This window comes from Ceratotherium simum, chromosome 19 (assembly GCF_057802395.1).
Source record: "Ceratotherium simum simum isolate JZ-2026a chromosome 19, ASM5780239v1, whole genome shotgun sequence".
Classification (NCBI taxonomy): Eukaryota; Metazoa; Chordata; class Mammalia; order Perissodactyla; family Rhinocerotidae; genus Ceratotherium; species Ceratotherium simum.
The window spans coordinates 20,576,724-20,720,902 of record NC_141918.1 but is presented as its reverse complement, the minus strand read 5'-3'; the positions used below and the strand labels follow the sequence as shown (position 1 = coordinate 20,720,902).

Genomic DNA, 144,179 nt, shown 5'->3' with positions numbered 1-144,179 from the left:
GAAGGTAAATATTACAAAGACTACAAAAGACTGAACAAACATGATTTATTTTTCATGGTTGAGAACAGAGGCCTCGGGAGGTTTCATCATCTATCTAAGATTATTGTGTATTTTATGACATAGCCAGGCCCAGAATTGAGGTTTTCAAAATCCTAGTGGTGTGTTTTTTCTGTTGTGGCAAAAAGGCAGAGGTATGAGTTTTAGGAATATTGGGGAAAGTGGTTATCAGTGTCTTTCTGAGGGAAGATAGACATTCATTACTTCCCTGGGATTCCCCTGGAAATGATATGGAAGACACTGAGGAATCCAGCATGGAATGAGGCATTTGTTACGCTGAGAAGAAAAATTGACTGAGATGGGAAATTTTTGTTTTCAAGTGCAGTTTCATTATGTGAATAAACTATACCTAGTTTATATTTGGTTCAAAACTAGTTCTTTTAAGAAAACAAGAACTCGTAATATAAAATTGCATTTCAAAGTTCTGATAAGTCAATCATCAAAACTTTTCCTTTATCAAATAAAGGTCAATACTTGAATCACTAATACTGCTATTTCTGAGCCATCTTCCCTATTCAGATCTACTCTGTGGTTAGGCGGCTGTAGATATGGCTGTTATATGGTGTCACATGATAAAATAAAGTACTTCCATATCATTTATTGGCCTATTACTGCTTTTTATTATACCTAGGAGAGCACTTGGGTAATGGTTGTGCCACAGAAAGCATGGAGTTTAGATTCAGAAAACCTGGGTGTCTCAGCATCACCACTAGCCATGTGATCTTGGAAGTGACCTCAGCTGTAAAACAGGTAATAATTGCTAACATCTTAGAAGCAATCGCTGTACTAGGCACTGACCTAGGTGCTTTACCTGGATTAGCTTGCTTTATATTTACCACAGGTATGAGGATGAATACTGTTAACCGTATCTTACAGGGAAGATTGAAGCATGGAGATTCAAAGTATCTTTTCAAAGATTTTCAAAGTTTACCTAGTAAGTGTTGGAATTTAAACCCTATTAGGTCCTTTTCAAAACCTTGTGTTTCTAACCGCTACACTATGTTGCTTCTCTGGAAGTATAAGAATTAAGTGAGGTGGCCTGGGACACATGAGGCCAGGACTACTCAATGCCTAACGTATATGAGAATCACCTGTAGAGCTCTGGAGACGTAGATGTCTGGGCTCCCTGTGCAGTGACAGACTGGTTTAGTAAGTCTGAGAGACTTGCTGATGGGCTCTGGATCGGGGACTTTTTTTTTTTTTGGGTGGGGGGAGATCGGCCCTGAGCTAACATCTGCCAATCCTCCTCTTTTTGCTGAGGAAGACTGGCCCTGGGCTACCATCCATGCACATCTTCCTCCACTTTTTTTTTTTTTTTGTGAGGAGGATCAGCCCTGAGCTAACATCCAATGCCAATCCTCCTCTTTTTTTGCTGAGGAATACTGGCCCTGGGCTAACATCCGTGCACATCTTCGTCTACTTTATATGGGATGCTACCACAGCATGGCTTGACAAGCAGTGCGTCGGTGCGCACCCGGGATCCGAACTGGCGAACCATGGGCCGCCGCAGTGGGAGCGTGTGCACCCAACCGCTTGTGCCACCGGGCTGGCCCCCCTCCACTTTTTATATGGGATGCCGCCACAGCATGGCTTGACAAGCGGTGCATCGGTGTGCACCTGGGATCCGAACCAGCGAACCACGGGCCGCTGCAGCGGAGCAGGGGCACTCAACCACTTGAGCCACCGGGCTGGCCCCTGGATCAGGGATTTTTAAAAAATATTTAATGACCAGTGTGGCACCAGACTGTCCAGACAGAGTGTGTGCTGACCATCTGTGTAGGTTAAATATCAGAATTGTCTGGGTTTCAAGTTTACTGTGAAAGAAGAAAAGGAAGGAGTAGGAGATAGAAGGGTGGCTTTGGAGGAGTTTAAAGGGGAGAAGTTTTCCTGGGCGTGAAGAAGGGGAGAAGGAAAGAATCCCTGGAGATAAAAAAGATGTGGGTTAGCAGGATCAGGAGAGGAGGGAGGGAGTTTAATCATAGAGTGCGCAGGAGGACTGGGGTTCAGGGAGCCGATAGAGGAAAAGGTGCTCAAGTAGGTGGATTTGGCAAAGTTCTACCATAAATAGGCTCACAATATAATATTGCCCAAACTGGCACACTTCTGTGAGTGAAAAGGGCACCAATTTTATTAGGACGATAGAGATAATAGGCATAAACTGGAATGTCTTGGACAAACTAGGAGGTATGGTCATCCTAACCACAAAAGGCACTAATGGAGGTCATGAAGGCCACCTGGGCTCTGGATGCAACCCTCTTACCTCCACTTCATCAACATTTAGCATCTCACCATTAACCACTCAGGAATGACCCCTTCTGTGCCAGGGAGCTTTGCTTGGCCTCAGCTAATGCTTATACATGGACATCCCTCCTCCATATCTGCCTCATGCCCTTACACACCCATAATCCCATGAAAAGGAGGGTGGGGCCCTGGACAATCAGTGGTGGTGTGATGAGGAAGCTTCTGTACCATACCTGCAGGGACTGAACTGCGGTGCCTCAAAGCACCCTGAATTGGGGCTATGCTTAAAGACAGCTTGTTGGGTACAAGTTAAAACTATATAAGGAACAAGCACATATAAAGGACTAAAATGATTTTATGCATCTTAAATAGCCATCACTCATTGCTTCATAGCTACTCTATCTTACTTGTCCTGACAAAGACCAATCCATTAAATAGTTTGAAAGAAGGAACATCTATCCATTTGTTTATCTGGACACTCCATTTCTTCTGCTTTTGGAATAATAAGACTGAATTACTTGCTAGGAGAAATGATGAACTGTCAGAAGCACTTAGGTCTAAATCCCTATATAAAAACCAAAGCTTTACATTCAGAGCATTTAGGTCACTAATTCCATGGCCTCTTTTTGCCATGGTCATTGCTCCAACAATAGAACTATGTCTTGGGATCACATGTGAGTCGAGTTGTAGAAGAGGGGCTCACCAGTTAGAAGAACAGAATCCTGAGCAGAGATGAAGTTCTTTAATTTTTTAATATGTTGATGTTGTGGAGTATATAGTAGGAAACACCAAAATTGCTTCCTACTTGCGTCCTGTGAGGAAAAGGCAAAGAGTAGGTCATTATAAAGATGAATAATTTTGGGACGAGAGTTTAGTCAAAATGGGATAAGCCAGTACTTGGGAGTTGAGAAGTAATCCCTGAGATGAAAGGAGATAGATAACAGTGTGCAGTCTTGATGAGCAGGAAAAATTTCTTGGTTACACGAAAGAATATAATCTTTGGAAAGGTGGTCTAGTTTTGAAAGAAGAAAGCCACAATAATGCCACCTGAATGACAGTGAACTCTGCCTCTGGCTCCAAAGCAAGTAAACTAATAAAAGGATTTACGGATAGGATTGATTACTGACATCCACATCTGGAGATAGAGGGTGCCATGAGAAAAAAGATAAACAGTATTTTATATAGCTCTAAATAAGCCTCAGGCTTTTTTCTTATTCCAGAAGGATAGGTATTTATTAATACATATGTGTTTGGTAGTAAAAATTCCATTTAAAGATAATGATTTTGAGCAACTTTGCTATTTTAGTATACCGTGTAGTACTTATGTATGGGAAATATCACAGCCAGATTTTTCTTTAAATGTCCTCCTGCATTTGAAGGTAAGCGTAATACAAATCATCCAATAATTTACCTGAACTATATAGTGAAGATTATTACCTTTATTTTAGAATTAGCTATAATTTCCTTTCATCTTTCAATGTTGCTTGTTACACAATAGTATGTTTTTGTGTAATATTTAAAATTTATTTTTCTTTTAGTTTACTTTTTTAAATATATGGCATTTCAATACATGGCAATAAAGATATGATTTCACATATCTTTATATGGGTTGGTGAGTATATAAACAGATGACACTTTTTAATTACCCAAATAAGGAACAATACAAATGGGCTCCTATATATTATTTAGATTATTATTAGTGTAGGGAAACCCTTGCATAGAACATTCAACTCTCATTAACTCTATTCATTGCTTCTTAGGCCATTATCCATTCATTTTTTAAACTTTTCTATATCAGCCTTCCTGCTCCTGGTGCTGGTCCACAACTGATGCTGTTGGTTCAGATAAGGAGCCTAGGAATGGAAAAACTGCTTAAAATGTGTCTCGGAGAAGGGAAGAGAGAGAAAGAAAGAAATTATTTTTTGCCTTACAAACATCCCAGAAATATTGCAACATCACCAAAGCAAATGAGTACCTTTTCTCCTCTTAGGTTATTCTTTTGTTACATGTTTTTCCTTTTGTTGCTGGCCCTGATGCTTCTGGAGGAATAGCAAAAAGTAAGATAAAAGATTTTAGAAGTTTTAAGAAAGTCTAAAGCCTCAAAACGACATCTTTAATGAGGCCTTTAAATATTTAGATTACCGCATTCTATTTTTTAAGAGACCCACTTTTAGGTAGGTCAAATGAGTGACCCACATGTGAATGTAGATATAAGATTTATAGCGTGATTTTTTAAAACTTTGCTTGCTCAAGTAATTTATTAAGCAAAAAGAAGACACACATTTAAACTTTGCTTAATAGTTTTTTAAAAGAGAAGTGGCTTTTCAAATCATTTCCTCAAATCAGTAATATTGCTAATTATTTATTCATTCACCACAAATATTTATTGATCTATCTACTGTGTGCCCAGCACTGTTCTGGAAGCTGAGGCCACAGCAGGGAGAATAAGAAAGTCCCACGGAGCCTGCAGTTTTACAGTGTTAGCTGCTGTTTCCTTATCTATTGCTCCATAACAAACCATCTCAAAACCTAGCAGCTTAAACCAACAACGTTTGGGCCCGGCCCCGTGGCTTAGTGGTTGGGTGCGCGCGCTCTGCTACTGGCGGCCCGGGTTCGGATCCCGGGCGTGCACCAATGCACCGCTTCTCCCGCCATGCTGAGGCCGCGTCCCATGTACAGCAACTAGAAGGATGTGCAACTATGACATACAACTATCTACTGGGGCTTTGGGGGAAAAATAAATAAAATAAATAAAAAAAAAAACCAACAATGTTTTATTCTCTCTCGTGGTTTTGCAGATTGTTGGAGCTCAGCTGGGCAGTTTTCCCTCAGGATCTCTCACGTAGTTGTGGCTGAGTCTGGTGTCATCTGAAGGCTAAGCTGGGCTGGATGTCCAAGATGGGGATGCCGGTTTTTGGCTGAGAGTTTAGCTAAGACTGGATCAGAGCATCTTTAGGCAGACTTTCCATATGGGCTTCTTGTAGCACGGTGATTGGCTGAGTTCCAGAAGCAAATGTTGCAGGAAAAAGAAAGTAGAACTGTCAGAAATTGTCGGCATCACTTTTTTGTTCCGTTTGTCAGAGCAGTCACAGAGCCTGCCTGGATTCAAGGGTAGGGGGCACAGGCCACACCTCCCTATGGGAGAAGTGTCAAAGAATTTGTTGCCATCTTCGCCCTTTGCGGTACATCCTATCAGGAAATGCATGATGTCAGTTTGTCTCATTTTGATGATGTTAACTTTGATACTTGGTTAGTGTCATCTGCGGTATTTTCCCTGTAAAATTACTATTTTTTCCCTTGTAATTAACAAGTTAATGATTAGGAAGGGGCATGGAAGGTACTGGAAGTGTTCTCTGTCTTGATCTGGTTGGACATTGCATTAGTATATACATATGAACAAATACATCAAGCTGTTCATTTCAAAATAATTTTACATACTTTAATATATTATGCTTAATAACTCAATAAAAAATAAAAAAAAATATTTATTCATTTATTTATTTTTTGCTGGGGAGTATTCGCCCTGAGCTAACATCCGTGCTAATCTTCCTCTATTCTTAGTATGTGGGCTGCCAGCACGGCATGGCCGCTAACAGAGCAGTGTTGTTCTACGCCCAGGAACTGAACCCAGGCCGCCAAAGCAGAGAGTGCTGAACTTTAACCACTAGACCACCAGGGCTGGCCCAAAAAGGAAAAAAATTGAAAAAATCAAAGTTGCATCTTCACCTTCATACCTTGCCCGGTTGTACTTTGGTTGATTGGTTTAACAATGATTCCACTAGTCTCTCAATTACAAAGACCACAAAACTCAGACACCTCTGACTCTTCTCTAACTCACCCTCACCTTCAGCTTCCGGCCTCAGTCATGACTGTCTAAAATTCATTTTCCAACTGGCTCACAGGCTAATTTTTCAAAAAAAAAATACAAATGTTAAACTGTTGCTCCCCTGCTTTAAATTCATCCCATCACCCCCAGGATAAAATTCAAGTTCCTTAAATTATAAGGCACTCCATGCCTGCTTAATCTTGCCAAACTCATCTCTTGTGGCTTTCTCAATGTGAGATCCAGCCTGCCTAACTGTTTCCTACTGAGGTGTGCATTTACCTGTGACGTAAAATGCAAAGTAACACTTCAGTGGTTTATTGAATGGTAATTTAGTTCAATTCTGTTTAATGAATATTACTGAGTATTAATTGAGTGCAAGTCTCTGAGCTAGATACAGAGGTGAGAGTTATCATAAGGAATAAACATAATCCTTGCTTCCTGTTGGGATAAGAGAAATGTATAAATTACCCCACTACAAGGCAGAATTTAATAAGTGCCTGTAGAAGTATAGACACAATGCAGTGGAGATTCAAAGGTGGGAGAGATGAGAGCCCTCCTGAGCAGGGTCTGTTTGTCTTAATTAATGGTTTGTCCCAAGGAGAATGAACTGCCATTTAAGGGGAAAAATCATATAAAAGTAATTAGTTCATTAAAGAATTAAGGTTCCAGAGAGCCCAGATCCTTTATGTGGGTGGCACATTTGGTGAGCATGCACACAGAAGGTCATCCACTCGCTGTGGTCACACTTTCATGTATCTTGAGAGGCTATTGTGTGGTTTTGATTTTCTGATGCTGGTAGATACTGTTTCCATTTCTATTTTCTCCTTGCAGAGCTCTAGTGCCTTCACTATGGGGCTTTTGTGCAGAGTGTGCTATCCTGAGAGATATCTCTTTAATGTTTATTTGAAAAGATGTGACCTCTGGCAAAGTCTCAGATCTTCATATTTCATTAGACACCTAATGTCCCTTTTACACCTAGTATTTTTATATACATTAGAATCTTGTGATTATATAGCTGCTTTAGAAGAGCCAACTGTATGAATTTACTAGGGCTGCCATGACAAAGTCCCACAGACTTGGTGGCCTAAACAACAGAAATTCATTTTCTCACAGTTCTGGAGTCTAAAAATCTGAGATCAAGGTGCTGTCAGGGTTGTTTCTTCTGAGGCTTCTCTCCTTATCTTGAAGATCAAAATCTTCTCCCTGTGTCTTTACAGGGTCTTTCCTCTGTGCCTGTCTGTGTCCTAATCCCCTCTTTTTATAAGAACACCAGTTACACTGGATTAGGGCCCAACCTAATGACTTCACTTAACCTTAATTACCTCTTTAAAGGCCCTATTTGGAAATACAGTCACATTCTGAGGTACTGGGGGTTAGGATTTCAACATGAAGTTTGAGGGAACACAATTCAATAACATGAACCTATGTCAGATTTTAGCTGCATATAATTATTTTTTAAGCACATAATTTGATCTTGGTGCATTTTGCATTGCATAAAATTCAAGTAGGTTTATGCTGCAGTTTAGACTGAACATTTCTATTAATTGTAGTTGGGACTTCTGCCCATCGAAGCATCCTTTACTGTTGGATGTTATCCTAGTCAAGATTAGGCCCAACTCCTTCATTTTGCAGATTCAGGTATGGTATCTAAAGTCAAACAATTAAAAGCAGAGTCTAGAACTCAGGGTCCTAATTTCCTGATTTGCCATGCAACATTACACCAACCTGGTAATACCACTTAATTTCCTAAAGACGACCTCGAAATGCTGCAAGATTTTAGAATCTCTCTTGTCATCAGAAATAAAATTAGTAGTAGATCTAGTTTTAGGTTTAAGGCTTCTAATTGTATTCTAGTGTTTTGAAAATATCTGCAACCCATATGTAATACCTATGATAGTTTTTCATAAGTGAATTCAAGGTTGTGGAGCATATTCGCAAGCACACTTGCATTCAAATATCAGCTTCCCTCACCTGTTGGGAGGTTACTTAAACATTCTCAGTTTCATTCCCCCACCAATGGATTTTCCTCAGTACTTATTTAGGTGTGAGAATATACCAAACTAACAAGAAATAAATGTCTGATCTACAAGATCTTCAGAATAAAACAAAAACCACATCATCATAGCAGTGTACCGTTTTTATACATCTCCCTACCATAACTGTGATAATGATTAAAAAAACTGGTTTCTGGGTCTACGGAAATTCTTTTTTCTTGCTGTTATTTTCTTTATGGCCTTGTAAATTTAAATCCTCTCTACTTCAGATGTGCCCCCAGATTTACAAACTTTTATTACAATTTTGAAATTTTTTCAGAATTTACAATAAAGTTTATGAGTATAAAATAAAGTGGTTTCACTGATGAGCCAGCCCTGACAGCCTAGTGGTTAAAGTTTGGTGTGTTCTGCTTCAGTAGCTGGGGTTCGGTTCCTGGTCGCAGAACCATGCCACTCGTCTGTCAGTAGCTGTGCAGTGGCCGCAGCTCACACAGAAGAACTAGAAAGACTTACAACTATAATACACAACTATGTACTGGGGCTTTGGGGAGGGAGAGAAAAAAAATGAGTGGAAGATTGGTAACAGATGTTAGCTCAGGGCAACTCTTTCCCAACAAAAAAAGGAAAGAGCACTCTGTAAAAGAATGTGTTAATTTTAGAGGAGCATCAAACTTGACTTGTGATAACTTATCATGAGAGATAGTATGAAATATAAAATATTGGAAAGAAAATTAATTCTTAATTATTTAATTTGAGACATAGTGTAATGTAGTCAGGCTCCATCACTTGGGATTTTATTATTTGAGAGTACTAGACAGAAGCAGACCATTTAAATAAAAATGATCTTTAAGAAGAAAGCAGGGCCGGCCCTGTGGCTTAGCGGTTAAGTGCGTGCGCTCTGCTACTGGCGGCCCGGGTTCGGATCCCAGGCGTGCACGGACGCACTGCTTCTCTGGCCATGCTGAGGCCGCATCCCACATACAGCAACTAGAAGGATGTGCAACTATGACATACAACTATCTACTGGGGCTTTGGGGAAAAAAAAAGGAGGAGGATTGGTAATAGATGTGAGCTCAGAGCCGGTCTTCCTCGGCAAGAAAAAGGGGAGGATTAGCATGGATGTTAGCTCAGGGCCGATCTTCCTCAAAAAAAAAAAAGAAGAAAGCAAATAATAGTTTGCTAAGCAAACTATTAGTTTGAGACAAGTACTGGGAACACATTTAACTTGCACTGGAGAATAAAGTGCTTTTAAAACCCAAAATTGCTTTAAAGACTTAGTATAACTTTAAACTTTTAAAACTCAAAAATACTTTAAAGATTTAGTATATTGCTATGTATTTGAGGAGATTATGCTAATTACAGGCAAGTGATAATCTATTCTTTCTCCAACTGGACTTCAGTTTAGAAAGATGTGTATGTTTACACATCTTTGTCCTGTGAATTTACAAGGGATAAAACTGCACTCCTTTAAAAATATTGCCATTAGTGTGGTTTCTACTTTTGGTAGCTTGATTTGGGAGATTTCAATTTAACTCCAGTGATGGTAAATTTTTATGAAATGAATAATCTGGGGTAAACCCCAAAGCAAAACCTTTTATTCCTTTGTAGAGTGCTATAAATAACTGAACCATTGAGTTTATAATAATGGTGATAATAATAATGATATTTTAATCATGGTATATATTTACAATGTTTATTATTTGTAATAAACATTGCATAGTGGTAAATACTTTACATTCTTTATTTTATTTTATCCTCACAATTATTCTATAAGGTAGCTTCTTTTAGTATTCCCAATTTACAGGACAGAAAATTGAATATTAGAGTGCTAAGTACTTGCTTGACCTAAGGTCATGCTGCAAGTCAGTGGGGGAGGGGCTGTCAGGTGCACTTCCTCTCCAAAGGCCAGGTCTTGACCACAGTGGTGGGTTACTTCACCATCACCACACTTGTGTTCTACTTGTAATGCTCAGTGCCTAGCAAGCAAGACTCTTTAACTTTGAGGCTGGAAACAAATATGACCATTGCCTATAGCAAAGATTCCCAGAAAGATGAATTTCAAAGGGAAGTGATACACCACAATGAATCTTACAGGGGAAGTGGTTATTGGGCTGGACATAAAAGGAGGGATAGGAATTCACCATGGAGGAAAGTCTAGTATAGAGAAAGGGAATAACATATGCCAAGGCTTAGAGGTGAGATAGGGAATGTGGAAATGGTCAGTGGTTTTACTCAGATCTGGGTCAATAGTTTGCCTTGCATTCTTTTATCCCACATCCCTCTGTCCCCACCAAGGATTATGCCTTTGGTTTCTTTACTTTCGCAGGTTTAGGGGACCTAGATTATCTTGTGTTGCTGGAGCCTATCTTATCTTACGTTGTATTCTATCTTGAGATTCTGTGCAGTCTTGCTGTTTGCCTCACCTTTGATGAATCAGTGCTGGCCTTTGAGGGGCACGTACATGGTTCTGCATAGTATCCTTGGTGATGAGATGCTGATAGAGGCTTTCACATGCTGCTTAATTAGACCTTCACACCTCAGGCATCTCAAGGTCTCAGAGAAGAAAGGTCAGCTCCCTAAATGAGACTCCTAAAGAGAGGCACTAAAAGGTCTCTCCCCTCTTGGAACATCTTATTATGTTTATTACTGCATGTTGGTTGGCTGCTTTGGTGATAGTAAGGGAGAGGGGGGTGGACAAGGAAGAGGCAGTGAAAGGTTTTGCTTTGAGGGGAGGGAAGTAGGCTCTAGCATCTTTTGCCAAAGCTCACTCTCATTAGATGGTCTTGACTATCACGTCACCTATATCTGTGATGCTGGTATATTTTCATATGTAACAGATACACCTAAGAATCCTCAAAAAATAAGAAAAGGAAAGTGATATTTGTGCCTATTTTCTTTCATCTGACTAGCTTCTGCCGTCATTTTAACCTCTTGACTTATATTTATAGTCACGTCCTGAAAGCAATACTGGTACATTATTCCTGTTCTAGTCTTTGTCAACAGCATTTAAAGTTTTCAAAGCTGTTTCTCCAGTTCTCTGGCTTATGTATCTGATTTTAAAAATTATAATTAAAACACAATCAAATAGTATTTGACCCTTACCATTCTTCGAGGCTCAGCTATTGACTTCTATGTCAGGCAGAATTAGTGAATCCTATTGGTTGTGTCTCACACAGAGACCTGAGATTCTGGAAAATGTTTCTGCCTTCTTCCCCATATCTAATAGTTTTGATTGAGAGGGTTTTGAGTGGCTGAAAATCATACTAGCCTTTTCTGCGTTTCTCTCCTTCCCAGCTGATTGTGATAGAATGTCTTTTTAAACAGACACCCAATTAGCCAGACTTTGGAGGCTGTACAGAGCCCTCCAAACAATTACGGGTAGGAGAGATGAACAGCCTCCCTCCACACTGTCTGCTATATTAATTTAGGATTTTGGAGGTGAGGGGTTGGCCTAGATTTCATTCTGGCCTATTTCAAACCTCAAAGAATGAGACAAAGCAATTGGACACCACAGTATTAGAAACCTGTGTTCAAAAAGTGCAGGTGGAGGGGCCGGCCCGGTGGCGCAAGCGGTTAAGTGCGCGCCCTCTGCTGCGGCGGCCCGGGGTTTGCCGGTTTGGATCCCGGGCATGCACCAATGCACTGCTTGGCAGGCCATGCTGTGGCAGCGTCCCATATAAAGTAGAGGAAGATGTCCACGGGTGTTAGCTCAGGGCCAATCTTCCTCAAGAAAAAAGGGGAGGATTGGCATCAGGTGTTAGCTCAGGGCTACTCCTCACACACGCACACAAAAAGTCCAGGTGGAGAAGCAAGCCGATTTATCATTTACCTCCTGAAAACGTTCCTCCCCCGTTGTCAGGGGAGAGGAGCTCAGGTCTCTTTTTGTAAAGGGAAATAGGGAAAGTTGGCAAGAGTGAGAAGAAGATGGTTTGAATTGTGTTTTTCCCTGCACTTCTAAGAATAGTATATGCGTATATACTTTTAATTACCATTCTAAAAGTGAAAGAGGAAAATGATAATTTTGGAGAAGAGGCAAGCTAGAGATAAAAATGCAACTATAAAGTTTCTAAAATAATGCCAATATCTACAGCAGTCTTGATTTTCTTTCATTGTTATGGCAGAGGACGTAGAGAAAAGAGGTTAAGCAATTTTCCTCCTCTAGGACTCAAACTCCTTTCTTTCCCAGCAGTCTTTTTTTTTTTTCTCTTGCGAAATCCCAAATCCATGTTTATTTTTTCAACGTAGTGTACAATTTAACAAATCATTTATCTCCATCGTTTTGTATACTTAGGACTTCATAAACGTCTTGTTCTCAGAAGGATTCCAGAAGAAACTGAAGTCACTCAGGCTTACTTCCTGCTCTACCTCAGAACAATACAATATTATTATCTAGGTATTCTATTTTTACCCTATAATGAGGACACTCAATCTAAAATTGCACACAACCCTGAGCTGTTACATTTCTGGTTTACTTTAACCTGAATAAGCGCTTCAGATTTTCCTGAAATCAGATGTGTGCAGTGCTGGTTTCAAGGCCATACATGGCTTGTTACCGTCAGAATTTAGTGTTTATTTCTCATTGTAATGAAAAAGGCCCTCTGGCTGTCCAACCAGCTGTAATCTTTTACCAGCTCTGAATAAACATTTCAACCCATAATGAGTCATTGTTGGATCTTATGAAGAAAATGGAATTAGAGAGAGAGTAATTTATATCTGTGCTGGACACTCAAAGTTTTTCAACAAATGTGGGTGAGGCAAAAAGATGTAAGGCAAAAAAGATAGTTGTGGTTTTCAAAATGTGGAGAAACAGTTGAGAAGGACTGATGTTACCCTAATGTACTGCTCTGTGAAAGAAACAGGTGACGCTGCTGTCCTCACAGGGGTGACTGACTGGCGTGCGGACCTTCTGCAACGTGGCAAGAAAACCTTCCATGGAGATGAAGTTGGATTCCCAAGAGCAGGGCCTAAATTTCCACCCTAGGAGCTGACCCTGCAGGATCCATCCCTGCCCCACATTCTAGCACCCTCTCATCTTCAAGACGGGAGGTGTGGTCTGGAAGGAGGGCAATCTGGGGAAGATGGTTTTGTGTCAAAGAGGCCTGGGTCAGCTTCATCTCTAAACTGTGAGGCCCCTGTTGAGGCCCCAGAATTGGTGCCCTCCTGGGCGAGTCAAACCGTTTGGGGCAGAGAGTCCTTTGCAGAGCACCAGTAAATTCAGAACTCTCTCAGGTGTTTTAAGGAGTTCTTCTTTGTATCCAACCTCTACAGCCTGGAAAATTGCTTGGGGATAGCCTGCCTGAGTCTCTGGCAGATGCCTTTTATCCTCTTAAACCATCGGATGTATTTTTCTCAAATAATTAAGTGAACATTCAACATTTTAGCCAAAATGAATCTAGTTGTAGAACTCTAGCTTTTGAGATTTCTCCCTTTTCAAAGCTCTCACCGTGGTGCCAGAAAATGCCCTTCTTGTTATGAAACTGTATATTTGACTTATAGTAGAATTTTGGGAAAGATCAAGGAGACTCAGAATGATCGATGATGGTGTTGCCGAAAAATCGGGACCTTGTCGCCATAGCCGAATCAATGAACACAATGACAAGGGGTTGAGGAAGGGAAAGTAATTTTTAATTTTGCTAGCGGAATGAGAACGTGAGAGGCCAGCGCCTCAAAACCCGCTGTCCTCCTGAAGTGCTAATAGCGAGGGTTTTTAAAGGGAAATCCATGGGAAAGAATGTGTTGTGCAAGGTTTTAGATAGGGGAGGGGGAGCTGTGGCTTTGTAGGTTGGTGCCTTCCCATCAGCCTGCATTTGGCCTTGTGAGGCTGTTCGCAGGGAGGAGGATGGTGAGATAGGGGAAACCGCAGGAGGGTGTCCTTGGTTATCTGTCTCCGTGATGAAGGGTGGATTTAGGTGCCAGGAAGCCAAGGAGTTGGGGTCTGGGAAGCCTCATCTTCTTGATATTCTCTGGATATCAGTTTCCCTGTAACAAACCTCAAGAACTGGTAATTAGCCAAAACTTCAATGCAAGGCCACCTGGGCTTTTAACACTTTGTAACTTCTATTTGCCTTGTGAAGTTCAGGGATACAAAGGTTTAAGAAACTGATATTTACATGTGAATATAACTTAGAGAAGCAGGGAAAGGAGATGACTGCTTTTAGTTTTAACCCCATATATGCTGAGTTTAACATAGGGGAACTGATATCAGGGCTGGCATCAATGGCACAGATAAGTGGGCTACCACAAAAAAGAGGAAAGGGACACTTGAGAATCCAGTTAGTAAGCGTAGGCTGCAAAATGCAAAACCTTCTCAGCATTTAGCATTACTCCTTGGAGCAAGGCACGACACCACACGTCTTCTGAGTTGGCAGTTTCCCTGCAGCCTCCATGCCCTCTCAGAGAAGAGACAATTATGCTTAATTTTATATTCACTGGTTGAATTTCTTTAAACAACGTTAAATATCAGAGCAGCATTTTTACCATAAACAGAAATGTTGTTCTGAACTGATTATTTAGATGAGTTTGTCACTTTCACAGACTGGAAATATTTTAGGGGATTTTGTTTCCAAAAGAACTTTAGAAGGTACTAGCGAAGATCTTTTATTAAAGTTAGACAAGTGATAAAGAACTGAATCTTTCTAAAATTACAGACTATGAATCACCAGAAAAACCGATGGCTTATGCATATCAAATCTGTGCTTGAAAACATCACATTGCCAGAAGGCTGTGATTGGAATGCAGAGTAGAAAAAAGATACAAAACATCAGTGGCGAATGTGTAAAAATGATCAGCCAGATAATTTTTGACAGAAGAGCAAACCAGGTAACTATTTTTGCTTCTCTAGTAGACATCACCCACCTTAAATGCTGAGAAAAGACCTTTGTGTGATGATTCCTAGTGAAAGAAGACTCAGATTATTTTAAAAGATACTGACTTTTACATAAGAAGCTGTTTTTGCTTACAGTGGCAATGCCTTGTTTTTAAATAATGATGTTGGGCTCTTGAAAATGATTTTATTCTTATATCTGAGGGCATGATGGTTATAAAATCTGAGTTAATGAGGGGCCAGCCTGGTGGTGCAGCGGTTAAGTGCGTGCTCTCCATTTCAGTGGCCTGGGGTTCGCAGGTTCGGATCCCAGGCGCACACCGATGCACCGCTTGTCAGGCCATGCTGTGGCGGCGTCCCACATAAAGTAGAGGAAGATGGGCATGGATGTTAGTCCAGGGCCAATCTTCCTCAGTAAAAAGAAGAGGACTGGCATAGCATGTTAGCTCAGGGCTAGTCTTCCTCACACACACACACACAAAAATCTGAGTTAATGAGAGAAGGATAGTCTATCCTAAAGGCCCTATGGGTGAGAGCAGCCCTTTCACGTTTTTGCTTTTTTTTTTTTTTTTTTTTTAACATTTTCTAAAGCAAAGGAATTCTCTTTTAGGACACTCTCCAACATCCTACTTAATTCATTCTCTTGGGGAAATTATGGCTGCACCAGGGAGCTCTATTGAGGGTGTTAGTTGTATTTGCCCCTGTAGGGGAGAAGGATTTATGAAGTTTAAAAAAAAAAAAAAGAAAAATTGTGTATACGAGTTTTAGATGTTGATCTTTCCCTCTTTGAAAGTACAGTGGTCTTTCACATTTCTGCATTTCATCTAACATGGAGCAGAAAAAGTAATCAGTAAATGATTTTTGTTTTTGTTTTTTGTAAGGAAGATCAGCCCTGAGCTAACATTCATGCTAATCCTCCTCTTTTTGCTGAGGAAGACCGGCTCTGAGCTAACATCTATTGCCAATCCTTCTCCTTTTTTTTCCCCAAAGCCCCAGTTGATAGTTGTATGTCATAGTTGCACATCCTTCTAGTTGCTGTATGTGGGACGCGGCCTCAGCATGGCCAGAGAAGCGGTGCGTCCGTGCGTGCCTGGGATCCGAACCTGGGCCACCAGCAGCAGAGGGCACGCACTTAACTGCTATGCCACGGGGCCAGCCCAGTAAATGATTTTTGAATGAATGGATGAACAAACACATTCAGACTACAGCAGATTTCCATATAGACAGAATCCAGCATGTATCACACCTAGAACTGATGTAACACATTTTTTAGAAAATCAACTCAAAGTGCTCCATTAAAAAAAAGTTTGGAAGGAAATGTAAGCCAAGAATTGTAGTTTTTCTCTCATGCATCTTCACAGTACCACTGCCACATAACAGACATTGCCCTTTCTGGAATAATATTGGGGAAACCAGATTGTGGTGGGCTTTGTAAGCCATACTGAAGAGTTTACACTTGATGCCTTAGCCCTGGGGAGCCACTGAAGGATTTGGAACATCAAAGAAACTTAATGAGAAGAGATGTGTACGTGACAGTTGGGGCTGGGGAGCAGGGACACTAGGTAGGATTCTATTGTGATTTGTCCAAGTGTTGCAGGAAGGAGAACTGGTCTTAGATGGTGTCAGTAGAAATGGAAAAGAGAGAGATATGAGAGGTATTTTGAAAAAGCATAAACTCTTGAAGGCCAGATTTTTGTTTCACTTATCTCTGTGCCTGCTCCATCACCCCAGTGTAAGGGACGATAAGGATCCCATAGACATATGTTTGAGTAAACTGAACTGTGTGACAGGACATAGCGAATGAAGACTAAATACAAAGCAATAATGCCTATGGTGGATTGTTTGGATGAATATTCAGTTATATTTTTAAAAATGATTCTGATATACCAGAGCATAGGAAAATGGTGATATCCTTGAGAGAGACTTCCCTGGGGTAAAGGTAATAATCAAATACCATTTCCATACTTGCTCATGGTGACTTTAAACCTTCCCCAGATAAAACGACTTGATTTCCTCCTCTGAGCTCCATGGACGCTCTGTTCACTAAGTATATTGTTGCTCTTATTACACTGTATTACTATTAGTTCCCTCCTATTATAAATTCTTGCAGATAGGGACCTAATCATGTTAATTTTTTAAAAAATTGAGGTATAATTGTCATGTAGTAAAATGCACACACTGTAAATGTACAGCTCAGTTACTTTCTCCTTGTGTTTACACCCATGTAACCACGCCCTAGATCAAGATGTAGAATTTTTCAATCATCTCAGAAAGTTCCCTCTGTTCCTTCTCCGTCAAAAGTCATAAATGCCTGTGCCCCTGCCCAAGGGAACCACTGTTCTGACCTCTATTGTATGGACTAGTTTTGTGTGTTCTTGAATTTCATACAAAGGAAACATTCAGTGTGTTCTCTTTCACTCAGCACAATATTTTTGATGTTTGTTTGTGTCACTGTGTGTATCAGTTGGTTGTTCTTTTTAATTGTTATTTATTATTCCATTGTATGAAGGGATCATTTTCCTGTTGATGAATGTTTGAGTTGTTTCCAGTTTTGAGCTATTGTGAATAAGGCTGATATTAACATTCTTGTACATGTCTTTTTGGGGACATGTGCACTCATTTCTTTTGAGTTTGTACCTAGGGGCGGAATTTCTGGGTCATAGGGTAGGCATATGCTTCACTTTATTAGAAATTCCCCAATAATGGAGCATTTTACTCTCCCACCGTTAATGAGCCTTGCAGTTGGTCCACAGCCTTACCAATACTTGATATGGCCAGTTGTCTCATTTTAGTCATTTGGGTAGATATGTAATGTGGTTTTAATTTGTATTTCTCTGATGAGTAATGATGTTGAACACCTATTCATTTGCTTATTGGCCATTTGGATATCTTCTGTGAAGTATGTCTGCACATTTTAAAAATTGAGTTGTCAGGGCCGGCCGGGTGGCATAGTGGTTAAGTTCCCGCCCTCTGCTTCGGCGGCCCCTGGTTTGCAGGTTTGGATCCTGGGCATGGACGGACGCGCCACTCATCAAGCTATGCTGTGGCAGCGTCCCACGTACATAATAGAGGAAGATGGGCACAAGTGTTTGCTCAGAGCTAATCTTCCTCAGCAAAAAGAGGAGGATTAGCAATGGATGTTAGCTCAGAGCCAGTCCTCTTCACACACAAAACAAATTGAGTTATCTGTTTTTCTTATTAATTACTCATGTTACTTTTTGAATTCCCAGTATTCAGCATAGTGACTGACAATTAACAAATATTTTTAAAGGTTTGTTGAATAAGACAATGAGAGTAAATAAAACTGGCTTTATTTGCAAATTTTTCTCTGTCACTGGCCACAGGAAATGGGTTGTGGAAGTAATTAGCTTCTATGGTGCATTTAAATTTGTTGGTTTTTGAAAATATCAAGACATAAATTTTAAACACAGCTGGTTGTATTTTGATAAAAGCTCTTGTGATTTTACATTAAATTTTTGTTTATTCATGCATTTAAAGTACCCATCATCATAGTGTCTGGAAGCCTAGAAAGATTTTAGACTAGAATACAAATTATAACATTACTTTCTGTTCTTTTTTCATGTTAATAAGGTAGATTAGATATGATGTCCAAAATACAGGATTTATTCCACACATTACATTTTTTATTTGATTTTTAGACTAGAAATGTGCTTTCAAATTTCTTGAAGATAAATGAACTTTAAAAAATATGAAAAAAATTTTAAAGTCCAAATTTAAGTTTATTTTATATTTTAATAACTATTTTTCTAATTACAAAAGTAAAAGTCACTCAATTTTGAATATTTAGAAAATATGGCAAAGAGAAAATCTTAATTTGACCCAATCCAGATTCTCACTCTGAACATCTAGCCTTCTTTGTGTGTTTTGTGCACAGCCCTGTGTGTGTATATATGCATATATATACACCTACATACATGTATAAATATGTGTGGTCTATGTAGCTATCTGTTTGTTTTTGTAGTTCCATTCAACTTTCTCTTATGGTGGATTGGAGCCAGCCCTCTGGTTAAGATTCAGCTCTCTCATTGCTGAGGCCCGGTTTCATTTCCCAGTTAGGGAACCACACCACTGTTTGTCAGTTGTCATACCGTGGTGGCTGTGTGTTGCTGTGATGCTGAAAGCTATGCCACTGGTATTTCAAATACCGGCAGGGTCACCCATGGTGGACAAGTTTCAGTGAAGCTTCCAGACTAAGACAGACTAGGAAGAAGGACCTGGCCACCCACTTCCAAAAAAATTGGCCATGAAAACCCTGTGAATAGCAGGGGAGCATTGTCTGATATAGCTCTGGAAGGTGAAAGGATGGCACAAAAAGACTGGGCAGGGGTCTGCTCTGCTGTAAACAGGGTCGCTAGGAGTCAGAATCCACTCAACAGCACTAACAACAACATCAAAGATCGGAGGACTGTTTATATCTTGTATAAAGAAGAAAGTTGGTACCCCCTCCCTTCTCTGGTATCTTTTGTATAGTTTTTTGCTTCATGTAGCAAACCTGAAAATAGATATTTATTAATCCTTTCCCATTATCTGTGCTTCTTCAGGATGGGAACTGTGTCCATCTTTCCTGCCCTCTAGCACCTAGCATTACGCCTTGTGTATGTAGCAGGCACTCATCAAGTAGTGATTTTTTAACTGGCCTTTAGAGAACTGCTGGCTCTGTTAGGGGTGTCCCCGTTGGGAAGAGGAGGCCAGATTCTGTGTATTAAGTAAGAATAGGTTGTTCCTTGTGATCCCAAATAAATGTGAGAAATTCATGGTTTGCTTCTACTCCTGAGGTTTTATAGACTCAGGAGCTCAAAAGGATCCTTACAGATCTTCTCATTCAATTCTATGCACCCAGGCAGATAAATTGCTGAACTCTAGGACAGCCATGAATTCTCCTGAAGCTTTGTAAAGATGGAGACTATTGAAATATTTTGTCAAATGCAGTCTCCTCCAAATGTTATTTCATGGGAAGATTTAATCAGTAATTTAGTTATGTTTGAAATAGCTCAGTTCCAACTTGAACTTTTCTAACCTAAAACAGATAATTATATTCCACATTTAGGTGGTAAGAAGGAAATGAGAGCAGAAAGCAGTATGCTGAATTTACAAAGTAAAGAGGTTTGGTCTCTAAATCTTGAATATACGAAATTATAGCCCTGAAAATTAATGTGACATATAGTTTTAAATTATGAAAATTAAATGTGATTTTATAAAATCTCACTTACAGAGAGATAAACCCCTACCTTCAAACATTATTTTCGTTTAGAATAAAATGACGTTTATTTTGATTACTTGTGGAAACTACACGAATTCACAATGTATGTTTTTAAAAATGTCAAAAGATTTAATTAATGCAAATAAATATGCACTCTGACCCCAAACTTTCCCATCAGGCAAAGCACGGTGCCAGATGTGCAGAAGGATGCCTCTTCCTTTATCATTGTCTCCCCAGAGTTTTCCATTAAGGGATGGGGGAGCTACTCAAATCCTTTCACAGGCCAAGATGGCTCTGGAAGATGGGTGTATAATCTTTCCTATTTGATGAGTTTTCTAGGTGTTATAATGTTCAGGCTGAGAAATATTTTTAGCAGCAGTGGTACTGAGGAGCTGACCCCAGACACACTGTGGTTTAAGGAATGCAAAGCTTGTGCATGACAACTGACCCCTTACAGGGTAAAGGGATTCTGCTTTCCCCTTCTTTGCCCCCACCCTTCCGTAAGGGTTTCACTCCTTAATAGGAAGAATTAAGCTTCTGAGTGCATCAGTTGTATTTTTGCAATTGATTATGGTTAGTAAGTAGGCAAATATTTAGTCAGTATCCAATGTGGTGCTGAAATCCTGCTATAAATCTAGTTCTTATATCTGAAATATCAATTTAACTGAGTCTACGAAAAAACAAAACTTGGATAAGCTTAATGAATTTAAGTTCCTTAAGCAGTTTTACATCAAAGCACTTAGTGGGGTTAAAATAATTTCTTACAATATATATTGCAATTTATTTCATACCAAGTACAGGGCATTAAAATATAGTCTGTGCTTTTTGAGAGTAAGAAGATGGAATCTTTATGTGGTTTACTCTTTTAAATAAATCCCTTTAAAAATATGATAAAATAGACACATTCTACTATGAATCCCCAACGTTCCCTTTCCCATTAGACATCAGGGCTGTTGATCACTGCTCAAGAGACCTTCTTGGCCCCACGTGTCTTTAAAATTGCCAATTAGCAGCCCTGTCCAGATGCAGCTGGTTACCACCCACAAAAGAGGGATGTTATTTAAAAACAGGCAACTCATTTTTCCCATGATTGGGCTAAAAACATGCAAAGTATGGCTATATGAAACAAAGGATGCTTTGAAGTTGTTTAAATCATTCTAAAACTGAGAGCCATCACTGCAAATTTAGCTGCACACTTCAGTACCTCTCCTCTGAGGATAAGCACCCTGGAGACTGGAAGCGTTGTTTTGCTTCACTCAGTGCAAGCTGCTTTCAGACTCTCTGACATCATTAAGTCAAATTTTAGCCCAGACATTTTGTTCAGACCTAAACTCTGAATGACACTTGCTTGGTTGATAATAGGGAAGTACGGTATCTGTGAACTGCTCATAATGTGATACAAATGCCGATGGGTTCAACTTGGCCTGATATGTGTGTGTGTATATATATATAATACATCAGCTCTCAATGTTTTATATTCTGCTGTGAAGATTTTTTTTTCTCTTTCTGACACACTTTGGCCTGGTTAATAATGCCTCAGCTATGGGGCATTTTTTTTTTTATATAAGAAGCGTGTGTATTCCTTTTCTTCCGCATGTTCCCTGCTCCTTCAATTTCCCACCTCCCATCTTCTATTCCCGAAGAAGTATTTGCCTTTCCATTTGTAATCTTTCATGTTTTATTGTTTTAACACTGAGTTTGAGTATGAACCTATACAAAAAGTCGTTGTCTGAAGAAAATAATACCAGGCAAAACTTTAAAAAGATGTATAAATTTAGATAAATTCATTTAAAACAGGTATTGTATACTTAATATTGTGGGAGTAAGACCTAGCCACTGCCTTGAAGTATAATAGTAGAAATAAAAATATCAATAATAACAATGTTAACATTTATTACAATCTTATTTTGTAGCAGACACCGTGTAAGGTACTTTACATTCATAATCTTCTAAGATAAATTCAGTGATCCCTATATTTTAAATGAAGAAATTGAGACCCGGAGAGGTTAAGTGACTAGCCTAAAGTCACGCAGGTCAAATGGGGCCCAGGTAGGACAGAGATCTGGCCTGAATCAGTCTGACTCAAAGCTGACATTCATGCACAGCACATTAAAACAACTGTGCAAGGCATTGGGCGACAGAGTGTTCAGGTATATAGGAGAATGCAAGAAAAGGGAAAATAATTCGAGACTTGAGTGGTCAGGAAACGTTCTATGGAAAAGGCAAAGACTCTTAGAAGCGGTAGGTTGGAAACGTGAAGAAAAGGAGCCTGGGAGAGGTCTTGAGGGAACACTCACACCCTCTGTAAATCTGTGTAGGCTGTTCCCTGTTGAGTCTGTAAGTCCTCAGGGTGCCCATGTTTGCCAAACTTGTCAGGCAGCCCACAGATGGAGCAAAAACAGTGTTCCATTCACTGTGCCTCTGGTTATACCACTGACTTAGAGCTTGTGGGAAAATGGCAGCATTCATCTCAGTAAGGGAATCTTATAATTGGTCAGAAACTTTAGTTTGCTTATCATTTTCAAGAAAATTGTCTTATTTTGTCCTATCAAAGTATGATGGGCATTATTATCCTCATTTTATTAGTGAAGAAACTGAAGCTCAGAAAAGCTTTATAAGAATAGTACCATACTATGTATTCTTTTTTGCATCTTTCTTTTTTCCTTAACAATATATCATCAGCATATTCTTACATGATTAAATATTCTTTTACACCATAATTTTAAATAGTTGCATACATTTCCTCATATAGATATGAGGTAGTTGCCTTAAGCTCTAGACATTTAGATTGATGATATTCCTCTGTTGCCAGTGGTGTGGGGAAAGGTCTCTCTCCTATGTTGTATATATTGTAAGTGGGAGTATGAATTTGACAATATCTGTTAAAATTAAAAGTATGCATGTTCCTTGAGCAAATGACTCTACTTTTAGGAATTTGTCTGTTAGAAATAATCACACATCAACAGCAGCATTGTTTATATTTGCAGAAAAACTGGGAACAACTTATACATTCGTAAATTACAAATTAGGTAGAGCGTGGTATATGCACACAATGGAATACTCTACAGCCATGAAAAAGATCCAAATGTGCTATCATGGAAGGCTTTCCAAAACATGTTTTGAGTAAAAACATCAGATTGCAAAATAGTATGAACCCATTTATTAAATATGTGAGTATAGATTTATATATGCATAAAACATGTTTGGACTAATATAAAAGTGACCATAAAAAATGATCTTTTGAAAGTTTATTAGATGCATGTATATGTTGGGCAAGGAATTGCAGACAGCTTTGTCTTTTATACATTTCCGGTTTTCTTTAGCTTTTTAAAAAATTTAGAATAAAGAATTAGTTTTCTTTAATTTTTAAAAATTTATAAAAAGCTTCCTGTGGGGAAAAACAAATAAGTGTCACCGTTTGTGGGTATGGACCCACTCTGCTTGACTCCTGACCCCTCAACATAGCTTGGCCCAAATTCTCGTTGTGTTTCAGGTGCTTTGTGCAGCTGCCCTTACTGTGGGGGTCCCTCCTACCTCTCTCAACCTCCCTCTCTCCCAACACTGTACGCAAGCCAGACTGATATGTTCCCCCAATCTCTCCATCTCTCTCACAGCCTGCTTTTACCCTTCCAAACAAGGAGTTACGTGTGAGATTTCTTTTCCATCTAATTTTCTGAGAGATGCTGCTGCTCCGTTAGCGTGATGCGTTGCACAGCCAGACTCTGTGCTGTTCTTCAATCTGGACCCGTCTGCACGGCATCGGACAGATATCTTGAAATTTCTGGTATTTCAGTGGTTCATTTCCAGTGCTGATGTGTGCCTTGTCCCTATTTTTACATTTCCTTAATTGTTTGGGTCTGGATCAGAAAGGGGAGAGCTCTCTGTCTCTACTCACATTTCCATCTTTACTCGGAACTCTCAGAGCCACAGAGCAGTGAAGCCAGACCCAGGAGGGTGGATCAGGCAGGGGGAGAAGCACAAGAAAGGCACAGAGATTAGAGAGAATGGGGTACAGTGAGGAAACTGCATGTAAGTAGGCACAGCTTGAAGGACATGTTGCAGGAATATAAAATATGTGCCCTTAAGCCATAATTACCCCTCCATCTACTACACATACACACAGCCACCTCATGCCTGTGGCAGACATCACTGATGAATTATGGAGGTGACCTCATAATTCCTCTCAACAGACTCTTCCACGAGCCATCATCTGTGGGTGTTAGTACGAGAGAAAACTCATTTTCCGTCTCAGCAGTAAAGCCTTCCTGGAGGACCCAGTTAGAGCTGGTCACTGTCTTTATTGTGTAACCCTATCCATTGCAGTCATGACAGTACCATGCTGACAATATTCAATGGGTGACATTTATTCTAATTTATTTAGTAAGCAAATATTTTCACTAATCTTCCTGTTCAAACTTGGCAGACACATGGCTGTCCAAGGAGATGAAGATTGCTTGTGACTCTGGAAAAGAACCTCACTATGTGGTTGAGAAAGAAGTTCTGGGCTGAAAGGTTCATTTCCATTTAAGAGGGAGAGAGACAGCCACTTTTCTCTGCTGATGTATAATTTATCTCTTGAATCTTTCCCACATTGTCCATTGGATTGGTATGTCTTAAGTCGATGTATTATATTTATTCTTAATGTTTATTTGCTGACAAGATCTGCTTTAACCATGACATGGAAATTTAGGGCATTTAAAATAGATATTTCACTGTGAATAGTTGGGAACCAAAAATGTTTATTTCATAAAGTTATTTTTATTTCTGAAACAATTCAGATGCACTTCTATATGTGACAGTCCACTTTTTCTCTTGAATGAATAGACTCTTAGAGGTACTTATAGCCTAAAAAGGCACTGGAATTATGGATTGAATTTAATTCTTAAGGGGGTACTTTTTGAATCCTTCAGCACTATTTCAGGTTCTCAGTTCTGTTTTCAATTAGAAAGACTTTTAATGATCATCATTAAAATGTTTAATGTTAAATTTAAATTCAATTCATTATAATGAAATGCCTTAAGCAACATTCAGATTAATAAAGAGAAAACAATATTTGCCTATAATTTTTATGTTTTTAAAATTTATTGTCCAAGCCAGCTAAAATCAAAATAAAGGAAAAAAGCATCCTCTCACAACCTTATCCTCCAACATCTCCATCTGTTTTCCTTTTGTATCTGTTCTTTTTAAGTTCTTGTCTACATATAATAGAAACTTAAAAATTGTGCTATAATATAGAAAAACAACGTTTATTTTTATTATAGTAGAATTACATTTTACATTTCGTGACCAAGCTGCAAATCTTTGTAAATATCAGTTTCTTTTCTGGTGTCATGTTGTCCATACTGAGATTTCTTGGATTCTCTCCAAACTCCATTTCTGGTGTGTTCTCTCACTGAATTTACATGTCCCATGGCCTCATCACTTAGGAAATTACTCCCTCATTCATTCCATAAAGTAAAAGGCAAGAGAGCTCTCATATTTTGAATCTGTGGGCTTTCTGGATAAACAAGGGTCATTGGAACTTCCTCTTCATGATACTATAACTTGATTTTTACTGAATTTCTGTTTTTAAACCATGCCATTCAAACTCTTATAAGCCTAAAGTATTTAACACTGGATGAAATTGAAATTTTCTAGGCTATCAGCACAGCAGATCCATCTTAGCTAAGAAAAGGAGGAAAAAAGTAATAGATTTATGCCCAGTTGATGGCTTCACTGTAGGAGTGGGCTAATGAGGCCAGTGACCCAGGGTGACTTGGTGAAGAGGATGCTTTATCTCGTTTTTCATGGCTACAAGAAATTGTGGTCACAGAAAGGCCTGAAGCAGAGATGTTTATTTCTCTAGAATACTGTGACCTTGAAAACAGGGCAAGAGTTACTGTTTTCTTTATGATGGCCCTGAATGTAATTCAAATATTAACTCTTACCAGATTTGTGCCACAGAGCAACCTGTGAAAGGCTATTTTTAGTTTTAAAATCAAGATTTTCAATTTTTTCTATATTATCTAGTCTTTAAATTTTCCCCATCTATGTCAAAATCCCATTGATTTTAATGAGATAAGTTATGGCAATATCTAAGATCTGCAAGAGTTTATAATTTGCTATGCACTGGTCTAAGGAATTTTTGTTTAATTCCTTTGATTTTCCTGTGAATTTAACATTGTTATTGTCCCCACGTTTACGATGACATGACCATTGCACAGAAAATTTAGGTGACTTGCCTTGCTTCAGTGGAGGAGCTAGGAGGGTGAATGAGGTGGTTTGGTTCCAGAGCCTACAAACCTAACCACCAGCTATAGCAGCCTCCCAACATGCAAGAGGCACAGAGCCAGAGACTTGTTTGCAAGTTGAGAAGTCTGGAAGTACTTGTTATGGAAACTGGGGCTGCATGAATAGAAAATGGGCGTTGATAGAAACATCTCGTCTGTATTAATTTTGAGTGTTTTAGAGAAGGTATTTGAGTTTCAAGTTATTCGTGAAATAGAGCAAAGCCATCCCTATTTTGTAACCTCGCATGGGATGCAAAGGAACTGCTTGGATGCGATACTTCAGCAGAAAGGGGGACGCTTTCCAGAGTTTGAGTGGAAGCCTTATCTGGGCTGCATTTTAACCTCAAGTTCCAGACATGCCCTCTGTCTCTTCACACAGTAGCACCACTCAGACTCTCTTCCTTTGTCTTCTCTTTCTACATAAAGCGTCTTACCTTGTGTTCTCCTCCGATTAATAACCATGAGATAATGTGCAGCTTCATTATCATGCTCAGCGTCAACACTTACGCTTCAGCAGGCCAGCTAGAGCGCAGTCCAAGAAGAGCTCATTAGGATATTTAGGAGAGTCAATTTCAGATCCGGAGGTGATTGTGTCAAAGCAACAAAGAGAAGCTGGGAACACAGTAGTTGAATGTGAGGAAGAAAAATATTCCTCCCTGAGACTTTGCTCTGAGCCCACCAGGCTCCTCTCTCCTGCTCCATGCATCTTCCTCCTCCTCCTTACTTGGCTACAGCTGGGAGGGAGGAGGCTTGCTTTTAATGGAGATTTGGCTTCCCTTTGATTCAGCTCTTTGGATTCCTTGAACTAAATAGAGGTGCCAATCAAAGCTGTTCGCCATTCTATCTAGTTAGGATCATTTCACTTCTTTCAGCCCTCTAATAATGGTGCAATAAGTCATCTCTATTGAAGCTACTGTCGAGTTGGCCTGAGCAATCCTGTATTGTTTGCTTAAAACTCGGTGTGGGTGGAAGAGACAAATCCAAGCCTATTGCTGCTGCATTTGAGGGTTTGTTTGGTTTTCAGTTTTTATTTGAAAAATCTTAACAGGCGAAAAAATGGAACAAATTATTTAAGATTTCAAATTTGGACTGTACTTGGTTTAATAAATCAAATGCTTCTGAGTGATGTGGAAATTGAGTGAGAATCTTTCAAAGTAACCAATTAGATTCTGCTAGTAAAAACAACAATAACAACAGCAAAAACAGAAAACTCATCTTTCCTGTAAATCAGGGCTGCTTTATGAATGGAAAAGTGAAAAACTCAGGCAGTATCAAGAGGGAAGAAGTCAGCAGACGCATTAACACAGCCGAGAAGACAACGAGAGAGATTCACCAGCGCTTGTTGATTCTTGGCTTCTGTCCTGCCCTTGAGTTGGTTTCTGTTACTTGCAGCTAAAATTGTCCTCACTAATATTATAAATAATATGAAAAAAGCTAGAAAGTCTTAAAAATGTAATTCATGGCAGAAAGGTGTGTATTGGAAACACTCAAATGCTGAGGTTCATTTGCTTTTCAAGGTTGAACGGTGAATGTCCTCGTGGGGTTGGAAGAGCTGCTACTACAGCATCTCAGGCCAGACCTCCACACCCAGAGGGCAAGAAAAGTAATCTAAGGGGAGGAAGAGTTCAGAGAGTTACCACAGGAAGACACAATTCTGTCGGGGTAAAAGAAAGTGCATACCTCTGTTTGCCGGTTGTTACCTTCAATTCAGGGAGTTGGTCACTAGTGTACAGCAGAATACCGGGGCATTTCAGGAAGGACTTGTGGGGCAAGATACCCGCAGGGAGATGTCGTCTCTGGCGGATCTCTTATCCTGATAGCACTTCCTCATTCTGTAAGATGCTCAAAAGGAATCAGAAGGAGAGAATGGAAGGAGAGACAAATCAAGAATTTAGAATAACTTTAAAAGAAATAATGTAAGATTTACATGGGTAAAATAGAAAAGAATATCTCTTCTCCAAGTTGCTTCCACTGGTAAACAAAGAAGAGGTATGAAGGTGTGTGTACTGCAGGCACTTGAAAATGGTTTGAGGAAGGAAAGAGAATGAGTGGATGAAAATAATAGGGAACTAGTGTAGTGTGAGTGTGAAGCACATAAGAATATATGACTTGAGAAAATAAACACAGAGAGGGCAGGATGTGAATGTTCAGACTTATTCAATTTATACACCTCCTATTTTGCTTTGTTTTCTTTTTGATGCCCTAGAAATAGAAAGTGAAATATTCCCTCACCATCCAAGAGAATGTGAAGAGTCAACCCTTCCTGTCCTCAAGGAAAGAGAAACTAGTTTAAGATTTAGGCTCTGGGTATGATGGACCTTCACTGCTCATTGTGAAAGAACAAGAGGGAGTATGGGTTTGTGGAAAGAAGCAGAGTGGCGTGGAGAAGCTGAGACAAGAAGGGACTTCCTCAGCCTAGAATGAGATTCCCCTGGGGGTAGAGAGTGGAAGGTGCTCAGAGCATCCAGAATCTGTAGTTCCAGAAATGGCTGGGAGGCGAGCCTACGGAGGTGAGATCCTAAGTGCCAAAGTTGTCAGCCTCCTGGAAGATTCCCATGTCCTTCTCAAGGCGTGCAATTAAAGAGTCCAAGAGACCATGTCAGCCTTGATTAACGAGGATGCTTGCAGCAACCAAGACAAAGGGGAAATGAGAGTTCTTCTTTCTCCAGACACCATGAATGCCTTCTGGTTTCTGACGAAGCTCTGGGATGGGATTAGGGCTCCTAATAATGACCTAAATAGAATTGAGCTCCAGGGAGACAGGCTCTAAGGCAGAACTTGGATTGAATAATGAAAATTAGGTGATTTTTCCTTTATGCTTGAGGTTGTGGATTGAGTTTCTTACCAGCTACCCACCCAATATTGGCCTCTGTGTAAACACTAACGATGCATCTTCTCTTGTTTTCTGTGAAGGTAATTCAGGTGCACCCTTCTCTATGAAGGGTGTATTTTCTTCCGTTTGTACAGAAGAAACATCTGTGCTTTTTTTTTTTCATTTTATGGAATCTAACAGAAATCTGTAGTGAGAGTGAATAAAATCACCCTAGATTTACAGGATTCCCCAAATACATGGAAGTACTCCCTAACCATCGTTTCTTTAATTCTGGTTTAAAAGGATTAGATGTTAATGTATGTGATGAGGGTTTATTTGATAGAGTCAGGCTTCAGTGCATTTGATCACAAATTTCAGGTATGTCTCCTAAGTAGACTGGATGTAGGGAACTCAGATTTCTACAAACCACTGATCTGTTTTGCATAAAGGGAAGCCTGGAATTTAAAGAAAAAAGTTTTTAGCTGAGGTAATTCCTGGTTATAAAGTGATATCAAAACCTCCTTTTCTCTTCTTTGTGTTAATTCTTAGATAAGAGGCCTAGGGTGTGGAGTAGTCAAGTCCTGAGTCTCTGATGATAGCTCAGCGGTCTTGCCTTGAGAGAAATTTCTGTGAAGTAGAAGCAGCAGAGGGCAGATTTGGATCTGATTTGGGCAAGTGCTGAGAAGTGCTGAAAGCTTTGCAAAGGAAACGCGAATTGTAAAGCAGAGACCAGCACTGTTGTGGATGTGTTGTTCTGTTTGTAAAATTCGTTGGATCAGATGTGGAAGAGGGACAGAAAGAAAGATACTAAATTTTTTTGAAGTGTTAACTTTTCCTCATGATAAAAGTATTACATGCTTAATTGAGGAAAATAAAATATAGAGAAGAAAACAGATCTAGTTTCATCCAGAAATAACTATTATAAACATTTTGGTGCATGTCTATACAGTGTTTCTCTCTCTCTCTCTCTATATATATAGAAATGCATATATATGTATATATTTCAAGATATATGCTAAGAATGTACTGTAGATACCATTTTGTATCCTGTTTTAGTCACTCAATAGTGAATCCTTAGCTTTTCCCATGTCTTGAAAAATTCTTCCCAAACATCATTTTGAATGACTGACGTCCCATCAGAAATATATAGCATAACTTACTTAACCGTTCTGCTTTATTAGGGATATTTTTGTGGTGAAAATCATTGCACATAAACCTTAGACATACTTTGATTATTTCCTCATGACAGATTAGTAAGTGTGAAATTACTTGGAGAGACAAAAGATAGGAACTTTTCTGTGGCTCTTAATTTATATTATGAAATTGTTTTCCAGAAAGGTTGTACCAGTTTGTGCAGGAATGACCATTTTATTATACCTTGGAGGTCCTGAATAGTATCTTCTAAAACTCTTTGTAATTTGAAATGCTTAAAAGATTTACAATTGTTTGAATTTGCATTTCTTTGATTACGAGTGACCTTAAACATATTTCATGTGTTTACTAGTCATATATGTTTCCTCTTCTGTAAATATCTTTTACTTGCTTTTCTATTAGGGGTTTTCGTGTTTTTCTTAACACATATATTGCTATATATTGAAGATAGCAATCCTTTGTTATATTTGTGGTATACATTAAGAACTATATGGTATATATGTGTTTCCATACTAAGACTATTAACTCTCTTTTCTTTGGTGAAATCTATTTTTGTCTCATGTACATATCCTCCTCTGAAGTTCTTATCAATTCTTCAAGGGTCAAGTCAAATCTTATTTTCTCCTAAAAGCCTCCCAAGATCCTTGAGGTGAAATGAAGATTCTCCCCTTCCACACTACCACCGTATTTGGTTTTATTACTCTACGGCACTTGTGTCCATCTGATTTAGAAGAAAGCTTCCCTCTTTGAAAAGCAGCCATTCTGTTTTACTCACTTTGATATCCCTTACAATACTCACACAATTCTTTGCACAAAGCAAGTGTCCAATAAATGCTTGTTGTGCTAAATGAAGTGAAACCAAAAGCATTATAGCTTAACTTTCAAAGATAATAGATCCTCATCATCTTGCAATTGCATGTGCAGCAGACTTGACAAAATCAGCCACAATCTGGATAAATTAAGAAAAAACTCACCATGAATTTTTCTCCCATAACCCAAGCACAGGCTGTAGGGATTTATGACTCTATAGTAGTTTGGTTGAAGTTAGTCACTCAAATGAGCTTTTTCTAAAATTAAATTCACTGAGAAAAATACATTATAAAAACAACTCTAAGTGATACAGTTATAAAAAAGGGAAATAAAAGCTAGCTAGAGAGACACACTCAATCACAACTTCTAATGGGATTAGAAATATGAAAACAACAACAACAAAACAACAAAACATCCAAGAATGTTGAGTTAGAATTGCCAGGAGTGATTCTGAGTGGTATAATTTTGTTTTATTGGTACCCAGGGCTTTTAAGGATACAGAATAGAGTGATAAACATAACCAAAAAAATAGGAAGATACATGGTGCAGTGGCAGACTATTCACCAGGAATACAGATATAAAAGGCTTTGATGACTCAATTTTAAAACTCAACCCCTCAATTTTCGTTGAGAAGCAAGAATTGTTCAGTTTTTAGGAAAATTCTTATGAACATAGGTCTAACATATGGACCACAAGTGGAGCCTGAGAGTACTGTTAAGGTACCAATTGCTAGCAGGAATACTTGTGCCCCAGTCCCTTTGGCTCCCCGAGGATGAGGGTTCACCTGGCGTCTGGGTGTGCCCACTCCTCCAGGCTCACAGAATCTATCCCTCCATGCTGGTACCCCTGCCCTTGTGGGGGAAATGATTTCAGAGTAAGCAGATCCTTTAGAACTTGAAAGCCAAAAAAGAAGGAAACCCTCAATGTAGGACATGCTATTTTTTTTTTAAGCTTTGAAGTTCAAAGTGTACAATCTAGGTATGAAGCAGAAGAGGTCTGGAACAGGCATATAAACTGTTCTGCCAACAAGATAAAAGAGTTCTAATACTGAGCCATAGAGACTCAAGAGAAGTAGAGCTATGTACACCACTCTGCCTCTCCAGCCCTCCCTCCTTCTATATACTCCCTCTCCCAGGAACAAACTTTTTTTTATGGGAAATACAGCAGAGAACACAGGGTGAACTGTCCTCCATTACTTTTGGGAGATCCCTATATAAAGGGAACTTTTTCTCAGCAAATGTTCGCAGGGCCACCAGGCCTGGGAAGTCTAACAGAGATGGTGGCAAACGGATAACGGGGCCATATGAGTGCTCACTAAAAGATAATAACATTATGATCAAAAGTTAAATGCTACACTGGAATAATAGTAAAAAAATTGAATTTTAGAACAGGAATGTAGTTTTATGATGACCTGTTCAAACTCTCACATTGTACAGATGAGATGGTCTGACCAGAAAGTTTAATTACTTACCAAAGTAACCCACCTTGTTGGTGGCAGAGTCCAGATTAGAATCCAAGCCTTCCATTGCCTGAGTGTTTCTGCCCTTCAGGACCCAGACTCCCCATCCTCCCAGGGTTTCTAAATTCTGATCCCAAGCATTTCTTCTATAGCTTTGTATTTTATATTATTAAAATATTTCATTAAGGCACATGTATAAACAAAGTTATTTTTAAAAAGCAAAACAGAACCCACAGGAGGATTTGGAAGAAAAGTAACAAGCCCTGGCTCTAAGTTTCTTCCACCCCACTCTACAAATGCAAATACATTAACTCTTTTCTTCCTGTTCCTCTTGTATTCCTTTTGATCTTTATCTAAAAATAAAATCCTATGTTTATTGTTAATTTATCGATTTCAGATTTTGTTTATGGATGTGATAGAAGAGAACTTAATTCACTACACTCACCCTTCTCTCTTTCTTCCACGACCCGCACAATCCATCACCACGTATTACTACTGACTGTCTTCTCTACCTTCCTGTACAGAGCACTGTGTATGTGACTCATTCTCTTTATCTCAGACCTGTTTAGAGCATTGTCTAAGTCTTTTTCCTTTATTGTTTTTTAAAAATATATTATTTGATATGTAATTATATGTGGATTATATACTTAATAGAGTTTTAACACATATGTCTGATGCTTAAAAATGCATTGTTCAGTTTTGCTTGTTTTGAGCTCTAAAATATAGTAGGATATTGTAAGTAATCTTCTTGGACTTGCTTTCTTCACTTATTATTATGTTTCCAAGGGTAATCAATTGTGTTGCATTTTTCTGAGTTAGTTTTAACATCTTTGTGATATTCCATTATGTGAATGCACCACAATTTATTCATCCATTCTCTTGCTGTCTCTGTGGACATTTGTTTTTTCCTTTTGTTCCACCTCCTGTTGTGAACATTGAGGTGAAGAGCATTCTTGTGTTTCCTGGTGTGCATATGCCCCAGAGTTTCTCTTAGGTGCATAGTTAGGAGTGAGACTGCTGGGTCACCTGCTGTAACAACGTTCAGCTTTTAGAGATACTGCCAAGTTGGTCTTTCCTCTCACCAGTGATATGTAAGTTTCCATCGCTCCAACAGCTCTCCACAATCACTGAAATGGTATACTAATGAGGTTTTTTATGTTTTATGTATTTATTGGTCATTAATTTTCCTCTCCTGTGAAAAGCCTACTTAAATCTTTTGTTGATTTTTCCATCAGATCGGTTGTCTTTTTCATGTTGATTTATAGCAGTCGTTTATGTATTACAAATACAGATCTTATGTTTGTCGGATGGTATAATCAGTCACGGTCCTGTCAGGAAAAGAAACCATGCCAATTATTTGAGCAGGGAAAATTTAATATAAAAAATTGTTGAGTAGTAGAAGGTAGTTATCTACAAAAAGGGGTGAAAGATGAAGCTAAGACGCCCAGAAGTAGCAGGTGCATAGCCTCCCAATCTGCCAAGGCTGAGAATCAGACCACTTTGAAGAGGAAAAGGCCTCTTCAAAAGCCTGCCAGTGGTGAAGAAAGTTATGAGGGTGTGGCCAGAGCTAGTCTGTTAGAAGCATCTGCAGGTGCAGAGGGTGTGGGCCAGCTGGGTGTGGTCTCTGGAAGAGGCTCACCATTGCTGGAGGGCCTAGGCAGGTGAGAGCTGGTTGTAGAAGCAGTCAACCATTGCAGATGGTGTGGGTAGCTGGAGGATAGCCAGAAATTGTGTTTTAGGGCTTGATTAGATTCAAATTAAACATTGTTGGCAAGACTACTGCATGGGTGATATTATACACTGTTTATTTGATCACATCAGGAAGCAACCAGTGATAAGTTAGTTCTTGCTATCTCCTAGGAATCTCTGTGAAAAACCCACATTTTCCCCTTTGCTATTAGATGATCTGTCGGGTGAAATTTTGCACTCTGAAAATATATTGTTCCTTGACATCCTTTCAAGGAATTGGTTTTATAATTTTTTACCCTAATCAAATAATACATTGGGAATTGCAAAATGGTGATTATTCTAATTCTGTAGTACTGTTTGCGTTAATTAGCCTGAATTCTTTTGTAAAGAAGTAAAGACTTTTTTTGTAAAAAAAGTCTTTTGACTTTTTTCTCTTTTTCCTATGACAGAAAGCAAGCGAATACCCAAAGACTAATTGGATAATGTCAAAAAGCTACAGAAGTTAGCCAGAAGAAGCTCCCATAGGTCAAATTTGGGACAATTTGAGCACCAAAAAGAATTATGATATAATTGATTATAATATATTCAATAAATAAAATCCATAAGTCTATGGTGATACAAAGAGCACAGAGAGAAAATCTTTCAACTATTGAGTTTAATCCATTTACATTTTTGGTTACAATTATTTATATATTTGGATTTATTTTTATACTCTTACTTTTTGACATCTATTTTTTTTTCATTTATTCTGTGCTTCTAGTTTTGTGTTTGTTTTGGAGATACTGAATTTAGTTGTTAGCATTTGTTTAGTTTTGCTTTTTCTTTATCCCTTTTCCCCCCTCCACATATTCTGAATTTATACACTGTTTTCATTCATTTAGTGTTTGTCTTTGAAAAATTACCATTTATGTTTAGCTTTACAAGTCTCAAGATAAAAAAAAAAAATCTGTGCCTCCCTCCTGGACACACAAAGACCTTAGAACACTAACTCCAATTACCTTCTCCTGGTATATTATTATAGTCCAGCATTTTAGTTCTGATTTTTTTTTTTCCAAAGCATTTTAAATTAGAAACTACCATCATTATTATTTTATATAGAAAGTTTTTGTTTGGATATTTATTTATGTTTACTATTTTATTAATTTCCCATTCTTTCCCATCTTTTTACCCTTCTTGGACCCATTTCTCATCTTAGACCCTTCTTCTAGGCTCATTTTCCTTCTTTTTACATCCTCTAGTAGCTCCTTTAGTGATGCTCTGTTGGCTAAAAAACTCTCAGATTTTGCTTATTTGCAAATATCTTTATTTCACTTGCATTCTTAAAGAAATAGTTTTGCTAGGTACCCGTTTCTAGGTTGATTATTTTCTCTCAACCTTTGATGATACTATCTTTGTGTATCAAAGATACACTATCAGTGTATCTTTGATGATACACTGTCTTCAGAATCCAGTGTTGCTATCAAGAAGTGTGTGTCATTCGAACTGCTGTTCCTTTGTGAGTAACAGTCTTTTATTCTGTCTGTTTTTAAGATCTTGTCTTTGTTTTTAGTGTTCTGCGGTTCTACTACTAAGTGTCTAGGTGTGGATTTCTTTTTGTTTATACTGCTGTGTGCAATTCTTGAATCTGTAGATTCATGTTTTTAATCAATTCTGGAAATGTTTCAGTTATTAGCTTGCTAACCATTTCCTCTTCTCTGTTTCTATTCTCTTCTTCTAAGACTCTAATTTTATATATGTTAAGCTTTCTCATTTCACTCTTCCAATTCTTTAATGTTCTTTTTTTTTTTTGAGAGGAAAATCAGCCCTGAGCTAACATCTATGCCAATCCTCCTCTTTTTGCTGAGGAAGACTGGCCCTGAGCTAACATCTGTTGCCAATCCTCCCCCTTTTCTTCCCTTTTTCTCCCCAAAGCCCCAGTAGATAGTTGTATGTCTTAGTTGCACATCCTGCTAGTTGCTGTATGTGGGACGCCACCTCAGCATGGCTGGACAAGTGGTGCATTGGTGCGTGCCCGGGATCTGAACCCGGGCTGCCAGCAGCGGAGTGCACGCATTTAACTGCTAAGCCACGGGGCTGGCCCCCTAATGTTCTTCTATTAGTCAAGGTTCTCTAGGGGAACAGAACCAATGGGATGTGTGCATACACACACACGCACCCATACACATACATCTTGTGGGTGGGGGTAGGTGGAAAGTGAGATTGAGAAATTTTAAGGAATTGGCTCACATGACGGTGGAGGCTTGACAAGGCCAAAATCTGTAGGGTAGGTTAGCAGGCTGGAGACCCAGGGAAGAGTTGCAGCTGGAGTCCAAATGCAGTCTGCTGGCAGAACTCCCCCTTCATCAGGGAGGTCATTCTTTTTTCTGTTAAAGCCTTCAACTGATTGGATGAGACACCCACATTATGGACGATAATCTGCTTTATTAAAAGTCTATTGAGGGCCGGCTCCGTGGCTTAGCGGTTAAGTGCGTGCGCTCTGATGCTGGCGGCCCGGGTTCGGATCCCGGGCACGCCCCAAGGCACCACTTGTCCGTCCAACGCGAGGCTGAGTCCCACGTACAGCAACTAGAAGGATGTGAACCTACGACATACAACTATCTACTGGGGCTTTGGGGGGAAAAAATGAATAAATAAAATCTTTAAAAAAAAAAAAAAAAAAAGTCTATTGATATAAATGTTAATCTTATCTAAAAAATACCTTCACTGAAACATCTAGAATAATGTTTGACCAAATATCTGGGTACCATAACCCAACCAAGTTGACACATAAAATTAATCATCACAGTCCTTTTCATGTTTTCTCTCTTGTTTTTTTATTATGCATTTTGGTTAATCTCTTTGCATCTATCTCAGCCACTATCTAGCTCTCGGATTCTTTACAGTTGTATATAATGTGCTATTTAATAATTAATTGAGTTCTTATTTCAAAAAATATGTTTTCAATTTCTGAAAGTTATTTTTTTAACAAACATCTGTTTATTCTCTATATTTTAACAGTCACTCTTTGGTTGATCATCTTTGTGAGTCCATTCTTCATATTTTTAGACCTAACCTGCATAACTGTTTCATATTCTGGACTTAATAACATTCTAATATCTGTAATCCTTGGGTTCTAAATCTGCTGTTTATTAGTTTTGCTAAATCTCAGTCATTCTAGCTTAATGTTCTTATATGTTGTTTTCTCATATGATGGTCTTTGATTATAATCCCACTCATTGATCCTAATAGGTAAGAATCCTGTGGACCTAATTTGGGGATTGTGGAAGCTTTCCAATGGAGAGGATTTTCTTCTGCTTTTAATGATATTTAGGTGGTGTCACTAACATGAGACCATTTCAGCTCCTCATGATAGACTGGGCTCATCCCAGGGTCCCAGGCTCCCTAGCTTCCCTTTCCCACCTAAGTTAAGGTTCAATTCCCAGATAACAATGCTGCTATCTGAAGCCACTACCAGACTAATCCACCCAGATCTTTTGTTCCAGCTCCAGATAACAGTTGCTGCATGTCAGCTTATGTGTAATTAATCACTATGAAGACAATGTTATCATATATGGTCAATAATGATAATAAAGATAGTAGTATCAGCTGTCCTCTTCTCTCCTTGATGGTGTACAGTAAGGAAAAGGAGGAATGAAAACTATGAATGTCCAGCTGAGAACGTGCAGAGAGAATCGAAATGCCTCCATGGCCACTTTGAAAGAGTCCTTCCTCCACTATAGGGCTGTAGGGTAGATTTGGCTGAGGCCCAAGCCCCAGGGCCTGAATGGATGGCCTGCAGAGTTGCCACATCAATGAAATGCTCCATTTTACTAGATCCCTCATATTAAGGTAAGGGTGCTAGTGGAAAAGGTGTAGATGAGGATATTTGGGCAGACATGTATGAAGCTGAGAGATTTAAACCCTCCAGTCTTTGAGAATCTTTCTTGGCAGAGGAGCTCTTGGCAGAGATTTCCTGCTCTTCAGGACACCAGCTTAACGCTGCATCAAAGTCTTTCAATGACTGCACCTTAGGCAACTGTAGCACAAACTGATACTGATTCTCAGGACCCATTCCCTCACTATCTTTTATTGTCCCTAGCTTCATATGTAAGAGTTATATCACAATATGATCTAGATAAAAAAAAAATCAGGACACAGTTTTTGTCCAAAAAGTTACAGTACCTCACCAAATTCTATTGTCAAGAGTGTGAGGAGCATGTATGGGAATGAAGTCTAATGGTGTTCAAGGGAGATGAACCAAGAGACTTGATTGGGCTGAATTCTTTGCCATGAGTGTGCTCACATGGAATTCTGAATTTAATGTGTTTGTTGGTTCAAGTACTTGTGATGGGACCACCAGCTTCTACCACTCTGGGATTTCATTTTCGTCACTGAGATCAGGGAGCTTATTTCCACTGCAGCATCTTCTACCTATGGCTTAATAAGGACAGCTACCAGAGAGCTTATGAAAGGATGATGATGCCCCCTCCTCTGTGCATTTCATAATGCCTTGGTGACAAGAGGACCTTAAGGAATCTTGGAGGGATATGGTTAGGAAGTGGTTGAGAATATTGCATATAGTAGAAGCATTCTAATAATCAATTCTGTCTCCCTGAGCTTTCAGATGCCTTCCTCTATAGCTCTGGTTCTCAAAGTGTGGGTCTAATACCAGCAATGTCAGCATTACCTGGGCATTTGTTAGAAAATCAGCTTCTCTAACCCCAACCCAACCTACTGAATCAGAAACTCTGGGGTGAATCCCAGAAATATGTGTTTTAAAAAACCCTTCTGAGATTCTGTTGCATGCCAAAGTTTGAGAACCAGTGCTACACAGCTCTGAAAACACACCATGTAAGAAGTCCAGCCGTTGTGAGGTCACCATGCTGGAAAGACCATGTAGAAAGACTACATAGAAATGGAGAAAGATGCCCAAGGACTCCCAGCTGATCCAGCCCCTGGCTGTTTGACATTCACCTCTAGTGTTTTTCATGTATTTTTGAGTAGATATTTGACTTGGAGAAATATGTAGTGTTGTTTGTATGTATGTGTTTTTAATTTACATAAGTAGTATTGTCTTGTACTGTTTCTTACATTTTTCACTTAACAGCATGTTTTCACATATAATTTATTGTACGTATCTTACTACATTTAACATTCATTCTCCAAATGATGGGTGTCCAGGTCGCCTTCAACTCCCTGTTACCATAAACAAGGATCAACATTCTCATAGATGCCCTGGCCTACTTCATGAATCTATGAAAATTTCTACGAAGGATATACTGATGGAAAAAAACTTAAATTCCCATTTTTATTTAGAAATAATTCAAGTGGAGGACAAGGCTTTTCTTTCAGAAATTTTAAAAGACCAGTTGGGAGACAGTCAATACAAAGAGCCTTGAGGCTTTCCTAATTTTATATATATCACACACACACACACACACACACACACACACACACACACACACATATATAACTCCATATTCTTGGTTTTTGGGTTGAAACAAACAAAAAAGTCACACAAGTGACATATTGTTTATAGCTATGATATTTTCTACTGAAGTCTATACTAACTGATGCTTTTCTTAGAAACTATGTACACATGAAACCAGCTGAAGAGTGCAGTTCCCTGTGGGAATGTAAATTCCCTAGATGGTTGGCAATAGCAGAGTCTTAGTAAATATGTAACCAGTTGTCAGTGAAGGAGCCATGGGCTAGGACTACGTACTTTAAGAATATTCATGGAGTTAATTGCTATCTTAATAACAGGTCGTTCTTCAGGACTTATATTGGTGTCTGTTATTTTGCGAATATCTTAACTATTCAGAAACAAGTGTTATAATGTCTTTAGAAAACAGTATATATACTCCATATGCCTCTTGAAAGCACTGCTAGTTTATTATGTGTTATTTAAACTGTGGATATCTCGTACACATACGTTAACTCTCTGTTACCCATGTTTGAAGGAGAAGAATGAAGAGTGACTGTTGTTAGTGTGAGGTTTCCCCAAATTCCACCACTCGCCCCTCTTCACCTCTGGGATTCCCTTGCCGATAGAGTGGTCTATACAGGGACTAAGCCAATGGGGGAAACAACAATTAGGCTCATTTATTAGTAACCAGTGGTGTGTCTGATACTTCAGGTCAAGACTAATTGGCTAAGTCAGAGAGGTATCTGCTAAGCACTTGAATTGAGTATATCCAGGCTGCTGGACCTCCTAACTTACCCACCCAGGAAAGAACAGAGGAGGATGTCTAGGGCTGATGGGGAAACTGTCTGGCAGGTTCACCATAGGAGGCTGAAAGCTTACCCACTGCACACAAGAACAGAACCTAAAGGAAACGATTGGTTTGGCTTCTTCCTTTAAGGTACAATAACCTTGTGCATTAGGTAACTGTGGCCTAATGAGGGTTGATCCATTCAAAAAATATTTACTGAGAATGTATTTAACCAGACACAAAGAAGAGGAACACATTTTATTCTAAGAATTCACAAGCTAGACCAATCTTTATCAAAATGTGTATTCCGAAAAACAAGCGCTCGACGCAGAAGAGAGCTGTGGTCAGGAAAGATTGAGAAATGCTGGGTTGTTTTGGTCTGCTTGGGCTGCTATAACAAAAATACCAGAGACTGTGTGACTTAAACAGTATACATTTATTTCTCACAGTTCTGGAAGCTGGGAAATCCAAGATCCAGGAGCTGGCAGATTTCGTGTCTGGTGAGGGCCTGCTTCCTGGTTCACAGCTGACTATCTTCTCGCTGTGTCCTCGCATGGCAGAAAGAGAGTGAGAGAGCCTCTGGGGTCCTTTTATAAGGGCACTAATCTCATTCATGAGGGGTCCACCCTCATGACCTAATCAACACCCAAAGGCCTCACCACCTAATACTGTCATATTAGGTGTCGGGATTCCATTATGTGAATTTTGAGGGGACACAAACATACCTTCAGTCCATTGCATGGCTTATAAACATTAAACAGGTTGGTTTTAGCAGGACTTCTTAGAGCATTTAATATGCAGACGACATTGTGATTCTCTAAGGGGAACAGAGACTACAGTGTTTCCCAAACTCACTAAGGGACTAATGTTCCGTTGGAACACGTGTTAAGAAACATTGACCTCATTATTCCTCTCCCCCTTTCTCCAGACACACTGGTCTCCTGGCTGTTCTTTGACTATTCCAGGCTCTCAGCCCGAGGCTTTGGCTTGCTGTTACCCCTGCCTGGGGCACTTTCCCCCCGATAGTCACTGATCTGACCACTTGTGGTCATTTTATTAATTGCTCCTCCGACCCTCTCGATCTCCCTTCCCTACTTTCTTTTTCTCCATAGCAATGATCACCTCCTAACATACCGTATATTTCACTTATTTATTGTGTTTGTTGTCTGTCTCTCCCCGGGAGAATGTAAGCTCCCAGAAGGCAGGAGTTTTGACTGTTTTGTGCACTGCTGACTTCTCACAGTGCGTGGCACTGAATATATGACTGAAGGAAGAGCTGGTCCAGAGGAAGAATTGCTGTAAGAGATGTATTGTGCAATAATTTTAAAATTCTAAACAACTATATTATTCTCATCTGTGAGTATTTCACATTATCCCTCCTCCTTGGTTTTTAGGGATCTAAGGCTTTAATGTTGATAATTTGTGTATGTCTTAATTTTAAAAAGAGAAGTCACTATTTAATTCTAAAACGTGCGTCACCCAGATTCCACTTGCTGATAATGGAGAGGTTGGTATTGATGAAAAAGAAGTAAATCTGACCCTAGAGTTACTTTTCAAAGCTTATGGAGCTCTAGTCCCAAAATAAAAGAGAGAGAGAGGTATATATAATGTAACCAGAGAAAAGCCTGAGAAGAACTTTTGATTTTTTTTTTTTGGTGAGGAAGATTGTCGCTGAGCTAACATCTGTGCCAATCTTCCTCTATTTTGTATGTGGGACACCACCACAGCATGGCTTGATGAATGGTGTGTATGTCCATGCCCGAGATCCAAACCCGTGAACCCTGGGCTGCCAAAGCGGAGCACGTGAACTTGACCACTATGCCACTAAGCCAGCGCCAAGAACTTATAATTTTGATCTTAAGTTTATCCTTTTCCCCCTATTGTCTCTCTTAGTAATAAGTCACTACAGAAATACACCCTTAACTAGGGCCCTGTGAACCTGAAAAAATGTACCTCTTCCCCTTTGTTTTTACCCCATCCTATGTTAAATACTTGTTTACTGAATTTTTGTCAAATGTAATTTGATTAAATTGTGTTCATGTATGCCTGCATCCTTGTATGTCACGACAAGGCTAACTTGTTATAAAAAAGTTTGGTCTAACAAAAATAAGAAAGAAGAAAATAGTACAACTCATTTTAGTTTCATCTCCCATTAAAAAATAAATGTGAAAATCTATGTCTAACTTTTCTGATGTCTAATTTTTAAAAAGTCTTGGGTGTGAATTCAAATTTTTACTTGGACTGGAATAAACTTTAATAAATTTTTGTGTTATGGAAGTTTTCAAACATACACAAAAGTAGAGAGAATAATACAATAAATCCTGTGTCCTCTCTTCTAGCTTCAACATCCATCAACATTATATCATCCTTGGACTAGACTTTTAAATATATAAAAATGAGTCTTCATTACCAAAAGCAGTCCTGTTTTCAGTACTACATCAAGTATAAGATTCATTAGGTTATAAGACATATCTTGATTTCATACCAATCTATCCTAGAATCAGTTAAAAATGTTAATAACTGAAATTGACCAGAGAGCAAAAGGCTCTGCTTGACCTGTGCTCCAGGGTTAAAGAGGGAGAGATGTCCCATAGCATGGCTGAAGGCAGTGGTGGGAGCTTTTTCCTGTCTGTGCCCCTATCAAGTTCATCCCATTTAATAAAATAATAATAACTATTATTAATATTAGCTACCATTTATTGTGGTCTCCTCTGTTCTAGGCAATTTGTTATTTCCTTTACAAACATTTCTTTATTCAGTTTTCACCAACACTACAAGCTAGTTATCCCATTTTACAGATGAGGCAATAGAAGCTCAGAACAGCTCAGTTTCTAAGGTTGCACTGAATCTAGAGAACAGGGCTGGGATTCAAACCCAGGTCTGCCTAACTCTTAACAAGATCCTACCACCTCCTACTCGCCCCCCTAGGCTATGCTGTCCCTAGTCCTGACTCCCTGACTCCTCTCTGAGACTCCTGGCAAGTCTCTACCTTTATGTAGCATGTGCTGTCATCACCCTGCCCAACACCCTGCCCATGTAATAGTTCCACGCATGCTAGCTACACTTCTGATCGTCAGAACATGCACCTCTGCCTGATGGCCTTCTCCCACCAGTTCTGCCCCAACACAGGATAGGACAGATGCTCCAGAGAATTACCACTCCCCACTCAACTAGTGATTGACAGGAGCTAAATATCCCTGCTTCCTTGTCGTTGGGCAGGAGAGTTCCTCAGCAGTATTAAATTCTAGTTGCACCTAGTGGAAACTTGCTTGAAAACACACCCTTTAATGATTTCTTTTTCTTCTCATCTCATTTTCCTACCTCCTAAATGAACTTCTGGCACTCAAATCCTTATCAGGATCTGCTTCTAAAGGAATGAAGACTCCGTATATGACTCAAGTTCCTTAACTGTAAAAAGTGAAGGTGTTGTATGAGATGAATTCAAGAATTCTATAATTCTATTGTATGATAGTAAATGTAACCCAGACATCGACTGGGGCCTTCTTGTCTCTTATGAGCCAGATAAAATGAGTTCAATACCATCAACCCCAAATTCATGGCCATAGAATTCCAAAGCCTTCTCCAGAGTTCTGAGAATTCCTGAGGGACTTAAGCTCTTCTGCTCACATCTACTTCCTGGGTTCTGCTCCTTTAGATACTCTAGTCTGTACCGTGTAAACCTAGATAGGGATCTAAGCTTTGAATTCTCTTAAAGCAAACAAACAAAAACAACTCTCTAAATGCATTTGTAGCATAATCAGACTTGAATGAATTTCTGGAGAGAAGGTGAACGAGCGGTTTGGGTTCTAGGAACACAGACAACTGCAAGCAGAACAGCTCTTATCACAATTCTTACAAGGTCCTTGGGGACCCACTGCTGAGGAGTTTCACTGATCCTTCCCCTCATCTCGTCTCAGGCCTTCTCCCTCTTTCTTCCCACGCTCTTTGGCTCTTCTCTCATCTTTCTCCTTGTTACTCTCAGGAGCAATAACATCCCAAATCTCTCCATGCAATCCAGCTTCTCCCTTCTAGAATGTTTTGGCACATGTTTGTCATCTAAACCTTAACAGCCTTGCTTATATCAAGTGGTCTCATCAATTTATTCTTCCAAACAATGACACATTCCTACTTAGGAAGAATTCTGGTGGTAGTTGTTCAGCTAAACATCCCTTCCCTTTTCCCCAACCCCTTCTCATACAAGTTATTTGTTTTCTTTCTCTTCCTTTAGTGGGCACTGCTGTTATCTCTTTGATGTACCAAAACAGGAATCCTAAATTAGTTTCCACTTTTTCTTTTTCATACTCGTTTCTTTCTATCTCCATATGGCTAATAGCTTTGGTCCTCTTTTCCAGGAAGTCCTTAATGCCCTGCCTCATTGTAATCACATCACACCCTTCTTAAAGTGGCACATGACTTCTCATTGTTCTATAGATAATATACATGATGGGCCTTCAAAGAAGTCTTCCTGTATTGAGGAGAAGTGCACACTAAGTCCTTGTGGCTTCCCTAGGCTGGTTATGCTACAACTTCTCTGCAGTTTCTAATCAAACCTCAATTATGCTCTTATCATTGTTTCCTAGCTGTCAAATTCATGTTATCTGAGTTTGTTTGTCTTCACCCACCAAGATGGGATGAGGTGTGCCAGAGATTTATTGGTGGAAATGTCAGTGAAAATAAAGAGGAGGAATGAGGAGGTAGGGTTCTTCAGACCACCATGCAGCTCTCATACCTCTGCAATGAGAAAGGGAAGGAAGGAGGATTGGGTACAAAGAGTCTCAGACTGCAGCACAGTTCTAAGAAAGTTTTGGTCAGGCTGATGAGGAGCCCAGGAGCCAGAGTAGCTGTTAGAGAATTCCTTTCTGCAGGAACAGGCCAACACTACCGTCCTAGCCATTCTCTGTTTTTGGTTGAGTGTAGACAGAAGGAAGTGTGGCCTTAGTGAATGCAGTGGTGGATCTTTAGGGCAGCAGGCTGGCAGTGATGTGGAATTCCTGCAGTAGGACAGCTGAGTGGTGCATTTTAATGGCCACCACATCAGGCATATTCAACACTTTGCTTTCCACTGGTATATTAATTTATTACTTTGCCTATTATCTGTATAAGTTATATATCTAACGTCAATGGAAAATCTTTAGAAGATGAATATTATATGTCAAATAATTGTGTATAATAAGGAATTAAAATGATTTTACATGGTAATTTTAGGAATAATTGTTTTCTCTTAGTGATTTTTATTCTAAAATGGAGGATTTTAACTTATGACTTCCAAGAAAACCAAAAAATTTGCAAAACATTCCTTTCAATTCAAAAAAATTTTTATCCAATAATTTTTTTTAAACTAAAATACTGAGATTTTATAACTTCTGAATACTCTTTAAAGGTTCTTGAAGTAATACCTTTTGTAAGGGCCAATTATAATTGTTTTTAAAAATACCAATTATACAAAAAATGAGTGATTATAAAGGAGATAAAAGCTGATAAAACTTAACTATCGGCAGGGTAAGAATGACTTCACTTGTCAAAAAAATTCATGCTGGAAAAAAATAGTGACACTGATATTGAATATTTTTAAGGGGATTTCTTTATTTTCTCATTTTTATTCTTCATTTTCTATAAGAAACTTGTGCTTCTTTTATAATCAGGGAGAAAAATGTGACTAGAACTATATATCTAACCCTTCCCTAATTTCTCCACATCCTTAAAAAAAACACCCACAACTGGATTTAATAGCCTAATAAGAAGTTGACAAGGGCAGAGTTAAGGAAAGATTGTTTTCTAGCCTGATACTGAATATAGTTATATTTCTTAATGGAAGAATTGCAGATCAACTGCCTATTATTCCAGATCTTTCTAAAAGGAAATGAGATAAAAGAACACACAGAAAAATACAAACTCAGTGCCATTAGTGATGGCTCTAACATGCATTGACATTAACTTTGTATCAGAGACTATGTAAAGTGTTTTAGATGAATGTCTTATTTAATCCTCATAGTACTTCATTCTTATTCCCAATTTACGGGTGAAGAAACTGAGGGTGGAAGAGGTTAATTAACTGCCCAAGGTCCCTTCATCATGGTGGTGCTAGAAGTAGAACTTGTGATATCAAATGCCAAAGGATTTACTTATCTACACCACCATCTTGCATTTCTAGTTAAGCTCTTGCTCAGTTGAGCTAGCAGTGTGTGAGTTATGAGGCCTCTTTCTGCTTCTACAGATAAAGGCAGAATTTCAAAACTCTTAGTCATATATGAAACACCTTTGTGAATTTTGTCATATCCTCAAAATATCTGTACTTTTATTCACTTAATATTTTTTAATTGATCCATTTTTTTAAAACTTAGCTTCATCCAAAGAAGTAATATCCATGAGACTGATGTGCTAGTTATATTTGCTAGTTCACAATAAATTAAATAGACATGTTAAAGGTTACCTTCTCCTAAAATTGAATCATGTGCCAACAGTGGTCCAGAAACCAGTGTTGGAGAAATACCAGACTAAGACATAGACTAAAAGCAGCCTGAATGGCTGCTCTCCATCTCTTCTCACTGGTCTTGGCCTGCTGGATGTTACCACTGCAATGTTTATTTGGTGTTTGTGCGTGTGCATGTGCATGCGCGCATGTGCCCTTGCTCTGAGGGATGGGAAATAGTGTGATGGGGTAAGGTGGGGGAAGGGAAGAGGACAAGAGATCATGTCCCCACTAAGGCTTACAAAAAGGATAGAAGCATCCAGCCAGTTGGTCACTATGGACTCACCTGTAGACTTCACGATGGACATTCCAAAGTGGAGGCAGCCAAAGCTAGTCATTGGGGCACAGAGATAGTTGGAGGTGGGCCCCTGAGATATAGAAAGCCAGCTGTGTAGTGTGGTTGTGTGCTTTTCCCACACAGACCCTCACTGATCACTCTTTTGGTCCAATCCTATGCCCACTGAGGGGGTCCTTTAGCAAAAGGACTGGCTTTACAGCTTTGTCCTCAGTGTGCAGTGAGTTGAAAGATGTCTTGAATGTGACTAGTAAATACTGGCCAAAAAATATTACAATAAAAGACTTCTGAGCCTAAAAGCTTTTTTCTGAAGATATTCAAGATGCAACCAGGCCCAGACTCACATATATATATCACTGTCCTATTAGCAAAACCAAAAGAAAGATTTTAATAAAGGTTTACTCAACATCAACTAGAAAGTTTTTTTTTAAAAATAACTTTATTAGGGAACTTTCTGAACATACACAATAATAGGGAGTATAAGAGAATAAACTTCCATATATCCATCCCTAGGCTTCAAAAATTATCAATCATTTTTTCATCTATTCCTCCTTCCATTTTTTTTTTTTTGCAGGATTTAAAAATTCTTCAGTATGCACCTCTGATGACATTTTTGTTTTACATATAACTGTCACGCCATTATCATATCTAACAAAATTAACAGTAATTCATTTATAGTACTTAGTCTATAATCTGATTTTTCTGACTGTCTCAAGGGTTCTTTTCACATGTAGTTTGGTCAAAACAGGACACAGAGGCCACACACATTGCATTTCATGATTATGATTCTGAAATCTCTTTTACAAACATCCCCGTTTTTTCATGCCATTGATTTGGTAGAGAAACTAGGTCATTCTTCTAATTGAATGTTTGACATTCTGAATTTGACTGATTGCTTCCTTGAGGTGGTTTTTAAACTTGATCCTCTGTCCCCTGTATTTCCCATTAGGTTTAGAGGCTTGATTAGATTCAGATTCAATTTCTTAGGCAAGAAGACCTCAGTGGTTCTAGGTACTTCTGATTTTATCATATCATGATGCACATAATGTTTGGTTGTCAGACTTTTAGGTTCTAGGTTTTTCTTTGTCTTTCTTATCTTAGTTGCTCTGTCTCTTTGGTGAGATTCAAAATTATGCTACATTTATTATTTTTGCCCAACCAAATTTAAAAAAGTTGAGATTTACATAGAGAAAATGACTAGGCAGAATACCTGTGGTTCTGAGACTCTCAGACAATTTGTATTTGAAGAAAGCGTCTCCTGCTTCATACACAAAGGTATTGACTGTATAGGGGGAAAATATGTATAGGATATGAACACTTAGGGATTATTGAATGTAAAATTATAAAAAGTACATCACTAATTACTATATTTAGAAGCTACACTGTAAAAAGCCAGGAGGAAAGTAGCTGAAATTTAATGAATCATTTGCTAATTATTTAGCTTATGGATTTCCAATGCCATTTGCTTCTAGCCCTTTTCCTCTTCCTTAGGGAATTTTTGGTGGTATTTTAATGCTTTTTAACACCTCCAGAAACTACTGTATGCTGATAATTGGCCATAAACTGTACGTGCGGAGAGACACATAAGAGATTATGATGCAGGATCCATGCTGTGTTATTGACTGAGCTAAACCATGAGCGATTTGCACCACAGTTGAAAGTAGTTCAACGACTTTGACTACCTAGCATGCTATCTATTTCTGGGTAAAAAAATAGAAACATAAATCATGAAGGTCAACCTGCCCCCTGAAGAAAGAGGCAGTGTATCACCATGCTCCTCAGGTGCTAGATGTGTTCTGCTGTGCGTCCAGCCCAGGGGTTTGCGGCCGTGACTGCACCTGGGGAGCTTTTAAACACCGATGCTCTGACTCTAGCCCAGAACAGAATCTGGGTCTCTGAGGGTGGGTCCCAGGCACTGGTATTTTGAAAAAGCTCTTCAGCTGATTCTAACTTGCAGTCAGGGCTGAAAATCTCCAATCTAGCCAGCAAATAAGAAGTACCATTTAGAAGTCTTACTCTGTGCAAAGGACCATGCTGGAAATCTCTTGCACATAAGGAAATTGATGCTTGGAGAGATGTTATCACTCAATGTCTTGCTCCAAAGCAGAGTTTCACACCCAGTCTGTCCGGCTTCAGAACTAGAGGCTTCTGAACTTTTTTTGAACATGACCCAAACTAAGACATGAACTTTACATCATAACTTAGAACACACAAGATAATGAAACACAAGTTTAACAAATCATAATTAATCTTATTAAGTATGTGCACTCTGATATTTGTTTTATTTAATTAAAAAAAACACTGGTCAGGGCCAGCCGGGTGGCGTAAGCGATTAAGTGCGCGCGCTCCGCTGCGGCGGCCCGGGGTTCGCCGGTTCAGATCCCGGGTGTGCACCGACGCACGCTTGTTAGGCCATGCTGTGGCGGCGTCCCATGTAAAGTAGAGGAAGATGGGCACGGATGTTAGCCCAGGGCCAGTCTTCCTCAGCAAAAAAGAGGAGGATTGGCAGATGTTAGCTCAGGGCTAGTCTTCCTCACAAAAAAAAAAAAACACGGGTCAAAACCCACTACGATGATTTTACAACTTGCAGTTTGAAACACTTTTCTGAAACATGACAGTACAGATTTCCTTTCTGTTCCAAACACACGGCAAGATCTTTTCCCCATCAATGTCTTCTCATTTTGTTTGTTTGCTTACCTGGAAAGCCCATTCTTTTTTTCTCTGAATTTTTTAAAGGACATCCAGTTGGTTCCTGGCTGAAAAGCATTCCCACACTACTCCAGTGTGTAGTGTCTCTTATTTCAATGCCTATAGTTAACACACAGAGCTCACCAGACATTTTTTTTTTACACTAAACTATATGATATATTGTGATGCTCTGTAATTGTCTTATATCTTAGATGGTTATGTTTCCTTGACTAAACTTACCCTCTCTGAGGATAGTGACCATGTTGTATTCTTTTGCTTTCCTGCTTTTTGAAATGTCTAGCACAGAGCTGGGCACATATGCTCAAAACAGCTGTGTGACCCTAGACAAGTCAATCTCTGAGCTTTCATTTCTTCATCCCTGAAATGAAGGGAGCTGTTTTAGGTTAATTCTAAAGTCTCTTCCAGGTTTTTAAGTCTATTTTTTAAATCGTATCTACATACTACTTCTATAAAACACAGAAATGAAGGAAGAAAATATGAAATGTTTTTATGAGCAACTACAAGAAAAGTTCTTGTGTGGGAAGAAAAAAGGCTAAAACTGGCATTTTTGGTAGACAAAATATAAACTCCTTCATGCTATCTCTGAAAAGATAAAGAGGAACTTACTGGAGTTTGAAAATGAAGTTGGGCCCTGTGTCACTTGGATACTGAAATGTAATTATTCATAGGCCGTATTTCTGTTTCAAGTTGAATGAATATATATGTAACAAGAAATTTCCATGGACTCTTACCAAGTTGAATTGATTAGGTGATAACACAAGGCTTAACAATGAATGTAGGATGGCTGGCATGTGGAGGCAGAGGTATCATGATTTAGGAAAAACATTATTGAATATAATTACGTTTTAGATATTTGTCTGCAAGTGGTTTTTTAAACATCACTGAGGACCTTCCCAGTGGCTTCTGAGGCCAAAGGATGTGGCTGGCTGGTTCGATTACTTGCAACCCCATGACCATCAGCATTCTTCTGATCCTGAGGCTACTGGCAGAGGAACAGAAAGAAGTAAGTCCCTTTGGTGGTGTCTATATGTGTATGTGTGTGTGTGAGTGTGTGTGTGTGTGTGTAGGGAAATGGGGGGCTGTGAGGAATGGGTCATCTAGGGTCTTTACCTACTCAACATTCATTTCCTCTTGGTTAACAACACTAATTTTCCTTTGGGCAACCTCCTCTCTCCCACTCAGTCCCTGTGGTTTGGGTGTGTACTGGGGGTAGGGGGACAGGCACTAAACCTATCTCCTTTGACCTTTTTCAGATATAGGCAAATGACCCCAACTTGGCAGTGCATAGTCCAAGCCATGGTTATAAGGGTTAGTTCAGAGTTGGGCACAGGATCCCAGTGAGTTTGATGAGACTCATTCCTTGGCCTGCTGTCTTGCTAATGGGATTGACGCCAAGGAGGCTGGAGGAGGAGGTAAGGTTGTAGGTCTAGGCCCTGATTAGAGAAAATAAAACCAGTGCAATGAAAACACAGCCACCATATGGAGAGAAACTGAGTCCTAACACTCTATGAGCATGTGAAGAAAAAAAGAATTTAAAAATCTTATTTTTTTTGCCAGCTCTGCTCTCGGGATTTATAAGCAGATGAGCCAATACATTCTAACCTCCTCCACTGTCAGTTTTCTTAAGTGAGTTTGAGTTGGGTACCTATTACATCCAACTATCCTGACTATACAGGAGTTTGTCATAAAACCAGGATATCCTCACTCTGCTCACCGCTAACCTCCCCTTTCATCTTAACATTTGGTCCAGGCAGGACCATGTGTCTCACAGAGCCCAAGGCTTATTTCCTCTCCATCTGGTAACAGAAATTGCTCCAACCTTTTACATATTGTCTCCCTGCCCTCTTCCTTCACGTGTGCTTGTTCCATACCTGAAGGTGGCAAGAAAGGAAGAACTCAGGTCCAGTCTCAGGCTACTGATGCAAGAGCCTTTGTGTGAATTAGGAAATACCATTCCCTCTAAGCCCCGCTGGGGTATCTTTGAACCCAGGCTGAATCTTAACCCTGAATTGCCTGCCCACCTCCATCTCAGCCAGAGGATACTGGGCAGGGTACAAATGACACAACACTATGCTGAGGCCCTGTAGTACTAAGAAGCAAGAGTGGGAGCCAAGAGTTAGAAAAACAAGTTCTCTGCTGCCCACACACACTAACTGTGGCCTCTTTCTAGAGTGTTGACAGCTGCTGATGCTGTGTGTCTCCGGGGCATCCCCACACTGGGCATACCCCACTGTGGTCTCAGCAGTGATCACAAATGTTGATGATAGGTGGAAAAACAATCACTTGTTACTTGGAAGCAGCATTTCCCAGCATCATTTAGATCTTAAGGCGGTATCTTTCCTGGAGGGCCTCCCTTACTTCAGTTTAGCGATCTTTACGGCTAGTCTTCGTTGATGAAAGTCAATGGTTCAAGAAATCCAGTTGGATGCCACCTGGCAATCAGCCACTGAAAGAGAACAGAGCACAGGGTAAAGCAGGGCTTTTGGCAAGTCAGCAAGTGACAAGTGGCAAGTCACAGCAGTGACACCTTCAGGGGTCAGTCTAGGGGCCCTAGCCGGCCTTTAGTTATTTCAGTCTCCGGCGCTCCTGGGGGAAGAGTCTCATCACTGTGTTGGAGATAAAGGAAGAATGAGGAGGAAACACGCGAGGAAACGCGACTCCACTGGGCAGTCGCCAGCAGCGGGCACCGGCTCTGGGGGCGCCGGCGAGGGCGGCGCCGCAGTGGGGGCAGGAAGACGAGACCCTAAAAGGGATGGGGGCGGTTAGGAGACCGGGCGGAGTCGCCAAGACTGCCGCAGAGGCTCAAGCCACTGGCGAGGGCGGCCCCCCATGCCGGGTCCCAGCACTTGCCCCACATTTGCCCTGTTGGAGGGGCGACTAGACCTGGCGAGGAGCTGCCGGAAAAGAGAAGCGCAGCAGCCTGGGGCACCCCGGACGGTGGCCTCCGGAGTCTCTCCGTCTCTGCTTGCCCCCTCCCTCTTTACTTGCCTCCTGCCCCTCTTCCCCTCCACCTCCCCCTAGGTCCTAAAGCGCGCGGGCGCCTTTAAGAGGGAGCTTTGGTTACCTTGGGGGCGGGAACCCCTCGGCAGATTGGGAGGCGGTGGCGCTCGTCCGCGATGCTCCTCACTTTCTGCTCCAGCTCCCGCCGCCGCCGCCGCCGCCGCCGCCTCCCCCTCTTCCTCCTCCTCCTCTGCCTCGTAGCGTTGTGTTCTGCGGCGGAGGAGAGAAGTGCTATGTCAGGAAAGTTCCGGGAGGGACTGGATGGGGCCATGCTCCCTGGGCTCTTGTGCCGGCGCCCGCGCGCAGCCCTTTGTATGAGGTGAGACGGGGTCCTGGGCCCCCGGGACAGGTAGCGACCCGCAGGGAGCGCTTTGATCCGCTGCGTTGGGAAGGGTGTGCGACTGGGGGTGTGTGTGGCGAGCAGGAGGCTGGTGATACCGAAGTTGTGCCGGAGGAGCTGGGGTTTTCGGGAGGATTTTTGCAGCCGGACTGGAGTGATTTCAGCAGCCAGCGCCACACAGTGGGGCCGGCCGGGACTCGGTTTCCCCGGGGGCCGCCTCGCCGCGCCGCCCGCCGCCTGCCCCCATCCCTGCCCGCTGGAGCCCTTAGGCCTTCTAGGAAACCGGCCGGCTGCAGGTTGGCACCCAGTGCCGGGTTTCTCACTGCCGGGCTCTCTCCTCGGGAAGCTAAGCGCTGGGAGTGAGAGGAAGGGGATGGAATCCTCTTGAACTTTTGCACTGTGGTCTCGTCACTCTTTAGGGGTGAAATTCACCTCGTTTGCCCAGGTGGGAAGGCTCCTTGCGGGTTCCAACAGCTCCAAGAGGTGGCCTCTCCCATGTGGGTAAGCTTTCGGCGCTGTTTGTCTGTCAGCCTGGGTCGGTTTTCAGCGTCGCCCTGATTTTAGTCCTCCCTCCCCCGCCCATTTTGGGAAACATTCATTTTTTTTTTTTTTAAAGAAAAAAATTTCCTAGAGGCTCAGGGTGCTTAAAAAAAAAACCTCCCAACAATATATCTTTATGAAATTGACCTCCCGGGGCTGACCCAAATTTTGAAAGTGATCATTTAGTCCCTGATGAAATATTTAGACTTGGTCTGGACACTTAGGAAATACAGGTATCCCCATAGTAGGATGCAGTTTTTTTCAGTGAGGTAAAATGAGGTTTTAACCATATTTTTAAAAAATAGGATTTTTTGTTTGTTTATTAGTGAATTTGGTTTTCATCATATCTTAGATTTCTGAAGGCTCCAACTAATTTTAGGAGTAGGATTGCTAAGAATCATAAATAAAACCTGATGTTTCTTGCATAATCTGACGTTGCTTCAGACGATTTTACCCTTGGATGAGGTATGTAATAGGTGTAATTATTTGACGAAACCTAATATATAAGTACATTTATTACACAAATGGGTAAGTTTTCTTTTTTCATATGTTCTGTGGGGGAAGGAAGCCCATTTTCTCACGCTCCCAGGTTTCTACCACGCCTGTCTATTTCTGTTTCTGTCTTCTCCACTCACATTGGGTACAGTACATTTTATTTCAGCTACAAATAAAGGTGTTGATGAAAAGTCCTTATATTTTGTGAAGTGTTGCATGGCCATAATTTTAGTGACATAATTGATTATATCATCCAGATTACTTTGAAAAATAAAAATAGAATGTGGGAGCTTGTTTAAAGAAAAGAGTATCATGAAGTATTTAAATTCTCAGGTATATGCTTTACATATAATTTTGTGTGTGAAAAATATACTACCAAAATAGATAATATTATAGGAAATGTCTTATTTGCAGTGAGAAAGTTTTGAAAGAAAATCATTCCAGAGTAACCATTAATATAACATTTTGTTTGGGATATAGATTTTCATCCCTGAGCACAATTTTGTCACTCTGCTGCCAAATATACCAGAACTGAAACTTAAAGTTTGCTTAGAAAAAGTCACATACTTAAAGCCCTAACTGCAGTTACCGTTTTACCTTAAGTTTAGTGGACTCCAGGCAAGAAAGTACTGCATTCAATAAAAATTTGGGGTTCTAAGGTAGACGTGACTTAGTTCCTAGAATTATATTGATTAATATGAGTACCTTGAGATTTTGTGTATGGTTTGTTTGATTTGAGATGATTGTTTTGTGAATGATTCTTTTTGAAACAATATATAAGTATCACGAAATATATAACAAATATATCACAAAATCCATATCTATCTATAGATAGCTATGGATATATATGTATGTATGTGTATATCTATATAAATATATATTTATTTTTTTTCCTAGCAGAGCAAACTTTATTGTGGCCCTGAAGTTGGGGCTCTTGCCTCCAGGTGCTGCTGGAGAGTTGGGGTAAGGGGCTGTTGTGTTACCCCCGCCAACACCTCCATCCCATTCAGACTCAGGTAGAAGGGCCAGGGGTGGGTGGGGTGCCCTGGGTCCTCAGCATACCTGGGAAGGCCTACTCTGTGTGGTGGTTTCACATGCCCTCCCTTGGTCCCTATATATCTATATCTATCTATATATCTATATCTATATCTGTATCTATATGTATATCTATATCATCTATATCTAGGTGTGTGTGTGTGTGTGTGTACATATATATATATAGCTATGGAGATATATATTTATATATCTATAATGTGGAAAACTATTCAGGGACTTGATAATACACTTAAATTATGAACAACAGGTCTAAAAGATCACAAGCTAAAAACAGCCTGTTAGGGCTTATCATTTCTTCAGCATTTTTGTCAATATCAATTGAGTTAAAAAATGCTGTGTTTTCCAAGATGTTCTTGTTCTCACACAAGGCTTGGAGCAGGGAGCCATATGCCAACGATCCTAACCAAATATTTATTAAAATGGACTGAATTATCCCACCAATGGGTGGTTGAGTCAGGCATTTCTTAAGCTTCAGTAATTTATTTTCAGTAGAGGAACCCTTGGATAACATTTAGCTTGTCAATGTAGTGTTTTCTTCTTTTAACACTTCAAAAATGACCTTCAGGGCCTTCCCCTTAGGTCTGGGACTTAAGAGAATAGACTTCAAAGGCATGGGAGGCAAACCTTGGGGAAGTTTTGATATCTAGCGTGTGAAATAATGGCCTAAGTGTTTGATGTGAGAGAGGTACCCGTTAATGCTTGGGAAAATAATACCTGTAATATGGTGCTTCAGTCACTATAAGCAAAGCGGTGGAATATTTCCACAGCTGAAGCTGCTGGATTTTAGTATATGTATGAAAATTAGAAATGAAATGAAATAATTTTTTAGACTGATTTTTGCTTTAGTTTGCTAGGCATTTACCAGAAATGTGTTTATATTTGCTACAAATGCCTTTTACTGTATTGCGTGTAACAATTTTTTCCTTTTTTTTTGGCAAATATGATGTGTGTATTTAGGATGAGTTCATAGTGTGTACTTGAAATAGACAGTAATGTGTTTCACAGAGTTTATGTTGTGTCTCTTTGGCTTTCAAAAAAAATAACGTTTGAAATGTTTGACTCTGAACCTGAGATCACAGACTTTCAGAACTGATGGGATCTTGGTCAATTATAGTTTCAGTTTCCTGGGAATTTTCTGTTTAATGTCAGATGTGGCCCTAATTTCAACTGGATGATCCACAAAGTAGGTACTTTTGCAACCACAAAACATGGAGAACATTCCAAATAATTTGCAGTGTGGGCAGCCCAACATGCTTTAGTGTTTAGTTGGCTTGAGGCACTGTGCCATTCTTGTAAAAAATGGTTTCTGAAGCTGACAGCAAGCTGTTTCAGTCTTTGAGTTTGACACATAGGATAAAGTGCCTTTTAGACTCTATGCCAGTAAATAGGACAGGATTGGTAAAAGTAATTTGTTCCCCTTTGTGTCTGTATGACGGAAGATTCAGAAAACTCAAGCATGAAACTCTAGTTTAATATTCTGGAAAGCTCATTCATATTCATTAAAAATGTAATGAAGAGTTGGGAACGTTGAATTTTAACATAGCTTTCAGATCTTGGGCAAAAGAGTGTACACTTAGAATTAGGAGGGTAACCTAGTGGTCACTTACTGAAATTAATAATAACACTGATTATTATCAGTATTTCCTTTGGGTGATAATGCTAAAGAAATTATATCCTCCCAGGCCCAATTTAGATTAAGAAACATCTCCAGCCAGATACTGTACCAATCACCTGGCATACATGTTAATTGATTGTTAGGTAATTTTTAGTTGAAACCATTATGTGTCGTTATAGTCATAAGCTTTACATACCTTTTAAGGTTTTTGTCCAAAGCTTCTTAGTTAACTTTTTCCCTCTCAATTAACTTAACCCAATCTATATCATTAAAGCATTTGAAAATACTTTATGCAAATTTATTTTATTTTATTTTTTTATTCTTTTTAAAATTTTTTTATTTTATTGAGGTCATATTGGCTTTTAATGTTGTGTAAATTTCAGGTGTGCATCATATTTCAGTTTCTGTATAGATTGCATGGTGTTTACCACCAATAGTCTAGTTTTTATCTGTCACCATACACAAGTACTCCTTTACCCTTTTTGACCTACCTCCACCCACTTTTCCTCTGGTAACCACTAATCTGTTCTCCTTATCTATGTGTGTGTGTGTTTATCTTCCACATATGAGTGAAATCATACAGTATCTGTCTTTCTCTGTCTGACTTATTTTGCTTAGCGTAACACACTCAAGGTCTATCCATGTTGTCGCAAATGGCAGATTCTGTCTTTTGTTATGGCTGAGTAGTATTCCATTGTATATATACACACCACATCATCTTTATCCATTCATCCATTGATGGGCATTTGGGTTGCTTCCATGTCTTGGCTATTATGAATAATACTACGATGAACATAGGGATGCATAAATCTTTTTGAATTGTTGATTTCATATTCTTTGGATAAATACCCAGTAGTGGAATAGCTGGATCCTATGGTATTTCTATATTTTCATATTTCTGTTTTGTTTTTTGAGAAATCTCCATCCTGTTTTCCATAGTGGCTGCACCAGCACTGTATGAGGGTTCCCTTTTCTCCACATCCTCTCCAACACTTGCTATTTTTGGTCTTGTTAATTATAGCCAGTCTGATGGGCGTGAGGTGATATCTCATTGTACTTTTGATTTGCATTTCCCTAATAATTAGTGATGAACATCTTTTCAAATGCCTATTGGCCATCTGTATATCTTCTTTGGAAAAATGTCTGTTCATATCCTCTGCCCATTTTTTGATTGGGTTGTTTGTTTTTTGTTGTTGAATTGTTTGAGTTCTTTATGTATTTTGGAAATTAACCCCTTGTTGGATGTATGATTTGCAAATATTTTCTCCCAGCTGGTGGGTTGTCTTTTCATTTTGTTGATAGTTTCCTTTGCTTTGCAGAAGCTTTTTAATCTGACATAGTCCCATTTGTTTATTTTTTATTTTGTTTCCCTTGCCTGAGTAGACATGGTATTTGAAAAGATACTACTAAGACCGATGTCAAAGAGTATACTGCCTGTATTTTCTACTAAGAGTTTTATGGTTTCACGTCTTACATTCAAGTGTTTAATCCATTTCGAGTTAACTTTTGTGTATGGTGTAAGATAATGGTCTACTTTCATTCTTTTGCACATGTTGTCCAGTTTTCCCAACACTCTTTATTGAAGAGACTTTCCTTTCTCCATTGTATGTTCTTGGCTCCTTTGTAAAAGATTAGCTGTCCTTAGATGTGTGGCTTTATTTCTGGGCTCTCAATTCTATTTCCTTGATCTGTGTGTCTGTTTTTCGCCAGTACCATGCTGTTTTGATTCCTATAGCTTTGTAGTATCATTTGAATTCTGAAAGTGTGATACCTCCAACTTTGTTCTTTTTTCTCAGGATTGTTTTGGCTATTCGGGGTCTTTTGTTGTTCCATACAAATTTTAGGATTCTTTGTTCACTTTCCGTGAAGAGTGTCATTGGAATTCTGCTTGGAATTGCATTGAATCTGTAGATTGCTTTAGGAAATATGAACATTTTAACTATGTATAATCTTCCAATCCTTGAGCTTGGAATATCTTTCCATTTCTTTATGTCTTCTTTAATTTCTTTCAATAATGCCTTATAGTTTTCAGTGTATAGGTGATTCACCTCCTTGGTTAAATTTATTCCTAGGTATTTTATTCTTTTTGTTGTGATTGTAAATGGGATTGTATTATTGACTTCTCTTTCTGCTAGTTCATTATTAGTGTGTAGAAATGCAACTGATTTTTGTATGTTGGTTTTTTACTCTGCAACTTTACTGTATTTCTTGATTATTTCTAATAGTTTTTGGTGGATTCTCTAGGGTGTTCTATGTTATAGAACCATGTCATCTGCAAATAGTGAGAGTTTCACTTCTTCCTTTCCAATTTGGATACCTTTTTCTTGCCTAATTGCTCTGGCTGAATCTTCTAGTACTATGTTGAATAAGAGTCACAAGAGTGGGCCTCCTTGTCTTTTTCCTATTCTCAGGGGAATGGCTTTCAGTTTTTCTCTGTTGAGTATGATATTAGCTGTGGGTTTGTCATATATGACCTTTATTATGTTGAGGTACTTTCCTTCTGTACCCATTTTATTGAGAGTTTTTATCATAAATGGATGTTGGATCTTGTCAAATGCTTTCTCTGCATTTATTGAGATGATCATGTGATTTTTATTCTTAATTTGTTAATGTGGTGTCTCACATTGATTGATTTGTGGATATAAAACCATCCCTGCATCCCTGGAATAAATCCCACTTGATCATGGTGTATGACCCTTTTAATATATTGTTGTATTCTTTTTGCTAATGTTTTGTTGGGAATTTTTGCATCTACATTCATCAGTGATATTGGCTCGTAATTTTCCTTTTTTGTGTTGTCCTTGTCTGGTTTTAGTATCAGGGTAATGTTGGCCTCATAAAATGAGTTAGCAAGCATCCTGTCCTCTTCTTTTTTTTGGAATAGTTTGAGAAGGATAGGTATTAAATCTTCTTTGAACGTTTGGTAGAATTCACCAGAGAAGCTGTCTGGTTCTGGAGTTTTGTTTTTTGGGAGATTTTTGATTACTGTTTCAATCTCTTTGCTTGTGATTGGTCTATTCAAATTCTCTGTTTCTTCTTGATTCAGTTTTGGGAGGTTGTATGATTCTAAGAATTTACGCGTTTCTTCTAGGTCATCCAGTTTGTTGGCGTATAGCTTTTCACAGTATTCTCTTATAATCCCCTGTATTTCTGTGGTGTCCATTGTAATTTCTCCTCTTTCGTTTCTGATTTTATTTGAGTCTTCTCTCTTATTTCTTAGTGAGTCTGGCCAAGGGTTTGTCAGTTTTGTTTATCTTCTCAAAGAACCAGTTCTTAGTTTCATTGATCCCTTCTACTGTTTTTTTGGTCTCTATTTCACTTATTTCTGCTCTATTTTTTTTTTTCTTTTGTGAGGAAGATTGGTCCTGAGCTAACATCTGCCAATCCTCCTCTTTTTGCTGAGGAAGACTGGCTCTGGGCTAACATCCATGCCCATCTTCCTCCACTTTATATGGGATGCCGCCACAGCATGGCCTGACAGGCGGTGCGTTGGTGCATGCCCGGGATCTGAACCGGAGAACCCCGGGCCGCCGCAGTGGAGCGTGCGCACTTAACCACTTGCGCCACCAGGCTGGCCCCACTGCTCTAATTTTTATTATTTCCCTCCTTCTATTGACTTTGGACTTTGTTTGTTCTTCTTTTTCTAGTTCTTTTAGGTATAGAGTAAGCATTTTTTATTTGAGATTTTTCTTGTTTGTTGAGGTAGGCCTGTATTGCTATAAATTTACTTCTTAGTATTGCTTTTGCTGCATCCCATAAGTTTTGGTATGTTGTGTTTTCATTTTCATTTGTCTTTAGGTGTTTTTTGATTTCTTCATTGATCCAATAGTTGTTCAGTAGCATGTTGCTTAGTCTCCACATGTTTGTGACTTTCTCAGTGTTTTTCTTGTAGTTGATTTCTAGTTTCATACCATTGTGGTTGGAAAAGATGCTGGATATGATTTTAATCTTCTTAAATTTATTGAGGCTTGCATTGCTTCCCAACATATGGTTTATCTTTGAGACTGTTCCATGTGCACTTGAGAAGAATGTGTATTCTGCTGTTTTTGGATGGAATGTTCTATATATATCTATTAAGTCCGTCTGGTTTAGTGTTTCATTTAAGGCCACTGTTTCCTTGTTGACTTTCTGTCTGGATGATCTATCCAGTGACATAGTGGGGTGTTAAGGTCCTCTGCTATTATTGTGTTGCTGTCAATTTCTTCCTTTAGGTCTGTTAATAGTTGCTTTATATACTTTGGGTGCTCCTGTATTAGGTGCATATATATTAGTAAGTGTTATGTCTTCTTGGTAGAATGTCCCTTTTATCATTATATAATGGCCATCTTTATCTCATTATCTTTTTTATCTTGAAGTCTGCGTTGTCTGATATAAGTATGGTTACACCTGCTTTCTTTTGCTTGCCATTTGCCTGGAGTATCATTTTCCATCCCTTGCCTCTGACTATATTTATCTTGAGAGCTGAGATGTGTTTCCTGTAGGCAGCATATTGTTGGGTCTTGTTTTTTAATTCATCCAGCCACTCTGTGTCTTTTGATTGGTGAATTCAGTCCATTTACATTTAGAGTGATTATTGATATATGAAGGCTTAATACTGCCATTTTATCTTTTGTTGTCCAGTTGTTCTATATTTCCATTATTTCTTTTCTCTTGTATTTCTGTCTGCCATTTCAGTTTGGTGGTTTTCTGTTTTTTCTTTATTGATTTGTGACTCTGCTCTGATTTTTATTTTGTGATTACCATGAGGTTTGTATAAAAAGCTCATAGATGAGATAGTACATTTTGTGGTAACCTCTTATCTCCATTAACTTGTGCAGGTTCCATCCCTTTCCTCTTCCCCTTCTATGTTTTTGTTATTGCAAATTATTTTATGTTGTGAGTTTGTGACCAAATTGAAGTATTTATAGTTATTTTTGATGCTTTCTTTCCCTTTTTCCTTTATATAATTAAGTGTTTGCTAATCTATTCTGATATGGAGTTGTAATTTTCTGATTTTGTCTGTCCATTTATCTCCTTGCTCAAAACTTTGTAAACTTTTGTCTTTTTTTTCAGGTAGAAGGGCTCCCTTCGTCATTTCTTGTAAGGCAGGTCTAGCGGCAATGAACTCCCTCATCCCTCAGCTTTTGTTTGTCTGGGAAAGCTTGTATTTCTCCATCATATTTGAAGTGTAGTTTCACTGGATAGAGTATTCTTGGCTGATAGTTTTTGTCTTTCAGTATTTTGAATATATAATTCCACTCTCTTCTAGCCTGTAAGGTTTCTACTGAGAAATCTGCTGAAAGTCTCATGCCCGTTCCTTTGTAGGTTATTTTCTTCTCTCTTGCTGCCCTTAATATTTTTTCTTTGTCTTTGACTTTTGATAGTTTTAACATTATATGCCTTTGGGGAGTTCTTTTTGCATTGATGTTTTAGGAGTTCTGTTAGCTTCATGTCCTTGCAAATCCAGTTCCTTCCCCAGGTTTGGGAAGTTCGCAGCTATTATTTCTTTGAATAAGCTCTCTGCTCCTTTCTCCCCCTCTTCTCCTTTTGAGATATCTGTAATCCATATGTTACTTTTCCTAATTGAGTTAAATATTTCTCAAAGAATTTCTTCATTTTTTGAAAATCTTAGTTCTCTCTCCTCCTCAACTTGGAGGCAGTTAGGCAAATTTTTTTATGTGGAAATGCTAAGCATCTACCTTGGGGAAGTGGTGCAGAAGGGACATGATTTTTTACTCTAGCTGTTACCTTCCAAAGGGAGGTGGCCTCACCTCTTCCTATTTTTTTTAAACAAAAATAAATGCATAGGTAATTTTAGAGGAAGAACATCTGCAGGCATTTGAAGATGCTTGAAGTTTGGATAAGAATAAGGCTTTCAACTGAAAGTTATCTAAGAATCAGTTAACATCTGTACCAGGTGTTGGTACAGTATCTGGCTGAGGGTGTCTGCTGCAGGTTTTTTCACCTCAGTTGGACCTCAAAGGGAGTTGGAGTGGAAAGGGGCTATTCCAGGAAAAGCATCCATTGCCTTCCAGGGGGGAAAATGTTTGGCTAAGTGTGTACTTCTAATAAAATCCATTCTTTTCATCATGTTAGCTTATTTTTTCCATTTCCTCCAGACTGTTTATGAATTAAGCCATCTTCCTGCTCCACTTTGTTTAACTTTGCATAAACTGTGATGCTTTCTAAAGCTTCACACTGTCCAGCACTAACAGAAAATCTGTTTTTTAAGTCTTTCAGCTCATTCTCACTCAGTACTTCTTCAGAAATTTTTCCTTCTTTTGAATTGCAGATCTTTCTTGACTTACGATGGGGTTACATACTGATAAACCCAGTGTAAGTTGAAAATATCATTAATTCAAAAATGCATTTAATACACGTAACCTACCGTACATCATAGCTTAGCCTAGCCTACCTTAAATGTGCTCAGAACGTTTACATTAACCTGCAGTTGCTCAAAATCATCTAACACAAAGCCTATTTTATAATAAAGTGTTGAATATCCCATGTAATTCATTGAATACTGTACTAAAAGTGAAAAACAATGGCTGTAATATCCCATGTAATTCATTGAATACTGTACTAACATGAAAAACAGAATGACTGTAAGAGTATCGGTTGTTTACCCTTGTGATCACGTGGCTGACTGGGAACTTTAGCCCAGCATCACAAGAGTATCCTACCGCATATCACTAGCTTGGGAAAAGATCAAAATTTAAAATTCGAAGTATGGTTTCTACTGAATTCATATAGTTTTTGCGCCATTGTAAGGTCAAAAAATCCTAAGCTGAACCATTGTAAGTTGGAGACTGTCTGTATTGAGTTCTTTAATGATATATTATGAGTTTTGAATTCAGGGTTCCCCCATTTTCCACAATAGGCTTGGGTAAATTTGCTCCTACTTAAAGCTGCAATGATATTGGGAACTTCTCATTTTTGTGTCTATATTTCATGTATAGTTTCTATTGTAAGGTTTCAAATCTTCTTTATTTGTATGCTATAATAGATATTTTTTCTTATTTTGGAAGTGACACATTGTAGAAAATTTAGAAAATCCAGACAAGCCAAAAAACCAAAAAAACCAAAAGCGAAACCAGCAAGACAAAAAAATAAAGGAAAAGAAAAGGAAAATTACACCCAGAGATAATGGTTGTTAACATTTTGGGGTATATTTTTATATATATATAGGAAAATGCTATAATATTTCAATTTTAAAAATTATACTTTACTATATATATTTATTTTTAATTTTCATACAAAGATGAACCACATTTCATACATGGAATGATCTTCTGTAACATATTTTGAATACTGAATAGTATTTCATTCTGTGGATGTATCATAATTTATTGGGGATATACCATAATATCAGATGGGTTTTCCTTTTTTGCTACTACACAGCAGTAAATATCTTAAAGTTCAATTTTTGTGCACATCTGCGGTTATGCCCTTTGAGTAAAGTCCTAGATGTAGAATTTTTGGGTAGTGATAAGGGACATTGATGTTTTTCTTTGACCTCAAGACACTTTATTATTCCCAATATAAAATCTGTAGGCTTAATCGTAGTTTTCGTTGATTACCTTCTGCTGTTTTTTGTGGTCAGTGTAATCTGAAAGACTCAAGTCAGATAGGATTTGAACCTAGACCTGACTGACTAGAGCTTCATCCCAATGAATTAACCCTAGATATTTACAAAGACTTGGCTGTAAGGTCCAGCCTCAACACCAAACCGTCCGTTAGTGCTCAGTCATGGCTGTAAGTGCTGTTTCCGCCTAAACAGGTACAGCAGTTGATAGTGTGCCCTGAGAATGTTCTCCCTGTTTCACCTTCAGTCCCCGTATTGTATTACCACCTGACCTCCTGCCCACGTGTACTGATGCATACATAATTGCTGTATGGTAGAATGAAGAGATAGTGTTTCCTGTGTAGTCATTTATAAGATTTAAAAATATTCTGTTTTTTGCCCTTTGCTGCCAACTCTTGGAATTTTAATGTCCTGTGTATGTATCCCTATATATATCTATATTTTATCTATATCTCCCTTTCTGTCAATAGTACAAAATTTCATCTTAGCCAGAAATTACCTTTAGAAACCAGAAAGTGTCACTCTGGCTATCACAAAAACATGGTCACTTCCAGAAACAAAACTAGGGATGTAAAATGGGCAAAAACTGGGAAAAGGACATGTGTGAAAACTTAAGGATTGATGGTTACATGTAGAGAGAAATTCTCCCCTTCATTTTTATAAGTACAGTTATCTTTAGCCATCAAACGACCTTAATGGATGCGGAGTCCCATTTGTGTTTTCATATACATTTTTCATTTTTAGAATTTGGTGCTGGCAGTAAAAGGAAAGAGAAAGTAAACACATACACCCAAGGATATTTTCTGGGCCAGTTATTCTTTTTCAGAAACAATCTCCTTTCCTCCTTTCTCTAAGTCAGACTGAGGTTCTCAGTTCCCTTAGGACCTGCACTTACCTCTGTTTCAGCACTTCAGAATGAATTTTTGGTTAGAAGAGTGTCATTTTCCTGTTTAATATTTTAAAGAACAGGTACCATATCTTGGTATTTTGGCATGGAATGTAACAGGCACGTAAAGATCAAACATGAGATGTTTTCATGAGATCCTGTAGACATTCGCTGTTTACGTGGGAAAGTTCAGAATATGCTTTTGAAACTGATTTTACTACATAATTTCTTAAAAGGATATTCATTGTGAAGTACAGTGTACATAAAAAAGTACATAAAACGTATTTGTAAGTTAAAAAAAATTGAATACCTCTGGACCTACTACCAGGGCTAAAAAGTATAATATACGTAGAATCCCTCTGTTTACTCATTCCCCACCTAAAAGCAACACTTGCCTTATCCCTAAAGCAGCATATTTTTTAATTTTGATTATTTTGGGCTTCACATAAAGGGAATTATATATATCTATTATATATTACATATAATAGATATATATTTTTAAGCTTGCTTCATTTATTCACTGTTATGATTTTGAGATTCATCAATGTTCATAGCTATAATTTGTTTTCATTTTTCTTTAGTGTTTTATTGTATGAATTTTACAATTTATCCATTCTACTGTTAGGGGTCATTTGTTATTGTAACTGGGTGTTCAAAAGCATAAAGTATAAGCATAAAGTTTTCCATGATATCTTTTATCTGTTTACTCATTGCTGCATCTGTAGTATGTCCCATTTTTTTTTTACTCCTGAAGCTGCTAATTTTTCTCTTTCGCTGTCCTTCAGTCTTGAGATATATCATTTCTCTTAATCTTTGCAAAGAACCAACTTTTGGCTTTGCTGATCATCTCTGTTATTTGCTTGTTTTCTAACTCTTTCATTTTTGCTCTTTTATTTTCTTTCTTCCATGTTTTTAGGTTTATTCTGCCATTATTCTAATTTCTTAGGTTGGTGCTTAGCTCGTTAATGGTGAATCTTGCATCATTAGAGGACAGTAAATTTCTCTTGAATCACCACTTTAGCTGCTTATCAGATTTTTTTATGTAGTTTTTTGTTATCATGCAATGCTAAATACTTGCTATGATTTCTTTGATTCATGAGTTCTTGAGAATGGTATTTTCTAATTTCTAAACATATTTTGTTGTTGATTTCTAACCTACTTGTGATATGATCAGAGCATGTGGTCTCTATCATACCAGTTCTTTGATGCTTTTTGAGGTTAGCTTCATGGACATGAGCTAGTGTTTTCTTTTTAATAAATGTTCCATGTGTAGCTTGAAAATAATGTGTATTCTCCAGTTTCTGGGTGCAGTGTTCCATGTGTATCCATAAGATGAAAATTTTAATTTTGCCATTTAAATCTTCTTTATCCTTATTTATGGTTTTGTCTGCTTGATCATTCAGTTACTGAGAAATTATAATAATAGATTTGTCAATTTCATCTCTGTAATTCACCTTTTGCTTTACATATTTGAGGTTTGTTATTAGGTGCCTTTAAGATTAGATTTTTAAATATCCTTATGGTAAATTAAACCTTTTATCATGTGTAATCACCTTCTAAATCTCTAATAGTGCTGTTTGATTTAATGTGTTTTTTCTTTGATATTAATAAAACTGTATAGGGTTCCCCACAGATTATGATTAGCTTGATATATCTTTCTCTACTCTTTGACTTTGAAGTTAGATTTATGTTCTTATGTTTTTAGATGTGTCTCTTGTGAATAGCATATAGCTGATCTTTGCTTTTAACTGGAGATATTAATCTTTTTATATTTAGAATGAAGACACATTCGGATTTCTTTATTATCATATTATGATGTATTTTCTATTCTACTTTTTCTTTGTCTTTCTACTCTCTTTTGTTGCCTTCTTTTTGATAGATTGATTTTCTCCCTTTTTCACTGTTCTTTTTATTTTGAGGGTTAGGGGACTGGCTATAAGCTTGGTGTTTATTCTCTTAGTGGATACCTAGACAGTTTTACTCTGCACGGTCATCTTAATCTAGTCTAAAGTTATAATCAGTTTCTTTGCCTTCTGTTGTAGACTGAGTTGTGTCCCCTCAAAATTCACGTTGAAGTCCTAACCCCAGTGTGAATTGTATTTGGAGATAGGGTCTATAAGGAGGTAATTAAGGGTAAATGAGGTCAAAAGAGTGAGGCCCAAATCCAATAAGACTGATGTCCAGAGACACCAGAGGTCTCTCTTTCCCTTCTGCACACGCACAGAGGAAGGGCCATGTGAGGACACAGTGAGAAGGCAGCTGTCTATAAGCCCAGAAGAGAGGTCTCACCAGAAACCAACCCTGCCAGCACCTTGATCGCAGACTTCTGGCCTCTAGAACTGTTAGAAAATAAATTTCTGTTGTGGCATTTTCTTATGGTAGCCCTAGCCGACTCATACACTCTCCTTTTAAAAAAATGCAAATTCCTAAGAATTTTTTGACTCTTATGGTACCCTTTTCCAATTTATGTGTTATTGCTATTGAGTATTGAGTATTTTAGTTGTACCCTGTTTTTTCTCTCATAAGTTAGACATTTCTTTTATTGTTGTATACAGTGTCTTTTGTATCTCATTATTCCTTCTTGGATAAGAGATAGAGAAAGAGCGCAAGAGCGATAGATTTTTGTTTGTGTGTGACAATCCTTTTATTTCACCTTCTTTCTTGAAAGAGAGATTCCCTGGGTATTGAATTCTATTTTGACAGTTATTTTCTTTCAGTACCTCAAAAAATATCATTCCATTGTCTTCTGAATTTTATTGTTGCCATTGAGAATTAAGCAGTCAAGCTAATTTCTTTTCCTTTGTAAGGGAATCTATCTTTTCCCTCTGGTTCCTTCTAAAATCTTTTGAGGATATTCAGATAATCTCCTTCTTAAAATATTCTCTTGACCTCTCTCTCTTGGTTCTGAATTTGCAGTCTTATGTTTCTGGGTATGAATTTTTAAAAAAATCCTGCTTAGTGTTAGAAAGGCTACATTTGAGACTAGCATTTTTCAGGAATTCTGAAAACTTCTATTTAGTATCTTTTTGAATATTTTCTCTTCTCTATTAATTTTATAATCACCTTCTGGAACTCCAATTGCATGTTTGTTAGACCTTCTATGTTATCTTCCTTGTCTCTTAGCTCTTTAATGTCTTATCTTTCATTATTTTCTCTTGGTTGCATTTGGGAAAAATTTCTTATGTTCCAACTTGCAGTTTACTAACTCACTTCAATTATCTCTAGTATTTCACTTTTTTGATTGTGTTTTTAATATTAGTTGTTATATTTTTCATTTCTAGAACTTTATTTGATTCTTTTTCATATCTGCTTGTCTCCTGCTAATAATTTCAACTATTTATTCTTTTATTTTATACTCTTTGTCAAATAACTTCTATAATTGAAGTCTTTTGGTGGATTGGTTTTTGTGTTTTTTCCCCTGCTCTTAATCACTCATGTTGCTTTGATCATTTTGAGGTTTTGTGATTTTTGACTATGAGCTGCCTGTTTTCTTTGGGATTTTATCTGTAGTAATTCTTTCATGCCTGTGTTGAAGGTGAGTTCTTCCAGAGGGGAAATATATTTTGCTTCTGCTACTAGCTTGGATGCTCTGTTGACCCGGGCACATTTTAAATCAGATTTCTGCTTGAGGTTCTTTTTTTTTTAACCTCAGGACTAGTTTGTGGTTACAGATCCTATGGAGGACGTTATTTTCCCCCATCCATCTAGCACCAGGATCAAGACCTTTCAGCATGAAGGAGTTTATTTCTTGTTCCTCTTTAACATAGCAAATGTAGCCCTTTGAAGTCCTGGTTGCTGTTGGGATCTTCTGATAAATATTATAATTCTATAATCCCAACTCAAATGATTTAAATTTGACTATACTAAAGAAACTATTTTGTTGCTGAGGTTATAGTCATGTACCAAATAGGAGATCTTTGTTATTCAGGTTAATATGAAAACCTTAACTAACCACTATAGGGTGTTGCCTTTTGAAAAGACGAAACAGACACTAATGTGTCAAGATATGATGGCAAAATGATTACTTTTCTTTTTTCCTTTTAACTCTAATTTTGTAATTTATCATTTTTCTCTGCTGATAAATTTGAAATTTCTGTTAGGTTATTGGTATCAGCAGTTTCTCTTTCTAAGCCCTAAACTTCGTCTTATTTATGGTCCTTGAGTATTTACTTTTTTACTTTGTTAGTTTGGAAGTTAGTGCAGGCTTCTTATTTTAATTTTTAAGCTATTTGGTTATATCTTCAAGTTTGAAAGATACTGCCAGTCACATTCAATTTTCGGTTGCTTCAGATTTCCGGGCTTTGCCTTTAAAATGGAAGTAGGGAAAGTTGAAAAGCCACCTATGGTCTGCGTTGCCCCTATTTATACTCTCAAAAGCAAGGTAAAGATGGCAAACTGCAGGGTGCTTCTGAGTAGTTCACTTTTGAAAAGGAGTAATTACTCTATGCTTATTTCAAATGGTTACATCTTGGTAAACATTTTAAGAAACATTTAGTTTTTCTCTTTTGTTATTATAACATACTCAAATTTTTTCCTTTAACCCTCAGTGATATAGATACGTGGGTGCAGCCTTGGTTGTGATGAGCAGTTAAAATAGAATGTTTAAGAACCTCACATTTACATCTCTCAGTACTCAGTTACTGTGGATTAGCTATAAAAACATAGATATGTGGTAAAAGGAAGCCAAATACAAAAAACAAAAAAGACTAATGTAATTAACTTGATTACCTTTGGATAATTATTCCATTCATCAGGTGATAATTATCCATGTCATAAAATTAAGCTTTTACTATTTTCTGTGCTCTTTTTGTGAAATAATTTTTCTTTTTTCATTCTGAGTTTAAAGACAGTCTTTTTGTCCTACTAATTTTCCTCATCTTGCATAAAGAGGAACCAGAATAGAAATGATCTCTGAAGTTCACATACTAGAATTTCGCTCTGGTAAGGTCTTTGCTCATATCTAGATTCTAGGTTGGAATAAAGTTCCAGGAAAAGATCCTTCTAGTAATTATTTTTTTGGTGGATAGACAGCAAACACTTATATCAAAAGCCATATTACATAAAGCATCCATTTAGTGTGTGGCCCTTATAGAGGGCATTTTCTATTTATCTAATATAAATTTGAGACTTGACGTGATCATTTCGCTGAATACTGTCCCTGCTAGAATCTGTTAAATTCTGCTTATTCTACTCAATTACAGCATAATAAATATTCTGTGTATGAGAAGAATTTTCACATTTATTTCATTAGTCATTAGGCCAAGTCTACATTGGGGGCCATTCTAGTGAAATGGTTCTTGCCATTATTCAGTATATATGGAACACACCCACACATGCACATACCACTTTCTGGTATCACTCTCTTATAGGCTGTATCTGCTAGGAGAAATCAAATGAGAAGTGGGCGTGAATGAAGTATAATAAAACTGAAAAAACTCCATATAAGCATAAACAGTGATGTTTATACAGCAGTATTTAGTGCTCTTCTATCCCCTTTTTTTGTGTAAGAGAAAATCCAGGAATTGCATTTCTATTGTGTGTACAGTTGACACTGGGCCAGTGAATTCCGTATAGGTCCTTGGTCTTACCAGCTGTATGTCAATTGCATCAGCACTTTGTGAACTTGTAAAGCTTTTCCTGATGCTTTGGTCTTTGAGCAGAGGACCAGAGGACTAGTAGCAGGCGGCTGACCGAATGGCAGCATCATTGGGACACTATCAGTGGAGAGCCCGGTAATGAACAAACACCACAACCTCACCCTGAATCCTTTCTCCCTTGTGATTTTGTGATGCATGTTGAGAAATTGTTCTTTGGTGTTTAGAATACAGCCATTTTATCATCTTGATTTTTTCTTTTTATTTGTTGAGGTTCAAAATGAATATTACAGATTTTCTTTAAAAAATTCCTTTGCTAGGTCATGATTTTTTTTGCTGGGGGTGAGCAGGGTGGGTGTTGGGAGGTGATATGCAATAGTTTGAATTTAGAATGACAGTTATGTAACCCTTTTTACTTAGAGTGGTCCTTCCCCGTTGTTGGATGCGCAGCAAACTTGATTGAAAATTAAAATTTACAAATAATAGAAATGGAAATAAGGTTGGGGTAGAGGAGATAATCATTTTTATGCATGATCTCTGCTTTATGGCAAGATTTAGTGGAGAGCCCTTCAGCAGTGAGGTTTCAAGAAACATTTTCTTGAATTTAAAATTATTTGTCAACAGTTTGGTTTTAGAAGACTGTTTTTCAGGACCACTTGCATTTTATAAAATTTTATTTATTTTTGCCATGAAAGATTCCTGCTTTTAGTCTTTATTTATTTATCTTATTTTACCTCTTGCTCCCTATGATCTGCTTTCTCCCATTCCTTCCTCACCAAAAAATAAAACAGGAACAAAATAAACTATAACTTCAAAACCAAAATACACTAATCTTATGCCTAGTACTTTTGGATTCATCTTAGTGGATGATGTCATACTACAGCAGAGCATGAGATTTAGAGAATGTTTCAAGAAAATATGGACACACATAAATGAGGAATCATGTTTTCTCCTCTTGGAGCATCCTGAGGTTTTCTTCACAGCACTCACAACATGGCTTAATCCAGTGGTGATTTTGTGTTTGTGTGTATGTTTTTGTATAAGTCAGTGCACTCTAGAGAAACAGAACCAATAGGAAATATATATGATTTATTATAAGGAATTGGCTCCTGTGATTATGGAGGCTGAGAAGTCCCATGATCTGCTATCTGCAAGCTGGAGATCCAGGAAAGCTGGTGGTATAGTTCTGAGAACTGGAGGGCCAATGGTGTAAGTACCAGTTGAGGGTAGAAGATTGATGTCCAGCTCAGCCAGGCAGAATGTGAATTACCCCTTTCTCTGCCTTTTTGTTCTATTAAGGGATTGAGTGATGCCCACTCACATTGGGGAGGGCAGTCTGCTTTACTGAGTCTACCAATTCAATTGCTAATCTCATCCAGAAACATCATCACAGACACATCCAGAAATATTGTTTAATCCAGGTACCCTGTGTCTCAATCAAGTTGACATGTAAAATTAACCATCACAATGAGTTTCCCCACTAGACTTGTCAGTTACATAAGCTCAGGAGATATGTCTGTTTTGTTCTTCCTTGTGTGCCATGCTTAGTCAGAAGCTGGCTTCGAGCAGATGCTTAATAACTATTTGTTAAAGGAAGGAAGGAAATGAATTTAAAGAAGTGTATAAGTCAAGTTGAAAAGTATATGTCAAAGATTTGTATAATATACATGGATAGCATTGTGGAAGACTGGGTATCAGGGCAAGATATGCAAGTCAAGGTAATTTCAGTTGGCACATGATGACTCCTGACATGTCCTTTGTCTTTATCTGGTGGCTACTTTGAATACTAAAACTAAAGTCTTCATAGATTTTTGGAACTCTAAGTATTTTAAGTATGACCTTTAGATTGTTCAGAATATTCCTAAGTTAACCAGAATTATTTTGATCATGGCAGTGAATCAAGGTCAAACAGATTTGTCATTATTTCTGAAGATGAGTCAATGCTGCTCTTCAGCAATCCTATTTTGAAATGGCATACTAAGAGCAGAATGATCTTTAATTCTGTGCTTTCTCTTGCGTTATTTTCTAGCTTCCCACTCATGAAAAAATTTAGTAATTCCATATTTTCCCTTATGTTCATTATTGGAATTTGCTATGCTAATGAATTGCATTTACATACTACAGGACCAAGAAACTTAGGATTTTAGCATCTTTTTTTTTTTTAGAATATATATATATGTATATATATATGGTTGAGTATTGTATATATAGTCATGAGATAATTTGAAGTCTCTTGTGATATCGTAAAGGTCTTCTGATTCCACATTCTGTGAAATTTCTGTTATACCGTAGGAGAAGATGTGTCTGGTTGATGGCAGTGAAGGGTAAGGAGGTGTAGTAAGGTGGTGGGGTAAGGGGTCTTACAGACGTGTCTGTATTCTGTCAAGAGATGATGCTTGAACCGTCTTAGGCAGTGGCACTGTCCAGATGTGTAGGAAGAAAGAGGAGATCATGGTGTAAGCATATTTGTCTCTACTTGGTTTTAGAAGACAGATAGCATTTGTGAATCTCCAGCAACTAGCAGAGTACCTGGCACATGGTTGGTGCCCTAGACATTTTTGTTGAATTGACTTGTCTGGAGATCTCAGGGATAATCACAGTCAGCAACAAAAAGTGTTGTTATGAAAAACAAGTAAGCTATACTACAGTTGCATGTGGAGATATAGAAATAAACTGAGCACAGTTGTAGATTGCTTCTAGAAGGTCTAGGAAGAAATGTGTAGACTTCCACTATATTTGAAGCAATGAAAGAAAAGAAAAGCTGCATCTCTTTTGTTCTAAAAAGAGATGATTGCAAGTCACTTTTCTGAAATAAAGGGGTCAGAAGCTGGAGTAGAGAAGGTCAGAGGAAGAGAAACAAAGGTATCTTGTCAAAATCATAGTGCAGAATCTTGAAGTGAGAAACAGATTTAACTTCAGTTTGGGGGGAAATATGGAAAATAGTCATTTGCAAGGGTGAAGGAGAAGAATCCTAAATGTCACTGAAGTGCTGGTGTTGTGGAGGACGTGGTTCTCTTTTCTGGCCTAAGTAGAACTGCTAGCTCATATTTGCTGAGCACTGACTGTGTGTTAGTACTTTATATTTGCTGTCTCACTTAATCCTTACAACAGCTTCATGAACTGAGGCGCGCTATGATCATCTCCATTCTTCTGACGAGGAACCTGAGGAACCGAGAGATTAAGTAACCTGCACAGTGACACACAGTTCGTAAATGGCAACGAGGTACTCTGGCCACTGCTAAGGGAGACACACTGGGTGTCTGGAGGAAGAGCATGGCAGTGCTCAATAGAACGCTTATTGTGGCCCTGACTGACTTTTTATTCCCTCTAGAGGACGTGCCAAAATCATTTGGCGTGAGAGGCAATGGAGAAAAGAGTACCAGCATTTTTAGAAGAAATGCCAGTATGATGGGGGCAACATTTAGCCTCGATTAGACAAACCTATGTTACGGCCTTGGAAACTTTCACTGTGCTGACTTTGTGACTATTAAAGAAAAATTAAATGTTTAATCCTCATGTGGATAGGTCTGTGGGATCAGATGTGTTACCGAGTTACTGAAGGGAACAAGTTTAAAAAGTGGAGTGGCAAGTTGAGCCGCACCCGGAAATCCAGCTGACTCTACAGATGCATTTACAAAGGAAAACTCTTGTGGAATAGCATGAAAGTAAACAGAAATAAGCAGGTTTTTTTTTTTTGGGGGGCTTTTCTTTAAAATTGCATTGATTCCCAGGGAGTGTTTGTGGGAAGCAGAAAGGTGATCCAGAGATTGGTATGAAAAGGCAGGCACTGTCTTTTTAGATTAGTAGCGGAATGATTGGAGGAAATATGGGGTACTTTTAAAAGTATTGACTAGATAAATTACCATATTTAAATTTTGTGCTTTTGGGGATGACAAAATTCTATTCTGCTGATAAGTCTGTTATGCCCTTTACTGGTGACAGAACCTTTCTTGCATAATAACAGTAACACTTGCCTAAAGGATAAGGCATATGTGAGTAATTCCTCCTGTCACCAGTTTCCAGATTTTTAAATATTGTGTTATGTTCTGCCCGTGGACAGCAGTCATGATGAGATAGGCAGCAGAATGCTCATTTTGCTTCCTTAATGGCTTTCTTAAGTAGTAGAGGTTTTTTTTAAAGGAATATATCTTATGATCATTGAAAAGAAGTATTAATATATGTTTACAATATATGAAAATGTTCTTTAAGAAGAATTTTTTCTTGAATATAAGAAAACTACGAATTTTTGCAAGATTTGGAAAATACAGGAAAGTAAGAAAAAGTGTATCACCGATGATCCTACTGGTCAGAAACATCTGTTAATATTTTGATGTGTTTCTTTCCAATGCCTTTAAAAAATTTTTAAAAACATAGCAGGAGCATACTGTATATATAGCTTTGTAGTCTGTTTTCTTTACTTAACATGCCCACGTAATATTTTCTTGCATTATTAAATACTCTTCAAAAACAGTTTTAATGACCGTACAACATTCTATCATGTAAATCACACAATTGACTCAATCTGTTTCCTTAATGTGAATGTTTAGGTTGGTTCTGTTTTCTTGCTATCATGTACATGAAATTTTTTAACAGCTTTATTGAGATATATTTAACATATCACAGAATTCAGCCATTTCAAATGTACAGTTCAGTGGTGTTGAGTAATTTTACCAAGTGGTTCAACCATCACCATAATCAGTTTTAGAACATTTTCTTCCCCCCAATAAAATCTCTCATGCTGATTTATAGTTAATCCCGCTCCCATCCCTAGTTCCAGGCAACCACTAATTTACTTTGTCTCTATATAGTTAACCTTTTCTAAACATTTCATGTAAGTGGAATTATGTAATATGTGGTTTCTTGTGACTGATTTCTTTTGCGTACCATAATATTTTTGAGGTTTATCCATGACATAGCAGGTATCAGTACTTTATTCCTTTTTATTGCTGAACAATGTTCCTTTGTAGGGATATCATACATTGTGTTTATCCATTCACCAGTTGATGGATATTTAGGTTGTTTCTAGCTTTGTGCTATTAAGAATAATGCTGCTATGAACATTCATGAGCAAATCTTTGTGTGGGCATACATTTTCATTTCTCTTGGGTCCATACCTAGGAGTAGAATTGCTGAGTTGTATCGGAATTTTATGTTTAACTATTTGAGAAACTGCAAAATTGTTTTCCAAGTAGTTCTGCCATTTTACATTCCCACCAGCAATATACGAAGGTTCCTATTTCTCCGTATCCTCACCAACATGTGTTATTGTCTGTCTTATTTATGATAGACATTCTAGTGTGAAATATCTCATGTGGTTTTAATATGCATTTTTCTAATGACAGTGATGTTGAACATGTTTTCATGTGCTTATTAGGCATTTACATATCTTCTTTGTTGAAATATCTGTTCATATCTTTTGTCAATTTTTCAATTGGGGTTGAATATTATTAAGTTATATAAGTGTTCCTTGTAAATTCTGGGTACAGGTCTTTTATTTGATGTGTGTTTTACAAATACTTTCAGTCTTTTGCTTGGCTTTTCATTTTCTTAATTACGTCATCTGAAGTGCAAAAATTTTGAATTTGGATGAGGTCCAATTTGTCAGTTTTTTTTTTATGGACTGTTCTTTTGGTGTCATATTTATGAATTCTTTGCCTAACCCAAGGTTTGGAAGATTTTGTATATATTTTAATTACTTGAACTTTTAAAGGATATTTTAAAATATTTCTTAAGGATGGGTCCTGAGAAGTAAAAGTTTTAGAAACTTGTAATATATTTATTTTTAATTATGTTTTCTGAAGTATTACTTACAAGCAGGAAGATGTATAAATCATAAGGGCAGGGCTCAGTGAAATTGAAAAAATGAATATATGTATAACTACCACACAAATCAAGAGAGAATGTTACCAAGAGAGAATGTATCTCAGGAACCCCCCAGAACCTCCCAGAAGCTCCTTCCTGGTCATTACTCCTACTCTTCTCCAAAGGTAACCAATAATTACTAACACCATAGATTAATTTTGCCTGTTTTTGAATTTTATATAAATGGAATAATATTGTATGTACTTTTCTGTGGTTGTGTCTTTCGCTCAATATTATATTTGTGAGATTCATCCATGTGGTATGTTGCAGTAGTTTGTTCATTTTCATGGCTGTATAGTATTCCATTATACGAATATATCACATGCATTTATCAGTTCTGTTGATGGACATTTTTGCTGTTCTAGTATTTTGCTAGAACTTAGTAGTGCTGCTGGGAATATACTTGTGCTTGACTTTTGGTGCACAAATGTGAGCATTTCTGTTGAGTGTATACTCAGGAGTGGGATTGCTGGATTATAGAATGAACGTAACTACACGTTTACCATAGATGGCAAACTGTTTTCCGCAGACAGTTACCAATCTTCACTCCCAATAGCCATGTATGAAAGTTCCGTTTGCACCACATCCTGACCAACACTTGGTGTTTTCTGTCCTTTTAATTTTAGCCATTCTGTTGGATTTGTGTTTCATTGTGGTTTTCATTTGCATTTCCCTCACGAGTAATGAGGGAGAGCAACTTCACATTTTTCTGGTGTGTGTGTGGCTATTTGGATATCTTCTTTTGTGAAATTTGTGTTCAATTCCTTTGCTCATCTTTCAGCTGGGTTTGTTTGTGTGTTTCTTATAAATTTATTGGCATTAAAAAGTACATATATCCATTCAGGGTCTGAGTCCTTTGTCAGTTATACAATTGCAAGTGTCTTCTTCTATGGTTTGGCTTGCTTTTATCAGTCTTTCCTTTATAGCCAGTGCTTTTGATGTCTTAAAAATAAACTTGATTTGGAAACTTAATGAAGATTCAGAAACTTAAACCTGAGCTAGTTAGAGGGTGGTGTTTGCTTGTTATGAGGGCTGTTCAGTTTCCTGTCCATGCCTATTCCAAGAGTGAAGCCCCTCAGAAGATGTGTCGTGTCCCCCGCCCCCCACCCCCACCCCCGACCATGAGCCCTGAACACCAGCTTTCAGCCCCTTGAGACTGATATGGACTCTGCTCTGCTCAGCTTCTCAGCCTCCCAGCTGCCTCTCTTACTCAACTTTAAGCTTCTCAGCTGCTTTTAAGCTTTTCAGCTGCCACTTTTGAGGCTCTCAGCTTCTCAGCTGCCTTGAGAAAACCTCTGAGCTGGCATTTTAGAATTGGCTTATGCCTCCAGGGGAAAAGTATTATCGAATGCAGAGCTGCCTCACCTTTCCTTGCTTCCTTCTCTCTGAGATCTTGGCCTCTCAAGTTCTCCCTGCTTTGGTAGCTCTTAGGTGCCTTCAAAGAGGTTTTAAAAAAAATTATCCAGCTTTTTTGGTTGTTTTTGGTGGGAGCATTGGTCTGCCATAGACTTGTCTTTCTTTGCTAGGAAAGGAAGTCCCTTAGGAATGTTTTTTAAGGCTGTTGATAAAGCTTGTTGAATTACTGTAAGGTTGCATTTCCGTTGGTGGAGTATTAGTTTGCCAGAATTATTTTCATCTTTTTAAACCTTTGAGAATTTGCTAGGCCAAAAATAATATTGTATTTTTCTTAATTTTTATTTTCTAGTGGGACTGAACACTGTTTCAAACGTTGGTTGGTCTTTTGCATCTTCTATTAATCTCTGTTCTTTTTCATTGATATTTTAAGAACTGTGTAACATTACCTGTATTAATAAATAAGAACTCATGCATTTGAAGATAAAGGATTATTACCTTAATAAACTTAAAAATAATTGGCTTTTCCATTGATCTTTATATTGTTTCAAGACTTTTGAAGGCAAGGGTTGTATCTCCTTTTCTTTTGTATTCTGTCTTGATATCTGGTGCATGGTATAGTCCGTGTTAACATGAAGCAGATTACATAAGAAAATAATGCAGAGCTAGCTAGGAGCAGGAAGCTGTTGAAGATTGTTTCCTATGTCATGCTGTGTTCATTGATTAATCACTGTGAAAAAGTTTTTAGTTACTGATTTATATTATTTTATTTAGGAGCATGGACTCAAGTCTAAGGTCCTGAAGCATTTCATTATTGACTCATTATCTTCTTTCTCACATTCATCCAAATCACTAATGTAGGATCAAATTCTCCCTTGTGATATACCACATTTATTGGGGATAAGTATGTATCTGCTTCATAAATCTCTGCAATTGTAAAAGGGGAATTATATGTCTTACTTTCCTCACATGGAGTTAAATTCATGTCATTCCCAGAAGCATCATATAAACGCTGAATGGCAACCTTACTGGTTGCATTTTGAAGGAGTTTAAGGGTAAGACAGTTTTAGATTGACTTCAGAGTTCTAAAGCATGCACATAAAGTTGTAAAAATCTAAAGCATTCTCCATTCACATAGTTTATCCAACTCTAACCAAGTGTTTGGATTGCAAGAAATCATCCAGACAGTTTAATTGGTAGTCAACATTATGAAAATAGTGTCTGAGGAGGAGGGATAGTGAAATTTTCCTTATCGTGTTAGGCATACGTTGGTTTTTTTAATTGTGGAAATATAGTTTTACTCCCAGAAATGTCCTTGTTTTAGTCACTGCCCCACCTTTTTTTTTTGGTCATTTCATCAACTCTGCATAAAACATAATGTCTGTTCTCATGCTGCCTCTGGCCCTCAGGGAATGGTGTTCTGAAGAAAAATTGAAGCCTTTGGGAAGGCTGGTCTAAAAATAAAATCTTCAAGGTGTTAGAACGGGAGTGTGGGCCAGATCTAGGGACAGCATTTTTAACATTGCAGATTGCTGTATTAAGTGGAATAAAAGTGCCTTTTTCAGGGCCGGCCCAGTGGCGCAAGTGGTTAAGTGTGTGCACTCCGCTGCAGTAGCCGTGGGTTCGCCAGTTCGCATCCCGGGTGTGCACTGATGCACCACTTGTCAAGCCGTGCTGTGGTGGCCTCCTATATAAAGTGGAGGAAGATGGGCATGGATATTAGCCCAGGGCCGATCTTCCTCACACACACACACACACAAAAGTGCCTTTCTCTTTCCTTGGGTGATGAGGGAGGCGGCAAAGCATTTTGGAAAGAGCAGGGGCTCTGGAGCCAGGCTGCCCTGGGTTCCAATTCCAGTTCTCCCCCGCGCTGTGTGATTGGAGACCTGTCACGCTCTGAGCCTCAGTTTACTTGTCTTTGAAATGGGGAAAATAACTTCTGTCTTTGGGGTGGTTTGCCAGGCTTAGCAACAATATATGTGAGGGTCTGGCACATGGTGGGTGTTTAAGAAATGGTAGTAGTTATAATTGCACATCTTAAATTTTTTCTCTCATCCTGGAATAAGACATTTGTTTTCCTCAGTGCGAGGATGATTCACAGACTAGAGCCAGGTTACCTAGGTGCTAATTCCAGCTCTGCTATTTATTAGCTGTGTGACCTTGGGCAAGTTACCTAGTTTCTTTGTAGCTCAGCTTCCTCATCTGTAAATGAGCATAGTTATAATGCCAACCTTCTAAAGTTGTTACAAATATTAATATTTGTAGAGTACCAGAATAATATCTGGCTAATATGTAAGCACTATTTGATATATAAAAGTAACACTCAAAGCCAACATTAATTGGTTATTGTTATTAATAAAGGTAATAGGATAGAGATGGGACTGGAGGCAGCATTGCTATGTGATAAATGATGGCCTGCAGGGAAGAGAAATAGGCACATAGAAGTTTAGTGAGGTAAAAATTGGCAACTCTGAAGCTGGCACAAATTCAGATGGCTGCTGTTGATCTGTAGGAATATCGGAGTGGTGGAGATATTTGCTTTTAGCTCACACTTGTGAGAACCTGCAGAGAAATGTTCTGACAAGAATGGTTTCTGCTGTGTGCTCCACTGTCAGGGAAGAGACCAAAAGGAAAAGGAACATGATTTCAGTGGAAAATACTTCCATGCAGCACTGAAAAGTACCATATATTTTCTCCTTTGGTTGGTATATATGTATATATCTTTATACATAAGTGGTATATATATTACACATATTTAATATATGTTATGTTTCAGATATAAAGTTGGAGGTTAAACAAGTCTATGGATTATTTTCTGAGTACCACTGAACGTCATTGTGTGTAAAATTTTTTTCATTTGCTTTCAATTAGCATAAGTAATACCACAGTTGTCTTCTTTTTAGTGGAATTTTTATGATTTCTTTTACATCCTACATTTCAGGTAGTGCCAGTCTTCCCATAAGGCTTTGTTTTAATGCAAATTGAATATCCGGTAGACTCATGCAGAGGTTCATGTTGCCATCCTTAAAGGCTCACCCTTATGTTAAAAAAACCACAGCTACTGCTCAGAGATAAGTCAAAGAATAGAAGACATCTTAAAGGTGAAACAGACTTGTAAGGGAGACTCAAGAATGTGTACACATCTATGAAATGAGAAATGAAATGCTTTTTATGGCAGAGTGCTTTCTCTCCATCTCAAATACTACAGAGATTTTTTTAAAAGAGGAAAAATAAAAACAGTTGGGTTCAGTCATTTCTTAGCATGAACACTGCGAATACTTTTTATGACTGAGGGTTTTTGGAAAGTTCACCACACCTTCTTTTCTGCAGACTTCCATTGGCCATGATAGGTGTTTTAAGGTAAGAGCAAGATTCACAGTGCTGTCTAGGTGCAGTGAATGGAGGAGGTGGAATGAACAGCTCAACTGTGCCCCGCACTTGCTCTGTTTTTCTCAATCTGCAACCCTCGCCTGTAGAATAGAGCAGCCTGGCATTTAACCCCAGGGTTAAAAAGTAGGGACTTTTCTCAAGAAATCAAAGGAACTGCCTGAGGAGAATTGGAGCTGACAAGGGGAGTACATATGCCCCAAACAAAGCCCTTGTCTTCTTGGTATTTGAAAGCTCACCCCCTACTTACCCTAAATGAAGCCTGTCTTTTGACAAGTCCAACATCTCCACACACAGAACTCCCTGCCCAGCTGCCTTATGATAAGAGAGACTAGCAGAAAAGCAGAGCCACGTGTCAAGTGGCAGAGGAAACCCACTTCAGCCATAGAGGAAGAAGCCACCCTGTCCTTTATTCAGAAATATGCGCCAGATATATGACAAGAAACAAACAGTATCATGAAAGAGTGATAAAATAAACAGAGCAGATGTCCCTGGAAGAAACAGAGATTAATTAAGGAATTGAAGAGAATATAAAAGAAAACTTTAGGAGAGTTTCAAGAAGATGACATCTGGAAAATAACAAGATGCAGTAAAATAGGAATAATCAAAGAATAAGGAAGAACATTTGAAAATTAGACATTTGTTTGCTGAAATTAAAATAATTCATTGGAAAATCTGAAAGATGACTATAAGGACATCTCCTAGAATATAGTGCAAAAAGGCAGAAAACTTGAAAGAGGGGCAAAGAGACAGGCTCAGTCAAGTTGGTCTAGAATCTAAATAGTTGGAATTCCAGAAGATACAGCAAAGTAAATGAAGAGGTGAAAATATCAAATAAATAATAGAAACTCCTCTTGTGCTCTGGGAAATAATCTGAATCTTCAGATTGATGCATTCTGAGGGCGCAGCAAAATGGATGAAGACAACTTGAAATTCAGACTAATTCTTGTGAAATTTAAAAACGCAAAGTGTAAAGAAAAGATCCTAAGAGCTTCTAGAAAGAGAAAAGTGAGGTTGTCAAGTCCCCACTAGTCTTGAGCATTTCTTTGAGGTACTTCAGCCTCATCTCATACTTTTCTATCCTAGACCTGGAGTCAGCCATCTTTCTAAGGAGACTTGGTTTCTTTCAATGGTAAAGGGTGTTTAGAAACCAAGACCTGGGTGCTCATTGTATCTGGAGTATAGTGGCTTCTAGATCTTTTCAGTGGATAGAGCTGGATGGTGGGGATATAAATATATATATATACACACTTTATCCTATGATACATGCAAAATAATTTTACCAAGTATCAATATCACTACTAACAACAAATATACTAAGTACTTAAAGTTCAGAGTTTATGGCAGGATTTTTTCTTTTTTGTCCTTAGAATATAGGGTGTTCTAAGAGCATACAATGGAGTACTATCTTCAGAAGGTAAATTCTTTCTTCAGTGTGGTTATTGATGGTGTTCAGGGCAGGCCACCCCAAGATACACCACTCTGGTATGGGGATTATTTCGAGCTAAAGACAATAAAGGCTCAGAAGACTCAGGAAGAACATTTGAGTTTCCTCTCCCAAACTATTTAAAGAATTTCACATAGAAGATCTGTTTCAGGAAGGAGCCACTACCATATGATGGCTGTAGTATAATGTAAAATAAAATGCTGTGATAGGAAAGATAGGAAAGGCACCAAGCCCATTTTATCAAAAATTCTGTCTCTCCCCGGCCACATTCTCTAGGTGGCACTGAAAAGAGTTGTCGGACAAAACATTTGCATTTCCATCTCCATGTGAATTGTCTTCTTCCCCTCTGAAATCCGAAACCACTACCCACCCAACACCTTCCACGCCTTTAGCTACAATACTTAATGCAAGCAGCTTAGACAGAATGATGAGTTCCTCAGTTCTGAGTTTCTCCCGTGTATACATGTTATTAAACTTGGTATTATTTTCTCCTGCTAACCTGCCTTTTTAATTACTTGGCCAGCCATAAGAACCTTAAGGGAAAGAGTGGAGGAGGGATTCTCCCTCTTCCCCAACATTATCAATTTGATATATAGGTTTATGTTCATTTATTTTTGTGTGTATTAAATTTTGAAGGTTTACATTTTTATCCCTTTAATGTTATTTTCAAATATGTGAAATATTTAAATGGTTCGAAAGTCAAAACTATATAAAAAAAATATACTCAGAGAAACCTTGCTAATATCTCTACCTTTTCCATCTCAAGATCCTATTAAAATGCAGATTCTGATTTAGCAGGTCTGGAGCCTGATATTCTGCATTTCTAACAAGCCCCCCAGTGGAGCAGATGCTGCTGGTCCGCAGACTGCCCTTTGAGTACAGATTCCTGGATGATATTGCGATTTGCCAATTTTTCATGCGGCATTCCAAAGACAAGGAACAGGGTAACAACTGGCGTCATGTTAAATGCTTATCCTTTCATTCAAATGAAAGAGTATGAGTGAAATAATAGGAGATAGAAGAAGACACAGGAAAAGCAGGAGGAAAGGGGAGCAGATAGCCAGTACCCATGGAGAAGTCCTTCTGAAAGCATCAGCAGCCGGCACTGCAGGTAGTAGAAGCGCTGGTGAGGGTGGAGGCTGAAGACACTTAGAGCGAGAGGAGCAATCAAAAGCAGATGTTGGAATAGCTCTGCTGGGGTGGTGGAGGGTGGGGCAGAACATAGTTCTTCTCTGCTTCAGCCTGTGAAAGCACAGGCATTGGGAACCTTGCTGAGATGTGCACCCCAGTGTGGGCTTCACATACAGTTCAGTAACCCCTGGGGAGGACCGTGTGTCCCAGTTAGGAAAGCAAAGCATCCAGAGCCTGTCTCTCTGCAGTCATTTGGGAGCTCTCACGATGCACAAGAGCAGACCAGCCATGAAGCTGAGCCCTGTGTCCTGCACGTCTGATCTGCATCTTTAATGACATCGCAGCATAGCTAAAGAGGCTGGGAAAGTGGATAGTACTTGTCGAAATATGTCCATCAAAAAGGTGGTGAAGTTCATTCACCCACCTTGGTGTTAGCTGGGTCACTCAGCTGTAAGGAATAATTCTCATGGACTGAGGTTTTACTATATTAGAATTTCAATGAGGCATGGCTTTTTGTTTTTTTCTCAAATACATGAAAATATACTTTGGGATTCAAGTTAATTTTATTTTCTCATAAAAATAATAAAAACACATTAAAATGTAGAAAGAAAAGAAAAAGCCCATATTCCTACCACCATTAACATATTGCTTTCAGCATTTGGGTAATTATTTCCCTTGAGCTTGTCTGTGTGTGTGTGTGTGTAAAACAGAGTTATAATTATGCTATTTATGCAATATTCCATCCCATTTTTTATGACTTCACATTTTAAGCAATTCTCCATGTTTTTACAGTCTTCATAAATAATACTTTAAGTGGCTGAATCGTGTCTTACTGAGTTAAGTAGGCCCTAAATATTGGTCATTTAGGTTGAAAGATCCTTAAAGAGCTGTCAGCATTTGGAATATATGTGGGGAAACGGGAAGTAGAAGTAAATAATTAGGAAAAGGAAATGTTCTTTCTTTTTGATAGCTGTTTTTCCCTCTAAGTTAAAAATTATCTCTAAATCTTAAAGTGTAACATAGTTCTGTTACTTTATTAAAGGGATTCACAGAGATGGGTATTTCACTTGATGGGTAGTTATATTTAACAGAATGTGTTGAATCCAAAGGAATCGCAGATTACCTTTTTTTTTCTTTTTCGCTGGGGAAGATTCACCCTGAGCTAACATCTGTTGCCAATCTTCCTCTTTTTGCTTGAGGAAGATTCGCCCTGAGCTAACATCCCTGCCAATCTTCATCTATTTTGTATGTGAGCCACCACCACAGCATGGCCACTGATGAGTGGTGTAGGTCTGCACCTGGGAACGGAACCCGGGCCACTGAAGCGGAGTGCGCCAAACTTAACCACTAGGCCACGGGGCCGGCCCCCCAGATTACTTTTTAAAATCAGTCTTCCCTCACCACCTGGCCTTAGTTAGAGACCTCAGTAACAGGTGTCTTGCTGCTGGGGAGATAATGTCACTGTAACACAGTGCTAATCTGGAGATGTGTATGGAATGCACTTGGAGCACAGAGAGAGGGTGCTTAATCCAACTTGCAGCATTAAGAAGGGTTCCTGCAGAGAATGATATCTTAAAGGAAGTGTAAGAGTGTGTAAGAGTGACTTGACGTGGAAATGTAGAAGGCCCTCTAAGTGGAGAGACCAGCAGGTGTCATGGGCCCATCCACACACTGATCACTGCGTGGAAATAGAGTGCTTGGCAGTCACATGACTACCTCCAAGGCCCAGAGACCCTCTCTTTACCCGATGATGGGAGAAGGGGCACTAGTCAGAAAAAAAACCCAAAACAGGTGGGTTTATTATGATCTGGGAGAGCAGAGAGGAGGGAAGCTTTTCCCAACTAAACATGCATCCTTCAGAAATTCTGATATATGTTTTTTGGATGACCATCTTCCATATCCCCTTGGCCCCTGAATTCTTATCAATTATGTGAGTATGTTGGATCCCTCAGGTTTGTTGAGAACAAAAAGATTGATCACCGTTGCTGTAGTTGATGGGAATCCATCAAGTGTTTAAATGATTAGGGTTGTGATTGAAAAAAAATCATCTGGCTACAGATTGGTGGGTGGATTTAAAAGGAGAGGGCAAGTCTGAGGAAGAGAGACCATTTAGGAGGCTCCTACCTGGACTAGAGATATCGTCATAGGGGTAAGGAGGAGGGGAAACAGTTAAAGAACTACTTAGGAGGTAAAATTGGCAGGCTAGAGTGACTGGTCTGGTGTGGTAGAGGGATGAGAAGAAATGGTGCTTGACTCCGAGGTTTTGGGTTGAAGTAAGTGGATGGTGAGGTTATTAACTGCAATTAGAGTACAGAAGAAAAGTAATAGTAGTAGTAATATCATTTTAGAGTAGTGTCTCTTTTTCAGTGTATTTGTGTTTCTTAGGTGGGGTTTCTTAGAAGGCATAGCCTGAGGCAAAGCTAACATAGTGGAAGGCTATATTGGGGAGTGCAATCCCAGGGCAGGCAGAGTGAGGGGGAAAGGGAAGTGAGGCAGGGAGGATGGAAAGGCCAATACGAGGTGGTGTGTTACTGACCTGGCCACAACCTCATCAGGTGAGTTGTCTTCTAGACAGGCTTTAAAGAACTCTCCGTGGGCTGGTGGTCAGTCAGGGATGTAAGGGAGAGATATCCCGTTCTGTCTTCTGTGTCTCTCAGGCCAAAATTCACCCCTTGGGGTGTTTGGATTGGGATAAGGAGCCACTCTCAGCAGCCAGTGGAAAGCAGATCCCATGCCCCACAGTGTGGCGAGTAATATGAGTTGAGAAGTGGTTGGAAGAGCTGGAACCTCTGTGGGTTCTGTGGGGTCAGATTTAGGCAAGCAGCTGAGGCCCGGGGGATTTATGGAGGCCCAGGCGGCAGGTGGGGCTGAGTGAATATAGAGAGGCATATAAACAGAGTCCAAAGTGCTTTCTCAACCTCTCTCAACCCTGTTCTCTTTTCCTAGTTTCCCATTTATAGTCTGTAAGAGTTTCATAATGCTCTGATTTTTATTATACTGTTTTATTTTCATTACTACTCAGGTTTTAATTGTAGATTCATATGCCTCTAGTTTCTATGAACCTGATGCCTCCATTCATAATTTCTAGACTATGGGTTTGATATAAGTGTGTTCCTCTATTTATTTTTGTCTTAGTCTGTTTGGGCTGCTGTAACAAAATACCACAGACTGGGTGGCTTATAAACAACAGAAATTTATTTCTCACAGTTTTGGAGACTGGAAGTCTGGGATCAGGATGCCAGCATGGTCAGATGAGGGCTCTTTTACAGGTTGCAGATGCCAACTTCTCGCTGTATCCTCACGTGGCAGAAGGGGCAAGGGTGCTTTCTCGGGCCTCTTTTATCCCGTTAGTGAGTGCTCGACCCTCATGACCTAATCATTTCCCAAAGGCCCCACCTCCTAATACTATCACATTGGGCCTTTAGGTTTTCAACATATGAATCTTGGGGGAACACAAGCATTCAGACTAGAGCAACTCTCCAGCTCGTTACCTAGAGGACAGAAAACTGCTGTGAGTGTTGGATCCCACTAGGCACTTGATTTCATCTATTCCCTGTGTATTACTATGCTAATCTCTTGTAGCCTGCCACCCAAACAGATGAGATACATCGAATGTTACGATAAAAAACTATTGAAAATCAATAGCTAATCAAAAAATTAGCATTTCTAAAGGCAGTGCTGTAGAATAAACTCTTCTTTCAAGGGTTTCATAAGTGGAATAAAAGAAGGAGACATTGGGTTATGAACGTGATGATAGGGTTTTTCAAGTTAATGACGCTGTAGCTTTTTATTGAGTGTATACTATGTGCCAGGCTCTTAACTGGGTTTAAAGATACAGCGCTGAGCAAAGAAAAGGTCACATCTCTGCCTTCCTGGTGTTTGCTCTCCAGTCCGGGCAGGGGTGGGGCAGGCATGGGCACAAGATGAATCAAGGGATGTCCTGGGTAACTGTAAAATGACTGCTGAGCGAATATTATCATAGAGAAGTACATGTTGAAATGAGACAATAGAATGGAAGTAGGGGTTGACTTAGTCATGGGGCCAGGGAAGATTCTCATAGTAATGGAAGAATAAGAATTCACAAAGTGAACAGGGAATGGGGATGAGAGAATAGTTGGCTGTTTATTCATTTAGCAAGTGTTTACTGAACATTGAGTATGTGGCAGGCACAGTCATAGGTATTGGGAATCCAGCTGTGAATAACCCAGGCAAAAATTCCTAGCTCCTGAGAGCTGTTGGTAGTTTGGACCAACTACCAACTACCATGATGGCAGAGGGGTGGAGGGAAGTGGCCTGATAGGAACAATATTTAGGAGTTAAAATGGACAGTTCTTGGGGGGACAAATGAATTATAGCTGAGAGAGGCAGATGTCAAGGTGACTCTTAGGTTTCTGGCTTGTATAACCAGATGGGTGCGATCCAGTCACTGAGCATGGGAACACTGATGTTGGGTAGCTTAGAGAAGCAAGGAACCATCCCTATAAGTTTAATTAGGACACGCAGAGTTTGAGGGACCTTTGAGATATCCAAGTGGCGATGTTAAATGAGCAGTTGGGTACATGATGCTGGAATTCAGAGGTAAGATTTGGGATGTGGAAACAGAGCTGTGAGAAATCTGCACACAGGCGGTAACTGAAGGAGTAGGCAGGGAGGAGATGGCTTATGGCATGAGAGGAAAAGAATGAAGCTTTTAAACCTTTTTTTTTCTTTTTTATGTGTTTCTCAAAATCAGACTAAATTATATTGCTTTTAGTTAGTGTGTGGATTTCAATCTGAATGCCTATGTATTCCCTTAGGTATAGAAAACAAAACAAAACCTGTTTTCACTTTGCCTTATGCAAATGGTTTATAGGTGATAAGGAGATATTCTAGTTTTAACATAGCAGTTATAGACCGAGGAAGGCTTATTATTTGTTTTAAGATTCCAGATTCATTATCTAATAAGACTTGGTATTTCCTTCCAAATTTTGAGTTTGTAGTCAAACACCACTGTGAGAAACATCAATGGCAGGTAAGTAATATATCTGAACTATTCAAAAAGGCTGATGAAATTAAATTGGACTGCATTTTCCCCAATAATAGTTTCAAGGCAGGTAAAGATTCTCAGCAGAACAATGACGTAATGAATGTGAGCCAAAAAATAAGAAATAGAAACAGGAAACAAAAGGAATATGAACAAAACCTGTCACCCATGGGGCGCATCACTTCTTTTGCTTTTTGTATTTCTAAAAAGGTTCCAGAAGGTTAATCTTCTGTTAGCCAATTAAAAAATACATTTTCCTAGTTTTTAATTAGAATTAATTTGCTCTTCTATTAAATGCTGACCTTTCTTGGTACTTGAGTTTCCATTATAATTGTCGTCAGAAGTCACTTAGAATATTCTCCTCTGAAACAGAACCCTTGCTGACATTTAGTTTAATTTCTCAGTTTTTGTGGGGAAAAGTAACCTGAATGCAAATAAACTCTCATGCTTAATAATCTGATTTAAAAAATGTCCATGGAAGAACTAAATGTTCCTTTGCACATTTGTTAGAAAAATTCTTCTTTTTGTGGTGAATATTCTGGTTTGAATTAGAAATATATTGGGAATGGAACAGTGCTATAAATAGAACACTGCTTATGATTCATATTTAAAATGTGCATACAGCATTTTTTCTCTTAGCTTTATTGCATTATAGGTTTTAAGTTACATATACCATGAAAATAAGTGAAATTTTGATTCAATGATGATTGTCTATTTATAAAAATGACTTTAAATAAGCCCTCCCCTCCCCCATCCACTCTACTTAATTGTTGCGTATTCTCTTTTGGTTAGTTTTTCAAAGTTTCCTTCTACTTTACCTACAGATAAATGAAAAAATAACAAAATTCAACCCAAAAAAATGTAGACATTGCTATAGTGATATAAATTTATTTGTGGACTATGCTTTTTAGTTGTAAAGCAGGTTGTCCAGTGAAAGTGATTGCTCTTTTTTGTTTTTAATGAAATAGAGTTGAAATTTGGGCTACTTCTGAGGTGAAATGCCTGGTTCTTTATTTCTGGTTCCATCTACCTGATAACAGAACTCAAGAGTGTACTCAGAGTATATTTGCTTCCATTGTAGTGTGTTTTTTGTCTACCATTTCTCTTTTCTAGTTAGAATCTCTAGACATGTAGTAAGGGCCTAGTGTAGGCAAAGAATATGGATTTATGTGTTATACATCATCTCTTTCCTCTTAGTTTTCAATTTTCTTTCTTTCCTGAATCACAAGAAAGATAGGTGTAGAGGGAAGAAGGCTTTGGGACTAAGTGAAATTCTTCTTGTCTAAGAGTGTGGCAAGTATCAGAAAATGACGGTGGTGTGACACTTTTTCTCCTCTAGTAGAGCCTCTGGCCCAGAATGGGAGAGAGATGCTCAGGAACCCAAGACAAGAGCTCTCCTTTCTCTTAGGCATTTCCCTTTCTTTTAGACGTTTGCTTCGTTCAAGACAAAAGCAGACAGTCTGAGTAAGGCCAGTATTTCAAATTCTCACCTGTTTTTATTCTACTCCCTCAGTTGTGAATTTGCTAGAACACTTGGATTATTCCATCAGTCCTCCCCTGGTCTTTACCAGCAACCAATTATGTGTTTACTTCACTCCTTAAGGGATAGAAGAGTTCTAGAGCAGCAGTTGTTTCAAAGTGGTGCTGCTTGACCCTCCCCAGGGGCCTGGACTCAGAGGACTCAAGGCCAACCTTTAGAGCATGTACAGTGAGCTGGGGCTGGGGTGGTGGGAGATCTCTGCCAGGAGCCCTGAGAAGTTTGAACCCAGGTCCTTCACTGGGCCCAGTTGTTGAGAGGATCCGCAAACTGGATGGTTTGCTTCTCACCCTGTTCTCTGTGGTTAAAGGGTGCTGTAAATGATTATTGCATTTTAAGCATCACTAGAGTGCATAGCTTTATGTTAGGCCTGATAGATGACAAAGAAGATAGGCTGTGGCCTTCATCCTCAAGAACATTTATATAGGAAACAGGTGAAGAAAAGTGTGACCGAATAATAAAGATCAGTATTGGTTTGGTGTGAAAAAAAATTCTACAAAACCAGAAGTGAATATGGAAAATGTATTTTGCACTCTTCTTTTCACACCAGAGAAGAAATCCTTTTTATCAGATTGGTGTATGTTCTTTTATCTGTCTGATTTTCTGTTTATCTATCTATCTATATACACGTATACAGTCATGCCTCACTTAACAACAGGGATATGTTTTGAGAAATGCATTGTTAGGTGATTTTGTTGTTGTGTGAACATCATAGAGTGTACTGAAGGGGAACGAAATTTGCCACCTCAAAATGTCTCTTTAACATGAGGATTGTTTTAGGGTGATTATTATTATTATATATATTTTTTTTGGTGAGGGAGATTGGCCCTGAGCTACCATCTGTGCTCATCTTCCTCTACTTTGTATATGAGACTCTTCCACAGCATGGCTTGATGAGTGGTGTGTAGGTCCGCACCCAGGATCTGAACCTGTGAACACCGGGCCGCCGAAGTGGAGCGCGTGAATTTAACTGCTACACCACCAGGCTGGTCCTAGGCTGATTATTTTTAAGAAACAAAAGACTCAGAAAGCTTTTCTTGTTACCTTCCCCTTAACTGCCTAAAAGAATCCAGATCAAAAAACCTGTCTCAAGAAGCAAGCTATCACCTTGGCATAACATAAACTAGGAGGTAGACAGGGAGGAACTTAGAAAAGCCTGTTTGTTGGGCTCCCTTCTGTTTCTGTGTGGCCAAACACTGTTTTCCAAATGTTTGCTCCTTTTTACCTATTTGTGAATTGCCTTCCTTCCCTTTGAGGTCCCTGACTCTCCCCACCCCCAACATCTTCCTTTGTCTGTAGCTGAGGATGGTATTTAAGTTGAGGGCTTCAGCCATTTTAGCAAGTTACTTGGTTTTCTTGGGTTTCTCCCATGTATACATGTTATTAAACTTTTGTTTATTTTTCTCCTATTAATCTATCTTATGCCAATTTAATTCTCAGAACAGCCAGAAGAGCCTAGAAGGGTAGAGGGAAATTTCTTTCTCTTCTACAGTACTTACACAAACCTAGATGGTATAGCTTACTACACACCTAGGCTACATGGTACTAATATTATCGTTGCATATGCGGTCTGTTATTGACCAAAATGTTGTTATGCAGTGCATGACTATACATATACATATACACACACATACACACACACAGACCCACATCTACATACACACACAACAATGGGACTATGTTTTATGTCAGTCTGCAAATTGATTTTTTTCACTCAGTATATGATGAATAGTCTTTGGTGTCACTATTATAGATTAATTTACTGTTTGTGATAGCTGCATGGTATTCTCCAGTATGTGTGTACTATACTTCATTTAACTATTATCTTATTGATGAGCATTTAGAAGGGGTCTAGTTTTTTACTCTTAATTCTGCAGTAATTATCCTTATCTGCATGTTGCTGCTGTTATTTCTATAATATAGAATTCTAGGAAATATTTAAATTCTTTGTTTTTATTAAGTAAAGTACTTTTAAAGTAAAGTAAATTCTTTATTTTTATTGAAAAATACTTCCTTGTTACCCTTCAAAAAGTTGAACTACTTTCTACTCCAACCAAAGATATACAATAAAGATACTGATTGCATAAAATAGTTGAAGTGCTGTAGAAAGATCATGGTTATAATATGTTGTATTTTGATGGCACTTTGTATTTTATAATCCACTTCTACCTATCTTATTTAAGTCTCACAACCACCCAGTGGTGTGGTTTTATATCTGCATTTCTATAGAGATTGCACTGAATCTATAGATCGCTTTGGGTAGTATGGTTATTTTAACAATATTAATTCTCCCAATCCATGAGCATGGGATGCCTTTCCATTTATTTGTGTCTTCTTCAATTTCCTTCATCAAAGTCTTATAGTTTTCAGTGTAGATCTTTCACCTCCTTGGTTAAATTGGATGCTTTTGTAAATGGGATTGCTTTCTTAATTTCTCTTTCAGATAGTTTGTTGTTAGTGTATAGAACCACAACTGATTTTTTTTTATTGATGTTTTAATAGTTTTTAACATTGTGAAATTTTGGGTTGTATATTTTAGTTTGTCCATCACCATATATATGACTCCTTTCACCTCTTGTGCCCACCCCCCACCCCCATTGCCCCTGGTAACCACAATACAGTTTTCTCTGTCCATGCGTTGGTTTATATTCCACATACGAGTGAGATCATACAGTGTTTGTCTTTCTCTTTCTGGCTTACTTCACTTAACATAATACCCTCCAGGCCCATCTATGTTGTTGCAAATGGGACGATTTTGTCTTTTTTTATGGCTGAGTAGTATTCCATTGTATATATATACACATTTTCTTGATCCAATCATCAGTCGAGGGACACTTAGGTTGCTTCCACTTCTTGGCTATGGTGAATAATGCTGCAGTGAACATAGGGGTGCATAAGCCTCTTTGGATTGTTGTTTTCAGGTTCGTTGGATAGATTCCCAGTAGTGGGATGGCTGGATCATAGAGTATCTCTATTTTTAATTCTTTGAGGAATCTCCATACCGTTTTCCATAGAGACTGCACCAGTTTGCATTCCCACCAGCTGTATATGAGGGGGGTTGCTGTTTCTCCACATCCTCTCCAACATTTATTGTTTTTTGTCTTGGTGATTATAGCCATTCTAACGGGCGTGAGGTGATATCTTAGTGTTGTTTTGATTTGCATTTCCCTGATGATTAATGACGTTGAACATCTTTTCATGTGCCTATTGGCCATCTGTATATCTTCTTTGGAGAAGTGTCTGTTCATTTCCTCTGCCCATTTTTTGATCGGGTTGTTTGTTTTTTTGTTGTTCAGTTGTGTGAGTTCTTTATATATTATGGAGATCAACCCCTTGTCAGATGTATGTTTTGCACATATTCTCTCCCAGCTGGTGGGTTGTCTGTTCATCTTGTTTCTGGTTTCGTTTATCTTGTAGAAGCTCTTTAATCTGATACAGTCCCACTTGCTTATTTTTTCTTTAGTTTCCCTAGTCTGGGTAGGCATGTCATCCGAAAAGATTCCTTTATGACCAATGTCAAATAGTGTGTTGCCTATATTTTCTTCTATGAGTTTTATAGTTTCAGGTCTCACCTTCAGGTCTCTGATCCATTTTGAGTTAATTTTTGTGAATGGTGATAACAGATGGTCCACTTTCATTCTTTTTCATGTGGCTGTCCAGTTTTCCCAGCACCATTTATTGAAGAGACTTTCCTTTCTCCATTGTATGTTCTTAGCTCCTTTGTCAAAAATTAGCTGTCCGTACATGTGTGGTTTTATTTCTGGGCTTTCAATTCTGTTCCATTGATCTGTGTGTCTGTTTTTGTACCAGTACCATGCTGTTTTGATTACTATTGCTTTGTAGTATGTTTTGAAGTCGGGGATTGTGATGCCTCCTGCTTTGTTCTTTTTTCTTAGGATTGCTTTAGCTATTCAGGGTCTTTTGTTGCCCCATATAAATTTTAGTATTCTTTTTTCTATTTCCATGAAGAATGTCATTGGGATTCTGATTGGGATTGCATTGAATCTGTAGATTGCTTTAGGTAATATAGACATTTTAACTATATTTATTCTTCCAATCCACGTGCAAAACCACAGCTAATTTTTATATGTTGATTCTGTATCCTGCAGCTTTACTGAATTTATTTATTAGTTCTACAAGTTTTTTTGGTGGAGTCTTTACGATTTTCACTATATAAGATCACGTCAACTACAAATAGAGACAGTTTTACTTCTTCTGTTCTGATTTGGATGCATTTTATTTCTTTTTCTTGCCTAATTGCTGTGGCTAGGACTTCCAGTACTGTGTTGAATAGAAGTAGTGAGAGTAAGTATCTTTGTCTTGTTTCTGATCTTAGAGGAAAGACTTTTAACTTTTGAGAGTATGATGTTAGCTGTGGGCTTGTTATACATGGCTTTTATTATGATGAGGTACATTCCTTTTTTACCAAATTTGTTGAGAGTTTTTACATGAAAGATGTTGAATTTTTTCAAATGTTTTTTTACATCTATTGCAATAGTCATATGATTTTTATCCTTCATTCTGTTAATGTGGTGTATCATGCTGATTGATTTATGTATGTTGAACCCTCCTTGCATCCCAGGGATAAATCCCACTTGATCATGGTGTATCCTTTTAATGTGCTCTTTAATTCCATTTACTAGTATTTTTTTGAGGATTTTTGCATCTACGTTCAGCAGGGATGTTGGCCTATAATTTTTTTTCCTTGTAGTGTCCTTGTCTGGCTTTGATATCAGAGTAATACTGGCCTTGTAAAATGAGTTTGGAAGTGTTCCTTCCTCTTCAATTTTTTGGAAGAGTTTGAGAAGAATTGGTATTAATTCTTTAAATGTTTGGTAGAGTTCACCAGTGAAGCCATCTGGTCCTGTGCTTTTATTTGTTGGGAGATTTTTAATTACTGTTAAATTTCCTTGCTTATTATTGGTCTGTTCAGATTTTTGGTTACTTCATGATTCAGTCTTGGTAGGTTGTATGTTTCTAGGAATTGATCCATTTCTTCTAAGTTATCTAATTTGTTGGCATATAATTGTTCACTTTCCTCATCTTTAAAATGGGGATTATAATAGTAATAATCCCATAGAGTTTCTGTGAAATTTTAAAAAGCTAATTTATATTCAAAAAGCTGAAGACATTCTTTGATGTTGTACTTCCTAACAAAACTCAGGAGAAAAGAATTTATTCTCTTTAAGAATACGAATTCCCTCTTTGAGTACTGACTGAATATCTTGATATGTCTATTCCTTTATGCTTCTGAGTACTTAAAAAAAATTCTAAATGTTTTATTTTTGAATTCCCATTGTTTTTATTCCAGAAGTGTAACTTCAGTGGTACTGATTTTTAGCTTTCTGATTATTTTTCTCTGTTGTGTAGGATATTGTGTGAAAGAAAGGGGCATGGATACTAAACATGCTGATACTATGATTGACGGTTTAATTTGATAAAATTATTCAGGATATGGGTGTATTCCAGTAACAATAAAGTCTTCTACGATGTAAGTAGTCCAGATAATCAACGTGCCACCGGATGGCTGGCTGCTGCTTCCAGGGGATGATGACATATTTAATAAGTTGAGTTTTGGTCTCTATGTTGTCAGATTGAGTATTCAGTGGCTGTAGCCAGATTGGTTTCGGTGAGTGGAAATTTATATTGCTGAACCCATGTACAACATCTATCCCTGCCACTGTGGCCACTTTGTTCATGAGCCCTTTGGGGAAAAAGAAGAGTGGAGAAACAGGTTCATTGACCTCTGTAGAATGGGTCATCTAGTCTACCTGGTTATTTAGCTCCTCTTTCAGGTTGCTTTTTGATGAGCATTTACATGACCAGCCAGCCAAACCATTAACTACTGTTCACGAATGAGTATAAATCTGTAGCTCTGGCATGTCTCCTTCAAAATGAACAATGAGGTATACTGTTCAAAGCTTCCCCCATTGGGGCATTTTTCCTTTTGCCGTGTCCTTCAGGGCTTCTGAGTGGGGCCATGGTACTACAACTCTTCACTCTTGGGTGGCACCAACATATTATATAGAACCATCTCTAAATCAGGCCTGAATTTTTCTTCTTTGGTTAACTGGTCATTTCCTCTCGGTGAGACCACAGATGGAAGTTTGAAGAGAGGATCAATGTAGAAAGAATAGGAGCTACAAGAATCTGAGCCACTTGCTCTTGTTACCTGACTGTGCCCTTAGGACCTGCCAGGCATGATTTCATATATACCACTTCAGGTTACACATCCAACTTTATGGCTTCTGAAGGTCAGACAGTACCAACTTTATGTGGAGTGCTCATGTTGCATAGCTTTGTTCCAAAATCCTAAAGGTCTGTGTTGTGATTCACCTATAGCAGTCCTGTCAAATTCCTACCTGCCACGGAGACTTAAAACACCAGTGAATCTGTTGGGTCGTATAACCCAAGTGACAGAGCAGCTGCCATGGCCATCTAGACCTGTTGCTGAGTCTTCTTTTATTAAATGTCCCACTCAAACCTGGCAGCTTTTCAAGCTACTTGATAAATGGGTCAGAAGAACATACCCAAATAAGGTATATGATGCCTTCAAAATCCAAAAAAGCCTACTAAGTGCTGTGCCTATTTTTTAGTGGTAGGAGGAGCCAGCTATCACCTTGGAATAGATATCTTGACATACTACAAGACCCCTAGAAAATTTACAAAGATAGCAGGCCTTTGAATTTTTGTAAGAATCTTTCCCCACCCTCTAGCACATATGTGTCTTACCAAGGTGTATGGGGTGGTTACTACTTACTGTTCAGTCAGCATGTAATGGAAAGCATGGCATTCTATGGAATGGAGAGGCAGTGAAGGCCCCTGTGGACTAGATTATGACAGTGTGCTGGAGGGCTGATGGGGCCCTGAGGTAGGATAGGAGGGTGCCAGCTGGAGGCAGACTGCTCAGGCGTTCTTTGCTAACACATATAAAGAAAAAAATAATAATCTGCCAATCAGTAGCTGTGTGCCAGATGCCAGGAATGTGTTGATTTACTCCAGCAATGAAATCACATCTGGTACAGCAGCTGTACTCTACAAAATCCATCTGTTTTCTGTAAGGCCAAACAGGCTAGTTGAATGTGGATGTGATAGGAATGATCACTTTCATCCTTCAGTCCTTGATGGTGACCCTAAGTTTTGCAGTCTCTACAGAAATGAAATGTTGCTTTTGGTTAACTATTTTTATAGGTAGAGGTAGTTCTAGGAGTTTACACTTGACCTTTCTTACCATTATAGCCCTTACGCCACATGTCAGGGAACCAGCGGGGAATCTGTCGGCTGCTGAGTATGTCTGTTCCAACTCTGCATTTCAGAACTGGGAAAATAATGATGGTGTGAGTGGGATTTGGAGCTGAGCCCAAACTCCGTTAATCACATAATCTCCATGAGCCTCTACTCTGAGAGGTGGAACATAGTACCATTTTGGGTCTCTAGCAATGAGTGTCATTTCAGAGCCATGTTCAACAATCCCACAAAATTCTGATTATCTCCCCTTCCCCAATGTATAGTCACCCTGGTAATTGGCTGCAGGTTTTGGGGGGAAGATTGGGAGGGAGATTTACAGTGTAAAGTTTTGGCTGTGTAGCAAGGTCCTTCCTCAAGGGGACCTGCCTTCATTTTACTCAAGTGACTCTAGGTCTGTATACTGGCTCAAGTTTGGGAATATAAATGTAGTTGAAAAATCTGACCTTTCAAAATATAATACTTCTAGGTATAAAATCTATCTGTGGAGTAGGTGAAAAAAATCATTGATAGTTATTTTTAAAAATTGAAAATAAAAATTGTTATTCTAGGAAATCCAAAATTTATAACAGAAAGGACAATATTCTACTGGCTTATCAGTAAATATACTATTTATGTAAATACTTGAATTATATTCTTTAATTATATAATTAAAGTAATTTAAATAATATATAATTAAATATATATAATTATTTTATATATAAATATATATAAAATAAATATATAACTAAAGTATTTAAATTACTTTAACTTCTACTGTAATTCAAAATTTTCAAGTAAAGATTTTGGTGATATGAAAGGAGGAGAAATAATTTGGAAATGCTGTGACAACTAAACCTTCATCTATTCTAACAGGAAATCAGGAGTTAATATATAATATTGATAAATCAAAAAGTAGCAATTTCTTCATATTATTTAGATATGTAAAGAATAAGTACTTGGAAAAAACCTTTCAAATAATTAAAAATGGCTGCCTCAGGAAACAGGAATGTAATGGTGAAGGTGGTACAGGGTTTGACTGTCATTTTAAAACTCGTTTGATTATTTTTAAAAGTATGTGCACTTAAAAGTATTTTAAAAGTATGTCATATAAATAAATATTAAAATGAGTGAAGAAGAAGTTCTCTGATCTCACAAAACAGTGCAAATGAATTTAATTTACCAAGTATTTATTAGGCTGTATGCAAAGCATAGTAGTCATAGAGGGCAATGAGATTACTAACATCAGTCTCTGCTTTCTTGAAGAATAGAATCTTTTCAGAGAATAAAACAAGTATCTAAAGCATTGCAGTAGCAGATAAGACCAAGGGATGCAGACCAAGAGAATACTGCAGCCTCCACTGCCCATTCCAGCCACTGAAGCCCCAGTAACTGTGACATTCTGGCATGCTCTAAACATGAAACACTTTACTTACATCATTAGCCTAAATACCCCAATGTGGTTTCTGTAGATGCTATAAGATGAGAGAACAAAAGAATCATAAATCCAGTTGCTTCTGCAATATGTGAGTTTTACATTGTGCATACGTGTGTGGGGTGTGTATATACGTAGATGCACGCATTCACACATAATTTTAAGTTTTGCTTGCTTGGAAATGTAGTAAACCTTTCTACCAAGTGGCAAATAAAGACTAGTCTAGATTAGATTTAACATTAGGACCGTTATGCAAATGTTGCCAACTGAAGCTAATTTTCTAGTTTTCCTGTTGCTACTGTCCCATTTTCATTGGCAATACAGATTTTAAATATAAAACTTTTATTTAGTTTTATGTAAAATTTAGAAGAAACCATATCACAGTGGTATTTGATCAGAAGTCCTGAGAGGGAAGAATCTTTTAACATAGTTACTATGTGCATTCAAAAGCACTGCTTTGATTATTATGCTTCTCAGTAAGAAAAGGAAGAAGCCCAGAGAATATTTACATTCTGGTGAGCCAGGAGTATAATGAATGAAGAGCACTGTACAGATATCAGGGCAAAGGCAGTATTAAGTCCATGCATGCTATGTTCCCCAATATTATAAATTTCAGTTTTTTTCCTTAATGTTTAACTACAACATTGCTTTTGTTCAATCCCTTTGTGGACTTTATATATTATGGAAATTGACCATTTGTATTTAATAGGCACTGAAAAGCTGATTAGAAGCTGTGTGTACGAGTTGGGCTTGATGGTGGGTCTCAGCGTACAGGGTGGCTGGGTACCACCAAATGTTAGTGTCTAGAATTTTTTCCTCTAGGGCTTTTTAGTTTCGTCTTTTAGTTGAAAGACAAGCTGTTCAATCCTGCATGGGTAGCATATGCCTGGCTGCTGGCACTCTGGGAACAGGGTGGAGAAGGGGCTAGGTTCTCATCTTGAGTGTGCAGACGTTCACTCAGTCTCCCTGTTCTTGGCTCGGCACTAATATTCTCAAGTTTGGTAATTATCAGGTTCACTTGTCCCACAGTCCTTGACTATTGGAATGGGGGTGTGTGCTTTCATGTGGTTGCTCAGAGGAGCGGAGACCCAGGCATGGAGTGGGGTTCCAGAGCTCTGTATGTAGATTTTCAGTTAATTTTCCAGTTTTTAGCTCCACCCACACTCTCTGTGGTAACTGCTACCTTCCAATTCAGAGCTTCTCTGAGGATCCTACAGAGTGTGTCAGCTTCTTCTCAGCATATTTCCCTGGAAGTATTGAGGATAAAGAGTTCTCTGTTCTGTTCTGTTAAGTCAGTTACCACACCACCATCTGCTTTTTGCCTTAAAACATTAAAAAATAATTCCTTATCTATTGATGGACCTTTCATTCATACCTCCTGTCCTTTGTGGTTGCACATTTTGTTTTAAAAATCCCTTTGCTGTCATTTCAATGTGATTTTGAGAAGCAGGGTCTACGGTCGGTCTACCCTGTTTAACCAGAAATCCGGGAAGCATTTGTTCATTGCTGTGTCTCTGGTGTCCGGCACATACTAGGTTCTTACATGAATATTTGATGAATGAATAACTGAATGAATTGAGTTAGAAGTTTTGTGGTAATGGGAGGCTTTGATGGCAGAAAAATATTATGACTATATGTATATATAACAACCTAAAAAGCGTCTTTTAAATTGTGGTTTTGGTTTGACGCCATTCCATTTTTTTTGTTTTTTCCTCAACATGATCACGGAAACTAAGTGTTTTCCCTCAAAAAAATGAAAAGGCAGCCTACTGAATGGGAGAAAATATCTGCAAATCATATATCTAATAAGGGGTCACTATCCAAAATTTATAAATAACTCATACAATTCAATTGCTAAAAACCAAACAATCCAATTAAAAGATGAGCAGAAGATCTGAAGAAGACATACAGATGGCCAACAGGTACATGAAAAGATGCTCAACATCACTGATCGTCAGGGAAGTGCAAATCAAAACCACATTGAGATATCACCTCATACCTGTTAGAGTGGCCATTATCAAAAAGACAAGAAATAACAAGTATTGATGAGGATGTGGAGAAAAGGGAACCCTTGTGTACTGTTGGTGGGAAAGTGAATTGGTGTAGGCACTATGGAAAACAGTATGGAGGTTCCACAAAAAATTAAAACTAGAACTACCATATGATCCAGCAATTGCACTTCTGGGTGTTTATCCAAAGAAAATGAAAACACTAACTCAAAAAGATATATTCACCTCCATGTTCATTGCAGCATTATTTACGATAGGCAAGCTAGGTGTCCATTGATGGACGAATGGATAAAGAAATTGTGTGTGTATATGTATATACAATGGAATATTATTCAGCCATAAAAAAACGAAATCTTGCCATTTGTGACAACATGGATGGACCTTGAGGGCATTATTTTAAGTGAAATAAGTCAGACAGAGAAAGACAAATACCATATGATCTCACTTATATATGTAATCTAGAAAACAGCAACACCACCAAAAAAAACCCCAAGCTCATAGATACAGAGAACAGATTGGTGGTTTCCAGAGGCAGGGGGTGGGGGTGGGTGAAAGGAGGTCAAATGGCACAAACTTCCAGTTATAAAATAAATAAGTCATGGGGATGTAATGTGCAGCATTGTGACTATAGTTAATAATACTATATTGCATATTTTGAAGTTGATAACAGTGTAGATCATAAAAGTCCTCATCACAAGAAAAAATTTTTTGTAGCTATGTATGGTGATAGATGTTAACTAGACTTATCGTGGTGATCACTTTACAATGTATACAAATATCAAATCATTATGTTGCACACCTGAAACGAAATTAATGTTATATGTTAATTATACTTCAATAAAAAAAATCAAGTGTTTACACTTCAGGATGGATATATGTTTGTTTACTTGGTCAAGCACGATTATGGCTGTTACATTAGGCTTAAGATACACATTTGCCTGTTTATTATTTTTCTCTAGAGATAGACTTGTATTGAGGCTGATTTACGTAGCAAGCACAGTCTTTATTCTTATGGATGTATATTTTGGTGGCTCTAAAGAGACCTTTGGTGATCGTGCATAAAGCTTTCCAGCTGCCACTGCCTGCTCCTCACTGGCCGCTTGTGGTTAATGAAGTTTGAGAGTCATGGGCTTAGTGTGGCCTCTTATCCAGGTATGTTTTGCATTTCAAAGTGAATATGTGAAAATGAATAAAATCGAGCAGGGACAAAGAAATTCAGCTGTAAAAGTGAGAGTAAATAGTAAAATTAATATTTTGAACAAATAGATCAATATTCTCCGTATTCATAAAGGCAGCCCTGGATAACAAAGAGGGGATTGTAGAGAGATACAGGTATGGTAGAGAGCCCATGATTTGGCTACAGTGCTGGATCTTGGGTCTCGCAAATGGGATGCCTCTACCCTCCGTACCCCGAGAAATGAATAAATGAACATTTGGCATTTACCCCTAAAATCGATGATTAATTCTAAGTCCAAATAGTGAACAAGTGACAGAGTTGTTTTAAACTTCTGTGCATTTATTTTTTCCCAAGTATTTGGGACTTATTAAAGGAATCTACCTAGAAATCCAAAGAGAATTCTTTCTAATTAAAGAGGTTACCTCTCCAGTAAAGAAGAAAGAACCCACACCACAAAGTGGGTTAGTAATATAGTAAATTAAGAAAGTCCGTTACAGAAAACTCTAGGATTGCAGCAATTGGTAAGAAGTTAGGGGTTAGGAAAAGCGATAGGTGGTAAGAAAATTTTTTGGAGCAGATATCTTTGTAAGTTTTCTGGAATAAATTCTTCACACCTGAATGTTTTTCTGGTCATCTCCTTTAGAATTTCCATCTTTATTATTTGGTTGACATCTTCTATCAAGTTGCTAACACATGATAAGGTTGGTTTTAGGAAGAAGAAATTGAGAAGATAGAAGTATATATACCACAAAATAAAGGATGGCAATGGCTGGGCCTGGGAAAGAAGAGAGAATAAGAGAAGCAAAGAGAGCTTTAGGAATAACAAAGAAGTCTTGAAAATACGACCAAGACTTTTTAGTATAATTTTTCTTCTCCAGTTGAATAACTTCTCTAGTATGGTTGGTGGTGGGATTTCTGGGAAGAAATACAAAAAAAATAGAAAGCCAGGAAACTGTTTCAGACCTTCAGAGACAATAACCTAGTACCTACTTATAAGGGTGTTAGAACAAAAGTGTGTCATTATCATGTGTTAAATAGGAAACTGAGTTCAGGGTTCTTTGCAGCTAGTTTTGTGCTCATGTAAAAATGGAGTATGAACCTGTACCAAAAGCTATTAACAAAAATATTAGTACTCTCAGGACAACCAGATAATAAAATCTGTTTTAATAGTGACTGTGGAAAGGTCATGCCACTACTGGAAATTTAAAAGAAAAATTAACAATAAGATTATAACTTTTGCCTTTGAGGCAGTAATACATTTTGATGCTTCTCACTTTCACTTTATATATTAATGTCGTGAAATTTCCATCATGTTTGACTAAAAATAAAACAACAGAACAACAATATTTTAGTGCTGACCAGGTTAGAGACTTGAGTATTTTTTAAAGGGTTAAATAGAGCAAAACTGATCCTTCATGATGAAAGGTAAGAAGTCAAATGATATTTACAAAGCCCGTTTCTCAATTACTTTTTGCTGTTTCAGGCTTGTTTTCAGGCAACAGGACTCCTGTGGAAGATGGAACTCTTTGTCCGTTTTCCAGAATGTGTTTTGAAGCCCATCAGTGAAACATGATGCTGCTGCTCTGTATTGAAATGCCTGAAGAACCCCCACATGTCTGCTGCAGCCTTCCATCCTACTGAAACCATGGTCTTCTCCGCAGTGCTGACTGCATCCCATACTGGGGCAACCAACTCGACGTTCGTAGTCTATGAAAACACGTACATGAATATTACGGCCCCTCCACCATTCCAGCATCCTGGCATTGGTCCACTGCTTAGATCCGGTTTTGAAACCATGGCTCCCACTGGGATGAGTTCCTTGACAGTGAATAGCACAGCTGTGCCCCTAACACCAGCAGTTTTTAAGAGCCTAAACTTGCCTCTCCAGATCATCCTTTCTGCTATAATGATATTTATTTTGTTTGTGTCTTTTCTTGGGAACTTGGTTGTTTGCCTCATGGTTTACCAAAAAGCTGCCATGCGATCTGCAATTAACATCCTCCTGGCCAGCCTGGCGTTTGCAGACATGTTGCTTACAGTGCTCAACATGCCCTTTGCCTTGGTAACCATTCTTACTACCAGATGGATTTTTGGGAAATTCTTCTGTAGGGTATCTGCTATGTTTTTCTGGTTGTTCGTGATAGAGGGAGTAGCCATCCTGCTCATCATTAGCATTGATAGGTTCCTTATTATAGTCCAGAGGCAGGATAAGCTAAATCCATATAGGGCTAAGGTTCTAATTGCAGTTTCTTGGGCGACTTCCTTTTGTATTGCTTTTCCTTTGGCTGTGGGAAACCCTGACCTGCAGATACCTTCCCGAGCCCCTCAGTGCGTGTTTGGGTACACAACCAATCCAGGTTACCAGGCTTACGTGATTTTGATTTCTCTCATTTCTTTCTTCATACCCTTCCTGGTGATACTGTATTCATTTATGGGCATACTCAACACGCTTCGGCACAATGCCTTGAGGATCCATAGCTACCCTGAGGGTATATGCCTCAGCCAGGCCAGCAAACTGGGTCTCATGAGTCTACAGAGACCCTTCCAGATGAGCGTTGACATGGGCTTTAAAACACGTGCCTTCACCACCATTTTGATTCTCTTTGCCGTCTTCATCGTCTGCTGGGCCCCCTTCACCACTTACAGCCTTGTGGCAACATTCAGTGAGCACTTTTACTATAAGCACAACTTTTTTGAGATTAGCACCTGGCTGCTCTGGCTCTGCTACCTCAAGTCTGCCTTGAACCCACTGATTTACTACTGGAGGATTAAGAAATTCCATGACGCCTGCCTGGACATGATGCCTAAGTCCTTCAAGTTTTTGCCACGGCTCCCTGGTCACACAAGGCGCCGGATCCGCCCCAGTGCTGTCTACGTGTGTGGGGAACATCGGACGGTGGTGTGACTATGGAACTGCCTGACATTTTGGGTGATGGTTGTTCTTTATCTGACTGTGAATTTTCTTTCACGTGGCTTCTCCACTTACACTTCACTGTTTTTTATAGGGTTTGTGTGTAGGTGTGTATGTGCAGTGTAAAGAAAGAGTGGTGATTAGTTATAGTTCTGTTACCAAGGATACACAATAGGGAAGTGATCACAAATATTACCTCCAGGGTTCAAGAGAAATCCTTGATTTAGGATGGGGAGATGGTTTTTTGTTTCTTTGACTGATTTTGTTTTGAGGTAGGAATCAGGATTGTGCTTTATTGAGCCTGCAGTTACGTTGAATTCTAGGTGTTTTGTATGCTGCTAAGGGACGCTTAGTTAAGTTTGTCAATTCTTTTTTTCTGGATGACACTGCTGCTTTTTTCCATCACATTGGAGCCAAAAACCACCTACGTATCAGTTGATAAATATTTACTTTTATTTAAAAAAATAACCTAAGGGGGTTAGTGACATTTTAAAGGTCATTAATATTTACTTTGGTGCACTTTAAGAAACAATGTACAAACGGATTTGTCATATTTTTCAGAATTGTTTTTATACACGACATGTTGTGCTTTTGGAAACCTTACATTATCATTTCTAGGAAGACAGTTTTTAAGAAATGTTCTATCTGCATATACAGTTTTAAAGGAGAGAACATAAAAATGTAGAAATTTTTCTAAGCACAATAGTGATTCTTTAGAGCAATAGGGCAAAGTCGAGGAGACAGGTTACGCTTGCAGATTTAAATGGGTTGTAGTGAGGGGGTGGCTGTGTGGGCTGCAGTGATTCCTTTGACTCAAGGATTTCTCACTGAGTCCAGTGGGGACTGGACACCTACCATGTGCCAGGCGCAGTGCATCATTTTATCCTCACAGCATCCTGTGAGGTAGGTATTATTTTTTCCTTTTTACAGATGAAGAAAGCAAGTCTCAGAGAGACTAAAATCCTGCTCAAGGTTAGTGGTAGAGCTGGAATCCAACAAAACCTGTCAGAGTCCTGAGACTGTGCTGTTCTACTGTGCCACATAGACACCTAATTCATAGGAGGGACCTCTGCGTATCCTTTTAATTTTGTAGGCTAAAACCTTCTTTTTAAAAATAGCTTCATTTTTTTTTTTTTATTGCCAAAAGAAACCTGCAACCATTACATAAAGTCTGGAAAATAGAAAAAAAAAAAATCACTCACAACCACTCTTTTACAGTGGAACTTTAAAATCTTAGATAAATAAGGCTATAAGGAAATGAGGTGATTTTTTGGTTTGCAAAACAAGTGACTGACACTTATGGAGAAGTTATGGACAGCTGTATGTAAGTCTTGGCCTTGCGGGTTCAGAGGTTTCCAGTTGTCCAGTTGTTTCTAAACGTTCTGGGCAGAACAGCACTGTTGCCCCATTGCTTGCGAATAGCAGAGCTGGAGTCGATGAATGTGCTCAGAAGTGTGTCTCCTACAAAGACGCAGAGATAAGCCCTGGTCTGAGTGGAGAGGAAGTTTTAGTAGGACATGTCTGGGGTTTCAAATTATTTTTCTCTTGCAGATGATCTGCCCCTATAGGTGCATCCAGAGCCTTTGGTCCCCTTCTCTCTGTAAACACTGATAACACTTTATAAAACAGTCAGCAGGGATGGGGCTGCAGACTAAGGCCATAAGGGCTGAAAGTGTAGCCTCTTGCCTACATCATGGGCTTTATCAATAGGTAAGTTAACCATGAACACTTTTTGGATTTATAGCATCCTATCAGAATTTTAGTGCTTAATGAGCCAGGGGGGAAAATGAGCCTCTTGTTTCTTCAGTTGTACAACCAGAATTTGATTTGATGAATCTTTAAGGTCTTACCCAGTTTTAGTGTGCTTTTCTCCATGTGAGAGTGGAGATCTTTGAAGAGCTCAGCTGATGTCAGCATCACTCTTTGGTCTTTAGTATTACTTCTTTACATTTTACTTCATTAGCTATTTCTTGAAATTGAACATCTGAAGGGCACGTGGCACGGTATCAGGAGTTGGGACTTTGGAAGGTTGGTGACATCCCGAAAGACGTGGGAAACCAGCTATTAAGGCAATTGTAATGTATTGGAACTCATTTTCTAGTGAAAGAACTCTTGGGGGACTCAAGCATATTATTCAACATGTTGTTTTGGGGTCATCTTCGGATGATAGTTACCTACCTCTTTGGTTTCTAATTTATATTATTCACAGGTAAAATTGCTTTTGTCCATAGGGACCTTATAGAACATAAACACTGTAGTAGATACTAGTAGCACATCGAAGTGTATCATGCTTTCCATTTTCAATATAAACTTGATTTCAAGCAGATATTCATAGGTATATTTGAAATTAGACTTTAAGGAAAGTCAGGACGATCTGTATTCATCTGACATACTGGCAGTAGGTCTTGAGACTCCTTTTGTGGTTGGAGTTGAAACTGAGATTTGCTTTCTTTGTCCTTGTTTCTGAGCCGTCATTAGGTACTTGTGTGCTGCCTGGTAGCAGTGCATCATTTGGTGAGAGCTCTGGGGTGCCTGCTGAGATGCTCGGTGTTTGTGAAAGAAGACGACGAGGGGCATTTGTGAGAATTCAGAAGCAACACTGAACAGCAGTTCTCTTTACACTGGATAATCTTGATCAGATGACAGTTTACAAATCATTTTGAACATTTTTATTATGTATACATTTTGAAAGCTTTAAAAAAAAAGAAGTACCATGGTGTACCTTTGAAAAACTTAGGTGCGGAATCATATGTTTCCTATTTCCCTATATTTTCTTGAGGGGAAAAAAAAATACCGCTACTAATTATCACTGGTGACTGACATAATCAGAAATGTTTTTGTTTTTATTTTTCTTCTGGCTAACAAGTAAGAAGCATGAAAGAGATAGTGAAATATTTGTGGTCAAAAGAAATCCCCGATAGTCTGGAATAGTGATATTCAAACTTTAATGTGAGTATGTGTCTAAGTATTCCCGGGGGAGTTTGTTAACAATATAGCTGCCCAGGGTCCCCAGAGGGTCTGCAGAGGGCCCAGCAGTGCACCCTTTTATTTTGTTGAGCACTCTGCCTGATTCTGATGGAAATGATCCCTGGGGCACACACTTCAGGAAGCACTCCTGTTGAAAATATACCCATTTAAATATTGTCTGTTTTATCCGAAAATGTTGGTTTTGTGTTGGAAGCCATTATCTCCTAGTGCATGGATAATCTGCATCGAGAGGAAAATCTACGTATCATTGTGCCTAATTTTCTGCCACGTGTGTTAGTGCTGTGTCTCGCCAGTGTCAGCTTTACAACTTCTTTCAACTGGCAAAATTCTAATAAACCATATGGTTTCACAGTAGAGCCAAAAGAGCAAAAATATTTGAAAGTCATGACTTTCAGGAGTCTAATTCCTCTACTGTCTTCTCCTAAAGAGATGTCTTTATTGTGTGTAACCTCTTGAAGAGTAGGAGGGCAATGTAAAGATTCATCTAATTTCTATTGCTCTGCTTATGCCAGTCATGTTCAATGGAAGCATGAAGAAAATAATCTTTTTAATCTATGTATTTTGGTTGCTGACAAAGATGTTTAATTTAATTTTTTCTGGATCTTTGCTTTTGTTTACATGAAAATATTTATGTATATATCACAGAAAAATTTTCACTTGCTTGACATTTTATTCTACCATGATTTTTAGTTTAAGTTTAAAGGAGTGCTTAATTCAAATTTATTTTCACAACCATAGTCCTGTTAAACTGCCTTCATTGAAAACTCAGTTTTTATAATAATAAAAATATCAAAGCACATGTTTGTTATTACAAGTAAATGGTAATACATTTTAGATATATATTGGTTCTAGTCCTTTGTAATTAAAATTAATTTATTTTATGATAGAACCTGACCTGTATGAAAAAAGAAACGCTTTTAATTTTGGGTTGTTAATATTCAAAAATCAGAACGTATGGTTATTTGTGCATAGTCTTATTCCAAATGGGAAAAATGCTCCCAATGAGAAAGTGAATAAACATTTAACATTTCTGAAAGTGGAGTTTTTTTTAAAGGACTACTTCATCTTATCTTAGAAAAATTGTCATGAATAATACTTTTGTCAAATTAAAATCTGAGTTTAGTTTCAAATCCTGCTTCCTTTGGGTTCTTGTTTTTAAATTAGCTCTCAAAGTCTGAGTGTATGTAACTATATTCTAGTTTTAGAAGTTCTCAGAGTAGTTAAGGATGAAATGAAACTTGGCGAAAGAGCATTAGTGTTAAGAAACAGTTTTAAGAAATTCTGTCTAGAAGAGTTATGAAAATTTTACTTATGAGTCATTTAAAATTAGATTGTCACTTGGCAAAGCAATGACAGTGTCTGCTCCTATTTTGATGAAATGATTTCATACTGAACTTCCATTTCTAAAATCTAAGGCCTTTCTAAAATCCACTTTTAAATCCATAGGAAATATCATTTATTTGTATATAAGAGTTTCAATTTTTTGCCAATTAGATATGAGGTTTTATTTTCTCTTCTTTTTCACTCATATGCAATAGCTAAATATATTTCTTCTTTTTGTTATAAAAGAAGGTTGATTTACCAAAGAAGGTTGTCATTGAATCAACGTTTGATAGTTCCTCCTGAAACAAAAAAGTAAGAGAGATATAGCCAAAGAGAGGAACATGTTGAATTAGAAACATTTTCCCGCTCAACTCATTCATAATAAAGAGAACCTTTAGGAGCAATTTGTACCTTAAATCAAGGTGCAGTCAATTAGATATAATGCAAAAAGAAAAAATAACCACTTCATGGCTGTATCAGTGTTTACAGAGAAACAGAACTAGTGGAAGATAATTATCAAGAGATTTATTGCAAGAATTGGCTTACGTGATTGTGGGGCTGGCTAGGTAGATATGACATACAAAGGGCATGTCATCAGGCAAGGCAGGCTGGAAATTGCAGGCACAGCCTGAAGCTGCTGTCCGCAGATGGAATTTCTTCTTCCTCAGGGAAGCTTCAGTTCTGCTTTTAAGGCCTTTCAATTGATTGAATCAGGCCCACTCAGATTATGTAGGATAATCTCTTAGTTAATATGGACTGATTATGAACTTTTATCACATCTACAAAATAACTTCACAGCAACACCTAGATTGGTATTTGATGGAATAACTGGGGGCTGTCCCCTAGCCAAACTGACACATCAAAAGACCATTAGAATGGCAATATCCAAATTTAAAATATAACAAAATCCTTCTATGATGCTGTAGTTCTGGTCCAAAAAATTCAATCACGTAAATCTCAGTGTTAAGGTTAGTAAAATAACCAAGAATAGGCTTGTTACAGAGGTTGGGATACACATTCTAATTGCGTTATATTCAAATTTGCATAATCACAGGGCACAATATTTATCTCTGTTTTTCACTGTATCTGTTTTTAAACTTCTCAAAAGGGACTAATAATCAATTGACCAGATGATTATGTAAACCAGCTTCCTTTCTATGTAAGCTTTCATTATTTGTAATACTTGCCAAGGATGAAGCCTTTCTTCTGAGGAATTTGAAAGCATTTATAGTTATAACTTTAACTCTCAGCATAAATGTATGCTGATAGTAATAATAATAATAATAGGTGCCATGTTTTTGGCCACTTATTGTAGTCAAGATACACTTTATCTATTTTAATTCACAATATTGCTTCCCTTCTCCAAATGAGGAAAATATGATCCCAAGAGATTAACATTTTCAGGCATAGCTTGGATTCAAATCTAGGCCTAACGCCAAAGTTCATATTTTTTTTAGGCCACCTTGCGCCTATTATTCTCTGGTAACAGAACTGAGCCCCTAGTGAGAAGAGCTTACTAAGCCTCATACTGGATGATTATTACCCTCCATGCATTAGATAATAAATAATCATAGCAGCAAAACCTATACACAAAGTTGTGAATATTAACACAAAACCTAGGTTGGTTTGTTCTTGGTTTTAAGTCATGAACTCTATTTGGCTAAGTCAGAAAAGAGACTTTCAAGCTGACTGGGCCCCTGAGAGCCTTGGGCACACCATCTCTAATATCATAGAACCTTTAAAGAACTTGCTGACTGTGGCAGAATAATGGGAACACTTAGACACCCAGACATTTCCCTTAAATTTCATAGATCCCAGGACCCCTTTTGGAAAGGCCTGCACCCTGGTGCACAATTGGGGTTCAGTTATGTACTGGTTGGTCTGAAGTACTGGGGTTTATCTGTAGTAGCCAAGACTGGCAGGGAAGAGTTGGAGGTGATGAAGTCAGGAGCCCGGGGGTCCTCATGCCAGCTTTGACTCTCCTGCTGTGTCACCAGAACTCTTTCAGCCTGACGTAAAATGACAGTGTTTTAAGATATCCATGAACTCATGATTGGTTTAGTCATTAGAATTGCTTAATCAATTGAATCTTTTGTACCTCCCAAAAAAACTGTACCAAAAAGCACTGTTACTGTAGTCTGTTATGTATTCTTGAAAATGAGAAAAAATATTTTTAACTGTGTAATGTATTGACCATCTATTCCGTGACAGTACTACTGTTAGAGGTTTTCCAATACATTATACCCTAATAAGCAGGTGAAGAAACAGTTTTAGAGCGATTAAATGACTTGTAGCATTTAGGAGGTAGAGCTAGGATTCACACACAGCTGGATTGCTCCCAACTTAGAGCTCTTTCCATTTCACTTTGAGTCAGTGAGATTTTATTGTCAGAGAGAGAAGGGCTGGAGAGTGAGATGGCAAGTTTTGGAAAAACCAGTAATCAAGTAAAAGAGACCAGATAAATGATCCTGGAAAGTATCTTAATCTTATAGGTGCATTTTTATGAGTAGAAAGAAGAATAATAGAATGCTTACACTTTTAAGATAATAATTTTTTTTTTTTTTTAGTTTATCACCCAAGCTCAACCACTGAAAAACAGGTGAGCTCGGGGACAAAGGAATATGGGCAGGTCAATGTGACACAGCCAGGAACTGCTGCTTCCCAGTGTGTGGGCCAGCAGTTTGTTCTCAGTCTGGACTTAAACCTCTGAGGGGACCTCAGTGGGGTCTATACACCAATATACAATATACAGTCAAACAATATACAATATACAATACAATATACAATATACAATATACAGTCAAACAAGATGCACACTGAAGGGAAATAGAGCAGTGTAATCTGACAGAGAGGTGATGACAGCCAAACAAAAAAGAAGACGTCTGCTAGGTCTTGAGTTCTAGCCTTACTTTTCCCCCTTGAGTTTACACATTTCTCTCCCAAGCTCCCTGAGGGGAGCAGGGCACTGTGCTTGTTTGTTTCCCCAGCACCCAGCATGGTGGCTCGCAGAGAGTAGTGGTTCCAAAAAGTCTGGAAATGGACCTTTTGATGATAGAATCTTGGTGGGTAAAAATCATAATGAGCTTATCCAAATCAAGTAGGTTCTAAGTGGCAAGACATGAGACCGGCACCCAGATCTTGAGTCTCCACGCCCAGTGACCTGCTCATTATACAAACCTGCTGCCTTGACTTAGGGGAGAAAGTAATCTAGAGGTTATCTGACACTGCATCTAGGCTAGTTTGAGGGATGAGTGTGTAGAGTGGATAGGGCTGCTAAATTTTTATTTACTAAACCTGGCAACCTTAACTGTGGTGCACATATGTGTATAATTTTTTGACCCTATGATGTGCAAATCACGTCACGGAGGAGGTCCTCTATTCCTCTTGTTTGTAAGGCTGATCTGTGACTACCTCTTGTGGTCTTGGCTATATATGCTGGGGTTCAGGTTTTGAACGGTAAGGGGAGGACATGACTCATGGTGCAGCTGAGGAGCACAGATACAGATGGACTGATAACAGCAGGGAAAATGTGGTGTTTCTGTGACTGTTTTGTGTAATCTCAGTTTGTTGGTAAATGAATGATGATGGTGATATGGACACAATGTATTCAGTAAGCACCTCCATTAGGGAGATTTTGGATGGGAAAAATTTTCTATTGTTGGAATTAGATATCCGTATGGTGAATGCCATTTGAACACTTGCAAGAGAAATTCAGAGTTTAAATCAGTTTCACTGTAGTTTTGGCAGGACTAGGAACAAATTTTTTTTTTTTCAGCTGTTCTTCCTGATGGGGGCTATAAATAGCTTTTGGGAAGTATGTAATTATCTCAAAGTAGAAGCTCAAGATAAAAAGCTACATGAGATTTTAAAGGAACATTTAATAGTTATTATTATGTAACATTTATTAAATATGCTCACTGTGCTCATTGTCTTTGCCAGGAGGAAACTTGGAATAAAAAGTCAATCCAAGATGTGACATGTTTAAATAGACCAAAAGGTATATTAACATGGTGCCAGAACAAAGGGTTAGGTCAATAAAAAAAGAAAATTTAAGGGAACAAAAAAGGCAGCCAAGTCAGTGTATTATTGTATAGAAGTGAATAAAACTTATATTTAGTAACAAATCTTTGAAATACTGGCAGTTTAATAACACAAGGATGGATAGTCACATAAAAACGATACACGTTATGGTATACGTATGAGATAGTACTGTGTTTTTGGCAGCTAGCTCAGACTTTTGCATATAAAAGGAGTTTACTTACTCTGTTTAATGAAGAAATACTAAAAGATTTAAATAATAAAGATTCATTGTTGGCTGAAGCAAGGTAAGTGTTATAAATAATGATTTCAGTCAGCTCCCGGCTGAGACTGTTATTGCTATTAAAAGCTATAGAAAGTCCAAAACCAAATAATTATATTAATGACAGCTGTCATTCATCTGATACCTGCTAGATGATGGAAGTACTATATCTATATAAATGTATAATCCCTGATTTTTTAATTTTTTTCTGAGGAAGATTCATCCTGAGCTGACATCTGTGCCAATATCCCTCTATTTTGTATGTGGGTTACTGCCATAGCATGGCTGCTGACATGTGGCGTAGGTCCGCACCTAGGAACTGACCCCGGGTCACCGAAACTTAACCACTAGGCTACAGAGCTGGCACCCCTAATCTCTAATTCTTATAATAACTCTAGGAGGTAGATAATATCATTCTATTTTAAAAACTCATCAAGGCCACAAGACTCATAAAGTGGAGATACAAGAATTCAAACCCACATCTGTGTGGATACTGACACTCAGGCTTTTTTCATGTTTAGTACTATCTATCCAATCTCTTACCTGTTTTCTTGTTTCTTTCACCTTACTTTTCCTTCATTCATGAAGGATTTTCCTTTAGAATCTGATTGTCCCACTCAACCTTGGACTTCATGATTCATCCTGTTGCCTCTGGTCTTGCCCTCAGCTTGTCCTCAACTCTTCAATGGTCTCCTGGCTCTAGGCTTTGGAGATCTGTCTCCATTATTCATCACGTTTCATATTGGTATATACTAGGTTCAGCATTGCTAAGCACTCCTCAGTGCTGATAATTTGCATAGATGCCACCCACAAGATAAAACATGAATATCCTCATTATGGCCTGAAGTCATGTGTTTCTCATATGCAAGCAAGAAGCACAGGAAATAAACCAAAGATCCTTATTTAGCATTGTTGGTCCTCATATCCTCAGAGAACTTCCAAATCCAGGGCAGAAATCCAGGCAGGCCAGGCAGGCACACAGCTCCTGGAGGCCAGAGCCAACAGGAGACTTTTGAGATCTAAATAATCCAAACGATAGTAGTTTCTTTGTGTTGGGGTTCTTCCTGGGAAGAGGTACAGACGTGGTGACCACTAAAAAGGCAGACAAGATTTTGGTAGTGGGGAGGGACTCAAGCTGGCGAAGTGCCGTACTCAGGCCTTTAATGAAAAGCTGGATACCTCCTTCCTCAGGAATGTTAGTAAGGCCAAGAGATCATGGAATGCCTAGAGGCTTGTGGTTCTTGTCATGAAGTCCTGATGTCTCAGAAGCAGCACCTCACAGGAATTTGCCCCCTTCTGCACCCTGGGTGCTCATGTGGGTGCTTTCAACTTAATCCCAGAAGGGGCTGACAAACAGTGGTGTTATGGAGTTAGAAGGTTAAGAATAACACCATAATGAAAACAACAGTTCCTTCCTCTTCTAGAAAGGGGCCAGTTACCCACAATTACATACTCAGCAATCACCAGCTTAAGAGAAAAGTTTAAATCTAGGCATGGATATGGTGAAGACTTGTAAGTAGACCATGAAAACACTGTCAGTGTGTGGCAGGTGCAGACCAAGGTTAAATCAAAGAAGTTGAGAAATTACTGAACCTTGAGAAATTGGGTTTGCAGGAATGAGGCCAGTGGGTAAAGGCTTCAGCAAGCTAATGGAGTGCAGAGCTGACTGTCAGAGATGGGGCCTGAAGTTGTCTGGATTTGCATAGTTCCTTTACATCTTTAAGCCTCCCTCTATCGGCACCTGAGGAAAATGGACCTTTGCTTCCCTCACATTCCCTCATCCTACACCATGTGCACTGATTGTCTTCATGCTCTGCCAGCCAACTCATTCATGGGCCTCCCGGCTTGATCCCCATTACTTACTCTCTCGAAATGGCTTCCTCCCTTCACCCTGACTTTTGGAGATGTTCTTCTAGCAGCTTACACTACAGTGAAAATTCTCTAGCCATGCTACCTCAGGCAACCCTGGGTAATCACCTCGTCTGGTCCAACCATAAATATGGGTGGTATTACCCTGGCCCCACAAATGTGACATGAACATCAATCTGTATATTCATTAAAGTAGTGCTAGCTTGTGAAAACAAACTCCTCAAATCAGTGGCTTAACACAAGAATAATTCATTTCTTTTTTGTACAACAACCCAATTCAGATAAATGCTCCTGGTTGGCTCCAGGTAATCATTTTGGAATCTGGGATGATGGAAGCTGTACTATCTTCAGCATGTGGAATCCAATGTGCCAGTATTCAGCCAGTAGACTGGATAAAAGAGTGGACACCTGGGAGATTTTTATAGGCCAAGTCCAGAAGTGGCATTCATCACTTCGCCTCCATATTCCATTGGATAGAATTCAGCCACATGGATACACCTTCCTGCAATGGAGACTGAGAAATATGGTCTAGTTGTGTGCCCCAGATGAAGAAGAAATGAATTTTGGTGAAAACATAGTGTTTTCTGCCACCCTAGAGCCAGCAGTGACCCCTTTGTTTCTGGCCAGGACGTCCCAAAAAGAAGCAACCACTTGAGCCTGTAGGCTTCCCTCACTGTTTGATAGTGGCCCAGGAGAGTTACCCCATGTGCAGGCCCGGCTTCCCTTTGATACTCTGAGGATAAAGATTTCCCCTGACACAGTCTAGCACCTCCACGTCCTTATGCTATTGATGAACTCTGTACCCCAGGCTGTGAAATTTATGGGTAAGACAGAATGAGTAACAATCTTGATATCCTGACTGAGAAGGAGACAAATAAATGAACAATCCCACACTCTGACCAGCCAGACTGCTCCTGGAGCACCATGCAGGCTTTCTGGAAGTATTTCAGGCCATGTCAGGTTGTTCTGGCGTGGCAGCAAGTGCCTCCACCACCATCTGCCACCTCTACTGGTAGGGCATGCATCAATGTGTTGCTGTGTCTGGAGTTCTGTTTGCCAGCACAACTTTTATCCAGGAACAATGAGAACCTGAGTGTCTGACACCAGGAAGGCTTTCTGGACATTTACATTATTCATTAGTAAAGGCCACAAAGTCAGTTGTCTGTGCATAGAAGGTTAGCTGGCAAGCCAACCACATCATCTCATTGGCTGAGGACTGGAGATAAGCTATGTGTGTGGAGGAAGCTTGCTTCTGCCGTATGAAAGTGCAATCAGTGGGTATGTTTACAATTGTATGCCAGAGAAACCAGTTACTACTTTAAATATTCCCCTCCAACTATTCAAGGTGCTCTTTACCTGATGATGAGAGATGTGCAGCCTGCTCTTGTGAGTGCAACTGCTGGTTTTTCTCTTCTGTCTTTCTCCTCGTTCTATTTATTTAAATAAAACAGTGAACTCTGGGTGCTCATGGGACTGAGATGGGCTGGGCAGAGATCCATAGGATGGCAGTTGTAGAAAATCCTATCCTTGGATCCTAGTGCATAGGCCCAGCTACTGAGCTTCCCTGACTGTTCAAGTGTGAGTAAATCCCATTGATTACCACTGATGGATGGGCGCTGGGGGAGGGCTCATGACCCATGAATGTCCAGATGGAAGATCACGTGGAATGACTGGTGCTGGACATCAACCATGAGACTTACAGGCTTTCCGTATAAATGTAGATCTTAAACATCCTCATGTGTCCCATGTGATGACTTGTGAATGAGATTCTCCAACCTTCTGACCTCATTTCTTAATTCTTCCATTTATGAGTTCATTTTACTCTCAAGACCTGAGTCTTGGCCATAAATTCCTCTTGAATCTCCTTGATTATGATTCAGATTATGCCCCTGGAATTGTAGCTGCAAGCTTCCTTGGGAAAATATTTTACCTGGCCCAAGATTTCTACCAGATTCCTGTAGATCACCTAGGACTTAATCTGCCACTCTCCTGCTGGGGCTTCCTGGGCCTTAGGAACTGGAATTGGTCAGAAGGGACTATTTGAACAGAAAGGACAAACTCTCAACCAAGGTAAGTGCCCTAAGTTGCCTAACATCTCAGATTCTTTTACCCCTAAAGTACTATATTCCAAATATTTGTGTGTGTATGTGAAATAAGCCCATTTAGTTTATTAACAGTACACAATTCCAACCAAAACTTACTGAATCAGAATATTTAATAAACAGTTTGATCTGTATTCTGCTTTCTAGGAGGTTCTCTCTTGTCCATTGCTTTCCATGGCTACATCTCAGATGGGTACTGGGGAGAATGAGCTGTCTAATAGTATTATCTCAGAACGGTCTACTTGGAGTTAGTAAAGTTTCAGGGTCCTGGGAGTTGATTTAGAGCTCAAACAAAGCAACTTCCTTAACAGCTTGTGAGGCTTTCCACCCACCAGCCCCTTTTCATTCCCTGAGTTCCATGGGCTAGCAACCCAAAGTCAGACATCGTATCAAGGCATAGTTTTGAATTGTGAAACTAGCCATGGAAATTTCAGTCTCTTGGCATCTGGCCTTGCCTTAGGCTCAGACATTGGCTCATGTTCTTGACTCTCAACTGAATGGCTTCCGTATTGGTCTCTGCCTAGGGATAAAATCAAACAGTAGCTGTGGTAGAGTCACCAGTAATTTGCCTCTTGCTCCTAGGCTCCATCCCAGTTTCTTCTTTGCAGTTAGGTTAGTCGTTCCCTTTGTCAGTCACTCCTAGAGTGCCTAACAGCAGATAGTTGAGTGGGAACATATCTCAATTTTGTCTCCTGGAGCGACTCCTCCCTGCCTTTCCTGGCATGACCTTTAACTGATAGCAGAACATTCCGCTTTTTTCCAACCCCTGATTTCATTTCATTGGACTTTTAGCTATCTCAGATTGCAGGCCACAGGCAGAAATGGTTTTCATTACCATATTCATAATTTTAATTCCTTTCTGCTTTCAGATGGGCCAATTTCAGCCTAAGTGAATCTTTTCTTTGTAAAACCTTACAGAAGGCCACAATAAATAAGACTGTCTGAACTCCTAACTCTTTTCCTATCAAATCTTTTACTGGAAAGTCCCAAGAGTCACATGGTCTCAATCCCAAGATACAATATTAAATATTTCACTGCTCTTTATCGAGGATTACCAACTTCCCTGCCCAAGATGGAAAGTCCTTGTTACTTTCTACCCTATCTTTGCCTATTCTATCTTTTTTATCCATTACTTACACAATCCCACTTGCAGTTCCTTTTATTTTTATTCAGTGAGGATTCTTTCCATTGTAAGTGATGACAGAAAACGAACCAATCTGGTTTGAGTACAGGGAACATGCTCCACCCTGGAGCCCAGAAGCGTAGTATGGGCTAAAAGTGAGGGAAGGAGTCGGTGGTTCTCTAGAGAGAAGTTGGGGTACAATGACTAACATGATGGTCTATGAATATTGGATGGTCAAAAATCAACAGATTTCCATGACATTTGGTTTTTCAGCTGAGCTGCTGAATGCTGCTGGAGTCTATCACAAAACCCTAAAATTGGTGACATTTTAAGTGCGTGTACTCCTACTTTATTTTGACTTCAGCACTACTCAGCAAACTTTTCACATTGCTGTGGTCATCTCTTTTAGAGGTTCCAAAAATGCTTATTCCCTAACTTCACTGTTCTTCCTTTCGCTCAACTCCCCATTCATCTTCAGCAGACAACCTTGCCTTTTACTTCCTACAGAAAATTGTGGAAAAAAAATAAGATCTCCCTCCACTTCATGTTCCTACGTATACAAATTTGCCTATAATGAAACCACTTTTACCTCCTTTCCTGCTCCTGTGTCCTGCACTCCAGCCTTCTCTCCTTCATGGGAAGCCCTCCGTTATCATTGTGCCTTCTCTCTTCTATATTTGTGAAGTCTTCCTCTCTACCTGCATTTCTTTCATAGCCAGAGCTGGATTTACCATAAAGCCAAAGAAGCTTAAGTAAGCTTCAGAGCTTCTCACTTGCCTGAGCCCTTTTCGAGGCTCTTGGTGGGAACTTAGCAATCTGTTCACATGGTCATATGTATTTGTACAATGTGCAAAAGTAAGGTATATTATGATAATATTTTTGTATATACTTCTCACTCACTCTAGGACCATTGTCTCTTTCCACTTGGACTTACCTTCTGTCATATTTCCGTCGTATTTTGGGAGTTTGTAGGCATTTTGGGATCCAAATTGAATTGGGGACACATTTTAATTTAGGTTTAGTGGGAGGCATATACAGTTAATTTATTGTTAGCAAGCCGCGTGTAGGAATGGCTTCCGGAATACTCCTACTCTCCACTGTGCTGACTCACACTGCATTGTGACGTGAAGGTGCAGTACCAAAGCATCTTTTGGTGCCTGGCACTGGAAGTATGAGGATAGTGGAGGAGAAACAATGTTTGAAATGTTTGGAGCCTGAAACTAATCTGTGGAAAATTCTTCCAATCTTCACATATGTAAAAGTATTAAGTGGAGAATTCAATTCTCACTGAAGCCTAGTAAAATCAGAAGTTCTCTTCCTGTCAGGAACATATCGAATACTGCAAGGAAAAGTTCAGCTCACGTATATGTTTCTTTTGGGATGGGAATAATGTGAAGTAGAATTTACCAGAATTCCTGTGTTTGCAAGGCAGAAAACTTTAGCGGTATTACAAATGACAAGTGTCTATGTTGAAGTTTCATGTTTTATACATTCTGACCATTAATATTAACAAATAAATTTTGAACAATCTATATTAGAATAATAACTTAATTATCTTTTTGTTATCTCTATAGAAAATTCTATTAGATAATTTTTGTTATCCAAAGAGATAATCAAAAAGTATATATCCAAAAGATGTAGAAAAAAAGTATTATGGAAGTGTATCAGGTATAAGTTAATAAACATATTTTTCTGGACTTTGTGTTGGTATTTGCCAGATTTGAAAATGGGTAATTTGTTGTGATTTCTTTTCTCATGATAAATATTCATTTTGTGTCTTATTTTGAGTTCTTAAACTTATATTCTTTTTATTAAAGACCCTTCTCCCTCCCAATAATACAGGCTTCAGATCCCCATAAAACCCGGATTCTTGACTTCCTTCGTTGTATACATATATGTGTGTGTGTGTGTGTTTGCTTGCTCTCTAGTGATTCTTTCTCCTTCCAATCACAGCCAAGTTTCTGGAAAGATTAGTTTAAGCTTTCTGTATATATTTTCTCACTTTCCAAAAATTTCTTAACTTGCCTATATCTGGTGTCCACTGCAGTCACCCCACTGGAACTTCTAAAACTAGAATTATCAATTATTTCTTTTGTTAGTAAATAAAATGGACACTTTTCAGTCATTTTTTAGCTTGACCTATCTTTAGCATTTGATTGTTCATCACTCTCCCTTCTTGAAGTTTTGCTCTTTCCTTTCCTTCTAGGACACCACTTTCTCTTCAGTTTCTATCAGCCTCTCTGGCTACTTCTCATCTTGCTTCTGGATGTCCCATCTTTGGTCTAGATCTTGTCTTGATTACCCCAGCATATTAGTTTTCTATTACTGCTGTAGCAAATCACCATTTAGTGTAATAAATTACTACTAACTAAGTGGCTTTAAACAACACAAATTTATGTCTTACAATTCTGGAGGTCAGAGGTCTTAAATGGATCTCACTGAGCTAAAATAAAGGTATCAGCGGGGCTACATTCCTTCTGGAGGCTCTAGAATCTATTTCCTTGCCTTTTCCAGTTTCTAGAGGCCACCTGGGCTTGTGGCTCCTTCCCCCATTTTCAAAGCCAGCAGTGTAGCCTCTTCAAATCTTTCTCTGACTCTGACCCTTCTGCCTCCCTCTTTCCCTTATAGAGATCCTCGTGATTACATTGGGCCTACTTGAATAATCCAGGATAATCTCCCCAACTCAAGATTCTTAACTTAATCACATTTACAAAGTCCCTTTGGCCATGTAAGGTAGCCTATTCACAGGTTCTGGGAATTAGGCCACGGATATGTTAAGGGGGCCATTCTGCCTACCATACCCAATGTTACTTCCTTGGTTCTCTTCTGCTGTGGTCTAAATGTTTGTGTCTCCCCACCCCCAAATTCATATGTTGAAATTCTGTCCCCCAAAGGTGATGATATTAGTAGGTGGGGACTTTGGGAAATGATTAGATCATGAGGGTGCAGCCTTCATGAACGGGATTAGTGCTCTCATAAAAGAGAGAAACCCCACAGAACTCCTGAGCCCCTTTCTCCAGGTGAGGATACAATGAGAGGTCTACAGCCTGGAAGAGGGCAGTCATGAAACCATGTTGGCACTCCAATCTTGGACTTTCAGCCTCTAGAAATGTGAGAAATAAATTTCTATTGTTTATAAGCTACCCAGTCTGTGTTATTTTGTTATTGTAGCCTGAATGGACTAAGACATCTCCTTATGCATTCTTATTTTGTAATCTCATCTACACCCTTAGTTTTAACTCTCACCAATACGCTAATAATGCCCAAATACATATATATTTCTAGCCCGAATCTCAGTCCTGAGCCCTGGAACAATACGACTCGCTTCACTGTGCCTTAATTTGGATATCCCCAAACTACCTAAAACAAAAAATAAGAAAAAAACCTCATTCCTACCTCACATGCTCAACTAGGGTGTGATGTCAGCATCATGGTGGAGTGAGTTGTTCCCTTTGTCTCTCCCCTCTAAGTTACAACCACAAAGACATCCATAGACCGACAAAGGGTTTTTCTGCATAGCACACCAGTACGCCTGAGAGATCTGTACATCTATACATCTCAAGGTGGGTGGACTGGACCTCCTGGAGGTGGTGGAACCAGGGGAGCAGCGGCGGCAGCTCCTGAGACTGGAGACTCCAGGAACTGCGGTCATGCCTGTGACCAGAGGCCCCAGGAATGCTGGTGACACCCACAAATGGAGGCCCTGGGAACCCAGGCAGCCCATGCTCCTGGAACCGCTGCCGGGCTCATGACCAGAGGCTCTGGGAACTACAATGATAACTGTGACCCAGCCCCCTCTCCTTCCTCTGGTGGTGGTGCCTTCAATCCTGGCCTTCCCAGCAGTGGGGGCTGCATTCAAGACCCTGGTACCCCCAGCAGTGGCAGTGGTGCCTCTGACCTGAGGTTCCAGGAATCAGGCAAGCACCCAAGACCAGAGACTGCAGGAACTGCAGTAGCACTCATGATTTAGCTTTTCCTCTTCCCCTGGCAGTGTGGATGGTGCCCACAATCTGAGACTTTAGGAACTACAGCAGTGCCCCTGACCCAGCCCCCACCTTCTCCCCTGGCAGAGGAACCTCCAACACTGACCCTTCCAGCAGTGGAGGCTGCATACAAGACCCTGGGCCCCCAGCAGCTGTGGCGGTGCCTGTGACCTGAGGTTCCAGGAACCATGCTGGTGCCTCAGACCAGAGGCTTCAGGAACCCTAGCGGTGCTTGTGACCCAGGTACCTCTCCCTCTGTGGCAGTTGGCAGTAGCAGTATCACCCATGCCGGGCCCACCTGGCAGCAGTGGTGACACCAGTGAAACTAGTACCCCCAGAGGTGGTGGTGGCAGCACTCCCACAAAACCTGGGAGCAGCAGCACAGGTGGAACATGTAGCAACAGCTCCCAAGCCTATAGAAAGCCCACAGAGAGCCAGGTAACAGTGGAGTCCATGACCCTGGTTCCCCCTATATTTTTAATATAGTTATATTAAAAATAACTACAACCACTTAATTTGGTAACAAACTCACAATAAAAATGTCCCCCTGCAACTTTGGCTCTCTTACATGTGGAAGCAGTGCCTGCAGACCCAACAAAACTGGCCATGGCAGAGGTGCCTGTGACCCTGGCTCCTGCCCCACTCTCCCCCTCCTCCTGCTGCAGTGGGGGAACACATGACCCAGGTGACTTCTGAAGTGTCAGAAGTGCTCGCCAGCCTGGTAACCCTGACGATGACACCCAAGACTGCAGCAACACCATAAGCAGCAAGGCACCAGCAACCTCGGAGGCACAAGCAGCACAACGAGGACAATGATGACACCTCTGCCAGAGCCAGTGGAGGGTGGAAAGTGCAGGATCTCAAATACAACCAGAAGCAGCTCAGAATCAAGGCCTTACCCAAATAAGAAAGGTGTTTGCTACCACAAATGCACCAGCAGAGGAACAACTCATCAAGCATCATGAAAAACTACAGTAACATAGTATCACAAAAAGAAAATGACAATTCTCCAGAAACCAAACTTGAAGTCACAGAAGATTGCAATCTAACTGACAGAGAATTTAAAATAGGTATCATGTAGAAACTCAGCAAGTTACAAGAGAACTCAAGAGGAGTGTTCAATGAGCTTAGGAATAAAATTAATGAGCAGGAGTACTTCACCAAAGAGATTGAAACTCTAAAAAAGAACCAAACAGAAATTCTAGAGCAGAAGAACACAATAAATGAGAAGAAGAATAAAGTAGAAAGCATTGGAAATAGAGCAGACCATATGGAAGAGATTAATTCTCTCGGAGGTAGAACTCAAAAATAGAAATATAGAAAAGATTCAGGTAGAAGATGAGGGAAAACTAAGATTTTTGAAAGATGGCGAGATTATATGATAAATATTGACTCAATTAGGCAAAGCAAAATAAGAATAATGAGAATCCCAGAAGGATAAGAGAGGGAGCAGAGAGCTTATTTAAAGAACTAATAGCTGAAAACTTCCCAAACCTGGGGAAGAAACTAGACATACAAGTACATGAAGCTAATAGAACACCTGACTATCTCAATGCAAAAAGACCTTCTCCAAGACACATTATGTTAAAACTGTCAAAAGTTAATGACAAAGAAAGAATATTAAGGGCAGCCAGAGAGAAGAAAATAGTAACCTACAAAGGAACCCCCATTAGGCTATCAGTGGATTTCTCAGCAGAAACTCTACAGGCCAGGAGGGAGTGAAATGATATATTCAAAATATTGAAAGATAAAAACTGTCAGCCAAGAATACTCTATCCAGCAAAGTTATCCTTCAGATATGACAGAAAAATAACAGCTTTCCCAGACAAACAAAAACTGAGGGAGTTCATTGCCACTAGACCTGCCTTACAAGAAATCTTGAAAAGAGCTCTCCTACCTGAAACAAAAAGTCAAAGGCATACAAAGCTTTCAGCAAGGTGATAAATACACAGATAGAATCAGAAATTGGCAACTCTATACCAGAATAGGTTAGTAAACACTTAATTATAACATAAAGGCTAAAGAGAGAAAGCACTAAAAATAACTATAACCACTTTAATTTGGTAACAAATTCACCATACAAAAAGGGATGATTTGTGACAACAAAAACAGAAGGGAAAGAGGAAAAGGACAGAAGCTGCATAGGCAAATGGAAATAAGATGCTATCAGCAGAAAAAGGACTATCTCATCTATGAGATCTTTTATACAAACCTCAAGGTAACCACAAAACAAAAGTTCAGAGCAGAGTCACAAAACAAAAAAAAGAGGAAACTGAGAAACACATCACAGAAAAGTACCAAACTGAAATGGCGAATAGAAACACCAACAAAAAGAAACAATGGAAATATAGAACAACTAGAAAACAAAAGATAAACTGGCAGTATTAAGCCCTCATATGTCAATGATCACCCTAAATGTAAATGGATTGAATTCACCAATCAAAAGACATAGTGTGTTGGGGCCAGCCCCGTGGCTTAGCGGTTAAGTGCGCACGCTCTGCTGCTGGTGGCCTGGGTTCGGATCCCGGGCGTGCACCGATGCACTGCTTCTCAGGCCATGCTGAGGCCGCGTCCCACGTACAGCAACTAGAAGAATTTGCGTCTATGACATACAGCTATCTACTGGGGCTTTGGGGGAAAAAAAATAAAAATAAAACATTAAAAAAAAAAAAAGACATAGTGTGGCTGGATGGATTAAAAAACAAGAACCAACAGTACACTGCCTCCAGGAGATCCATCTGAGTTCTAAAGACACACATAGGCTCAGAGTGAAGGGATAGAAGATGATATTTCAAGCAAATGGCAACCAAAAGAAAGTGGATGTATCCATACTTGTATCAGACAAAGTAGACTTCAAGCCAAAAAAGACAATAAGAGAAAAAGATAAACATTATATAATGATAAAGGGGACAATCCACCAAGAAGACATAATATATATTAATATATGTGCACCTAACATAGGAACACCAAAGTATATAAAGCAACTATTAACAGACCAAAGGGAGAAATTGACAATGACACAATAATAGTAGAGGACTTTAATACCCCACTAACATCAGTGGATAGATCATCCAGACAGAAAGTCAACAAGGAAACAGTGGCTTTAAATGAAACACTATACCAGATGGACTTAATAGATATATATAGAACCTTCCATCCAAAAACAGCAAAGTACACATTCTTCTCAAGTGCGTATGGAACATTCTCAAAGATAGACCATATGCTGGGGAATAGAACAAGTCTCAATAAATTTAAGAAGATTGAAATCATATCAAGCACCTTTTCTGACCACAATGGTATAAAACTAGAAATCAACTACAAGAAGAAAGTTGGAAAAGTAGCACTAAACAACATGCTACTGAACAACTATTGGATCAATGAAGAAATCAAATGAGAAATAAAAAAAATACCTGGAGAACTGAAAATGAAAACACAACATACCAAGATCTATGGAATGCAGCAAAAGCAGTACTAAGAGGGAAGTTTATAGCAATACGGGCCTACCTCAAGAAACAAGAAAAACCTCAAATAAACAATCTAATACTTTACCTAAAAGAAATAGAAAAAGAAGAACAAACAAAGCCCAAAGTCAGTAGAAGGAAGGAAATAAAAAGCAGAGAAGAAACAAATAAAATAGAGACTGAAAAGACAATAGAAAAGATCAATGAAACTAACTGCTGGTTCTTTGAAAAGATGAACAAAATTGACAAAACTTTAGCTCAACTCACTAGGAAAAAAAGAGAGAAAGCTCAAATAAATAAAATCACAAATGAAAGAAGAGATATTACAGTGGATATTACCTCATATGCTTGACTCCCACCCCAACACACACCTACCTTTTTCCTTTATATCCCATTCTTTTTTATGACATAATCATTCAACCAGTTTAACAGGCCAGAAACTTGTGTTTCATCCTTGACACTTTGTCATCTCTCTACCATTTAATTGGTCCCCAAGTTCTGTCGATTCTATTTCTTTAAAATTTCTTAAGCTCATCCCTTCCTTTCCATTCCCATTTGCGGTAGAGCAGTCCCTCAGTCTTCCCTTCTCACTTTTATTTCTGTAATAGACTTAGGTCTTGCCTTCTGTAAATCCACCCTCCACACTGTAGCCTAAGTGATCAACCTTAAATGGAAATCTAATCTGACAAATATTTTACAACAGTAGTCCATGTATATAAATGTAAATAATCAATATACATTATTGACAAGATATGAAAAAAAACTGTTTTTTGACTTAGAGAAGTATGTGATCTAAACTATTTGGATCCCGTTTCCCTTTAGGAAGAAGTTCAAGCTCCTGAGCACAGCATATGCATAGATCTGGCTCCTATCTACCTCTCTGGACCCATGTCCTTTTCCCACTTAACTTGTGTTTCATACTCCATACAACCATGCTGTTGCATGAACACATGTTTTTCTCAAGCTCTTTCTTCTGTGGTTTATGTGTTTGCCACATATATTCACACAGTGATTTCTGATTCATCCATTGAAATGAAAATGAGATACCAATGCTGCCCAGAAAATTTCTCTTACCCTTCAATGCCATTCTGAGTTAGATGCCCCTCATCAGGGTTCCCATAGCACTCTGTTCATCTCTCTCATCATACTCCTTTTTTTTTGTTGTAATCACTCATTTACTCTTTCCCATAGTCCTCATTAAGGACTGGGTGTGCTGTGAAGGCAAGCAACATTTTTTCACTAGTCAGCCCCTTATATAGTCACTGGGATGTGTTGTCCCTCCATAAATGTTGAATCAATTACTGGATATAGAAATACAACTATTGGAAATGTTAATAATGTGGGTTGTTGATGTAAATAATTGTCCTGTGGGGAGGCAGATTAGTGTAGAGGAAGGAACACAAGTTTAGAACTGCAGCAGATCTGGGCTCACATCTTGATTTGACTATTTGTTTGACTTTTGAGGCTTTGTTGTCTCATCTGAGAAAGAGGGAAAAGAAAACCTATTCTTCATTATTCTTGAGAGATTTAGAAATAAAATAATGTTTGTAAAGCACCTGGCATACAGAGCTCATTCCATTAATGGTAATGAGAGTTCACAATAATGGGGATGAACTTGTATCCTGCGTGAGAACTCATTTTCCCATCCTTTCAACACGTGCTGCAGTAGGACCAAGGATTGTTTTCCCCAATTGTGTCTCACTTCCCACCAATTTAATTATAAAGTAAATATTTGCTTTAAAGGAGAAATTACAGGACACAGATATCTTACTCCTTTATTATATGACAGATATTATCTACTGCCTTCATTGTGATGATTTGAATTCACAATCTCTGAGCCCTCTATTAACAAGAAGCTGTGAATTGATATAGTTATATGGAAAATAGTTTTGCCTTGATTACTGTGAGAAGTGCCTCCACAGAAAGGTTTACTTGGATTTTCTTTTAAAAAATGTCTCCCTTTTGATTATAAAATGAAAACATGTTTATTATAGAAAATCTTAAGGATGCTACAAAACACAAACAATTAAGAAATGCCCACTGATGAAATGCAAATCAAAACTACAATGAGATATCACCTCACACCCATCAGAATGGCTATAATTAACAAGACAAGAAATAAGTGTTGGGGAGGATGTAGAGAAAAGGGAACCCTCATACTCTGCTGGTGTGAATGCAAACTGGTGCAGCCACTATGGAAAACAGTATGGAAATTTCTCAAAAAATTAAAAATAGAAATACCATATGATTCAGCTATGCCACGACTGGGTATTTATCCAAAGAACGTGAAATCAATAATTCAAAAAGATATATGCACCCCGATGTTCATCACAACATTATTCACAATAGCCAAGATGTGAAAGCAACCCAAGTGCCCATCAATGGATGAATGGATAAAAAAGTACAATGGAATACTACTCAGCCATAAGAAAGACAATATTGTGCCATTTGCGACAACATGGATGGACCTTGAGGGTATTATGCTAAGCAAAGTAAGTCAGACAGAGAAAGACAAATACCATATGATTTCACTCATACGTGGAAGATAAACAAACAAACACATAGATAAGGAGAACAGATTAGTGGTTAGCAGAGGAGGATGGGGTAGGGGTAGGGTGAAAGGGTGAAGGGGCACATACATATGGTGACAGATAAAAACTGGACTGTTGATGGTGAACATGATGCAGTCTATACAGAAACTGAAATATAGTGATGTACACCTGAAATCTACACAATATTGTAAGTCAATATGACTTCAATAAAAAAGGAAATGCCCACTGATAACACACATATATATCTCTTCAGTCTTTTTTTTGCATGTATTTTATTGCTAAATGAAACAAATATCAGACTGTAATGTTGTAATTTGTTTTTCATTTAATGACAATGTCATTCACTGTTACTTATAATATACTTTATAAAAATGACTGTAATAGTCTATCAATCCAATATGGCATCCTTTATTTAACCTGTGTTGTTTGTTGGACACTTAATTTGTTTTTAATTTTTTTGCTATTATGTATAATGCTGTGATGAATATCTCCAAACATATTTACCCACTTTTGTGTTTTTTGTTTGTTTGTTTTAGATAAATTCTAAGGAATGAAATTGCAAAGTTCAGAAGGCAATCATATTTTAAATTTTGGGGGGGTTTATTGTCAAATTGCTTTCTAGAAAAGTTGTATGAATTTTTATTCACTCTAGCGAGTAACTATGTCCTAACCTAAAATTTGACTGTAGAATTAATTTTAATTTTTACTTTGGTAAATGAAAAATGGAAGATATATTATTTCAAAATGCACTAAATATTGTTAGTGGACCAAACAATATTTCATATCCTCATTTGCCTTTTCTATTTCTTTATGTGTGAACTACTTTGCCCATTTTTCTCCTGGGCATTTATTTTTGTCTTGTAAGAGTTTTTCTCAACTACAGAAGACATAACCTATGCATCAGTTTCTCTAGGCTCTGGCCATCTGCACTGCTTTCAGTTATTTAAACCTATCACACCTGCTGACCTTCCTATCTTCACATAGTCTGTTTTCTCTCTCCTTTCTTCAGGTCATGCGCGTTCCTCAGGGTGGTCTTCTGTAAACCTTTCTAACCCCACTTGTCAACGATAAATGCTTTGCTATCTGTTCTCAAAGCATAGAACTATGTACTTCCTTTTTCATAACACTCTTCACAGTCATAATTGCTTGTTTATTGCTTGCCTTCTGCACCAGTGTAAACTCATTAGCGTAAGGACCGGGTCACCATTGTTCACTGTTGTTTGACCGTAGTCATCACTTCCCTGTTCTCTTTGCTAATGGAACCCTGTTCAGATATCCACCCCTGTCCCCTCCCCAACTCAGCCTATGTTTCTCAGGAGACCATCCTCACACCCCACTCTAAAAGTAGCCCTGATTGATCCAATACCATCTTCTTCAGCAACGAATATTTCAAGATTGGGGATGTGATACAATTTGGGCCAATGAGGCACAAGGAGAGATTTGATGGGGGCATTTACTTCATCTCCTGAGGAAGCTTTCTTTTTGGAAGCTTCTCTCTTCTTCTGGACATCTGATACTTGCAAATAAGTCTGATTCTTCCTATCAGATTGAGGATGAAGTCAATGCTCAGAGGAGGAGAAAGCAAGAGAATCTCAGTGAAATGGAGCTGGAGTCTACGGATTATGTTGCTCTTGAAACCCACATCACTTCTGGACTTCCAGTTATGTGTACCAATAAATGACTTTAATTAAGCCAGTTTGGGTTGGATTTTCTATTACTTGCAGCCAAATGCACCATAGCTAAGCTATATGCCCATTTCCTAGCACTCAACAAATACTTACTGAATTGAATTAAAAATTCTCTCCCATACATGGTACGTGTCTTCCTTGATATATAACTTATCTTTTTTTCCCTTACATTTTGTTTTGCTTAATTATAAGGTGGTAAACATTCATTTTCGATAGTCAAAGCAATATAGAAATATGAAAGAAGACTTTAATCTCTACTTCATTTTTTCTAATTACACCTTCCTGAGGTAAACAATGTTAACTATTGGCTATGTGTACTTACAGATTTTCCTCTATGCTTATAGAAACTTATAACCTTCTATCATGTTTAGTTTTGTTTGCTTGTTTATTCATTTTACAAACATGGGATCATACTTTATACATTATCATGTAGTATCTTTGTTTTTTTAATTAATAAATCATAGCTGTTTTTAGAAGTCAGTCTACATAGATATAACTCATTCTTCTTAAAACTGCACACCATGGCTGTATCTCTTTGTATCTTTGCTCTATTTAAATGTTCCCCATAGAGTTTTATTCAAATTCTTTTCTTTAACTATGAGTCTGAGCCTTTAACTGTTTCCTCTTTGACTGCTCCACTTTAATTGTGTCTCCAAATTTGGAGCATTAGAAGAAAACAGTGGTTGATGGAGTGGCTTAGGTAATGTGAAGGATATGTAAACTTCACAAATATTAATTTTACCATCTTGAAATTTGTTTTATTTTTATTTTTTTAAAAAAAGCAGGTTGTCTTTTCTTCTGTTTATCATAATAACTGTAATTTTTTCTCTGTGCCCTTTGCAAGAAACCACACCTGGGTAACAGCCCTAGGGAGACTTTTCAGCTGCTAGTAATAAAGTAAATGGTTTCAGGAGGGATCCAAAAATGAGGTGAAAACCAGAAAGATTTAAGATTTTAACTCTCATTCAGCGAATAAGGACTGTGTTCTTCTTCTGAATTGAAAATTTTACTCTTAGGTATATTAATTTATCTATCATTAGTGGACAATATGCATTTTATTTTTAATAGTTCTATCAAATATTAATTCTTGCTGACTGGGGATAGTTTAATTTCTTGTTAGTAGATATGCTATAGTTGAAAGTTTGAGTAGTAAATGACTTTATAATGATCAATTCTCCCCACCTCCCTTCAAAGACATGGAAGAAGAGAAAATGGTGATTTTTTAACTGAGGGAAACTAAAATTATCTGGCACACTTAGGCTCAAGGTGACACACAATCAGGATTTTTACTGGTTTCCCTAAGGAACAATTCATTCTTGGCAACAGTGAAATCTAATTTCAGAAAGAGAAAGGTTGGATGATATGAACTAAATCGGACAATATAGAAAGGGCAAGACACAGGTGGTCACAATATTTCCAAGCAGTTTTTATCAGCTAAATGACACCAAAGACAACCAGACATAGCACCCTGTGGTAAATTAACATATGAGCCAGATAGATAAAGGCAGCTGTGGTTTCTGTATAAGTTCAAAGCACAGAAGAAAATTAGCTCCTCTGGGTATAGTCATTTCAGACTCCAGGAACACTGGTAATTTTCTGAGGTTAGACTCTAAAGCATGATTTTTCCTGAGATAACCAGACTCAGCTTGTCTAAATATAAAATGATCCAAGGCTTAGGGAGAGTAAACGCTGAGTTGTTCATGAAGTAATTGAAAACAAAAACAAATGAACAAATAGAGCAACGAAGCAAGACAAAGAGAACATTTTACTTCTATTCTTAGGATAGATATAAACATATTTGGGTTTTCTTAGTTTTGATTTTTTATCACAATGAGCTACGGTTTTATTTTGTAAAATACACTTTTCCCAGGGTGGATGGAGCATGCTGGTAGCCTTCTGCGCTGGACTGCTATAGAAAGAAGCTTGAGAACAGAGGGAAATTCTCTCAATTGTACCAATAGTCCTGTATTTGTAATTTACTGAAAGTGTATGCAAGATACAAAGTATGTGCTCTTGAGTAACATTTAGATTCTTTTTGATATAATCATATTGTTTTTTGCTCTGTAACAAGTAATATTTAAAAATGATATTCCAGATAATTTTAGTTTGCTGTGTGGGTGATTTTATGGTAGCATATAGAGGCCTATATGTTTCTAGGAAGATTACATTTTGAACATCCATTTCTACTTTAATTTAAAGGCTCCATGGCTGTTAGCTTCAAAGCAGTTATCAGCAAAAAACTCATCTTTAATAACTTAAGCTTGATTTTACCAGGCAGCAATTAGCATGCCAGACAATTGCCGTAGTTTGAGAAGAATTCTGATGTGCCTTGACACTTCCCTTACCAGAGATACAAATTATTATAAGTTTCTAGTGAAGTTTTATAGATCAGCACAAAGTGAGAAGAATTTACTGAAATTCTGGTACAGTTGGAGAAATCTTTCTTTACTTACTCATTTAATTTGGGTCATAATTTAGATTCAGTAGAATTCCAATCATGATGTTTTTACAATGTTTAAAAGAATAAAAAATGAGGATAAAATACTTAGTTTGAATATGTATTTACACTTTGTCTCATTTAAAATTAATTTAGGTGATAATATGATACACACAATTTAATAAAATACATTAATTTAAGGAAGTACAAGGAAAAGAAGGGTAAGGTAGTAAGATAGAGTTGGGAGTAAAATGAGCACACAAACTGCGTGTGTGTGCCACAGATTCTAATCTGAGCTTCCTTACAGCCAATTCAAAGAGGGAAATGTGATCATTTATAAGCGTCGCAGGGTCCACAAGGTAAGCAAAATTCAGTCTCGGTAGGAATAAAACTATTCCTGGCACTAAGACCAGAAATCGCTTTCAGTTTTTTTTCAGAGAAGACTCTGGGGATCATGTTGAATGCCATTCTTAATATCCACCTTAACAGAAAACACGGTTTTTTAGAATTTCTAAAGCCCTCTCACTATAGGTCAAGAGCATCATTTAAGATCAAATTTCAGTAAGAACAGTTCTCCTGGAGAACTATAAAGCAGGACAGATACTTGCCTCTCTGTCAGTCTGGCTTATTCTGGAGCTAGATCCTCCTGAGTGAATTAGGGGAATTGACAGAGAGCTGACCCCTCTGGAACTCCTCTATTAAGAGTGCTCCTCTCCACAGAGCTTCTGAACATTGTGAATTTGAGGTAATGTTCTTTGACAAGAAGCTGGACTGTGGCAATTCGTGTTTCATTAAGTGCATGGCTAGGAGCTGTGACTGTCGCTGTTGCTGGATATAATGACAGCATCTGGTGAAACCACCCAGCTGCTTGCACACTGGCCTGAGAGTTTATCATTCTCTCTGAAACAAATGAGACACAGCTTAAGATTCCAAATAAATGGAGTGATAGCAACTGTACCTGTATGCAGCTCTATTTTATTTTTTAACTTAACTCTGTTATTGAAGCTGGTTGCTTTTCTGTCTCTACTGCCGGGCTCTGTAAGATCCTTGAGGACAAGGCCTGTAGAGCTTGGAGATGAAGCCCTCCAGCTCTGGACTCGCACTGTGGGGATTTGATCCTTGACGAAACACTTAATCTTTCCTGGGGAAATTTATTTACCCTTCCAAAGTCTCAAATTCTCATCCATAAATGAGGATGATAATAATATCAACTTCAAAGAATTGTTGTGAAGATAAAAACATAGTTAATGTAAAGTGTTAGATATTATTGCTTTTCTTATTTTTTATCTTTGTGGCAAGAGAACAGTGTGGTATAGTGGATATTACACCATCTTCAAAGTCAGATAGATCTGTGGTCGAGTTTGTGTGTTCTTGGACAATTTACTTAATATTCCTATAACTCAATGTCCTCTTCTCCAAAATGGAGGTAATTGTGCTACCATCTAGGGTAGCGTGAATTTTGAAAAGGACAATATGATCATAATTTCTGAATGGAAAAAAAAACTCCATAAGCAAAGCCAAAGACAGTGGGCAGACTAGGAAAAAATATTTGCCACTCATATCACAGACATGGGTGTAACTTTCTTAATATATAAAGAGCTCCTAAAATTGTGAAGACGAGCAACCCTGTAGAAAAATGCTTAAAAGGCAGGAGCAGATAGCTTACAGAAAAAGAATAGAAATGCCCATAAGCATATGAAAAGAGGCTCAACCCCACTCATAGTATGAGAAGTAAAAATGAAATACATGCGATACCATTTCTCACCTATCAGATTGGCAGAAATCTAAAAGTTTGACAACATACTCTATCAGTAAGTCATACACTGCTGCTGGTGACAAATGTAGCAAAATGCTACACCTGTGGAAGATTATCTAGTAGTAATTACCAAAGTTATAGATAAGTTTTACTCCTTGCCCCAGAAATCTCATACTTCTGGGAATCTATTCTACAGTTATATGTGCACAATTACAAAATGGCATATGTATGAACTTACTCATTATGGCATGGTCTCCAAGAGCAAAAGATTGGAAACATCACAAATGCCCACCACTGGGGACCTGGTTTACCGCTCAGTGGAGTACTATGCATTCATGAAAAGAATGAGGACATCAGTAATATGCTGAGGTGAGAAGATCTCCAGGATATACTACTCTTAACTGAAAATGCAAGGAGCAGCATTCTGCATATACTAAGCTATCTTTTATTTAAGAAAGATGAAAAAAGAAGAGTATATATCTGTATTTTTTAATATTTAAATGAAGACATTTTGGAATGATAATCAAGAAACTAATAAAAATGGCTACTCTTAATGGGTGAGGGGACAAGGTGGGGATGGAATCAAAATTTCTCAATGTATACTTTAAAAATTTTTAAAAATTTTCATAGGCTTTATTTTTTAGAGCAGTTTCAGATTCACAGTAAAATGGAGCAGAGGGTACAGAAATTTCCCATATATCCTCCATCCCCACACATGCACAGGCTTCCCCATTATCAACATCCCCCACTAGAGTGGTACATTTGTTACAACTGATGAATCTACATTGACAACATCATTATCACCCAAAGTCCATAGTTTATATTATGGTTCACACCTCATGTGGGTTTGGACAAATCTATAAAGACATGTATCCACCATTTGAGGGCTAAGTACTTTCACAGCCTTAAAAATCCTCAGCACTCTGCCTATTCATTCCTTCCTCCCTACTAACCCCTGGCAACCACTAATCTTTTTACTGTCTCCATAATTTCATGTTTTCCAGAATGTCATACAGATGGAATTATACAGTTAGTAGCCTTTTCAAATTGACATTTTTCACTTAATAATAGTTTCCTCCATGTCTTTTCATGGCTTCATAGCTCGTTTCTTTTTCTATTGTCTGGATGTACCACAGTTTATTTAACCATTCACTTACTGAAGGACATTTTGTTTGCTTCCAAGTTTTGGCAATTATGAATAAAGCTGCTGTAAACATCCGTGTGCAGGTTTTTGTGTGGACATAAGTTTTTAGATCCTTTGGGTAAGTACCAAGGAATAAGATTACTGAATCATATGGTAAGAGTATGTTTAGTTTTATAAGAAATTGCTGAACTATTTTCCAAAGTAGGTGTATCATTTTGCATTCCCAGCAGCAAATGAATGAGAGTTCCTGTTGCTTCATATCCTTGACAGTATTTGATGTTGTTAATGTTATGGATTTTGGCTATTCTAATGGGCGTGTAATGGTATCTCATTGTTATTTTAATTTGCATTTCCCTGATGATATATGATGTGGAGCATCTTTTCTTATGCTTATTTACCGTCTGCATATCTTTGGTGAAGTGTCAAAGTCTTTGCCCCATTTTTTTTAATTGGGTCATTTTCTTATTGTTGAGTTTTAAGAGTTCTTTGCATATCTTGGATAGTAGTTCTTTATCAGGTATGTCTTATGCAAATATTTCCTTCCAATATATGGCTTATCTTTTCATTCTCTTGATATGTCTTTCACAGAGCAGAAATTTTTAATTTTAATGAAATCCGATGTATCAATTCTTTCTTTCATGGATTGTGCCTTTAGTGTTTATCTAAAAAGACATTACCAGATGCAAGGTCATCTAAATTTTCTCCTATGTTATCTTCTAGAAGTTTTATAGTTTTGTGTTTTACATTTAGGTCTGTGATCCATTTTGAGTTAATATTTGTTGAAGGTGTAAGGTCTATGTCTAGATTCATTTTTTTGCATGTGGAAGTTCAGTTGTTTCAGCATCATTTGTTGAAAAATCTCTCTTTTCTTTATTGTATTGCCTTTGCTCCTTCGTCAAAGATCAATTGACTACATTTATGTGGGTCTATTTATGGGATTTTTATTCTGTTCCATTGATGTATTTGTCTATTCTTTCACTAATACCACACTGTCTTGATTATTGTACCTTTATAGTAAGTCTTGAAGTCAAGGAGTGTCAGTCTTCCAATTTTGTTCTCCTTCAATATTGTGTTAGCTATTCTGGGTCTTTTGCCTCTCTATATAAACTTTAGAATCAGTTTGTTGATATCCACAAAATACCTTGCTGAGATTTTGATTGGGATTGCATTGAATCTATAGACCAGCTTGGGAAGAACTGACATCTTGCAATATTCGGCCTTCTTATCCATGAACATGGAATATCTCTCTAGATATTTAGTTCTTCTTTGATTTCTTTTCATCAGAGTTTTATAGTTTTCCTCATGTAAATATTGCACATATTTTATTAGATTTATACCTAAGTATTTCATGTTTGGAGGGGCTAATATAAATGGTATTGTGTTTTTAATTTCAAATTCCACTTGTTCATGCTGGTATATAGGAAAGTGATTGACTTTTGTATATTAACCTGCAAGGTTGTATCCTGCAACCTGGCTGTGCTTGGTTATTAGTTCCAGGAGTTTTTTTGTCAATTCTTTTGGATTTCTATGCAGACGATCATGTCATCTGTGAATAAAGACAGTTTTATGTCTTTCTTCCCAAGCTGTGTATCTTTAATTTCTTTTTCTTGTCTGATTGCATTAGCTAGGACTTCCAGTGTTTTGTTGAAAAGCAGTGGTCAGAGGGGACATCCTAGTCTTATTTCCGATCTTAGTGGGAAAGTTTCTAGTTTCTCACCATTAAGTGTAATGTTAGCTCTAAGTTTTTTGTAGATATTCTTCATCAAGTTGAGGAAGTTCTCATCTATTTCCAGTTTACTGAGAGTTTTTATCATGAATAGGTGTTGGATTTTGTTACTTTTTAAAAATGTTGTTTTGATTTTTGAACCTTGTAAAAATATTATCTATTCATAAAATATTATGTATGACTATTACCTGTAAGGTAGTAAACCCTCTACCATATAATTTCATGTCTCCTTCCCCAGGGTCCAAGAAAATTTGGCTCAAAATAAATATTCTGTAAAAGCAAGGTGCCACAGATCTTCCTCTCCCTAGATTTTACTTTATTTATAATCAGCCTGGGTTTGGAGCAATTAAATTAGGATTTATATAAACTAAACTTAAAATAAAATTAAATGCTTATTTTTAAAAATAATGTTTTTATCCCTCTCCTTGTATGTGTTTCCAGGTTGCTTGCTTGTTCCCCAGCAGTTGAAGTTTTAAGGGACTAAATATTTACTCAATTACAAACTAAAGCGTCTAACTCCTTATTAGTTCAATTTTTTATTCAAACCAGGAGACTACTTGATATTGCACAATATCAATAAGCATAGTAAACCTGGACATTAAGAGACTGAGTTTCTAGTCTGGGATCTTCCACTGAGGAGCTTTTATTCTCTTACTGGGTTGTCTGTGGGTGAAGTAATTTAACCTTCACCCAACAAATGTTTATTGAGTGCCTGTATATTCCAGGCCCTGTTATATAGCAAGAACAAAACTGACAAAAACCATTACTCTTAATTTCTTACTGGGAAATACTCCTTGCTGCCTGATGGTCCATAATGAAGGAGACCATGATATTGAAGCCTCATGTGAATGACCATGGAACTCAGTACACATATGACACAAGTGAAAGGGTAAATAGTTTCTTACTGCAAAGCATAAGTCAGTGTGCCCAAGCTGTTTCAAGTAGATGAGAGGGTGAGTCTATAGGGGAAGATGGGGCATTGTGCTCCCAGGGTAGCCAATTTGCTCCTTGGTCCTTTACAAGGATAAGTCTCACTACCTTGGCCTCCCCAGAGGGGCCACAGAACTGCTCCCTCCTCCTTAATTTGTCATCTTCTCTCTCTTATTCCTTATCCTTTCATTTCCTCTGTTCTCAGTTCTCCATTTCCCCAGGATTTATGTTTCTCTACAGATATGATAAAATCCCAGGCCTTTCTAATATTGTACAAATCCAAATGTATTCTGAATATCAATGAGTTTTCCTCTACTCGGGTCCTGTGGCTTTGCAGAAAGGAGGATCAAGTTAAAATCTAGTGGAGGGGAGAGTGGAAACGGAGTGTGTTTGTGTGTGGGGTGGAGTTGGAGTCATCTTCTCAGGGGTGGCTGGGATCCTCCTAAAATATTTGGAATCAAACATTATTTCTAACATCTCAAGTTTGATGTCTTTCTTATGAGAGCCATTGGGTTGCTTGAGAGACTCATATGGCTCCTATGATTAACAGAAATTTGACATTAATTCTTAAAAAGGAATAAACTTCGGTATTCTTATACTTGGACTTTTTTTTTTACCATGGATAACACTATAATTGATGTTAATTGACTTAAAGGATATCCTTTCTAGCTCTTTTACTAATTCCTAAGTTTTTTCCTAGGTAGAGAGTAGAGAGTTGAGGGATACTAGGGTGGGGGTGAGTGTGTGGGGATGAGAAGGCTCAGTTTTGGTTTGCCACAATATCAAAGCTGGAAAGTTAGGTTGGAAATTAAGTTTAGCACTTACTGGAGCCAGCCAGGTGGTGTAATGGTTAAGTTTGAGTGCTCCACTTTGGCGGCCCGGGGTTTACAGGTTCAGATCCCGGGGGCGGACCTACGCACCACTCATCAAGCCATGCTGTGGCAGACATCCCACATATAAAGTAGAGGAAGATGGGTATACCCAGGGCCAGTCTTCCTCAGGAAAAAAGAGGATGATTAGCAACAGATGTTAGCTCAAGGCTAATCTTCCTCACACACACACAAAAGTTTAGCACTTACTTTCCCAACTCCCTAAATTCTACAGGAGAATTTTTAGCATTTTCCATCAAAACAAACAGGATAAAAGTCAAACTGACCATAAACAATAACAAACAAGCAATTTGATACTGAGAATTGGTGATTTTCTATAAAAGGTTGGATAAGTGTGACGTTTCTGAACTGTGCCTAGGGAGTTTTCTTTGTAGTTACAGGTTTAGCATATTCTTGGAATATCTTTTTCAGGAATAGTAGCACTCAATAAAGATTAGTGGCAATAATGGGAGAGGACAGGGAGAAGGTTAGCTTAAATTAGCAACAGAGACGTGCTGAAGGAAATTAATTTTTTAAGCCTTTAAAGCCTACCCATGAAAACTCTTTTAAGAGAGGCTATGGCTTCTGAAAGGTGCTGTTTTGTAATTAGGGTGGAAGTGACGTTCACTGTTCTTGAAGCACTCTGTAAATGCAACGCAACATCCCCTGACAATAAGCATTTTAAAGCTATCAGTCTTTAAAGAGGATTTTATAATCTAGGAATAATGTGGCTATCACCACTTCAAAGACCCCTGAATAAGTAGAAATCAATACTAGTTATCCAGAATACTTGTTCACAAATTTGTTTAGTATTATTTGTTTATCACAGAAGATCAGTACCTTGGTTTACACATTTGTGCTCTATTGTAGCTAAATGGCATTGGGTTGCTGTCAAAATAGTGCCCATCCAGAGTGCTTTTCCTAATTACTGAAGCGTAAGAGAACTGATTAGGTTTTCTAATAGAAAGTATTTTTGAAAGAAGAAATGCCATGATGATTTTTGTTTTTAAGTGAAACCTGCTGATTTACTTAAAATATCTCATAATGGAGATGAACATCTTATTGTATATGTAGAATAAGTTTTTTCCAGTAAGCATAATTTAATTTTCAGTCTGAAGTTTAAAAATGAAAATATAAGTGAACTAAACATTGTTGTGCTTTTGTGTGTTTTAAAAAACCACAATGATAAAAATGTGCATTTATGTATTCCCAATGGCTTTTAAACAACAGCTGTGGCCTTGGCCAACTTCACTGGCAGCTTTTCAAAGTCAGTGCAGGTAGAGCAAAGCACTACCTTTGGTGCTATCTCACCTCAGAAATAGAAAGTATACTGCATTTTTATTGAAGGATTTATTTGTTTGGGAGGAAAAAAGCTAGCCATATTCTTGAGGAGGCCAAAAAGAGGGTGTTAATACTTATGTGGATGATTTGGTTATTGATTTACCTAGAGGTAGAAACTCGGCCACAAAAATAAAAAAAATTCAATGAAAATACATGTTTAAAGAAATGTACTATGTGTATATATATTCTGCAGATCTGGTGTTCTTCATGAGGAAGTTAAAGGAAACTCGCCCTTTTACCATGTGGGCTTTATAGCTCACATGAAATTGTGTAATGGTGTATGGGTGAGGGAATCTGTAAGCCTTTGGGTCTGGGGTAGATTGGAAATAGGCCAAAATATGAGTCAAGCAAGCTGGACAGGAAGTTGCCAGAGGAAGTGTGCTGACCACCCTGCATTCTGCAGGCTTCGCAGAATTTCACGTGCAGGCACATTCACTCGGCACTAGTAATGCCCATGGCTTGTGAGAAGAGGGGTCGTGGTAGAGCAAATGATCATGTTTGTTCTTGAGCTAAGAGCAATAGAACTAGGAATACTTCTGTTCCTAGTTTGTCCAGTATTTTTATCATGAAACGGTGTTGAATTTTGTCAAATGCTTTTTCTGCGTCAATTGAGATGATAATGTGTTTTTTTTTCATTCTTTTCATGTGGTGTATTACATTGATTGATTTTTATATGTTAAACCATCGTTGCATTCCAGAAATAAATCCCACTTGATCATGGTGTATAATCCTTTTAGTATGCTGCTGAATTCAGTTTTCTAATATTTTGTTGAGGGTTTTTCTATCAATGTTCACAAGGGATATTGGTCTGTCCTTTTCTTGTAGTGCTTTGGGGCTTTAGTATCAGGGTAATGCTGACTTCACACAATGAGTTAGGAAGTGTTTCCTTCTCTCCAATTTTTGGAAAAATTTGAGAAGTATTATATATTTGCTAGAACTCACCAGTGAAGCATCAGGTTTTTGATTACTGATTAAATCTCCTTACTAGTTATAGGTCTACTTAGATTATCTTTCTTCATGATTTAGTCTTGGTAGGTTTTTCTGTTTCTAGGAATTTGTCCATTTGATCTAGGTTATCCAATTTGTTGGCATACAGTTGTTCACAGTATTCTCTTACAATCCTTTTTATTTCTGTAGAATTGGTATTACTGTCCCCATTTTCATTTCTGATTTTAGTAATCTGAGTCTTCTCTCTTTTTTTCTTAGCCCATTTCACTGAGGGTTTGTCAATTTTGTTGATCTTTTCAAAGAACCAGCTTTTAGTTTCATTGATTTTCTCTATTGTTTTTCTATTCTCTATTTCACTGATCTCTGCTCTAATATTTATTATTTCCTTTCTTCTTCTAGCTTTGGGTTTAGTTTGTTCTTCTTTTTGAGTTCCTTACATTGTAAAGTTAAGTTGTCAATTTGAGATCATTCCTGTTTTTTAATGTAAGCTATGAATTTCCCCCTTAGTACTACCATGGCTATAAAATATACACAATTATAGCTATAAATTTTCCCTTTAGCATTGGTTTGCTGCATAAGTTTTAGTATGTTTTGTTTTTGTTTTCATTAATTTCTAAGTATTTTCTAATTTCTCTTGTGATTTCTTCTTTGATCCATTGGTTGTTTAAGTAGGTGTTGTTTAATTTCTAATTAAATTTGTGAATTTTCTAGTTTTACTTCTGTTATTGATTTCTAATTTTATCCTATTGTAGTCAGAGAAGATACTTTGTATTACATCGATCTTTTACACTCCATTGAGACTTAATTTATAGCCTAACACATGCTCTATCCTAGGAAACGTTCCATGTGCACTTGAGAAGAAAGTGTTGGCTGTTGTCGGATAGAGTATTCTCTATATGTCTGTTAGATCTGGTTGGTTTGTTGTATTAAGTCCTCTATTTACTTACTTATCTTCTGTCTGGTTTTTCTATCCATCATTGAGAGTGAGGTATTGAAGTCTCTAAGTCTATTTCTCCCTTCAGTTCCGGCAGTTTTTGCTTCATATAGTTTGATGGTGTGTCATTAGATGTGTAAATGTTTGTTATATCTCTTTGCTGTATTGAATCTCTTATTAATATATAATGTCCTTCTTTGAATCTTGTAACCTTTTTTGATTTAAAGTCTATATCATCTGATGTTAGTATAGCCAGCCCTGCTCTGTTTTCATTAATATTTCATGGAATGTTTTTTTCCATCCTTTCACTTTCAATGTGTTTGTGTCTTTGGCTATAAAGTAATCTCTTGAAGACAGTGTATAGCGGGATCATGTATTTTTATCCATTTTGCCAATCTCTATCTTTTGTTTGGAGAGTTTAACTCAAATTTGATTGGAGAAAATAATGTAATTACAGATAATGAGGGACCTATTTCTGTCATTTTGCTATCTGTTTTCTGTATGCTTTGTAACTTTTTTGTCCCTCATTTCCTGTATTACTCTTTTCTTTTGTGTTTAGTTGATTTTTTATAGTGAAATGTTTAAATAACTTTTCCATTTCCTTTCATGTACATTCTATATCTATTTTCTTGGTGGTTACCTTGGGGATTAGATTTCACATCCTAAAGTTATAACGCTCAAATTTGATTTTATAACAGCTTAACTTCAGTAACATGCAAAAGCTTCTCCTTTACAACTCTGTCTCTACCCCTTTTCAGTTGTTGATGTCACAAAATTCCCTTTTTATATGTTGTGTGCCCAAAAACATAAACTAATAAATCTTTTTTTTTTTTTTTTTTGTGAGGAAGATCAGCCCTGAGCTAACATCCATGCCAATCCTCCTCTTTTTGCTGAGGAAGACCAGCCTTGAGCTAACATCTATTGCCAATCCTCCTCCTTTTTCTTCCCAAAGCCCCATTAGATAGTTGTATGTTATAGTTGCACATCCTTCTAGTGGCTGTATGTGGGACACCGCCTCAGCATGACTAGACAAGCTGTGCATGAGTGTGCGCCTGGGATCTAAACCCAGCTGCCAGTAGTGGAGCACATGCACTTAACT

The 144,179-nt window shown here is 38.4% G+C and overlaps 2 protein-coding genes across 2 annotated transcripts in view; both read left to right on the top strand.

Moving 5' to 3' along the window:
• Positions 1-653, top strand: part of NDUFAF4 (NADH:ubiquinone oxidoreductase complex assembly factor 4) — a 7,311-nt gene extending 6,658 nt beyond the window's left edge. The window contains exon 3 of the mRNA XM_004422137.3: positions 1-653. This exon is cut by the window's left edge and continues 1,406 nt beyond it. The gene's annotated coding sequence lies outside the window, so the exon portion shown is untranslated.
• A 52,422-nt stretch (positions 654-53,075) lies between these two features.
• GPR63 (G protein-coupled receptor 63) lies at positions 53,076-109,630 on the top strand. Its single transcript, XM_087443904.1, has 2 exons — positions 53,076-53,339; positions 104,179-109,630. The coding sequence occupies exon 2, from the start codon at positions 104,308-104,310 to the stop codon at positions 105,598-105,600; it is 1,293 nt and encodes a 430-aa protein (XP_087300030.1). The 5' UTR covers positions 53,076-53,339; positions 104,179-104,307; the 3' UTR covers positions 105,601-109,630.
• Positions 109,631-144,179: the final 34,549 nt, after the last annotated feature.

Coding starts and splice junctions, on each gene's coding strand:
- GPR63 (XM_087443904.1), top strand. CDS start 104,308: ATGTCTGCTGCAGCCTTCCATCCTACTGAAACCATGGTCTTCTCCGCA.